The sequence below is a fragment of the Apodemus sylvaticus genome, chromosome 7 (assembly GCF_947179515.1).
Source record: "Apodemus sylvaticus chromosome 7, mApoSyl1.1, whole genome shotgun sequence".
In the NCBI taxonomy this organism is placed as follows: domain Eukaryota; kingdom Metazoa; phylum Chordata; class Mammalia; order Rodentia; family Muridae; genus Apodemus; species Apodemus sylvaticus.
The window spans coordinates 84,090,402-84,232,281 of NC_067478.1; the positions used below are offsets into that span (position 1 = coordinate 84,090,402).

General features: G+C 46.4%; 6 protein-coding genes across 13 annotated transcripts in view; 1 reads left to right on the forward strand and 5 right to left on the reverse strand.

Annotated features, from left to right (window-relative positions):
- Positions 1 to 3,027, reverse strand: part of Scn4b (sodium voltage-gated channel beta subunit 4) — a 13,964-nt gene extending 10,937 nt beyond the window's left edge. The window contains exon 1 of the mRNA XM_052188473.1: positions 2,820 to 3,027. Within this exon, the coding sequence (XP_052044433.1) occupies positions 2,820 to 2,880 (61 nt within the window). The 5' untranslated portion in view covers positions 2,881 to 3,027. The remainder of the gene's footprint in view (positions 1 to 2,819) is intronic.
- Positions 3,028 to 12,030: 9,003 nt separating this feature from the next.
- Positions 12,031 to 24,192, reverse strand: Scn2b (sodium voltage-gated channel beta subunit 2). The gene is made up of 4 exons (XM_052188474.1): positions 24,018 to 24,192; positions 16,650 to 16,816; positions 16,230 to 16,440; positions 12,031 to 15,766 (listed from the first exon to the last, which is right to left on the reverse strand). The coding sequence occupies exons 1-4, from the start codon at positions 24,085 to 24,087 to the stop codon at positions 15,567 to 15,569; spliced, it is 648 nt and encodes a 215-aa protein (XP_052044434.1). The 5' UTR covers positions 24,088 to 24,192; the 3' UTR covers positions 12,031 to 15,566.
- Positions 24,193 to 34,185: 9,993 nt separating this feature from the next.
- Jaml (junction adhesion molecule like) lies at positions 34,186 to 65,010 on the reverse strand. Of its 6 annotated transcripts, XM_052188477.1 has the most exons (12): positions 63,477 to 63,568; positions 60,035 to 60,132; positions 59,025 to 59,153; positions 58,641 to 58,703; positions 55,677 to 55,840; positions 53,980 to 54,205; positions 49,178 to 49,290; positions 44,986 to 45,217; positions 41,746 to 41,896; positions 39,745 to 39,805; positions 38,576 to 38,659; positions 34,186 to 35,319 (listed from the first exon to the last, which is right to left on the reverse strand). In XM_052188477.1, exons 4-12 carry the CDS (start codon positions 58,681 to 58,683, stop codon positions 35,254 to 35,256), a joined length of 1,140 nt encoding a protein of 379 aa, XP_052044437.1. In that variant the 5' UTR covers positions 58,684 to 58,703; positions 59,025 to 59,153; positions 60,035 to 60,132; positions 63,477 to 63,568; the 3' UTR covers positions 34,186 to 35,253. The 6 variants fall into 6 exon arrangements, with proteins under 6 accessions (XP_052044437.1, XP_052044435.1, XP_052044436.1 ...); XM_052188475.1 differs by lacking the exons at positions 59,025 to 59,153; positions 60,035 to 60,132 and adding an exon at positions 64,906 to 65,010 and having other exon boundaries at positions 63,477 to 63,611; XM_052188476.1 differs by lacking the exons at positions 59,025 to 59,153; positions 60,035 to 60,132 and adding an exon at positions 64,906 to 64,971 and having other exon boundaries at positions 63,477 to 63,633.
- Positions 65,011 to 65,705: 695 nt separating this feature from the next.
- On the reverse strand, positions 65,706 to 88,934 carry Mpzl3 (myelin protein zero like 3). Of its 2 annotated transcripts, XM_052188491.1 has the most exons (6): positions 88,801 to 88,934; positions 81,725 to 81,891; positions 77,326 to 77,536; positions 75,688 to 75,853; positions 73,269 to 73,332; positions 68,490 to 68,611 (listed from the first exon to the last, which is right to left on the reverse strand). In XM_052188491.1, the coding sequence occupies exons 1-6, from the start codon at positions 88,874 to 88,876 to the stop codon at positions 68,585 to 68,587; spliced, it is 711 nt and encodes a 236-aa protein (XP_052044451.1). In that variant the 5' UTR covers positions 88,877 to 88,934; the 3' UTR covers positions 68,490 to 68,584. The 2 variants fall into 2 exon arrangements, with proteins under 2 accessions (XP_052044452.1, XP_052044451.1); XM_052188492.1 differs by lacking the exon at positions 75,688 to 75,853 and having other exon boundaries at positions 65,706 to 68,611.
- A 1,143-nt stretch (positions 88,935 to 90,077) lies between these two features.
- Mpzl2 (myelin protein zero like 2) lies at positions 90,078 to 100,837 on the reverse strand. Its single transcript, XM_052188493.1, has 6 exons — positions 100,552 to 100,837; positions 99,476 to 99,642; positions 98,984 to 99,194; positions 96,373 to 96,520; positions 94,114 to 94,186; positions 90,078 to 92,194 (listed from the first exon to the last, which is right to left on the reverse strand). Exons 1-5 carry the CDS (start codon positions 100,607 to 100,609, stop codon positions 94,123 to 94,125), a joined length of 648 nt encoding a protein of 215 aa, XP_052044453.1. The 5' UTR covers positions 100,610 to 100,837; the 3' UTR covers positions 90,078 to 92,194; positions 94,114 to 94,122.
- Positions 100,838 to 132,287: 31,450 nt separating this feature from the next.
- Positions 132,288 to 141,880, forward strand: part of LOC127689156 (T-cell surface glycoprotein CD3 epsilon chain) — a 10,468-nt gene continuing 875 nt past the window's right edge. Inside the window, exons 1-7 of one of the 2 annotated variants that reach the window (XM_052188495.1) lie at positions 132,288 to 132,392; positions 132,503 to 132,604; positions 134,701 to 134,718; positions 136,264 to 136,275; positions 139,472 to 139,684; positions 140,626 to 140,793; positions 141,306 to 141,352. In XM_052188495.1, the coding sequence (XP_052044455.1) occupies positions 132,556 to 132,604; positions 134,701 to 134,718; positions 136,264 to 136,275; positions 139,472 to 139,684; positions 140,626 to 140,793; positions 141,306 to 141,352 (507 nt within the window). In that variant the 5' untranslated portion in view covers positions 132,288 to 132,392; positions 132,503 to 132,555. The remainder of the gene's footprint in view (positions 132,393 to 132,502; positions 132,605 to 134,700; positions 134,719 to 136,263; positions 136,276 to 139,471; positions 139,685 to 140,625; positions 140,794 to 141,305; positions 141,353 to 141,880) is intronic. The other variant, XM_052188496.1, reaches the window with a different exon arrangement.

Sequence of the window (141,880 nt, forward strand, 5' to 3'; positions counted from 1 at the left end):
CTATTAAATATTCACACCAGCAGGAATTCAATGGCTACTACCATCCAGTTCAAGGTCGATCCCAGGCTGGAAACATTCCATCATCTTTCCCATAACCAGAGATCAGTCACACCCAGGCAGGGTAGGGGGCAGAAGGAGAGCAGAATGGTGCCTGCTCTAAGTTTAGCTCCAAGGATTTACGCGGGGCGTGTGGAGCAGAAGCTCAGCTGAGACTCTCTGGCCCCAGGGAGGAAGAACGGCTCAGAGTTGGAGCTCAGAGGAAGAAAGTGGGCCGCAGGCAGGCCTGAGAGAAGGACCCCTCCTGGGAGAGAGGCCTCAGGGGCCTGGGGAAACAGGGCTGGGCCAGGCAAGGCTCCTGGGTCCTACAGCAAAGGTAAAGCTTTCTGCTTCCTCACCCTAGGCAACCTGCCTACCTGCTTCCTGCCCACCCCCATGAGCTTTGCCAGGATAGAAGCATGCCCCTGAGACAGCACTGGATCAGTGAAACCAGCTTTACAAACAAGTCCAAACAGTGGGTCTGTTCCTCTTTTTTAGAGGCCACTGAGTAGTGTGTTGGCCCACCGCACGCATGGAGACTCCCAAGGAGCAGCCACACAGGGCAAGGTGATCCCATTAGGAGGGAGCCAGTCCTAAGGGCTTAGTTCCGCAAGCCAGCCTTCTGCAGATCCAAGAGCTAATCATCTTTTCCAGATGCAGACCGGCCCCTGCCCCTCCTCCCCTCTTCTCCGGGATCTCCCGGTTCAGCCTTGCTGGTTTCTTCCTCTGAGTGGGACTCAACACCCTCTCCTTAATTGTGTGCTCATTAAACAAGCCCTTAATAAATACACACCAGGGGAGAGAGGGTTGTGCAACACAGCGCCCTCACAAGTGATAATTAAACACAGATCATGGCAATTAAGCAAATCAGGAAGCAAGGAAAGGGTGGGCAGAGCAACACACTCTCAGTTACATACCCAGGAAAAGACTGGGACCTCAGTCGCATCACTATGGCCTTGTGAACCACTTCTCAGGTTCAGAAAAAAAGCTATGTTGTTTGTGTTTTCAAAACCAAACCAAACCAAACAAACAAGCAAACAAAAACAACACTTAGATCCCAGTCTAGGAAACTGAGTTGATGCGGAGAGAGGACTTCAGGGACACCATTTTTGCCAACTGTGAAGCAAAGCTCTGACCACTGCTCATAACCACCCATAGCCACCCACCACATATCCCAGGGCCTCAACTCATTCCCAGGTTCTAAACACAAGCCCCACTGACTTTCCCTCTCACCAGATAGCCTGGATTCTGTCGCACTTGGCTGTCAGCTGGGTGTGCACCCTCAGGCAGGTTACCATCCCTCTCTGAGCTATACACTCCTCACTGCTTGAAAACCTATTCATACCCTATTCATACCCTATTCATACCAAATCTCTGCCCTGTTCTCCACTCACACCGCACCCCACCTAGAGCCTCTGGATATTCTAGCAGTGCAAGGCCTAGCACTCCCTTGACCAACCAAACACGGGGGTGAGGCAACCCATGATGTACAGTGGCCGGGTTAATGACTGGAGTTTTGGTGCCTTAGACTTCTCACCCCTACCATGGCCACAGGAGAAGCCTGGGAGGATCCAAGTGGAATGGCACAGTCTCCATCCCATGTAGAAGAGGCTTGGGCTTTAAAGAGTCATGAAACCTGTACAGCATCCGTACGGTATGGGGCAAAATGTCAGTGTCTTATATCTGGCCCCAGGGAGGTTAGTAAGGCAAAGCTCAGGAACAAAAAGAATACTGTCCCCAACGCCTGACAAGTACCCACAGGACAGAGCTGCATCAGATGTCTCAAGTGCAAGGGCAGCACTGGCTTCCCATAAGAGGCCTGTGTCCCCCGCTTCCAGAGCAATACCTCCACCATGTGCCTGATCCAATGGGAGTGGGTGATGCTGTCAAAAAACCAAACTTGACTTATATAAATAGGAAGAGGCACAGGTGCCAGAGACAGAGTCAGCTTACATTGGAAGTCAGGCTGTGTAGAAGATTACATTCTGGTCTGGACCAATAAATACCATTGCCTAATCTCTTGGAGTTTGACACTCAAAGCCATCATGTGAATATTAATAGAGAGCCAGAAGAGTCTATACCCTCGGTGTCCTCTGGGCCTGACTCCTAGCTCTTCCCAGTCTTCCCCAAAACGGAGAGCCAAACAGGTCTTCCCCTAAAGAACCCCTTTAAAGGAAGAGGGACAAGGACCTTCTGAAAAGGTGGCTTTTGAATGGTCCTCTGGGTTCTTCTAAATCCTTCCAGCATTTTAAAGAGTGGCAGGACACCAAAAAGGAAGAAGATGGAAGAACCTAGCAAAGGATCCGGAGGGAGACCCTTGACCCCATTGGAGCATCCCCTGCTGCCAAGGAAGTAAGTCAATAATTCTCAGCAGGAGTGGAAGGCACTACACCTGCAAACTCCCTGGAGCCCCCACACTCAGGGCAGTAGACACCCCACCCCCACCCCACCAGCATGCCTTAACTCTGGTCTCAGGAGGATTCCCCTGCTGCAGCTCCAACACCTAGCTCCGAAAGGCATCGAAGGGAGAAAGAAACTCCCTTGCCAGGATGGCTGGGGGTAGGGAAAATGCACAGGGTTCCCAGGGAGCTTAGTCTCAAAGCTAAGGGTCCAGAAGGAAGACCGACATTCCAATCATTTGATGCCGCCTTGTCTAAGGCACCTCTCTTCACCCCCTTCAGGGTGGGGTTGGGCTAAGAAAGAGGAGAGAGAGAGAGAGAGAGAGAGAGAGAGAGAGAGAGAGAGAGAGAGAGAGAGAGAAGACAAAGCTGGGGCTATCTTACCCAAAAGCCCAGTGCCCAGCCATCTCGCCTGAGTATTGCCTCGGTTCCCAGCCCGGGACATGGTCCTGTTCTCTCCCGAGCGCTCCCAGGGGGCTTGAGATGGGATAGTGGGAACAGCCGGGCTCTCCGCCCGAGGTCGGCTGTGGGCCCCGCAGCTGCCAGGGAAGCTCCGCTCGGCGGGTCGGGGCTCTGGAAAGTTAGCCGCGAGAGAGCGAGACGAGGGGGAGGACAAGGAGGGGGAGGCGCGCCCGCCTGCCTCTTGGAGCCGGCTGCAGGAGCCCGGGCTGGAAGGGGGGGAGGAGGAGCCGGAGCTGGAGGGAGGATGCCGGGGCGAGCGGCACTGCGATGCGCCTCTGCTCTGGAAGCGCTCCAGCCGCAGGAGGGGCGGCGTCCCCGCCGGTTTCGCGCAGTGCCCGTCGCGCCCGTGGATCACGACCGTAGGGTCCAGCCTAGGCAGCCCTCTCGCTCTCCCGCCGGACGGGGATGCTGCGGCTTGGCACTGCAGGGCCAGCCCGCAGCCGCCCGCATTATCCCAAGCGCCGAGCTGCCAATTAGGAGAAGAGTTCACGGGGGAGTAGAGGTGGAGCTTTTAGGTTTGTTGGAAGGCTGTTTTGTTCCGCTCAGAGAACAAGAGTAAGGGCAGCGGCTGCCTCTCCGGGGACCGCCGGGAGGATATCCGCAGCGGGCGCTGCCGCAGCCGGTGGGCGTGTGCCGGCTTGCTCGCTGCAGACGACCGGTACAGCCCTGAACACACGCGTCGCCTCCCGCCGCGCCGCTCATTCGCTCTGCGGATGGCTTTTAGGCCGTGGCAAACCGAGTTTCCTCTGCAAAGTCTTCTGCACGCCGCCCACCAACCCATTTCTGCACAGACTCTTTGCATGTTTAGAGGGTTGACAGACAGTCACTTGGAGACAGCGTGCTTTCCCCGCAGCTCGGGGCAGCGAGGGCCTGGGGGAGGCAATCGTAAACACCAAGAAGGTCCCCCTTTAAACTCCTAGTCAACTACCCAAGCTACACTCCAGGACAAATCCTCGCTATCCGGAGACCAGTTAAACCTTGGAAATACACCCTCCACCTCGCCACACCCTCCACCCATCTTCCAACCTGGAGTTCTTTCTTGATAGGCTTCAGACCACTGAGGTTGTCTACAGAATGTTAACTGTCTGCCGGCAGAAAGAACCTTGTTTTCTTTTGCTTCGTCGTTGGTTGTCAAGGTAGTTGGACAGCTCTAACGTCCTGTGTTTGCTGCTGGAGAACTCTGAACAGCCACACACAACTTTCTGGAGAAGTCTCTGCTGTCTGCTGGATGGTGTCCTCGTGATGCTTACCTCCTGAGGTCATGCAAAATAGCACCATCCTCAGCCCTGAGTAACAAGGAGGGCAGACCTGGCCTCCTAGTTTTAGAAGACCTTGTGCTAGCCCATGAGTCCAGGGAACCACAACAGGGAACTTGCCTCCTCTGAGTTCTAAAGGGTTCTGGGGATCCAAGAACCTAGAGGGCTGCCAATCCTAGGGGTTGCTGGGTTGGCCTCCTCGCCAGTCTTTCCTTTGAAATGAAGAGTGTGCCACAGACCCAAGAAGTGGCTAACAGCAGCTGTGTGGATAAGTTTGATGAGTGGTTCCTGAGTGGAGCCCCTGCCTGCTGCAAGACCAGCCACAGAAGCAAGATGACCAGTGAAGAGTCTGCAAAACTCCCATTTGGACCGGATCTTCTAGGCCATCATGGAAAAGCAGTCAAAGGCAGAGGATGGGAGATGAACTCTACTTAATGATCCTGATTTGCTGCTGCTGCTGCTGCTGCTGCTGCTGCTGTTTGAGACAGGATTTCTCTGCGTAGCCCTGTAGGCCAGGCTGGCCTGGGACTCAGAGATCTACCTCAGAGATCTTCTTCCAGAGTGCTAGGATGAAAGGTGTTCTCCACCACTCCTTGCTGGTTATCCTCATCTATAACCTACATTGAGACCCGTGTGACTTTTGCACCTGCACCAGGCCTTTCCAACGTTAGAAATAGAACTATAGGTAAAGACTCAAAGAGATAAACATGTGTTAACATGCTTGGCAGAGTGCTGGGCACACAAGCTGAACACACAACACATCTGAGTTCAAAGAAGCCTGGGGCCCCAGAAGCGAAGCCATGTCCAGAAGAGGTTTGACCTTTGGGAGGGCCTTCCACTATGCAAGCGAGGCCAGGCATCCACGCTGTCGCTGCCGTGTTATTTTTACAGCAGGGTCATGTTTCTCCCAGCGCTAGGCTAGGCTGAGGTGAGAGGAGGTGAGCCAAAGGGAAAGAAAGTGACCCCTGCCCGGAAAACAAGGAAGGAGGGGGGAACAGAACTCCAGAGATATCTTTAGACCCTGGTGGCCAAGGGAGGTGACCAGTTTCCCCGAGTGCCCTGCCCCCACACACATCTCCTAATCTCTGCCTGTTCCCTGAATGCTTTGGCTGAGAGGACCCTTACTGTGCCCTCACACCTCCCAAACACACACAGAGGAATATGTGGGCCAGGGATGGAGTCTGTATGGGCCAAGGTCACAGACAGAGTCACGGGGTAAATCCAGGCTAGGTACCTCTCTGAGGCTTGGTTTCTACAACTCCTAGCTGTTCTTTGAACACTAACAGGGCCCCCAGCTGGGCAGAACAAGGACTTGGGAAGCACTAGGCAGGAGTGGGCTGAGAGGCTTTTACATTCCTGGAGCTCAGCCTCCTCAGAAAGCTGCTGCAATAACAGAGCTGAGAGGGTTCTCCTGAGGAGGCCAAGGGAAAGGGTGGGGAAGGTCCCATTCCTCCTTCCCACCCTTGGGAAACCCTTAAGGAGTCCCACCAGATCAACTTCTCTGTCCTCGCAGAGAGCAAACGAAATGTACATTTCCTTCCAGGGACATGGGTACCTGGGGGCACAGCTCCCTGGGAATGGGTGCCACACACAGGTCTGGGTGGTTTGGCTCAGAAATTCCTTGAAGTTTGCAGGGACGTTGAGATGGGGTGGACCAGAGCCAAAGGGCTGTCAGACAGTCATCCATTCCTCAAGCTGGCAGAGACAGCCCAGGCTTAAGTGGAAGGAGCTGCTTCCTTGGGAATTCAGGTAGGTTAACCCCCCAAACCCTATCTGACCAGACAACAGGCTCAGCAGAAAGCCCACTTACCCAACTAAGCCTCTTAAGGGGTAGAATAGAGTTTGGGGGGAGGAGTCCCTATTTTTGTAACAGGGGAACATCTGGAGGAGTCACCAAAAGGAGTCAGAATCATAATGAAGGCCTCCAAGTGGTTCTGATACCAGGAGACACTCACTAGCTCCACAGGATCACCTTCTACAGGCGACCCTGCCAGCAGAAGGAAGGCCTTCCCTGTCAGTTCCCAGCCAGCAGGCCAGGACCCCGTGTGAGAGAAAAGGGGGCCAAGAGTAGGATGAGGTCCCAGAGCTATCTTGAGAGGCAGTCTTCCTAAGGTGCAGGAACCTGGCAGGGCTTCTCCTGTCCGACTTGCTCCCCATTGTCCTTGTCTTCCGTCTTCCCTCCCCCAGAAGCCCTCAGCACTCTTCCCAGGACACTGCAGGTACTGCAGGCACTTAAACATAGTGCCACGGGCTGTGGGTTCTGCAGGGAGCTGGTCCTACACCCTCACCTTATGGCTTCCTTCAGACCTTGGTGAGGAGGTGGGGGCTGGGGCTGATGCTGTCCCGCCCAGTGCTTGGGGGCCTCTTTCTGTAGTGTCTGAATGTGCTCACATCCCCTTCTCCTTGGCTCAGATTGGCTGCCCCACTCAGCCACCGTCTCAGCATCCACGGAAGTTTGGCAGGAGCTGAGAGAGTTAACAAGACAGCATGCACCAAACCAACCCGCAGGCAGGCACGTGGCTGAACAAACAGTCCAGCAAAGGATGCAGCATGGCCACCTCAGTCCAACCAGGGCTCCCGGGACATTAGTGAGTTGGTACAAAGCTAAGCTCTCTCTAACCCTTCCCCTTGAGGAGACTTCTCTCTTTCTTCTTCTTTGTCTTCACTTCCTAGGAGGTCAGGGTATAGGCAGATACACAGTTACTCCCTCCACCCCGCCCCCTTTTCCCCTTTCTTCAGGTTTTGTCCAAACGATCCTTTCAGGCAAAGGGGGATGGGGAGCCCCAGACAGATGAGCTCATTGGAAGGAGGAGGGTAGAGGGAGGAGGGAGCCAAACCAACCCAAGTGCAGACATGCTGACCGGACAGTCCCAAGCTGGAGTGGGGTGTGTGGCCACTCCTAGAAGCAGCTCAGAGATGGGTGAGTCCTGGGCATCTTTTTTGGGGACCATGCTGGGTTGGAGGTTGGAGCCCCTAAGCAGAATCTTAGCTACCCTAACCCTTCCCCGGGTCACCAAGTGCCCTGCCCTCTTATTAGTGGAGGATCGGGGCTCAAGAGGCATGGGATCTGGAGGCTTTGGGAAGTTTTGTAATACATTGCAGCTGCTGTCCATCGTGGGACTGTCTTATCAGCTAAGTGGCCACGTGTGCTCCTAGAAACCAGCACACTAACCTGGCCCTCAAATGGGCACCTGATTTAAAAAAAAAAAAATACAAAATTGTGTCGAATACCAGGCAGGATACTAAATATCCTAATCCTGTTCTCTCCACAACCATTTTTAATTGGGGCTTGTGGAGGTGTTGGGGGGTCAGCTGGGAGAGGAGGCATGCAAGGGGAGGAGAAAGGATGGGGTGAAGAGCAGGAAAAAGGAGGGGAGGGGTAAAGGAAACGTTGAGTGGGGGAGACGTCTTTCCTGGGTGAAATACAGCTTCAGGAAGTAGGAGTGTAACAAGCTGAGAAGTCAGGGAAAAAAAGCTCAGGCCAGGTGGATAAGGTCTTCAGTGGTGAGCTAGAGGCCAGGAGGGGGAAAGGTGGCCAGCAGAGGCCGCCACCTACACACAGAAACAGGGAGGCAGAGCACCAGGTCCAAATGGGACGTTAGAGGCCTCTGGGAAAGGTTTGCCTCTGCTCCCCTTCACCTCTTCACCACCCATGAGCATTTTGGAGTTGGCCCAACTCAACCTTTCCTCCACCTGCCCCTAAGTCTTTGCACCTCAGGGAGCCAGTCCACTGTCCTTATGCTATAAAGGGGTTTCACACCGCCCTGGCCTTTTAATCAGCGCTGCAGTTTCCTAGCCACACCCCCTTGTTTGTACATAGGCTGACTACAGCAGAAGTCAGAAAGGAATGAGCATTCGGGGCGTGTCTTTATGATTAGCTAGACTGATATAGATTACCTAGCCAGTGCCAGACACAGCAGGTACTTAATAAAGAGTGGCTGTTCTTATAGGTCTAGCCAGCTGTCACTCAAGCCCATTGAGGCGGGACATGAATGCTATCCCTAGTCCTACCAACAGGACAAGCTTCAGGGGAAAGTACACTATGTGACAGGCTGGGCAGGAATGTGGCAGGCTGGCAGAGCTAACAGAGGTAAGAAGGAAAGAAAAGGCCACGGGGGAAGGGTGAGCACTTTCATCTTTTATGTATAGTCTGATCTGTAAAGACAGGAGAATCCACAGCCCCGGCTGGCAGGCCAAAGAAGCCAAGTTAGACTTGGCTTGATCTTTGGAAAGGAACTCCACAGAAGCACATGGCTTCAAATTTCTCATCGTCTTTCAGCTATTTTCTCATTCTGTCTAGGGGTTTGACAACACTGTCACCCCAACCCTTCTAAATTATGTAAAGAAGATGTCTGTAAGGGAGTGTAAACAGGACTGGTAAGACGGCTCAGTGGGTGCCCGTCGTAGGCCTGACAATCTCAGTTCAGTCACCAAAACCCACAGGGTGGAAGGAGAGAAACGACTCCTGCGCGTTGTCCTCTGACCTCCATATGCACATGCATGCACACAAGCACACGTGCACACACGCTAAATACATAAATGTAAAAAGTAGGGTACAGAGGTATGGAAAAGGCCTGGGGAAGATCATGGCTGAGCAGGAAGATGAAGGGATTATTGTTACTCTTCTTTATCTCCAAGCAAGCAGGGGTTAATCCTGCTTCTATCATGTGAGTCCTAAAGTGAGGGCTGTGAGAGCCAGGGACTGTAGCCTCAAAGGCTATCTAAAGGTACGATCCGATACTTGAGTCTTCTTGACAACACCTCCAAAGCCATGCTTGAATACCTTCGGGGACGGGGATCTCATTACTTTGGGAAACTCACCGCCTGCACAGCTGACCTCCACTGGATCAATAGCTGCCTCTCCGCCAGCCAGTCCTAGTGTTTCGCCTTGGGCAGAATGAGACCAGTCTGATACGTGTGACCACAGCCTCCCCCCCCCACACACACACACTAGGATTGCCACAGCTGGGATGCACACCTCCCTTCCTGGCTGAGCACACCATCTTCCTCTGCCCTTGTGTCCATGTAGACATGGGGTGGGGAGCTTCTCGTTAGCTGGGATAAATGATGTGGTAGAGCCAATTAAGAAGCAGAGGCTGCTGGGCTTGAGATAAATGTGGCTTTGCTAGGACTGGAAGAGATGCCCCCTCCCACAGAATCCCAAGCAGCCAAGGTCAGCATCCAAGCTCTGTTCTGTTCTCTTCCCCATAGCACCTCCTGGACTTCCAAGGTCATTATTGCCAGAGGGAGAAAAAACTACACCACCAGGCTACCCAGTCTCCACTTCTCAGGTTCTCCATTCTCCCTCTTCCACCTGCAGTCTCCTCCCCCACCTCAGCCTGGGGTCTTTTCTGTCCTGTGGGAGAAAGTCAGCCCTTGGCTGATTCCTCTGTATATCATGCTAAAATTCAAGAAATGGGTCCCAGCTGGACACCCTGCTCCTGGGTCCCTGGAACTCTCACTCTCTGGTGAGAGTCTCTCTTGAGAGGTGGCTGGCACTTTGGAGGAATGACTAGAACTTGGGGCGACTCAGAATGAGGCTCTGTAAGAAGAAGAGCAGGCCACCAGGGCTCTCTGAAAGAGTTCCTGTAGTGGTCCCAGCAACAAGGACCTTTCTGAGCCCCAAGGTGACAGTGGTGAAGGCCGAGGCACAATGGGAACTTGCCCGTCTGTCACACGGCTAGGTGCCCAGTGTGCAGCCATCAGGCCCTGCCCTGGCTTCCTCTCACCTAAGTGTGAGGATGCCGCCCTTCCCCTCAAGATGGGTGGGAGAGCCAGAACCTACAAAGAGCAGGCATACAAGTCAGATACAAGGCAAGCTGAGCTGGTGAGCATGGACGCAGAGGCAGAAGTAACTGAGAGTGGTTCTTGCCATGGATGCTGGGTCAGCCTGGGGAAGAAAGGCCAGAGCTCTGACCCCGCCATCAGCAATCCCATGACCTCCCTCCTCTGAGCTTCTGCTTTGAAAACTAGCCTTTAAGGAAGCATGGACCTCTTCTATACCAACACAGGTAGGGAGGAGGCAGGAGGTGGGCTGCCCTGGGTGCTGTGCTGAGGTGTTCTAGGCCCAGCACTAGATAGAGGTTTCAGGAAGGGAAGAAAGGCATGGTTTTTTGTTTGTTTGTTTGTTTGTTTTGTTTTTGTTTTTGTTTTGTCCACTACAAGAGCCTCTCTATTCTTGATTCAACATTCAGCAGGATGTTGAATGTTTCCCCTTTACAACAATGAGGAGACCTGACTGTCTGGTGGGGCCCTCCTGTCTGTGAGGTTGTAAATATCTGCTTGCTTCATCCCTGTGGTCCAGATTCCTATCCCACATGTGGCTATCAGGACAGTGAAGGAATAGCTTGGTTTGGTCCTCTCAGATTAGTGGAGGAACTCAGGAAGCCATTGATCCGACCAGTCAGAGCAGGAAACCAGTGATCTGACCAACCAGAGCAGGAAGCCAGTGATTCAACCAATCAGAGCAGGAAACCAGTGATCTGACCAACCAGAGCAGGAAGCCAGTGATCTGACCAATCAGAGCAGGAAGTAGGATGAGGGAAGTCTTTTGACTGAGCTACAATCAAAACTCTCCCATTCAACCCCAAAGACATCAAATTAGGAGAAATACCTGAATCCCCACTCCTAGAAGCCAGGCATAGTCTGAACCTTCCAAGTGTTCTTAGAGAGGACAAAGGTGACTATTGGTGACATGTCTGGGCGTCAAGGACCCGTGTCACCCTGAAGGCATCAGGCAGTCTCCCTGGTGTTCTTCTATGCAGGCTCATGCCTCAGCTTTTCTGTTGAGAACAAAGACCCCCTCTCTGACATCTCACCCTCAGAAGGACTCAGGGGCTCCAGGGAATAGGCATCCTTCTAAAGGAAGGTCCTCGGACTCTGTTAGTGCCAACCATCCTCAGTTAGCACTGCTGTTTCCTTCCTGGTGTCTTCCTTAGGTAACAGATGTGATCATCACAAGCACCAGGATTACTAATCCTAAATTCTTCCTGGAATATTCCTGACCACTAACCACCAAGCTGGGTCTCTAGGTCATCAGAGGACAGGCAGAAAAATTACCTACTTACAAATTTTCCTGGACATTCAGAAAGTTTAAGCCCCTAGACAGTGTAGACCCCAAACAGAAAGTTGGCCTTGATTTTGAACATTGTTTAAATGTGTGTGTGTGTGTGTGTGTGCGTGCGTGTATGTGTGTGTGTGTGTGTGTGTTTATATGCAGGAGTTTGTTCTCTCTGTCCGTCTATCATGAGTCCCAGGGATGGAATCTAAGTTGTTGGGCTTTGTGGCAAAGCAATTTAGCCATTGGGCCACCTCCCTGGTCCTTGAATGTCTTAAGGCTGATTCAGCATTAGGTAAATAGGATACAGTGATACAAAGGCAGGTGAGACAGGGCAGCGTGACCTCCCACCAGCCTCCCAGCCACCCTCCCCACCGAAGCTGCACAGAGGCACTGCTGACCAGCTGTCACCCTCTCTTCCCAGAACCCAGAGCAGGCATGAGAGCTGTTTGCCTAGTCAGACACTGGTAAGAACCCAGGAGCAGGAAGGATGGCCCATCTGTCTATGGAAAGTATAGGTACATTCTCAGAGCAGTCAGCCTTGGGTGCTAGAGGCTCATCTTCATCCCAGAGATAACCAAAAGTCTCTCTGGAAGTGGGTGCTCAGTCACCCGTCTCAGAGTGCTTCCCATGGCGGGCAGAGTCCTCCAGGGAATCAGGGCAGGTAGACTTCATTCTTCCTTGCAAGGCAAGTGCTTTGAGGCCTTCACACCCAGCAGTGTGCATGGCATCATGGAAGAGGAGCATCAGGGCTTCCCATCAGCAAAGCCTTCCCCGACCCCAGTCTGCACCCTGGGAAGAAAACCACACTAGAGAGAAATTCGGGGGAGACAGTGTGTTTATTGCAACCAATAGATCCAAGCAATCTGACAAACTGCTGGAGAAATCCAGCCTGCTCCCAGCAGTCGGGTCACAGAGGCCATTTGTTTAAGCTTCTCTCCCCTCTCAACCACCAAACAGGAGGTAGAGCCCAGGCGTGCATAAGCATTTGCTGTGCAGCTGGGTTCTCCCCCTAAAAAGCACAAAGAACATTCCATAATGAACCTTTGGTACTCGGAAACACTGAGAAGTGATTACACCCTCCCCCCACAGTGTAACTTTTGGGGTGGGTGGGCATAGTGAGATGTTTTATATGTATCTATAATATATCGCTACCTATATAGAAAGGCTATGTACAATCGCATCAGCAAGCTTCAATAAAGGAAGACATCGGCAAGAGGCACAGCAAGGCTGTCTATTCTTAAGACATATGTAGGAAAAAAAAAAGTTTTCTTAATTTGTCACCCGTTCCAACTGCACCAAGCCATTCCTATGGCCCGGGACTAACTTCTTTGGACCTGGTCAGTATTTCCACCTGTCTACCTGCTTAACCTGATCTTGTCGGTGCTGCAGCAGCCCCACTTTCCCAAAGACTCACAGGGAAACATGGACCCAATCAGCTCTTCCCATTTGATCAAGTAGCTGGAGGGGCAGACAGCTATTTCCAAAGCCAGTTCCAAGGCACCGCAATGCTTTTTCAGTCCTGAAATATTGTGCTTTGTACTCATGAGTTCGATCCCACGGGTGAGCCAGCCAGTCTTTCTTTGCAGTGGCCCTTAATTAGGAGGCAGAGGCAGATGGGATGTGAGGAGGGGACTCTGGGAGAGCAGGAGAGGCAGGAGAGACTGAGAGTGCAGTAGCGGGAGCACAGAGCCAGGAGCAGAGCTCGGAGCCCACACTGTAGCAAGAGAGCAGTTTGCTGGCGTAAGCTAAGAAGCAAGATTGAGCAACGGCTCCTGTAAGAACAGCTCACAGTTTCCCAGCCCACCTCACAGAAGCCAAGTTTTTGTTCCCAACCTCAAGCCCAGAGACCCTGGAGGAGGGTCTATGTGGCTCCAAAAGGAAGTGCTCATGAGGGCAAGGACCTGGGGTAGAAATGACTCCTGACACAGCCCACGAGGTCCAGAGACAGGCATTGCTCTCCCTGGATTCCATTCCATCAGGACAGAAAAGAAAAAGACCCCAAGAAACGTTACTTCTTTAAGAGGCAGCTTATTAGTACAACTCTGGCGGGATCTCATAATAATCACGGCGCCCCCCCTCCCCGCCCCAAAATGCTAGGAGACTTGGCAAAAGCCAAGTCCTTGTCTGTGCACTGTGAACAGAAGAGGGCACGTGGCGGCCAGGTGATGAAAACTGGCCACTCCGAGCTGCAGAACTATTACACCACACCCTTGGCTTTAGCTGGCTTGAGGAGCCCACGACTCATCTCTCTCTTCCTATTGGCTGGCTTGAAGGATAGGCAGCGCCCACCTGCTCCAGGCCCCTGTGGTTTACCCACTCCCATTGGCAGTGTGTTGTTTGGCAGTTAGGTACTGAGTCAAAGAGTTTGGAACTTCTAGGAGGGTTAGATTCACCTTACCCAGGAGTTCTCTGGCTGGTTACCCACCCCCTACTCCATGCCCAACCTACCTGACCCACGTACCCTTCCCAACAGTACATTCCCACTTCCCTTGCACCCTGACTTTCCCAATCCCCAGATTCAAGAGTCTCATCCTTCTGATTCTCTTGTGGAAGCAGTGGCTATGGAGGTGGAAGTAGATGCACCAAATAATGATAATAATAATACTACTAATAATAATAATAATAAATCTTGGTCCTCCAGTGCAGATTGGCAGTCCCTGACTCTGTTATGGCTTTGTATGCACCACTGGCACCTAGCACGGGGCCTGGCGTACAGCATAAACTCAGTAAATGGTTGTTGGATTGAAGTGAATTAAGCTGAACCTTCCAGTGGCTCCCACTGCCTCTAAGTGGCTATTGTCTCTGATAAGCAGAGGCAAGCATTGGTCCCTGAGACTGTCTTGGTCCTGTCTCTACCACACTCTTTCCCTACCCTGAACAGCTAACTCCCTGAGCTTGTGGGGGCTGAGTTCCTGGAAGGGGAGCAGGGCTAGATGAACCCCACCACTGCCATGCACAAATACCTCCTAGGTTTGAGGCTATCCCTCCAGGAAGCTCTGTTTATTCTGACTGGGGACCAGCGATCCAGAACACGGGCAATGCTTTCAGCTTCTGCCGGTTTCCTGGAGCTTCAGACTCCCCATCTGCAGGAGGCTCGGTGCCAGTTCTCTGAGCATGTCCCAGCACGATGCTCTTCGATTAGCCATTTCTGCCCTGCCTTTCTCCCATCTCTGGACAAGTTTCTTATTATGATAGTAAAATGTCTCTGGACTTGAGTCCCTTATAATGATAGTAAAATGGCAGTGAATATTGGCTTCCCACAGGAGTGACTTTCTCTGTGGGGGTGGGGATGTGGGTGGGGTGGGGGAGGGTTCGGAGGCTCCTTCAGCATGCCCTCGTATTTCACGAGTTCCAGCCTTCTCTTCCATCTTGCCAAAAGCCAAGCAGAGAACCCCTGCCAAAGGCAACTAGAAACCCCCAAACTAAAGCCGTGCTGGAAGCTGTCCCTATCCACAGCTCCGCTCCCCAAAACACACCGGGGTTCTGAGGCTTGACGGCTGCTGGCTGAGGCCAAGGTGGTCATCTTGTTTGAGAAGACACTGCATGTATGCAGTGCATCCCACACCCCTCAGTCCCTCACAGGTCTCTCAAGGGGCAGCTCTAGGGTAGGATCTGATCCTACCTGGTGCCAGCCAGCATCCCTAAGGGAGCAGCAGCCAACAGTAAACCAGAGCCTCTCTGGGAGTGGCTAGTGATAGAAACGAGGCCAGAACAGAGTTCTCTGGGCCAAGGCTCGTGTCCAGAAATGTGTCAGCCCTGTCTATCCTTGAGTGCCCTGGAAATGCACAGTCATCCCTTTAAATAATGCTTTCACAAATGGTAGGACCCCCTCTTCTTCTCCAGCTGATGGCTGTTCCGGGCTGGGAGTAGCCAAAGGAATACAACAAAGCCATCATCATGAGTCATTCCGTGGTGCCTCTGGTCAGCACAGAACCCCCCACCACACACACACACACACACACACACACACACACAACTTATTCCCACAGTTTAAACTGCAACCAGACTAAACCCTAGACAAGATGGGCAGCCAACCTCTTCTCCCACTGCCCTCCCTCCCCTATCTTGTCTTTGGGACAACACACATGTCTTTCCTCTTCAAAGACTGACAGGCTAGAGCCCTTCTCTGTTCTCCCTGGGACTCGGATCTCAGACACCAAGGCAGTTTTCAGATGAAAGGGAGGGAGGTCACCCTTGGTATGGGGGTGGGGGCATGGGAAGTGAGGCCCCAGGTCGATCCTGGGGTCCTATTCAAGAGAAGGACACCAAGAGAGAGCAGGCAGGGTCACACTGTACAGGGCAGAGAGTGAGAGGAGACAGGGCACAGGGAGGGGCTTCAGGGCAGGCTTCCGGTTACTTGGCACCATCTTCCGGGTTGCCCTCGCCGTCCGTCTTGCCTTCCTCTTCAGTCTTCAGATCATCCGTGCTCAGCTTCTGCTCTTTTTTCCTCCTCACACACTTGACCACCATCAGCACCAAGATGACCACAGCCAGGAAACCTCCCACTGAGGCACCCACGATGACCGCCACCGTGGAGTCCCGCTCTGGGGGCACTGGGGGAAAGCAAGCAGAATCACAGAGCTGGGAAGGAAATTCCCTCTCTCGCCCCTGCTCCGCAAAACAGAAGGAGATATGATTTGACTCCTCTCTATGGACAGGGCATTAGTCAAAGTCAAAGCAACCTAGACCACTGCCCCCTCCATGTCTCCTCAAAAAGCACCCCAGAATATTTAAAATCATGGACATTAAGATCAGACTCAAATCTAATTATAGAAATTAAGAATTATGTTATCTTAAGAAATGCATGCTCTTGAACCTCAGTTTCCTCATCCATACAATGGGCGTAATTAAGGTTTTAAACCTGATTGACTTGTTCCCTCAAGAGGGAAAAAGACATGGATGTCTTCCACCAGGGCAAGTACCTGAAGATGGGATGGGAGTCACAGCCTCCTTGAAGTGCCCCGAGCTAAGCTGTGGAGAAGGGTGAGTGTCTCACAGCAGCCCAGTCACTCTTACCTTCTAGAAGGACCTGCAGGTAGATCTTGCCGTGGCCGCGGTGGCGGTCTGGAGGGTTGGTGATGTAGCAGTTGTAAATTCCTTCGTCTTCTAGCTGCACGTTCTTTAGGGTCACTGACACATCGTACTTACTGGGGTTCCCCGAGAATTCTACACGGTCTCCAAACCGCTCCAGCTTCAGGTTAATGATCTTCATTCGGAACTGGAGGAACTGGGAGGGGAGGGGTGGAGAGTTTGAGCGCTGAGTGAGCAGGGTGCTAGGGATCGAGGGGACACACCCTGTTCCCGTGCCTCTGTGTCAGAGGGCCTACCCAGAGTTCTCTTGGGGCCTTGTTCCCTTGCCGGACTAGGCTTGGGGGGAGGCGGCTTCATGCTATGGGGCCCTTGCTTCCCTCCACAGCCTCCTCCACCAGGACTTACCATCTCCTCTGAGCAATTGCTACACTCCTGGTAAGTCCAGTTTAGAGAGAACTGCTTGTGGTTCACGGTGTAGCAGGAGTTGAAGGTACAGGGGAGGCGGGTATCGGACCCATTGAGGACACTGAGCGTGGTAGGGACTGTGACTTCCATGCTCCGCCCCGGGGGCACTGCAGATAGAACCACAACCTGATGAGAATGCTTGGTGACACAGGGAAGGCTATAACCCTTCTGTAGCCAATGGGGGACAGATGGAGAGAGGCAGAGAGGCATCAAGGGGCAATAGGCTGGGCTCTCTACAGCTGTTAGGAAGCCAAAACACATGAGTGAGAGACACTAGATACGGTCCTTAGGAGGAGAAGGGGAATAGGACAGGCGTAGAACAGACCCATAAAATTGTCTACCAGGCCATCGACAGCCAAATGGACTCAGCTTGTTCACTGTGGGCAGACCCTCTATTTGCCTCTACCTACCCCAACGTCATTTCCCTGCCAGAGGCTTCACTGGGCTTGCCTCAGTTTCCTGTTCTCCATCCACTTCAGATTATTTTTGTTTCAGATTATTATTTAAGCCCCTCTAGGAGAAGAGTCAGTGTCTGCACAGGGTGGCAGCTAAAGCCAGGAAGCCCTCGCTCTCTCTTGACCCAGCACACGCCATTGATTATCCCCAGGCTCACACAGACAAGAGAGAGGGCAGACAGGGAGGACGAGGCAGCCCATAAGAAGAGGTTCACTCTGAGGACTTGCTGGATGGCCTCCCCTTTGGGAAATGTTGACCTGGAAACGCTATGGCGAAAAGCTGGTTCAGGCTGACAGGTGGCAAGGTGGAAACAGAAATCTCTCTGAAGTAAATACTAGATGAGGCACCAGACGTAGGTCAGGACCTAGTGCTGCGACTGAGAAACGTGCTCCCAGGGTGCTCCACACAGAGTGGAGTTGAGGGAGCACAGCTGAGCAGCCCAGGGCACAGCGGTTAGAGAGGCATGCACTGTCATGGTGTGGAAATACACTCAGGGCTGCCTCATACTAGCCCAGACCTTAATTCCAAGATCATCTGCCAAGACTGTTAAAACTTCATTCTAAAAAATTAGTTTAGCATCAACAGGGCAGGAGGCGGAGCTTAGGGGAAGAGTGATGGCTCATGCCAATGACCCCGGTGGTGACAGCCAGTGTCATTCACAAATTCGTTTTCATTATTTTTGTGATAGGGGTGGTTTTTTGTTTGTTTGTTTGTTTGGCTGGTTGGCTGGTTCGGTTTGGTTTTTGCAACATTTGGCCTTAGAGTATTGAGGGAATGGGGGGGGGTAGGGGGATGGGGAGGATGGGAGGGAGGCTGGCTGGCCTCCTCTGGTAGGGTAGCCCAGGCTATCTTGGAACTAGCTATGTAGCTAAGGATGACCTTGAACTTCTGACCTGCCTGCCTCCACTTCTCAAGTGCTGGGATTACAAGGGTGCCCCAGTCTACCCAGTTTATACACTGCTGGGAATCAAATGCAAGGCCTCAAGAGTAGGAGGCAACTACCACCAGAACCACAGCCCTTATTTATTTATGCTACTAACTCTATGTAAATTATCTACTGTTTGCCACGTGTTTAGTCCTAGGTTCTGGGAGTTGTCACTAGTATGAGGCATATTCACTGTGTTGTGGGGCTTGTGTTCTGGAGAGGGAGCATAAAGGGACAATAGCAAAAATAAGATTGTGCCTGCCATCTGGATCGTTACATGACATGGGATATAAGGATAAAATATGGCAGAGGGGAGTTTAAGGTGGCCAGGGAACAGGGCTCTGGAGAATGACACTCAGGCAACATCTAACTCAGAAGGAGGAAACCATTTTGGACTATCAAGGGCCACATTCCTATGCCTGGATTGACCTTCACACATCTGAGAAAGATCAAGACAGGGCATGGGAAGACCTGATGTCAGCGTTGGGCAAGGACCAGGTTAAGGGGCAGAACATGGGAGTTGGGTTGATTTCTGGGAGTTTAAGGGTGGGGTGCAGTCACTGGGGTGAAGATTACAGCTACTCATGTGGGCAGAACCATGCCCCCCCCACTCCACTTATGTTCCATCCCAGCTGCAGCCCCAGTCAGCTATGGGAAATGTAAGCAGACTCCCCCACCCCACCCCCAATGCCTCAGCCTCCTCCAGAAAACCTAGTTCATGACACTGTCACTGGGTGGTTACAGTGACTAAAGTAAGTGCTGGGTGTTCAGCAAATGACAGCTGCTATTAACTGCATTCTCCTAAAGTTCTGCTTTGGGGACAGAAAGAGCTAAGAGGGGAGGCAGGGTGGTCTCTAGGCCTGAGGGTACCTCAGGACTGGACTTACCCTAGATCTAGCTAAGGAACCGGGCTGCAAGGATCCTGGGTTTTCCCACCAACCTGCTGGCCCTGCCTTCAGGAGCAGAGGTGCAGCAGCCTGCAAGCAGGGAAGCTAAACCTGCCCAGAACGCCCTGCTGTTCAGCACACCCATCCCTGCTAAGGGTCTGCAGGGCTCACAGCCTAAGAACAGGACGTCCTCTGGACTGCTGCTGGCCTGGGAATCCCCACCAAAGCCCTGGATGGGGGCAGGTCTGTGGACCACGCCTGCTCACCCAGAAATGCTCACAGGGGGACACCAGCTGGGAAGCTGATGGGGCTCCTCCCAAGAGGAACAAAGCCTGGCTCTCAGCTCTTGCACTTTCATATCGAGTCTAAAAGTACCTGGCACCGTGCCAGGCGAGGAGGAGGTGTGCAGAAAATATTAACACCACCCCCACACTGCAGAGGCTGAGAAATCTGAGGGAAAGAACTGATGGAGGCTTGTCCTCAGTTTACCTTCTATACTGGCCATTCCAACCTCTCTGGCCTCTCCCATGAAAGGGCTTCCACCTTCCGGGGCTACCCCTCCCACAATGCTCTGTGAAACTAGCTGGCTAGGTAAAGTACCCCCTCCTCCGCCTTTTCCTCCCCTCCTTGAATATCAGCTCACATCTCCCTCCCACCCCATCTCATCTAGAAGGAGCCAGCTATGTCAGGTGGCAGAGTTGCAGAGGAGCCAGAGGCGGTTTCAGGCTAATGGCTGGGGACAGAGAAAGGTGCAATGCAGGTTCCCCCTGCATGTGCGCTTCAAGAGGAGCCAGATGGGGTTCGTGTGCCCTCTAGTGGCCAGAGATGTCAATTATCCATTCCCATCTGTAGGGAAGAAAGTGGGGGCGGGCCCCAAAGTAAAGAAGGCCAGAGTTAGGAGGACCTCCATGGTTGTAGAGGTAGTGCCATCCTTTTACCTGTGAGGAAAGAGAGTCTATGAGACACACTTAGAGAACGGGGACAAGCTGAAGACAAGAAGGCGGCTCTCACTGGATGGCCCGCGATTCAGCCCCAGACGTCATGAGGATCTCAGGGGTGCTGGGACTGAGGCCTGTATCTCTCAGCAGTCTAGACTCTCACTAAATCCAGGGAAGCATTGGTCCAGGCCAGAGCTGAGAGCAAGATCGTTGGTGTGTCTGGAAAATAGATGGATCCAGGCCCAGGGACAGACAGGACCTTCCATCATTCCTGCCCGCAGTGCCATCTCCATATTCTCCACCTTTCAAGGCTACCTCACTGAGGTCAAGCCTGGCCACCAGTCACTTTCAAATGAAGTGGAGCCCGAAGAAATTAAGTGACTAGCCCAACTTTATAAACTGCCAGGACACAATGAAACTAGAACCTGAATCCATGTCTCCTGGCTCCAGACAGGGCTGAGGTGAGGGCATGGAGCTGGGTTAGGGGTTACTGTCTGTTCAAGGTGTCCTATACACACACACACACACACACACACACACACAGCTGCTCCAGCCCCAGCCCCGGCCCCTGCAGGATCCCCAGCAGACAGTGGTCCGCTAGGGAACTCTGCCACGGGAGCCGTGACTCTCCTCAAGTCCTATCTGGTACCAGGTCTGAGGTCGAGGTCTCCTGATTGCCGACTTACAGGGTGACAATGGGGTGCAACAACCCAGGATTTGGCACAGCTGGGTCCTTTAGGCCCTGGCCATCCATCCATTGTTCTCCCAGGCCAATCGTGCAGGGACCCTGAAACAGGGCTTATCTGCCAAACACTCTCTTTGAAAGACTGGGGGTAAATTCCCTTTACTCCTCCTTCCAGTCCTAAAGCAATCTATACACTTGCCTTATTCTTGAGGGGAAAAAAGTTTTTTTTTTAAAGGGAGAGAGGTAGGAGGGAGGGAGAAAAGAAGGAGGGAGGAGAAATTGTCCATGGACAGCCCCTGCTTCCAAGGGAAATGTGATGTCTAACCCCACCTGCTCCGCCACCCCTCCACTCAGTTTCTCTTGCCCAGCTCTCTGCCCCAGGCAGCCAGAACCAAGCTGTACTCCCGTTCACTACCTCCAAACTCCAGTGGCTTCCTGAGGCTTCTAGGGCAGGGTGTGGCTCCCAGATGGCCTTTCCCATCTGGGGACCAGGTGCACATCACAGCCTTATCTCCTGCCAGACCCTGCCCCCGCATGGGACTCCAGGGACGTCTCCACCAGGTCTTGTTCAGGCTTTGGCTTTAGGTTGGAAGGTTTGCTCACTCTGGAGTTCTTCCACATAAACCCCAAACCCCACTCATAAGGCACAGCCTGGGTGACATCTTCCCTAGTGTCTGGTCCTCTCCCAGCCAGGTTCCTATTTCTGCCAATGACTTGGGGGTCAAATGGTAGGGTGTCCAAGCCTGGGACTTTGAGATCTTGATATGATCTTGGGCAAGTGCCCAAGGGTTCCAGTGCATTAGGGTTCCAGTTCTGCAATGTCTTCATCTATAATACAAGGGACACTAACCCCTGTGAGGCCAATGGGACAAATGACACGCTCTGTGTGTGTAGCTCAGCACAGTGCCTGACACACAGCTGTTAGCAAAGGGTGACCTCTAGCATTAGCATGCCCAATGTTCTTATAGCACAGCCAATGCTGAGGTGCTGCTGCTGATGTACCTGCGGCTCTCCAGAGGCTCTGGTGAACTCCTTCTTATTCACATTGCTATAGCACATTACGAGTGCTCAGTAAACTTTTGTTGCTGGGGTAAGGGTTGGGGTATGCAGGGAGAAGGCATGCTTCTCCAAATCTAGATCCTCCCTTAGCAGCAAATGTGTAGGGTTGAACTGAAGCCTACACTTTACTCGCTAAGCCCCCTCAAATATAGCCCAGACCTTGATGACCAGGCCAGTGGCTGAAGAACTGATGGTCCTGAGAAACGCCCTGGGAATAGCTGTTTGCCACCTTTACAGACATCCCCCATGTCACCTGCCTCTCATACACCTTCCCCCCAATACCTGTGATAACCCTGCATCCCAGTGACCACCGCTCCTGCAAGCACCTAAGTCCGTTGCCGAGGGTATGGACTGCCAGAGGCGCGCCTCCTCCCAGTTTCTCCAAGTTCAAGGTCTCCACTCACACAGGCCTTTTGAAACCTGCACTTCTTCCCATTACCCCTTGCAGCCCTCACACACAGCCCACTCCATCCAAGGCACCATCTCCCTCAGGTCCAGGTCGGCTGGTCCTCTTGCCAGGGCCCTGGCCTTGTTCACGTAAACGTGGCTGCCATAGACAGCCTCCATCTGACACGAGGCTGTGGCTCGTGCCTGAGAGGAGATCTGTCCTCCAGCTCTGGCTTTTTTTTTTTTTTTTAATTCAGATCCACCCTCTACTTCCCCTTTTAGCCTGCACTTGAGACTCTTCACCAGTTAATACTAGCAGAGCAATACCACTTCCTGAATGTTGGGGGCAATAGAATCCAATAATAAAACAATGTACTAAGTCCGATTCACAGGAGTTCAAATCTCAGATCCCTCATGCTAGTCACATGACCTGATCGGAGGAGTTACTCAACCTCACCATGCCTCTGTTTCCACCCTGGAACACAAACAGATTCACAGTATCTACCACAAGTAACTGCTGTGAGGGAGTGCTTAACAAAATATGCCGTGTCAGGGCTCACAGGACACATTCAGAAAGATCTGTCACTGTCAGCCCTTGCTGTGTGTCAGCTCTCACCAAGCAAGAGACAGTCTCCAGTCACCATGGGAGAACTGATGTTCAGAGTAGGTAGTAAAACACAAAGCTAGCTTTTGTTTTAAAACTTAGGTCCAGTTCCAAAAGACAGATGTAAAAGATCTTTATCTTGCAGGTTACCAGGATTGCTTCATATCTCTTTTATCCTTGTGGCCCTATACCCAGCACGAGAGGCAGGGGAGATATACCACCCAGCACAATGAGAAAGGACACAGAAGATCAGGCAGAGAGACAGACAGAGACACAGAGACAGAAAGAGAAACAGAGAGAGAGGCAGATTGAGATAGTCTGTAATAGGAAATACCCCCACCTAAGATCCTTAGACTTGACCCTCAAGCACTACAGAGAGAATTTTAAGAGAAAGAATAAAACCATCTATAAGGCAGGTTTAGAGCCCAGTATGGTAGCACTTGTCTGTAATCCCATCACCCAGGAAGAAAAAGAGACAGGAGAATCACTGAATGTTCCAGTCCAGCCAAGACTACAAAGTGAGACCTTATAGGGTTTGGAGTTGGGTGGGGGAGCAGGTTTACAAATAACTTCCTAACACACCTGCCTAGTATGAGGTCTCTGGGTGTTCAATTAGGAAATTGGCTTTGGGACCATAGGACAGGGTAGTCTGCAAGGCTGGGCTGGACCATCGAGACAGGCTCCATTTACAGTTTGCTACTTTTCTCTGGATCCTGGGCACCTGACCTCATCCATTCCATCTGGTCCACACCGAGGGTGCCTGCTCCATCAGCAGCTATTCTGGTGCCTCTCCTGCCAACCCAGAGCCCATCTGCAAGCCTGATACCCACCTCCTCCCACACACATCCCAACAAATTGGTGGGACAGGCTCAACTTTCTGCCCCCAACTCTTTCCTTTAAATCCACCTGGAGTCCAGATTCCGGGGAACAGGGCTCATAAAGAGACTTTTAAATAAACCAGAAACTCATATGAGCTCTCATGGGAAGTAGCTAAAAATGAAAATAATAATAATAATAATAATAATAATAATAAATGAAAAATCCCTGAAGAGACCGCAGACAGCCTAGCTCTGCCCCACCCCCACATGGATCCACTTCAGGGAAATCCTTCACAGGAAAAAGAACCTCTTGATAAATTTGATCATTTTTATCCCCAAGCAACATTGAACCTCCATTCGCTATTTCTGGGACCGAGAGGTCCAGCATCTCGGCAGTCCCAGCTGTCCCAGATCCCCAGCACGCCCCTTCCCAAGGACACAGAGGGAAGCGCGGCTCACACTCCTTCCCTCCAGCCCCCCTGCCCCTCCTCTTTCCGCTGCAGCTGCACTTCTGACCCTTAGGAGCATGCAGATGTGGTTCTAACTTACCCAAAGAGAAAAACAGACTGAGCCCCGTGAGACTGAAGGCAGGGCGAGGTAGCCAGGCATCCCTGTGCATTTTCAGAGACTGTGATGTTAGGCGGGTGGGCTGTGGGAAAGGGTGATTGAGGAACCAAGGACCACAAGGGAGGAATGGTTAGATGCTAAAAAAGAAAATGCACGGATGTACTTCAAAGACATATGCAACATTAAGGAAGCTTTATTTCCATCTCTCTAATATGGCCGACTTGTATGTGGCTGCTAAAAAGAGAGGGGGGTGGTGTGTAAGGGAAAGGGGAAAAAAAGGGGATGGAGTAAATATTGTGGTTGGTGGATTTCAGAAAGCAGGTGGGAGGGCATAAAAAAGATATTCCTGGAAGAAATTAAGTTGCCAGAAAATTTAGCCTCTAAACTCAGAGCTCAATCAAATCTTGTCTTTTTACCACATTTGAAATGATTTTTAAATTTTGAAAATTGTTAGAGAATTCTAGGTGAGAATATGCCTGCATGTGCCTGCAATCCTAGCACTAAGGAAACAGAAACAGGACTGCCAGGAACTCAGAGCAGTTCAAAGCTAGCCTAGTCTTCAAAGCAAGACCCTTGTAAGACAGGGGAGGGAGAGGGGAGGGAGAGGGGAGGGAGGCAGGGAGGGAGGAGGGAGAGAAAGAAAGTAAAAGGAGAAAGAGTGTTGGAGCCATCCATTTATACCAAAGGGCTGGAAGGAAGTTCTCTTGCAGCCACTGCCAAGCCTGATGACCTGAGTTCAATCCCCTGGAACTCACCTGGTCACCTGGTAAAAGGAGAGACCTGATCCCTGCAAGGTATGGCCTAACCTCAACGCATTAGTGGCACCTGTGCTCACATGTTCTCTCTCTCTCTCTCTCTCTCTCTCTCTCTCACACACACACACACACACACACACCACAGGGGGGAATAGATAAATCATACATACATACAACCATACAACATACAACATACATACATACACACATACATATATACATACATACATATATACATACAACCATACAACATAATACATACATACATACATACATACATACATGTAAACACCCAGGAAATAGTTGCCTTTTGTTGTTTGGGCTCAGCAATGTAGGCAGGAGGCCCTTGGGAAGTAATGGCTTCCTCATTGCTCTAGCATTTCCACAGAAAACAGAACATGTCAGAGAAGGCTGATGTACAAATACCTAATAGACTTTTACAAGAGAATAAAACATGAACCATTGAGGGACCCCGATTCAAACAAATCAACAGGAAAGGAACAGGTTTTGAGACAAGGGGATCAGGGAGTGAGTGTGAACTGGATGTCGCCAGCCAGGTGCAGGGTGCCGGATAGTGTTTGTGTTTTTAACACCCAGTGGTGTTAAAATGTCGCTGATGGTCCCAGATGATTGGTAGTGCCTGTGGTACACTTCCCTTGGCTTTGGTGTACGTTTGTAACTTATTTCAAAGGAGGGAGAAATGCAGGTTGTCACAAGCAGAAGAACTTAGGAGAGACGTGGCCCTAAGCAAAGAGGAGAACAGAGCCAAGTGCCTCGCAGGGCCTTAAACAGCAATCCTTTATTTGTCTGTGTATATTTATCTGTCCACGGTGCGGAATCACAGCTTGACGCTGGGTCCAATGTACAGGATTCTTCTTTGGAAGACGCTGACCCCCTCCACCCAGCCCCACTTATTCCACATGGTTTGTGACCGGGCAGGAGACTCAGGGCCCATCTGAAGTTGATGCAGTCTAGGAGCAGGCTGTGAAGGAGCCTTCTGCACAGGGAAGAGCTGAGCCTTCTGCACAGTGCCTGGCTGAGACCTGAGATTCACAACCAGGAGGCAATTGACCACCCAGGGATGCCACTGGAGGGATGAATGGATTTAGAAATCCAGCCCGGTCCCAGGGGCACAAGACCCAAAGCCAACTAGAGCTTCAAGGCAGGGCTGTGAGAAGACAGAAGGTTACAGGTCCTGATGGTGCACTGACCCTGTCCCCAGTGCCTGTCACTCCACCATAGGGGCTCCCACAGCCCCCTGCACAGAGCCACAGTGCAGGAGTACAAATTTCAGGAGAGTGTCCCCCGGTGCGCATTCCTACCACCCTAGGGCCCCCGAGGCCTCTTTCACAAGTGTGTGTCCAGGTCTAGCCCACACCACTCAGACCTCCCGCCGCCGCTCAGGCTCATCCAGCCAAGCCTGCAGCACCACCAACCAGGCGGTCACAGACACTTTTCAGCCTAGACCCAGCGCGCAGAGATTTTTAGTTTGACGTAGCCGGCCTCTTCCTTTTTTCCTGATGCAGCCTATGGTGCCTTGTGAGGCCCAGAAACTGAAGGAAACTGCTTTGCTGTCTCAATTGACCTCATGCTGTCTGGAAGCTTCTATTTAATTGTCAGCGGAGGCAAGAAACAATCCTACATTCTTCTGTTTCTCCCTGGAATTTGGGTAAGAGTCACGGAACTATTCAGACTTCAAAGAGCCTTGTGCCTGCTCAGACTTCCAGGAGCAAGGAACAGTAGTAGCTAGATCAGGGACCAGGAGATAGGGGCTATGTCAAACCCTCCCATAGTCCACTGGGGTCCCGGAAGTCATCTGTTGCAAGGGGACAAGCCTCCCCTAGGAGCCAAAAGGAGTCCAGGAAGCAGAAACTCAGAGGTGTTTGGCAGACAGATGACACTATAATCAAAGATGGGCTGTTTTTGGAAGTGAAGCCCTGTGGTTTTGGCATTTCTGCCAGGTGCCATTTATCACTGAAGATTTTATTGGGCAGCATTCAATTACCTACCGGGCTGGGAGAAGTCAAGTTAGAAATAATCCAAACGAAGGCAATTTCCCTTTGCCTACAAGTGCATAGATAGTCCAGGCTACAGGCTTTCACGGAGAAACTAATCTTTCAAAGTACGATCCCTGGTTGGTCTCTATGGTGCCACTTGGGAACTGGCTGGGAATGTAGTGTTGTGGCCCTCATGCCAAGTTCAGGAAGTCAAGAGCGGCATGTTTTACAAGATCCCTCTACAAGACTCTTAAGTGTATTAAAGTTTTCAACTTGACGAGTTTACAAGCAACAATGAGAAGCCATGCTTGGGGGAGGGAGGTTGGCAAAAAGAGGATTCACAGGGACAAGCCATCCTGGGCAGATCTGTAGAGCCATACAAACTTCCTGTCAACAGCATCATCGGTGATTCTATAGAGTGCATGACAACTTGTGGGGCACAAGGTAGGGATCCATTTACTGAATCCCTCTCTCTTTTGCCCTATCCCTTCTCAACCCAGTCCACACTGGGTGAGAGGGTTATTGTGGACCCTGCACAGCACACACATCTCTGCCTTGGAAGTTTCTTAGGAATACCCTTCTTCTCCCAAATACTCAGTAAGCTCGTAGTCTCAAAAATCTACTCTAAAGCTGGAGGCGTGGCTCAGTGGTAGAGCTTAGCGTGCTCCATGCCCTGAGTTCAATGCACAGAGCATGTGCTCATTCATCTTCAACACACACACATACACACACACACACACACACACCTGCTCCAACGCCACCTACCTACTCCTGATCTCGTAATTGCTTCCTCATTCTGTGCCCCCGGGGCTCCAAGCACATTCACTCATTTAGTGTACTCAGGTATTTCTTTTTAGATTTATTTATTAATTATATGTAAGTACACTATAGCTGTCCTCAGACAAGAGGAGATCAAATCTTGTTATGGATGGTTGTGAGTCTCCATGTGGTTGCTGGGACTCGAACTCAGGACCTTCGGAAGAGCAGTCGGTGGTGCTCTTAACTGCTGAGCCATCTCTCCAGCCCCACACTCAGGTATTCTAATCCCCCATTATCTACAGAAGATGCAGTCTAAGAGCCCCAGTGGACACCTGAGACAGTGGATAGCACCAACCACTTCTGTTCCTCGACAGAAAAATCTGACAACAGAGCTAGTAAGTGACTAATGAGGGGACAGCTCATAGGCTGAGTCCACTGGGACGAAGGAAAGTGGTACAGTCCTAGCCTGGGAAGAAGCAAGAAGGCACATGATTTCATCTTCCAACTCAACCTAAAATGTATTAAATGAAAGTAAGCAACTTATGCCTTCAGACCACAGCTGACCATCCCTAACTGAAACCATGGAAAATAAGGAAGGAACCTGCGGGACTGCTGCATCTATGTAACAGGCCTATGTGCTAGACACTGGCTGAAACTGGAGACCCAGAAATGAATAAGATATACCTGCCGTTGAGAAAGCATTCTAGACAGGCAGATAAAGGTGCAAAGCCACAGTTGAACATGAGTGCCATCTGGACTGCTGCGGGGGAGGGCGGTGCATACATTAGCAACATTGTCACTGATATTGTTGCCGTCTCTGGGCTAACAGGAATGTGGCTAGTATGTATCCACACAACTAACCTCCCAGCTAGACTGTAGCGCTTTGAGTATGCCTTGGGCTTCTGCTGATCCCTGAGCAGATGAAATTTAGTGGATATCTATGAGTATATTTGGGAAAAGCGTAAACCAGGCCAGCATTTCACCAGGCTGACTAACCAGCTAGTTCCTGTGTAGGCTCCTCTACTTCCTAGGCATTCTGTCAGCCTTGACCCATATAGAATTAGAGACCAAAGGGTCACAGGAAAAGGCCTAAGTGTGTTTTCTACGAGTTTCGGATCTCTGAGAGAAGATGAGGCTTCACATGAAAGACAGGACCAGATAAGAATCTGATTAAGGGTAAAGACATCTTAGAAGATTTGAGAACTGGACCACCCGGATGAGACACAAGCAGAGCCTGGAAGGAATGTGGATTTGGGCAGCAGGGACAGCAGTGAGTGCAGCAGGCACAGATGCGAACGGAGAAAGTCTTGGAAGCAGAAGGGCAGACAACACAGTATAGCCCTGTTTGCTTGTTTGATTTTTTTTTTTTTTAAAGAGAATGGCATGATGTTTCAGCACAGATGGAAAGACAAGAGAGGGCCAGAACCTAGGACCACAAACACACATTCTGACAGGTCTTTGAAAGTCCCAGAACCTTCTGTTCCTAATTTGGAACAGGTACGTAACCATTATTCTGAGCATTATGAGAAAGATCTTGGCTTTGTGGGAAAACGCTAAGTTCCCTTAATTTTTTTTTCTTTGTTTGAAGAAGAAAAGTACTGTGACTCTGGTTTTACAGAAGTGGTCATGGATTGCCTGACCTCCCCTGAAGAAACTCCAACCACATCTGCAAACCAGCTGGCCAGCTCAGCAGGCTTGAGAAATGGGTTCTCTGTACTAGGAAGAAGGCTACTGCTCTGGGTTAGAATGCAATGTATATAAAATCTATGGCTCTTTGGCTCTAAGAAACTAGGTATCAGTGTCAGCATAACAACACACACACACACACACACACACACACACACACGCACACGCACACGCACACACACACACACATACACACAGCTAGCATTTTGGAAATGATAACAGCCCATGTTGATGCATGCTTTTATTACTAGCCTTGGGGAGGTCAGGATACCTTGAAGAGGAACAAAGGAGCAGAGGTCCGGAGTCTTTAAAGGAGGCCCAGCAACTGCCTCCAGTTCTAAGACTAATTTCTGGAATCACTAGAGTCTCCATTATTCACGGCAGCCCTACATCCTCAACCCTTGGGACTGCTTTCTCTTGGATGCTGCTGGAAACCAAGTATAATAGCATCTGGTGTTGTAGGGATCAAAATTATTAGACATTCAAACAGAAAAAGTGCTTGTTGCAGGATGAAGAAACCCAGTTTACATGGTCTCCATTGGCCTTGTGTCTTTCAGGACTGTCTCCTCTCTGTTCCCACAACACCCTTACCCATTGCGTGGCTTCCGTACAGGCCCTTTCTTTGGATGGAAAGAGAAATTTAGGTGTCTGGCTGAATGGCTTTGTACTCACAGAAATCAAAATTAACAAGGGATTGGGGCCAAATCACCAGATGACACTATCATTTATACCACTTGATTTTGCTATTCAGACTGAATAGCAGGGGGCTGGAGAGATGGCTCAAAAGATAAGAGTACTGGTTGTTCTACCAAAGGACCTGGGTTCAATTCCCTGCACCCACATGGCAGATCACAACTGTACTCCAGTTCCAGGGATCCAATGCTCTCTTCTAACTTCTGTGGGTACTACACATATGTAGTATGCATGTAAACCATCTATACAAGTGAGCACTCATGTGCTCACACACACACTATTTTTTAAATAAAGGAATATTTTTTTAATTACATAAAAAGCCAAAGAACCAGTTATTGAGTAGTAAACATGGAGCAATGAATCAAACTGGGCACACAAACCTGGCAGGGTTAGAAGGCTCAACCCAGGCACAATTGCCTAAGCCAGTTCATTTAGTCACTGGGATGAAAATTCCTGGACTTGAGAGATGACTCACTGGGTAAAGGCACTTGTTGCTAAGCCTGACAACCTGAGTCTCCTGGTTACATTTCTGTCAACTTGATACAGCTGGAGTCACCTAGGAAAAGATGACTCCACTGAGGAATGCCTCCATCAGATTGGCTTGTGAGACATTTTCTAGATTAATGATTGACAGGGGAGGCTCTAGCCCACTGTGGGTAGTGCTGCCCCTGGGCAGGTAGTCCTGAGTTGTACAGAAAAGCAAACAGAGCAAGCTAGCAAGCAGAGGTCTTCCATGGTCTTGATTTCAGTTCCTGCTTCGAGGTTCCTGCGCTGATTTCCCAAATCAGTGACATGGGACTGTGACATGGGACTGTGACATGGGACTGTGACATGGGAATATAAGCCAAATAAACCTTTTCTTCCCCCAAGTTGTTTTTGGTCATGGTGTTTATTATAGCAATGGAAAGCAAAGCAGGAGACCCAAGGGCCCATGGAGGGAGCAGCAGGAAACCAATGGCTGCACACTGTCCTCTGACCACCACAGACACGTAATTTAAAAGAAAAATAAACCCCACAAATCTCCACTTTTACATAAGAAAGCCTCAATTTAGTATGGTTTGACATACAATTTTGTTCTACTTGGTGCTAATGTGAAAGTCATACGCATTCACTAGAAGCTGTGCTGTGAGTTCCCAAGTTTGATCTTTCTCCAGGATAGTGACAAGGAGTAGCATCCTCTCCCTCAGTGCTAAGCAATGGGAAGTCACCACAGTCAGCTGCATGACTACAACCAACTAGGGAGCTCCCAAACCTCTGCAGTGTGCCGTGGGTAAGCTGTGGTGTAGTACAGGTTAATGTGTTCGATGCATTTTGAACTTAGGATATCGATTTCTGCAAGCCTTTCTAAGCCAAAAACATTTATATGGGAAAATGGGCCCCGAAGCTGACACATGAACTTCTTGGTATAAAAAGTAAGAGTCTGGGCCAGGGCTTTAACACAGCCACTTAACTTCACAGCCTTCTTCCTACACTGTCTGCATATTGCTGGATTAATAGCCTCTGTGTGTGTGTGTATATGTGTGTGTGTGTATGTGTGTGTCTCTGTGTGTGTGTGTCTGTGTGTGTCTCTGTCTCTCTCTGTGTGTCTGTGTGTTTTTCTCTGTGTCTCTCCCTCTCTGTGTCTCTCCCTCTCTGTGTCTCTCTCTGTCTCTGTCTCTCTCTGTCTCTGTCTCTCTGTGTCTCTCTGTGTGTGTCTCTCTCTGTGTCTCTGTCTGTCTCTCTCTGTCTCTGTGTCTCTCTCTGTCTCTCTGTCTCTGTCTCTCTCTGTAGAAGAAGGCCACGGGATAGCAAGCAGGTTTGCCCTGTGGTCTCCTGAAGTATTAGTATTTGATAGCTGTAAATCTACCTCAATTTTGAACTATAAAAGGAAGGTTTGTGGGGCGCTAGGGATAGGAGTGAGATGTGTGTTTGCCCTTCCTCCTCAGTTCTAGCTGCTGAGCCCAGAATGGGAGCCAAATGGAATGAATCAAGTTCAAAACTGGACATGTGGAAGTTTCTGCACTGTGCCCTCTGAGGACCAAACTGCCCCGCCCATTCTTAAGATTCTACCCCAATTAGTTTCAAATCCAGAACAATCGAAGTGAAATCACCATCCATCCACCCGTCTCTGTATCCTGAAGGCCATACAGAAGGTCATTCTCCAATACACACACTATTTAAGGAAGTAGAAAAGGACTCCTTAGCTCAGGCAAGTGTAACTGCCCACAGTTAAATCGAAAGTGGTTCCCCGGAAGGGAGGCTGGGGATGTATGGGAAGGCAGCAAAAAGAGATGGAGACCAAGACAACACCTGCTATTCAAGGTCTCAAAGTTTAATGGAGAACTCCCAAGATATAGGCTGAGGAAAATCCTTCCCCCAAAGGCAGAACAAGTTTGGTTGCTCAGCAGGTGGCTAATGTTTCTCAGGAAACTGCAGGTCCTTGAAGAGCAATGGGCTTCACTTTGGTCTGAGCACTCCACCCTAGGTGGAGGGGATTATGGCTAGCACAGGAGTTCCCGCTCAAGGACTGGAAGAGGAACTTCACATTGGTCGATGTCAAGTTCCTGCCAGGTGGCATGGCACCTCAATAAGGTTCCCTACAGCAAGACTCAGTAAGCCACAAATGACGTTTCTTCCTCTATGAGTATCTCAGCTATGGAAAGCCCTAGACTCTGCCATGTCCAGGGGAGGATGCTGCCTCCAACAGAATCTTTGTTTAGCATTAACAGATGTTTTCTATGGCTCCCGAAGAACAAAAAGATAAATGTAGGGACTCTTTTCCATGGTTCACCAAAAGCAAACATGACTTCTAAGTTAGCCTGGGCTACAAAGCGATACCCTGTCTCCTTCATGTCCTCTTTTTTTAATCTTAATCTTTAATTGTTTTAAATTTTTTATTTTGTATGTATGGGAGCTTTGCTTTCACATTTATGTGCATCACATGCATGCCTGGTGCTCACAGAGGCCAAAAGAATCTGCTAGTGCTAGAGTTACAGATGGTTGGGAGCTGCCATGTGTGTAATTTGAATTGACTCCAGGTCCTCTGTAAGAACAGAAAGTGCTCTTAACCACTGAACTATCTCTCCAGCCTGAATCTTTTCTTTTAAATAACTCACTGAATCCAACTAGTGCTGTTCCTATCCAAGTGTTCACACTGGGTGTACAGTCAGCCCCTAGAGATATGGGTAACCCATCAATCACCACGCTCGCCCAATAGCTCCTCAGCTAGGAGTGGGACCCTGTGGACTCCTCCCCCAGTGGAGCTGGAATGTGGGTTGACCAGATCTCCTGTAGGTACCCACAGCTGCTGTCAAGTCTAGAGGACCATTCACAGCATTGCTCTGCTTCTTCCAGATCTCCCCAACCAACCCCCCAGCAATGTCCCCTGAGCCTTGGCAGCCTGGACATAGACATCCAAGTTAGGGCTTAGCACTTATTTTCAGTGCTTTGACCATTTAAGAATCTCTGCATTAACTGTTGCACACTGCAAAAAGAAACCTCTTTGGCTAAGGTTAACAGCAGCCCTTGTCTATTAGTATAGACATACCTATTTAGGAAGCAGTTTCACAACACAAACATTTACCAAAACAATAGTAGTAGTCACCACCACCACCCCACTCGCCCCCTCCATCCTCCCACCCCTGGGCCCAGAACCTAGGACCTCCCCAGATAGAGACTTTTGGCCATGTTTCTAGTATCAGGCATGAATTCCCTCCTGTGGAGCAGGCCTCAAACCCCATCAGAGAGTGGCTGGTTATCTCCATTAAGGTCATGTAACTAGTGTCCAGGAGTGTATCAGTGCATGGTCCAGCACTAGGGAAGACCATTTATGCCTCCCCCTCTCAATGGTCTTCATAGCACCCTCTGGCACTATGAACGCCAACAAGGAAGATTTCCAGAAGGCTCCAGGCTGACTTCTCTGTGTTGACCAAAGTGTATAGTGTCTTCACAACAGATCTTACCGCTGAGTTATAGGCAACACTCTGTCTCAAATAAGCAAAGAAATCAGTGGCCCAGAGACTAGGCTACTGTAGCTCAATAATAGAGCACTTGCATTGGTATAAAGAAGACTCCAAATCGAGTCCTCAGTAATTAGAAGGGAGGGAAGGACTTAGAGAAGATGTTTATTGCCCCTGAATGGGCAATGAGGAGAAAGATAGAGAGATGAGGAAAGGTCTGTGACAGCTGGGGAGAGGTGACCATAACTGGAGTCCCAGCTGACCTTCAGGAGCCATAAGTCAAGATTTAAAAAAACAAAAAACAACAACAAAAAAAACCCAATATTTTTAAGATCAACACTTTTATTTAGTTTTTATTGAACATTTTTAAAAATTTTATGTGTATGGGTATTTTGCCTATATGTATGTCCATGTACCATGCACACACAGTGACTACAGAGACCAGAAGAAGGAGTCAGTTCTTTTGTAACTGGAGATGCAAACAGTTATGAGCCACCATGTGGATGCCGGGTATCAAACCCCGGTCCTCTGCAAGAGCAGTTGGGTCTCCTAACTGCTATTTCTCCAGCACTACTCCCATTTTAAAAAAATTAAATAAGATCACACCTTTTAAATCTCATGATAACAATGAAAAGTGTAGGAACTTTATATTTCAGACCAAGAATGCAATCGTTGGCCATTTGCTTTGGCAAGCCTGGTCAACACTTTTGGAAAAGATGGATGTCCAAACTCCATAGGCCTTGCTTCAGCCAGTGATGAAGATTCCCAGCATGAGGAAATCCCAGAGCTGTTTTCACACCTCACTTCCTGTGTTACCCCTAAACCTTTCCCCAGAACCAAACCAGTCCCCAGATGTTGAATCCACTGTGGCTCTCCTCAAAGGATACTTCCTCAGGAGTTCCATACTTCAAATTTCCCCACTTGGCCTTCATCGGGACATAAAAAAAGATGGCTCCCACAAACCACACTTATTTGGGTATAATTCATCAAAAGAATTGTTATTGTTGGTTTGTATCTCTATGAGTCTCTTAATAGCTTATCTACAAAATCAAACATGCAAACCACGGTTCACATTACAAATCTGGTCCAATGGAGTGCTTGAAAGCCCAAGGTAGATGAAGCGACTTCCCATCCTCACCAGCCAGCACACCACTTCTGGGAGAAGTCCTCACTCTCCCTCCCCTTATCAGGGCCTGGTCAGCTGGAGCAGTTCAGTCTTCCTGCTGGACTCTAAGCCCTCCATCTTCAGGCCTTTTATGGAGGCCAAGACCAGCTGGAAAGCACAAGTCTAAAATAGTTGGCACAGTGGTCCCAAAAAGAGTCTCTCCTTCTTCTCAGAAAGTTTGCTCTGTTTTTGGGAATTCCCCAAGCTGATTTTTTTTCAACCACGTTACTTGGATCTGACTGAAGAGAAGGTTAAATTGGATGTTTTGGGGGGAGAAGGCCAAACTGGATGCTGTGGAGGAAGAGAAGATAAAAATCAAACACATTTGTGCACAGGTAGGGGCTGGGAATGTAGCTCAGCAGTGGAGTATTTGTCTAGCACGTGGAAAGCCCTGGGTTCAATCCCTATCACTGAAAAAAAGTCAAAAAATAATAGTAGCAGCCTTTTGTTGTGATTTTTCTTATATGTTGGGTAAAATACTAAATTCTACATATGTTGCCTCATTTAGTCCTCACCCCCATAAAACAGGGTCTCAAGTGGCCCAGGCTAGCCTCAAACTCGCAATATAGCAGAGAATAACCTTGAGCTCTAAGATAAAAAACAAGCTCACAGAGGCTAAGTTACCTGCCTCTATCCATCACCTGCTAAGTTACAGAGGCAGGATTTAGATCCAACTATCCAACTCTGAAGGCCATGTCACTAAGTATTATAATGTGATATCAAAAAAAAAAGTCTGCACATGCTGTTTATAGACATTTCCTAGATACTTTCAAACTGTGGTTGGCCGAATCCATGGATTCTGGAAACAAAGAAACAGACTACATTAAAGCAATTTAATCAGGTCAACAGCAACAAAATGACAGGCTTCTTATTGCCATTGTCTAATCAAAGAACACCTCTGCTGTTACAGTTTCTAACAAGAGCAAGCAGCCCAGAGTTTGGCCACAGGTGTGTGTGTGTGTGTGTGTGTATACACCTATATATAGGGACTAGAAAAATATATGGGACTGGCCCTTGGAGCTGGAGACACAGGCATTTGTAGGATTCTCACCTTGTTACAAAGCGCTAGAGTCTGAACCCTGCTCCTCATGATTGCAGAACAAGAACTCCTAACTACTTAGCCATCCACCAGCCTCCCATGGGTTTATTTATCTTGTGGCCTGGAACCCCAAGATCTACCTGCCTCTGCCTCCAGAGTATTGAGATTAAAGTTGTGTGCCTGACCACACCTAGCATTTGTTTCTTTTAAAGATTTGCTTTTGTAAAATTTATGTATATAATCCGGGAGGAGTGAAGTTGCCCACAGAGTCCAAAGGTGTCAGGTCCTCCTGGAACTAGAGTTACAGACACTTTTGAACTGTTTAACATGACCTTTGAGATCCAAACTTGGGTTGTTAAGGTGACAAGGTCATCAAGGGGACAGAGGTACTGATTTCCTTGCACAGCATGTGGGTAACTGTGAAGGGCTCTGACATATCTCTATTTCGAGACATTCTACAGACTGTGTTTGTAGGCTACGCTCCTACCAGTAGCCATGTCAGTGGGTCTCTAGAAGCCAGGATGAGGTCTAGCCTGTTGCTGGAGTATCACATGGCAGTAATGGAAGAGGGATGTAGAAGAAAATAAATCAATTCATCCGTGACTTCAGAAGGGCTAATGTTTTACTTAATGGAACAGGGCCAGGCCTCTGTTCTCACAATGCCTAGGCAGAGCTTTCTCCGCTGTCATCAGCTGGGAATCATGTGTCTTCTGTGCAGCGACAGGAGCAAACACAAGCCCATCATTCCACACACTTGGGAGGCCAGCCTTCCTGAACTCAACAGAGCACAGCTCCATCACAGGGTGGGGATCACTAATTAGTCTACAAATTAACACGGTGCCACTGTGAGCTACTTCCTTTGTCCCCACCCATACACACTGCATAGCAGGGAGCCTTTTTGGGTGCTTTTCTGACTCCATCTTATCTTTTGAAATATAGCCTGCAGCTTGCACGGCAGTTAGATTGTGAGAAGCTAATAGGAAAGTTCAAAATAAATGCCAATGGCCAAAAGGTAAATGTTTACCTTTTAAAATACCTGTGTTATGTATTATTGTATATGCCCATGTGCATTTGTGCGTGTTCATGTATATATGTGTGCATGTGTATTTGTGTGTATGCATGTATGTATGTGTGCATGTGCATTTGTGTGTATGCATGTATGTGTACATGTGCATTTGTATGCATGCATGCATGAATGTGGGCATATGCATTTGTGTGTGCATGCATCTGTGTGTGCATATGCATTTGTGTGTATACATATATGTATGCATGTGTGCATATACATTTGTGTGTATGCATGTATGTACATGCATGTACATTTGTGTATATGCAGGCATATACATTTGTGTGTATGCATGTATGTATGTATGTATGTGTGCATATGCATTTTATGTATGTATGTATGTATGTGTGTATTTGTATGCATGTATGTGTGCATATACATTTGTGTGTATGCATGTATGCATTGCACATATGCATTTGTATTTATGTACATATGTGTGTATTTGTACGCGTGCATGTATGTGTGCATGTGCATTTGTGTGTTTGCATGTATGTATGTGCATATACATTTGTATGTATGCATGTGTAAATGTGCACATATACATTTGTGTGTATGCATGTATGTGTGCATATATATTTGTATATATGCATATATGTATTGTACATATACATTTGTGTGTATGCATATATGTGCACATGTGCATTTGTGTATGTATGAATGTGTGCGTGTTCATGAGTACAAGCACATCATATAATGGCACATGTCCTGTGATCAGAAGACAACCTTGGGTATCAGTCCTTGCCTTTCACCTTGTTTGAGACAGGGTCTCTTTCTTGTTTTTTGTCACCTATATTGGGCTGTGTTTCCAACTCTCATCTTGTCATAAGAATGCTGGAATTACAGATAGACATGCTGACAGCTTTTTATGGGTTCTGAAGATTCAAACTAAGCTCTTCATGTTTGAACAGCAGGCACTTTACCAAGCCATTTCCCTAGCCCTCCACACACATCTTGTTTTAAGATAGGGTCTCATGTAGGCCAGGCTGACTTAAACAACCTGGGTATGCAGCTGAGAATGACCCTGAACTCTGTATCCCCCTGCCTCCACCTCCTTAGTGCTGGGATTATAGATATGTCCTACCACAACTGACTTACACAGCACTGGGAATCAAGCCCAGGTTCATGCCTGGGAGACAAGTACTCTATAAACTGAACTACATACCTGTACCCTACTCTTACCTTTTAGTCTCCTGCCAAACTTGTCCAATGACCTAATATACTTTATTACATCTAGTTTATCCAGAGCTGTGTGCAGAAGAAGGCTCCTACCTACTGTGCTGGTGCTCAGGGTTTGTTCTCCCTATTTCCTACTGCTTGGGGAAAAGCCCTGCCCTCTACAAACAACCACTTCAGGTGGCCTCACCACTCCTGCCTCCCAGAGCCTGGAGTATCCTCCCCAACACCTTCAGAAACCTGGCCCAGCTAGGATCCAGAACAGTTCTCACCATGGTCATGTAGGTGGCCTCTGATTCTCCACCTGGTCCTCTCTCTACCGTCTCCCACGTAGTTATGGAGGAGTAGACATGTTTCTGGGGTGGAGAGAATACAAAAGTTCCTAAATGTCATCCAGGAAGGACAACAGGTCTAACAGTTCACCGGGTCTCAGTTACCAAAGCAAAAAACAAAACAAAACAAGAACAAAAAACAAACAAACCCCAAACAACAACAACAAAACCAAAACCAGGAGAGCAACAGAATTATCAAAGATGACAATTCAGGCTCCAGACTTCTTGAAGTAATTCACCCTGAAAAGAGCACCAACTTCCCAAACCAAACATCTCTGTATCTCTAATTGGCTTGGCAGTAGGGAGATAACTCTTCTCCTACAGAATGGCATGTAGGCTGTGGCCACTTCCTTCTGATTAGTCATGGCAAGTTGATATTAATTATCAGCTAGCTGTTATCATCTCTCAGAGAGTTGATATGGCAAGAACAGCCTCCTCGAGCCTCACAGCAGCTGTGAGGACTGAGGACTGTGGTTCCTTATCCTGTCATTCTTAGGGGAAAAAGACACATTCTCAGGGTTCGAAGGATTGAGCCAGGTTGAACAAAAATCCTATTCTTGGGACAAAAGCAACCCGAAACTCAAGAAGCCAACAGATCAAAGAGAAATGTCTAAAAGTTAAAAGGGGGAGGGAGAAGGAGAGAAAGAGGGGGAAAAGGAAGAGGGAGGATATTGGAGCTCAGGGAAATTAACTAATCTCTCAGCTCCTATTTATAACTCCACTTCAAAGCCCTGTGGAGGGGGAAGTTCATCTTGATCTCCTCTAAGGGTTCCTGAACATCTGCTCTTCATCAGTAAGTCCTTAGCTCCTGAAGGTATTGGAGCTTTCTGATCTCATGTTCAGGGCTCTTTCTTATACCTACCCCCAGGATCTGCCGCCCACAGCTGATCTGGCCCAGGTTACCCTGCCCCAGCCCATTCCTCAGAGGCAGTGGTAAAGGCTTCCTAAGTCACAGCTGTGCACAGAGCCGTGGCCTATGAGCTGAGAGCTGAGACTAAGGGATAAGACACAACTCCCAAGTGATGGCCTCCACCCTACACCTCCCCAGTGCTTCCTATGAAAGCATGTGTGCATCCGGGTCCTCCTCGGAGGGCAGGTTCTTCTCTCACCTCTGGTCTAGTCTTCTCTTTATTCTCCAGGTTCTTCACAGAAGCCATAGAACTGACTGAACTGCAAGGCATGAAAAGCACACAGAGTTAACTTCTGAACCTCATACGGTAGGCTGATTCAAGTTCACCTAGAAAGAACGCTACACTGAATGGGACTTCTGCATCCAGAGGGACACCTACATCACATAGGACCCTGGCATCTCTTTCTGGAGAGATTCTTGGGAGGAACTAAATATGCAAGAGCAGCTCTTCTGGTGGGAAGTGGGAAATGGGAACCATTCTGGGGATGGTTTGGCTGAAATGTGACTTCACTTTTCTGTTTTCACACTAGCATGGCTAGGCACAATGGCATTGGAAGTCCTAGCTACTCCTGAAGTTACCCCTCCCCTGCCCCACCACCGCTCACCACCAGGCCATGTGCTCTGACCTTTCTTAATTAGGCCCTTCATCTTTGATCTCTTGACCAGTTACCTCATGTGTTTGTCATTACATTTATGGGTTTTTTTTTCTATTTTGATCTAAGGCAGATTTTTTTTTTAAGTATAAGCATGAAAATAAACCATGATTGTAAAGTTGTATATTCTCACTGTTAAATGAATCAAATACTACAGGTTCCTAAGTTGTCCCTTTGCTGGACAGGATCTTATCTGTATTGTCTAATAACTCCTCAGAACTCTCCTTCAGAACCTCTGTCAATGACAGTCTAAGTAACTCTCAGACAAAACAAGCCTGTCCCATAGGCTTCTGAGATGAACACTGTATTGCTTCCTTCCTGTAATTGAGATCATACTGCATACTTCCCCCTTACAACCTTCTTGACTGCCATCCCATGCCATTACATACTGGCTTGTAATGTAATGGTATATTCAATAGAATACACACTCACCCAATCATTGCCTTTCGAAAAGCAGCTCTATTCACAATGTCTCCAGATTTTTATTAGTAGCAAAGTTACAGTGACTGTGTTTATGTGGAAAATTCATGAGAGCTGTGTTTCTTTAGAAGGCTGGCTTTCCTTAACACTGAGGACCACAGTACGGACATAAATTGTGAGTGGAAACTCCACAGTCTCTTGGTCTTTTGCTTAGATGCATCATGTCTAGAGAGGTAACCCTTAGAGGGGCCAAGCAAGTTCAAAGCTAAATCAGACAGCTCTGGGAGTAGGGGGTGTACCTTAGCAGGCACAATTGCTTTCTTTAGCATGCACACTTCCCTGGGAAAAGTCACTCGGGTATCAAGGCTGTGACTTGATGGAAGAAAGTTTTTCTAGAATGTGCAAGACACAGGGTTCAATCCCCAGCACAGGAGAGGAAAAGGGGCCAGTAATCCTTGGTCTTCATGGGATCTTTCCCACTGCTGTGATTTCAATTGGGACATTAGCTTAAGCCATCAACATATTTCATTAATATTCTATAAACTGAAGAGCAGCCAATGATCAGGAAAATTCTAGCATTTGTGCCCTGGCATTTGGACATTTCTAAGAGTCTGGGAGAGCGAGTGATGAAATTCAGTTAAATAACACATTTCAAGCCAGGCATGATAGTACATACCTGCAATTCTAGTAAAATGAGAGAGTGAGGTAGGAGGATTGTAAGTTCGAAGCCAGCCTGGGGTACATAGGGATTTCCTGTCTCATTGTCCTCCCCAATTAATAACTTCTCCTACGCAGTCCCTGGGTACTGTGTGTGAGGTCTACGTATGAATTGTGTTCCACTTAAGCCTCCATTTGTGCAGGAGTTAATAAACTTTTTATAACAGCAAGGAGTATGAGCATGGTATGGTAGCATCCAAGCCTTTCTGAAGGGTGGTCCAAAGGGGGAGAGCCACCTCCAATGGCATCAAACACAGCAAGCAACGTAACATCACAGGGCGCCGACACTCTCTTCCACTTGGGATTAGATAAGATCGAGCTCAGTTCAGGTGAGGTGGATATTCTTCCACTGTAGCTTAGAGGCAGGGCACACTCCCAGCCTCCTCACTGAAGGGGGTACGGTCACGTACCTCTTATTCCACTTGGTTTTCTTCACAATTAATATCAAGACCGGAAGCAGCAAGAAGGTGGCACAGACGATGCCTACGATGATCACCAGCTGATTTCCATCCAGGATCCCCCGCTGAGTCTCATCCGTTCGAGGAGTTGGTGAAACTGACCCTTGGGAAAGGGAGAGAGCATTGGGAGGGTCTCAGTATTCTAAAAAGGAGCAGAGAGCCCCACTGCCTTATGGTAAGCAGCAGCAGCAGCAGCCGGGTCAGGAAGCAGAGAGAGAAGCCAAGCTGCACCATATCAGGACACTGGGACACCATCCCCATTAGACTGAGAACCAGCCTTTTGCTTAGCCCTAACGTGCGGGTTAAAGTTGGCAGGAGAAATGGCTGCCTTGACCTCTGCTAGAGCTCTCTTTACATCACTAACTCTGTGTTAAACTTCAGTTTACCAAATGACTAGCAATAACTGGCATTTTCAAGGCCACTGACCTTTTTTTATGGGCAAATAATTGTTTTAGAAAGAGCCTATGCTATAATATCCAGGTATGTAGGGATAGTGCTATTCAAGGCTTCAGAGTAATCTACTGGTATAGTGTCCTTCACCCAGCTCACCTGTTTATTCTAAAGACATATATCAGCATTTCTTTGGCACCAGAGATCTCTAGGCATAGAGGATGCCTACAAAGATGATCAATGCCCAGTTCCTGCTTTCACAGAGGGAAACAAACATGAAACCAGAAACCCACAAGCTTCTACATGCACGACAACAGATGTCTGTATTGGAAACGGAAGGGCACTGAGAAAGGGGTGCTTGGTTCTGTGCGGAGCACAGGAGGAGACCTTTGCCAGCAAGTGTTAGATTTTAATGTGAATTTTCAAAGAAACATTCAGTTTGTTGGGCTGTTAATATGGAGAAAGGATGAGAGGACATCATGCTTAGGGCTTGGTGGCCTGACAGGGTCTTGAGGAAGTGGAAGCAGCTCCACACGGGTCAAAGGCTGACGCTGAGGATGTGGTAGGAACTGGAGAAGCAATGGGTCCAAGTTAGGAAAGAGCTTCGTTCCCTCAGCAAAAAGTTTGTCGGTTTTTGGCTACAGGTCACAGAGAAGTCAATTGGAGTTGCATTTATAAGCAGTGCGATGCAGTGCTCTGCCTTGTGACTTAGATGGATGGCCCTGCCTAAGAATGACAGCAGGGACTGGTTAAAGGCTACTGTAATGGAGGAGACAGCCAGGACTAAGGTTGGTAAAGGCCTGGAAGGAAGGTGGCCTCAAAATCAGCAGTAGAAACGACAGGATACACTCATCGGTTAGATTAGGAAAGCAACAGATCAAGGACCACTCCCCGGCATCCAGTTACATAACCACACCCACGATGGTGGCATTAACCAACGCTGGAGAGACGGGATGAGGGAGAGGCATGTGTATTTGAAGGATCTGTGGAAATCGGTGGAGATGAAATAAATACACACATACAACCCCTATGATCCCCAAACCAGCCCTTCTCTCCCTCATCCCTATGCCCTGGTCCTCAGGTTCCACCAACTGTGTATTGAAGATAATCATAGGGAAGAACTATAATCTGCCCCAGGATGGTGCATAGAGACAAGAATGGGGTGTAGACGTGTCTACAGGTGGGGCGGCCTCAGAAGGAGGTGAGCTCCCACACCCCACCTTGGTGTGCTTTCTCTGTGGAGTGGAAGGAATGCTTGTGAAAACAGAAAACATAAGAATGAAGAAATTAGCAGCAATCTAGAGGTGATCTTTAGTATCTCACAAAGTAGGAGGCTTTGTATCTGTTATAAACAATTGCCATTTTTTAATATGGCATTTTTATATAAGGAGCTTAGGCACCCACAGATTTTGGTATTTTCAATAGAGGAGAAAGTCCTGGAACCAAATTTCTTCAGATATCAGGAGAGACACATATGTCTGTTTATAAACATTTGTGCCCATCTAACTGTTTCCAATAGAGGGTGTGTAGGTTAAACACAGTGTCTAATATCACTATGGTGTCTAATATCACTTAGGGATATCAGTAATATCACTAAGGTTGGGGACCGATGATCTGCACGCCACTGGTGATATAAACTAGAGTGGGCCCGGCAATCTGAGTGAAAACAGAACTGTGTGGTGACAGCTGATGTAGGGCTCTGGCAGGAGAAGGAACTGAGTTGTGCAAGACTGAGCAAGAAAGTGCAAGGTGAAAGAGCCCAGCCTGGAGGGTCACCTCCCACCCCACCCCCACTCACCGTGGACGAGTGGATGACATCAGGTACCCAGGGCAGGAAGGAACTCATCTGCCCTAGGATGGTGTGTGGAGACAAGAATGGGGTATAGAGATGTCTACGAGTGGGGGCGCCTCAGAAGGAGGTGAGCCCCCCCACGCCCCACCTTGGTGTGCTTTCTCTGTGGGGTGGACGGAAGGCAGGCTTGTGAGAATAGAACACATAGGGATGAAGAAATGTCTTGAAGAAACCCGTCTGCCCTGCTTCCCGCTTCAGCTGGGACCACTTGGCACTTACAAGGTCTCTCCGGCCTGAAACCCTGAAGCCCCTCCCTTTCCAGTCATCTCTCCCCACCCTGAGCCGACCACAGCCAGCTCCTTCAGGCCCGAGTGAGAGGGAAAGCCTGCAGCCCACATCCTGACTGCTAACAGAGTTAAGGCTTAACTATAGCCTCGCGCAAGCCGAATCAGTCAGTACAATTACGCCTTCCTTGCCAGAGTGTAAACCCTTTCATCAGAAACCCCTCCTTTTCTCCTTCTAGAACATTGCTATTTTCTCTCTGTCGCTAGCTCGCCGTCTCTCACAGTTTAGGATTAGTCTCCCTTCACATGGATGTGCAACTCCCTCAAAGCCAACAAACTTGACTTGGGATCTCTGCTCTACTCCACTCCAAGTTCCCATGTCCTTTCAGCAGCGCTGCGCTGGCCATGAATGGGGTTTGACAAAGCCTTGGTGCTCGTTGTATGCCAGGACTCCGTTCCAGGCCTAACAGCATGCAGAAACAGCAAGGAGAGCTCAGGCATCTGGTGAGCCAGGTTGATGGAGGCTCACACTCGGGGTTGTGTAAGCCAAAGGCCAGCCCATGGAAGCAGTGTCTCCTTCCACTGCGCATGCCTAGGGCCTCCCTCCACTGCGCATGCCTAGGGCCTCCCTCCACTGCGCATGCCTAGGGCCTCCCTCCCTCACTCCAGGCGGAGCCCTGCTGTCGCGCGTAGGCCCTCAGCCCTCTTCACCCAAATATTAATTACTTTGAGATTCATCCTGGATCACATGCAGCACAATGGTTTTCCTGGACTCCAGCTTTCCCAGGTAAAAGCTGCAAGTGTAGACTCCTTGGTCAGACTCCTTCACTGTTTGAAGCATGATTGAGCCATCATTGCGGGAGATACCACCCATCCGGTGTACACGGTTGCGGAAGCGGCCCAGGCTCTGGAAGTTTTCACTACGCATGTTGAAGTCATAGCTCAAGACGGTCTCCTCCTACAAGGAAGGGTCAAAAGCATGAGGCTGGGGGAGGACAGTGGAGGAGATCCCACATCTGACAAGGCTCTGCCATGGAAGGGCAGGAAGAGTGTTAGATAACACAAAGTCGTGTTTACTGAAGTTTGGCCCTGGTTCTTCCTCCCAGCCCATGCTCCCAGAAATAAGACGCAGACTCAAAATATATTTACAAATACCTTGGCCATATAGCTAGGCTCTTCTCTGACTAGATATAACTTAAAATATCTCATTTATTCTAGCCTATATTCTGCCACGTGGCTGGTTGCCTATGCTTATGCATGTGCCAGTCTTATCATGTCTTCCCCGCGACTCTCCCGCCTGGCTCTATCCCAGAATCGTTTCTCTCTCTAGATGTCCCACCTCCCATTTCCTGCCTAAGCCACGGGCCATAGGCCTTTTAATTGACAGGTGATGCATCCATACAGTACCGAAGACATTCTTGCTACACGTGTTCATATGCATATGCACAACACATGTGAATTGGTGAAGCACAACACTAAACCGTAAACAAGTGTTTCTCAGAAGAGGTGGGTTTTAAAGGGGTCAGTGGCTCCGGCCTTTAGTCCTAGCTACTCAGGAGGCTGAGGCAGGAGGATAGCAAGTTCAAGTGAATAATTTAACCAGACTCTGTCTCAGAATAAGGAAAGAGGGCTAGGGTTATCATTCTGAACCACAGTCCTTGCCAGGTATATGTGGAATCCTAAGTTCAATCCCCTACACCAAAGCTAAAGACGAGAGTGGCAGAGGACGAGAAAGAGAAAGAGACAGACAGACAGACAGAGTCAGAGACAGAGAAAATTAGAATATAAAGTAAAATTAATTTCCTCTTTACTCTTCCGAAAAGAAAAGACAAAAGTATACTTCATTGTGTAGTGCTTCCGGTTGGATTTCCAGCAGGCAGCTAAAGCATGTCTAAAATTGACTGTTGCCCCCGAACCAGTTCCTTCCAGGCCACCCCACTTTGGTAAGTGGCAATGCCTTCTTCCAGATGCTCAGGCTAAAGATTTTGGAGTCATTTTTAACTCCTCTTTCTTGAGCAACTTGCATCTAATTCCCCGGATAATCCTGGGCCCTCTGCCTCAAAATACATTCCCAGCCCAGCTGCCCTGTCTCAGCCCCTACTGCTGCCCTGCCAGGCCCACGCTATACCTTGTCTCCACCAGGAGCATCTCTCCAGCCACAGCTTTCTCACCTGCCTCCCTGCTCACCCTTCCCCACAGTCTCCTCTGCTCTAAACTTTCCCTGGCCTCTCATTTCTCCCTGACTCTCTCTCCTCTTCCTCTCTCACATCTCTCTTCAATTCCATCACTGGATTTAGTTACACAGCCGCCCAGCTACTTCCTGAAAGCTGGTCTCTGGGCTACTGTTCTTGCTACTCCTGTAACTAGAACCCTCCAGGTCCCTCTCCTCACTTTCTTCAGACCACTATGTAAATGTCACCTTCACAAGCCTTTCCTGACTACATAAACTACAAGCTTAATGGTTCTTCGGAGCTCTGCATTCTTTATTGTTTTAGATACCCACCTCATTGTTGCTTCACTGTGAATAATCCTCCACCTCTATCGTTACTGCCCCCATCAAAACAGGGTCTCTACATAAATGAAGATTGAAATGTTTTATAAGGACATGTGGACATTTAGTGGTGGTGGTTGTGGTAGAGACAGTGGTAGGGCCTCAAGCTCACAAGGTAAGTGCCCTTTCTACCAATGAGCTACCTCTCTCACCCTAGTTTTTGTTGTTGTTTGTTTGCTTTGTTTTGTTTTGTTTTTATTCAAAAGGAAAGAGAAGTCTTTGGGCAAAGGTGATGAGTATAGACAGAAACACAAATGGAAAGACTTGGCCCCAACTCCTCTTTCTGTTGTGAACCCTTTGAAGGGTGAGGTACAAATGCATGCATGACAATGGGGGCTGGAGAGAGGGATTCAGTGTAGAGGTCTGGGCTAATCCAAGGCTTCTCTCCCCCCTCCACTCACGCCCCCCCCCAACCCCCAGGCCCTGATGTGTGGAGAAGGAACACAGCTCCTTCTAGAAAGCCAGGAGAATGCTTGCCAGAGCCTTTAATGGCCTGAGGCTAAGGCACTTGGGGAAACTGTGGTTTCAGATCATGAGATCAGAATTCTTCCCACCCTAAGGGGCGATGGTTATTAGACTCCAGGCCGCTGTGTGTTCAGAATGCAATGCTCTTGAGACACCGTGTGTTCCCTTGTGCTTCCCCTGATTAGCTTCCTGCTGACGCATCCCATTGTATGACCATTTCTGCTGACTCTGTTCCATTTCTCCCTAAAATACGGGGTACAAGCGCTGTTTTGTTTTGGTTTTTTTGTTATTTTGGTTTTTGCTTGGTTGGTTGGTTGGTTGGACTTTTGAGACAGGATTTCTCTGTGTAGTTCTGGGTCTCCTGGAACTAGCTCTGTAAGCCAGACTAGCCTCAAACTCAAAAAGATCTGCCTGCCCATGCCTCCCAAGTGGTGTGTGCCACCACCGCCCCACTTGGTGTAATACTTCTTTAAAAACTTGCTTTCAAGAGCCATCAGCTTGGGCAAGACTTCCTGGTGCCAAGCTTTCATTTTCTTTACCTTCTCAGCTCCATTCCCACTGAGGACTAACTCCCACTGAGGACCCGGCCAAGAAAGAACTCCCTGCTGGTCCAAGGCAGCTCAGCAGTTAACAGCACTTGTTCTAACAGAGGACCCAGGACCAGTTCCCAGCATTCACATGGTGGCTCACAACCATTTGTACTCTCTCCACCTCCATGGACTCCAGGCATGCATGTGGTGCATATACATATGTGAAAGCAAATAAATAAAGATGTAAACGCAGGACAAGCTCTTAGGAGTGAACTTGGGGCTTCCCATCATTCCCCATCACTGCGCTGCCCATTCTGATCCCTGCAGACAGCATACAAGGGTCAGGTGAGTGCAAATGACTGTTAGTGAGTTTACCTGGAACACATTTTAATTTATAAACTGTGTACTTCAACTTTTATCATCAATATGTCACTCAGAACACAGCCTATTACAGTTACTTACTGAGGAACAGATGCATGGTGTGAATGTGAAAAGTCAGAGGACAACCTGTAGACTCTGTTCTCTCCTTCTACCATATGGGACTCAGGGACTGAACTCAGGTCATCAAGCTTGGCCTTGATACCTTTACCCATTGGGCCATCTCACCAGTCTTCATGGTACATTTTGAGCCCTAAGTACACCACCATGTCATGGCTGAGATCTGTTAGTCCAGTGAACTAACTTGCTACTTATTGCTTTGCAGTTTCCGTGAATTATCCCTTCCTCTGTCTCCCAAGGAGCTACCAACCCCAAGCCCTAGAAAGTTCAAAAAGGTGAAGAAAATTCTCTCCATTACACAAATGAGTAATGGAGCGCCATGCAAAGCTTCTATCAATAGCACACATTAGGTGCATTAGGATAAAAATGTGATGGTACTCTTATGCCTAGCCCATTGCTTTCCTGAATAGGCCGCAAGAATTGCTCCCTCCCTTTGACAAGGATTGTACAAAGAAGAGAAGGAGGTGAAAGTTTCCTCCAATGCATCGGCCTCACCTCCTACAAAGCGCTGACCATGTCCAAGTGCACATCAAGTCTTGGAAATGAAAGTTAAGCAACTATCTATCTCCTCTCCCCTCTCTTCCTTCCCCTTTCCCTCCCACACCTCCTCCTCTCTTCATTTTTCCTTTCCCCTCTCCTTCCTTATTCTCCTTCCTCACTTCTCCTCTTTCTCTTCAGTAGAATCCTATTTCCCACCAAGAGGTCAAAGTTGCCTAGACAAACAGCTAAAGCAGGAAGCAGATCTGACAAACTTCAAGGCCCAGGCTTTTACAATGCCACCCCACCACTTAGACCTGAAAGCCCGTCCTCCTCTCCCCTGCCCTGCTTCTGGCCAGGGGCTTCTAGTACATCGATGCTTCCTTCTTCTCATTACCTCAGCATGCTTTCCTGAAGAAAACATCCAGTTTACTTTGGTCGCCCATTTCTCTTCTGTGCTCTGGAAAAAACATCTCATCTGAATCGAATCACCTACGCGGACTCTGAGATCTGGGTAGAGAAGAGAAAACTGAGTCAGACTTAGAATATTATCAAATAGACTTTCTAGACAATAAAGCTGGGAGCCGTCGAGGTGACTCAGTGGGTAAGAATGCTTATCCTGCAAGGCAATCCCTAGTCAGGCATGATTGCTTACTGCCTTGGGACCCAGCATTCAGGGGCTGAGACAGATGGATCTGAGAGCTCACTGGTCAGCCAGTCTAGCCAAAATGGTGGTGCTTCCCATTTAGTGAGAGATCCTATCTCAAAGCAAAATGATGGAAAGAGATGGAAGAGGACAGATACAACTGTGCCTTGTTTATATGCAACACACACACACACACAGGCATACACACACAAATAAATAATAAAGTGTAGCTAAGGATTCTCAACAGCAAAATGTCGCTGTCACCCAACATATGAATAAAACATCCAAGAATCTTTTTCTTCCCTCAAAGCAACATGCTGTCCCAGCACGAGAGAACGGCTCACTGCTCACCCCACCCCCACAGTCACCAAGTCTGAGTTCCTGTTGCTTTTACACTCCAGTCAACTCTTTCTGCTTGCCTTTAACTCCTTTATCCTTCCCCCTTTCCAGAATTTCTCTCATATTTGAAGTCTGCAGTAAGCACAGAAAAAAGCCCCCCTCCCCCTCCCCTGCTTTCTGCTCATGGACATGGAGGCCCACACAGGTACAGCACAAACAGGAAGCAGCAAGTCTGAAAACTGATTCTCATCTTTAACCTGCTCATTCTTCTAACTGGGGGGAAAAGATGAATCATGGACAACTTTCTCCAACCTCTTGCACTCGTTTGACAAGTTATTTTGGGACTGGCTTGAGCTTTAGTTCTGGCTTCAACCCAGATCATGAGACTCCTTGCAAATCAGGCCAAGGAAGTAACCAGCTCTCCCCTTGGACGTCTCTCCGCTTCATCGGCCCTCTCCCGAGCCCTACCTCCCCATCTGACCCCAGCCTCCACTTCCACTGGGTCATGCAAGCAGCTGACCCTGCCGCACTCTCTCTGAATAAGCCATTCTTAGAATGGAAAGCAAGCAGAATATTGCTAACTTTTCCACCCTGCCTTACACAAAGCAGCCATGGGGTCAACTAAGAAAGCAAAGGCAGGATAGCACACAAGGAGGCAAGAGCCTGAGTCTTAAGCAGACAGAGTTCTTTCCAAAGAACGCTAAACCAAGGTCCCGAGCAAACAAACGCGGTGCAGAAGCAGACTTCTCCTCCAGGTTGCCTCCCTGGCAGAACATGAACTTCCTGACCAGCAAGCAAGCTGCACAGTAGGAAGAAAGCAAAAGAAAATAATATGAACTTAAACTCAGTGGAGGGAATTCTTCTACAGGAAGTGAAAAGCCTACTCCAAAAGGCATCAGAAGAGAAGGAACTCCCTCTCAATTATATGAGCACATTAAGAACTGAACACTCATTTTTTAAATCAATAACAATAACTGAACATGCTGAGTCTTCCTAACACACTGAGCATGTGCAGACATCTTACAGACTGCATAGCAATTAGTTATTATAGCATGCATGTTCAGTCCCTATGATTTGAGCCCATCCAGTATTCTGTATATCTTAAGGACATGCTCAACCACAGAACATATCCCCTGCTGAATAAATTACAATGTTTCTAGGTTCTTGCAATATTGGGCTCTGTTTTACAGGGAAGGAGAGTGAAGGGGACCCAAAGCCATATGGACTGTGAAAAGAAAAGTCAGAACTCAAACCTGAATCCAAGAGAAAACAAACCACAAGCTTTCTGGTGCACTGTACTCGATCACATCATTGGTATAGGAGGAGGCCTGGAGAAGGAGGAGACCTGGGGCTAAAGCAAAAGGGCTGGAAGCTATTGCTGTTTTTTACCTAAAATATCTAAGAACTATGGAAAGGCATTGAAGTAGGAAGATTGTAAACCAGAGAGGACACCTTGCAAAGTAAAATCACAGATGACTATACACATGGAGTTCCAGCATGGACAGAGACACCTTTATAAACAAGTGGACCACCATTCACCAGGCAACGAGGCAAAACCCTTAGGGCTTAGATCTGTCTGCTCCTGTTTTGACTGAAGAGGGAAGAAATACGGGTTGCCTCATCAGCGGTTAAGGAAACGCCTGGCCACCCCAATGTGGTCCTAGCCGTTTTCCTGGGATACTTCAGCTCTTGACAGTGGCCCCTATTAGTCCTTCTTTATACCCACTAAACTGGAAGGGCAGTTTGGTCGTGGGCTGCACTTTGAGGAGGTAGGTGACGCATTGGAGAACAAAGGTAGGAAAGGGATGCAGAAGGAGAATCCTGGGGGAAAGCTAACATTGGCTTCCTCCCTTTTCCAGGGTGACCACAGCTTTGGAATTAAGGAAAAAGGAAAACACAAACTGGATTCAGATGAGGGACACTAGTTTGAGAGTCTCACCCATTACCTTAATGTATATTGATTACCTACACTCTGCCAAGCACTATGCCAAAAGCATGTCAGAGACAGGCAAGCAAGGAAGACAGGCTGTGACTAGCATCATGAGAGACAAGGCAGGGTGCTAGTGGGCTTCTTAGGGGTTCTGTAGCCAAGGACGGAAGCCAGCAGGGGACAGTAGAGGCCCTCTACTCTCAGGCAAGGAGCCCCAAGGCCATCCACTATTCCTCTATGCCATGCTTATTTAAGGTTCATTTTTACTTTTTTAATTATGAGCATGTGTAGTAGAGGTGGTATTAGCTTGTGAGTACAGGTGTCCAAAGGTGGCCAGAGGAGTTGACTCCCCTCGGAGCTAGAGTTATAGGCCATTGTAAGTAGGGAACTAAACTCTAGCCCTCTGCAAGCACAGTCTGTGCTCTCAACCACTGAACCATCCACCCCTATCTCACACTCTTTTCTTTTTCTTTTTTTCTTCTTTTTTTTTTTTTGTTTTTTTTTTTTTTGGATTTTTTTTTTTTTTGAGACAGGGTTTCTCTGTATAGCCCTGGCTGTCCTGGAACTCACTCTGTAGACCAGGTTGGCCTCGAACTCAGAAATCTGTCTGCCTCTGCCTCCCAGAGTGCTGGGATTACAGGCGTGTGCCACCACCGCCTGGCTCATTTTCTTTTAATTGGATTTTTTTTTTCATTAATTTCCCTCTCCCTCAGTTCTTCTCTGTGTGTGTGTATGTTGATTTAATAGGCATGGGATGGGGCTACCCTGAGACGCCACTGAAGAAAACTGACTTTTCCTTTACCAGTGGGTATCAATTGAAACAGGTTCTTGGTTAGAACTGGGAGCCATGACCTCTTTCCCCTCTGAGAGCCAGGACCCTGTCTGCCTTAAACCTGTACAGGTCCCATAGATGCTGCCCCAGTCTCTGTGAGTTCATATGTGTCTAAGTTCTGCTGTGTCTGGAAGGCACCATTTATTTGGTGTCCTGTGTCCCCTCTGGCTCTTACAAATCAGTCTTCCATGGGGTTTCCTGAGCCTTGAGAGAAGGGCTTAGATGATGACGCTCCATCAAAGACCCAGTGCTCCAAAGTCTCAATCTCTGACCATTTTCCTGCTGTGAATTTCTGTGTTGGTTCCCACTATCCCACACTTCTAAAGAAGGCAGGATATTGTTTTCTTTTTTTCCTGTTTTGTGAAACAAGCTAGTCTCAAGCTTCCTATGCGACTGAGAAGAGTCTTGAACTCTTGAATGCTTCAATTTCTCCAGTGCTGGGATCACAGGAATGTTCCACCACCCTTGGCTAAGAATGAGATAGATAGTTGTGGGTTTCTGAAAGGTTTTACTCACATATTTTATTTGGAAATGTTTATATGGATACATCGAACAAATTTTAGATGCCCTGGGTGTGATTAATTTGGATATCATTAGTCTTTTAGAAAAGAGAAGAGTTGCAATTGTTCCCACAATGGAAGAGTTCAGAACAGCTGTGCAGTGGGCAGCTTCCTGTGCTGACATCTTCAGTTCAGTCTAAGTGAACTAAGAAGTCTAAGAGTGTCACCATCTCAGGTTGGAAAGGTGGCTCTGTGGTTAAGAGCACTTCTTGTTCTTTTGAAGGGCCGGGGCTCGATCCCAGCACCCACAGGGAGGAGTCCTACCTCCTCGGGCACCAGGCACACATGTAGTGCACGAAGTCCTCACATGAATAAAATACATGTAAAGAGAAAAAGAAAGAGGAAGAGGAGAAGGAAGGAAGAAAGGAAGGAAGGAGAGAGGGAGGGAGGGAGGGAGGGAGGGAGGGAGAGAGAGAGAGAGAGAGAGAGAGAGCATCTCTAAGTAAGGAACCATCTTTACAATTCAAAATTACTTTGGTGCCTTCTGTTTCTGGGAACTTCCCTTCCAGGAGCTGAGTTGACCCTCCCACCTTTCCAACAGCTACTGTGGTTGCCCGTGAGACTTATACTCGAGATTTATAATGCCTCTTTGGGTTACAGTCTTGGCTGAAATTCTTGGTCAGAGAGAAGAGAAACCTTTCTAGTGTTCATTCTACAACAATTCCAGTCACCTCTGTTCAAACTCATTCTCAGACTGTTTGGAAGGACAATACAAGCTTCCCAGCGCCCTGTGAAGAAGGAGTATGCTCAGACTCATAGTTCCCACTAGAGCACTGAAGACTCGCCCTAAGCTGAGTACTTAGCCTAAAGGCTGCAGTTGGTCAGTCCCCAGCCCTCGTCCACAAGCAAGCTGCTCCCCTCTGGCCCCTCTTTGAGGGAGGTGTCCCCATACCTTTAGGCTCCTCTGGTAGCACGTGCAGTAACACGGACTTTTTCAACACCATGCTCTCAGTTTTGAGGCGGATCTCACAGGTGTAGATTCCCTCGTCAGCCATTTGGACATCTTGGAGCAGGAGAGAACCGTCATTACGAAAGATGTCCCCCACCAAATGTGAACGGTTCTGGAAGCGCCCCGTAGGCACGCTAAGGTTGGAATAGTAGTACAGCACGTATTCGCTCTGAGAGTAACAGACATGGGAGAAAAATCAAGACAGGAACAAGACCTAGGAGTCCAGATCTTAAAGACCATCACGTAGACATATCAAAGTTATCACCCTAAAACTGACCAAAAAGTACTCAGCCAATGATAATATTCATAATGACAATGTAGCAGGTACCTGTCTAGCTTGTACAGGCCTCCAGGACTAATTTTCTACACAGACAAATGAAACACTGTATCCACATTCTCATTTCTTACAACATAAGGAAAGATGCAACACCTCCTCCAATCTGGGTATTAGAATTCTGTATAGCCATTTCCTGTCTTATGAGAGAGCAGGTGAAATACCACTCAAATTGATGACCTAATTCCTCTGGTACTGTGGCTGGTGTTCCCAGGAGGATGGCTGCCACTCTCCTCAGCTCTGCCCACTCCAGCCAGCAAAATCATAAAAGAAGGAGTCATCTATAGGAATGGTCTCAGGCTGGGAGGTAGAGACTGGGGAATTCTTTTTTCTTTGTTTTTTTGTTTTTGTTTTTGTTTTGTTTTTTTGGATTTTGGTTTTTTTGAGACAGGATTTCTCTGTATAGCCCTGGCTGTCCTGGAACTCACTCTGTAGACCAGGCTGGCCTCGAACTCAGAAATCCGCCTGCTTCTGCCTCCCAGAGTGCTGGGATTACAGGTGTGCACCACCACCGCCCGGCTGACCTGGGGAATTCTTAATTCTGCTTCTACCATGGATTTGCTTCTTTTATAACAGCAAATAGAAATGTAATTCTGGGTGAAGGAGCATTGCAGGGACAGCAGAGACTGTGCTCTGAGCTACAAAAGCTCACTGCTGAGTTTGCTGAAACTGACTTGCAAACATTGGCATTTCATTGCCAGCAGCAAACTCCTTGGGCCATGTCTCACAGGCAGTCCTGACACCCACATATCTTCATTGGTCTTGTGACAGAGGCTGAAGACAGTTTCCCAGTCAGAGAGCTCATGAGAGCACATTCCCTGCCTGGCTACTAATCCCAACACTGCAAGTAGATGCAAAGTATGGCCCCCCAGGATAGAAGACTGTTCAAAGAATCTATTCCACCACAAGGAAAGATACCTGTACCCTCCCGCATAGACCTGGCTCAGAGCTCTTCTGTCTAGACTATAGGGATTGCCTCTCATGTCCACCTCTACTGCTCTATAGGGCAAGAGACAATGAAAGCCACTGAGAGAGCTCCCATTGGCCCGGAACCAGTTAAGCACTGCCTGGCTCCATTATGGTCATTTTCTTCTTCAAAGGGGCCAGGGTTAAAACTCAAGTGAGGTTGGATAATCTACCCTGCTGATGGCTCATATACACACTAAAAGGAGGCTCAGTCATGGCTCCTTCCAAAGCTCTGGCAATACTACCTCAAAGATTCAAAAGACTGATTCTCCCACACCCATCCCATCCTGACACCATCAGCCTGAGGCTTGTCTATGCGATCAGGCTGCCTCTTGCTTACCTCAGCCTGTTTATCTTTAGAGAATAGCCAATCTACTTTGTCCACATGTTTCTCTTCTTTGCGCTGGACAACACATCCCATCAAGGCTGATTCGCCCACATGCACTCTCAGCTGAGGGGGGGAAACAGTCGAGTCTGGCAGGCCCTGTGGATAACCTACAGGGGCTAAAGGCAAGAAGACAGAAGACGTGTTATGTATGTAGACAAGCAGCTTCAACAACAAAACTCAGCGTTTATCTCTAGATACTATCCATTTCCCCTCTGTCTGTGATCCAGCATAGTCTATGCACTCAGAGCCTCCTCAGTGAAACCAGCACAACAAAGGAGAACCATTCTGTTCATCTACACGCTGCAAGTCTGAAGGATTCTGCACCCTTCCAACTGCAAGGTGAGATTGCTGGTCCCCTGGTCCCTTCCCCTTTTCTAGAATTCCTTCTCCTTCCTTTCTTATGAAAGGAGATCCTGAAGTCCACATCCCCTGACTCACTTCTCTTAGCTCTGCACACAGGATTCTTAAGGTTTAAATTAAACAGGAAGTGAGCTCTTGCTCGCTCATGAGCTCGCTGTCCCTATCTGGGTGACCCGCTTACTAGTGGCTTTGTTTCTTCCTCGGTTCCTTTTATTTAATCCCTTCACAAAAGCTTCTCTCTGCATTTGCTGGCTGCGGCAGTGAAGTGGGCCAGAGCAGAGCATAACTCTCATTGAGTCTCCTTCAGAGACTGTGCCCTCGCAGCCTTGCCATCAACTCTGGCTTCTAAGAGGCGTCCCCAGGTGTGGATTCCCTCATCCTCATCATCTGTTTGTCACTCACAAATAGAATTTCAAGAGGTCACTAAGAGAGAGCCACAGCAAGGGCATTTCTGTCTTCACAAGCCATCTTCTGGCCAAAAGAACAAAACCTGAGAGGCAAATTTAGATGCTGCCCAGTTTGTGTTAAGGAGCCAACTGAACACATATGGGAATGAACAGGAAAGGTGCCAGCCTCTTCATGCAAGCTCATTCTCCTGAGAGGAGAGAGAGAAGAGCTTCCTGTCCAACAGCAGACTCACACAGTAGGGGAGATGGAAGAGAACATACGAACTCTCAACCTTTTGGTATTTTTGAAAGAACTCAAAACAAGCTCCAGCAACTATTTGGAATGTTCCTGTGAGGAAAATTGAGTGTGTGTGTGTGTGTGTGCGTGTGTGTTCTATATCACCTGGAACTCAGCAAAGGCAGCTCTCTTGTTTATTTTGCCAAGTCAAGGTTCACTGTCTAGAGAGTCAGCGAGTTGCTACCAAGCCTGGTGACCTCAGCTCAATCCCTCAGACCCACATGGTAAAACACGAGTTCCTGCAAGTTATTCTCTGACCTCCATACTCTTGCCCCCACATAAGTAAGTAAAACAATTAAGAGTTGAGTGTGATGGTGCGTGTCTGTGATCCCAACACTGGAAGCAGAGAAGATACTGAGTTCACAACCAGCCTGGTCTGGGTAGTATCAGATCCCAAAGAAACCCTGGACAAATAGTTAACTGTGGTGCTTATTTAACATACCAAAGCTCATGCTGTGTGCACACACATATACATAAACACCTGCTCTCTCAGTATAGCAAGTATCTATTACAGAGTCCTGGCTCCTCCCAGCACTTCTCATACACCTCCCTCCTTACCCTAAACCTGTCTAGTATCTGAGCTTCCCTTCCCTTCCCTTCCCCCAGCTTCTGATTCCTCCATAACCCAGCCATTTTGGCCACACACTTTCTTTGTCCTCTCTTCTCTCTCCCTCTCCCTCTCCCTCTCTCACCTCCTCTCCCTCTCCCTCCTCTACTTCCCCCTCCTTCTCCCCCTTCTTTCCCCCTATCCCCCCTCTCTCTGTCCTCTGTTAGTGGTTCCTGACTCTGTCTCTTGCCCTTCTCTCTTCTCTCCCTTTCTCACCTCCTCTCTCCTCTCATGGCCTGGTCTAATCTGCTAGCCAGTCTGGCCTCTTCCTGGCCTCTGGTTGTCCTCTCCCTTGTATCTACAATAAACACCTCCCCAGCCACACCCAGGAGTGCTCCCGTTCTCATCCTCATCCACACAGACAGATCCTGGCTACAAATTAAACTCATAAAGAAGAGAGCAAAGCACCAAACTAATTTCTTCTTCCCATAGCTCTATTTCTGTGGAATAGGAAACAAGAAATGGGCTGAAAAGAGAAAGAGAAAAGAAAGAATCTGAAGTGAGCAGCAGAAACTGCCCTGGACACCTGGGCAAGGTCTGGGCAGAAAATTCATACCCAGTCAACTGAGCCAAAGCAGGCTTCCCAGGAGGAAGTAAAACTCAGGGGAAGCTTGAAGAATCCGGAAGGCTTGAGCAAGCTTGTTGGGGTGAGGTGTTAGGGGAGGGAGCAAAGACGAAACAGAGAGTTCCAGGCAAAGAATACAACTGCAGATTAGGAATGAGTTCCCTGTGTTTAGAAACCACACAAATAAAAGGCCCCTCCATTTCTTTTTTTAACAATTTACCTTCCACATCTGACAATAGCTGGAATTGACAGGTAGCAGTGGCAAGTGTCGGGATGCCATAGCGAAACTCTAGAACACCCAGAAAGGACCCAAAGACATTCGGTGCCCAGCAAAAGCAGACAAGGTAAGAAGACTCGACCACCTGCTTCCAAAACAGTGGTTTCACCAGCACCAAGAAGTTCCAGCTCATGGTTTCCATATCTCACAAAAGGAATTAAGCATATATAAGATTAACTTTTTAAAATGTCTGAGACTGGGGCTTCCATGTTGGCTCAGTGGGTAAAGGCACTTGCCACCAAGCCTGAAGATACGAGTTCAGTTCCAGGAACCCACACGGAAGAAAAGGAGCAGCTCCTGCACTGTGTCCCTGACATCCACATGCCCCTCCCCACATCACAAAATAAATAAATGTCAAAAAAAATGCAGCTACCAGACAAAGGAGAATTCAAATATTTCCCTTTGTCTCCTGCTGCCACTTACCCAGGATCACTGGAATCACAACCAGTTTCAGGAGGCGAAGCATGATCCTTTCAAGTTGCCAATCTTAAGATTAAAAAGAAAAAAATCAGAAAATTATATCCAGGGAACACTGAACAAACTAACAGTGAGCACCAATGTGGGCCAAGTTCTGTCCAGCTCAGCACCGACCTTGGGAGGCACAGCTATGGGTTATAGATGAGGAAGGGTGGGAAAGAGAAACGCTGGGATGTTCATAAACAAGACAGCATCAAATTCTGAGTAGGGCTGCAGCAAAACAAAACCACGTGATGTCTGCAGAGACACGTGGGGTCTGCTTCAGGTTGGCCAGAGGGGAGAGTCAGATGAAAGTTGCTTTTCCAAACAAAAAAAGGCAAATGAATCAACCTTAGATGTTCCTGGATGCGTCACGCAGATCGGACACTATGGGATCAGGGATCTGTAGCCTCCGCTTTTCACCTGTCCCTCCAGCTGAATTGGAATTGTACCTTGAAGAATGCAGAGACTGTTCGGTCCCTGTGGGAGAAGAAATAGCCAAAGGTTGGAAGTTGGTTTATTGACTGATGGTTTGTATTTATTGGGGTGCTAGAGTTTAAACTTAGGGCGTTACACATGCTAAGTGATCGGTCCTTTAACAGAGTCATAGCCTCAGTTCACAAAGGGGAAATTTTAAGCCTTAAAGGAATTACTTATCAAATTTCAAATACAAAGATACCACATGAAAGACTTTTTCTTTCAACCTTTTTAGGGCAGGACAGTGTGGGTAGAACTAAGAATTGTGCTGTACACATAAAAAAATTTCTAATGTCTTTGCTATGTCTGTGCTATTAATTTCATGACATCTACCAGTTCATGGAAAATGACTCACTGTTCTGTACAAAGTTCCCCCAACTGTTCTTAGCCAAACTGAAGAACCATAACACTAAGAAGTTACAACTCAATCCATCTTGGGGGTCAGACTTACTGCCAAAACCATCTCAACTGTGACCCCAAACTCCAACCACTTGGCCACTAGTATTCTATTCAGAACTGCTAAGAAAGGTCCCTTATTGTATTAATAGCAGGGGGTGCCAGCTGCCTCTGCTAGGATATCTAGCACTGGCCATTTCCTTTCTAAAGTGCAGTTGCTTGGGGTTGGTGTCATCCATGACACTCCTCTGCAGTTTAAATGCATGTGTGTTCTTGCAGAGACTGAGTTTGCCTCTCAACCTCATGTCTGCTGGCTCATGACAGCCTGTAACTCTGGTCCAGAGATATCCAACACCTCCAACCTCCAGAAGCACCTGCACTTGTGTGCACATCCCCACACACACAAGTATACTATACACACATGTACATGATTTGAAAAATAAAATGAAAAATACATAATTTAACTGATTGGCAAAAAGATGATTTACCTGTATTCCAATCCACAAAATCCACTTGGAAAATGAAAACTGCCCAAGGAGATTCCTTCCCAGGCAGTCCTTGGCTCACTCTACCTTAGCTTCCTCACCTGTAGCACAGGATAACAACTTAAGGACCAGATATGGCTGTATAGATAATGGTGCTTTGAAAAAAAGAGGAAGAATCGCTAGACAAGATCCCATTTCCTAGAACCCAAGAGTCAGACGGAGAGCAGCCTGTGACTTTAGAGCTGTCAGGCTCTGAGCAATTACCTTTATAGGAACAGCAAACTATCAGAATGAACTAGAAGCTTTGAATAATTGCATTGCTCCAGCTATGCCAGGAGCCAAATAGAAGAAGTCCCTCTACCGAAAACACAGATCTCTGTTCTCTGCCGACTACCTTCCCTGACACATACGCAGTTAGTGGCCATCATGGGCTTCCCTTGTGGCATGTCTTACCTCCAATGCATCATATTCAGACATCCAAGATACTTGTCACCTTTCCAGGGATCTACTGAGTCCTCTTCTCCACTCAGCAAACAGCTCTCAGCTCTCAAAGGATTCCCTCAAGAGAGCACCACATGCTCAGAAGAGCAATGGCTAATTTGCATGTCTGACACCAATGCTAGTTCTGTACACTCTAAAGGACAGGACTGTGTGTGTCTTGTTTGAGTTTGTGCCCACCACTGTGCTAAGGGATCTACAAATTCCTGGGAGCATGCAGGATAAATGTTTGTCACTAACAATGATTACCTTGAAATCAGCTTCAAGGCATCCTGCAACCCCTTGACACTATTCTATAAGGAAACCAGAAACTTGAAAAGGGGCTCACTCACTCGGCCACACCCAGCCTTCTTCAAACTAATTCTAAGAAATGTATAGTGTGCTGGATAAAAAATATGCACTTTCAGCCCTAAATACTCAAATGCACTGATACAGTTCTAGGTGAGCTAGAGAGAAAAAGCAATGATTTTTAGTAGAATGAGCATTGAATTTGAAGGATTTTCTTTTTCTTTTCTTTTCTTTTCTTTTCTTTTCTTTTCTTTTCTTTTTTTTAACAAGTTATTTCCCAGGCTCAGTTTCCTGGAACTCAACTTTAACAGTATAGGCTCAGACTTTTTTTCCCTCTCTAGTTGATAGGCAAAACTATGCTAACAAGAGTCAATAGGAAATAAACAGAGAAAGCTGAAATGCCAGGGACTGTCTGAGCAGTTTATGCGTTAACTCACTCAGTCTGCACCACAACCACAAGGCTTTTTGCAGAAGGGGAAACTGAGGTACAGGTGAGTGATGCAGTTTGCCTAAGAACACATAGCAGACTGACACAGTCTGAATTCAAGTCCAGGAGATCTGAATGTCTGGATCTTTCAAGGCCAGTCTTTAATATCACATTGCACTGTTTCCCCACACCTGTCAAAGTCGCTGATGTTTTAGTGTGTAGACTCCCTAGGCTTCATCTGGAGAAGCAGGATTATTGTGCTCCCCTGACTGAATGTTCTTCCAAACCTCTGTGCATACCGTCATGCCCTGAATTCCAGTTGGTTCCTCTTTCAGATGTCAAGTTAAATGTCATTTCAGGGAAACCTCTTCTTAGCCATCTTGTCCTAGGACAGGCCAACTAGCCACACACCTTCATGGTGCTACCTGTCTTTCTTTCTTTCTGGGATCTGCCAGAGCTTGTAAATCATCTATTTGTTAAGGTGCCCATCTGAATAAATATTTGCTCTTCCCCTCACTCTCCAAGATGATTGCTCTTCCCCTCAGGCTCCAAGAAGCTAAGAAGGTGTCTATGTAGCACTACAGCTCAGGTGCTGGCATGGTGTCAGGGTTGGGGGACCAGGAAATCCTCAGTTTGCAGCTTCTCAAACAAGCTCATGATGACACCTTGGGAATTTACCATGAAACCTCTAGTTAAGTTTCAATTTCCTGGGTTGGTGGCAAATATTCAGAATTTTTACACACATGCACACACACACACACACATGCATCACTTAGTGAGGGGAAATATGTCATCAAGAAATTCCATTCTATGACCATCCCAGAGTATACCTACGCAAACTCAGATGGTTACAATGCTGCTAGGTTATATAATTGCATAGGACTCCTGTCTGTGCATTGTTGACTAAAATGTTATTTATTACATGACTGTGCACGTGCACACGCATGTGCACATACACACACACACACACACATATTTGAAACATATATGATTCCCAAGATTCTAAATTCTAAACACACACAAATGAAATCTTGGCTTTTAAAATCCCAACAGATGCATTCAGAATCACCTTGCCAATGGACCTGTTAAACTCTCCTCTCTACCCCACTCCCTTTCTGGATACTGACTTAGCTCAGAAGACAACCTTCAGGTGATGCCACACAGCAAGTCATTTCCCTTGCTGGCCAAGTATCTGACCCAAGATCAAGGCTCCTTCATAGTGACTCCTGACAAATATCTCCTATCAGTCCTAGAGTGTGCGCAACTACCCAGGAATTCTTTCCTACAATTAACAATGAATGGAAACTTTTCCCCTGGGTATAGTTATGACAGGGGAGAGAAGCTTCAGAAAAGAAACTTGTAACAATGAGAATGCTGCAAAGAATGTGAAAATGGCCCTCAGATATGACATTACAAGACAATGGAAGAACGGAGTACTGTCTCCTAACCAGACTATAAAAACAGACGACTGTGTGACATCCTTAAGCATGCCTCTCTCTCTACTGCCGTGCTAGGTCCCCTGCCCATCCCTCTGCACCTTTGGGCTCTCAGAAATTTGTAAGTATACAAGTCCTCATGCCCACTCTGAGCTGCAAACCTCTTAAAATATGCCCTTGACTTTCCTTCTGAGACCATGTAATACAGACTGGGTAGAGGGGGAGCTTCGTGGCTTTTGAAGCACAACCTAGGTTACCCGCTACTCAGATGGAACCCTGGGAAACATCCCCCATTCCCTCCAGACCAGCATGTGTCTAGTCATCATCCAGCCTGCGTCTGCCTTTCTGGAGGTCTGTGCTATGTCAGGGTATGATGAATAAAGGCAATAAATGGTCCCACTCTCTTGGAAAACTTGAACTGCTGCTTGGTGACTTATGCAGAACATGGAGAAAACAGTGAGGTAGGAGTCCTGCCACAAGTTCAAACACAGTCATGATTCTGCCTCAAGCCATCAGCAACAAGAAAGCTATCTGAACAACCTTGTCCCTCCTTGTTTGTCACAAGCAAGGCTTACTTCTCTTTCTGGGAGAACCTCGACACAAAGTAACTACAGAAACTAAAGTTGCACCTACAGGTCTACCTCAAGGCAGCCTGCTTGCAGAGACTGGGAATTCCACGCTCAGCCTTCTCATCCTACAGCAATACCCATTTAACCACCCTTCCTTTGAATGAAAACTAGCCATCTTCTCAGAACAGCTCAAGCAATGGCTCACAGCCCACAAAGTCATGGCTTACCCAAGATGATTGTGTCCAGGAAAAACAATGCACCATGGTCCCCTGCCACAGCATCACCCACACCAACTGAGAGACTTCTGCCAGCACAGTAGATCAGGCTCAAAGTAAACCAGATGTGCATGCTTTCTGCGGTGGCTGCGGAAACAGAAACAGGAACCTCCCAATCGAGGTTCTCCATTCAGTCATCTGGCTCACTGCTCAATTTGCATTTATATTTTCATTATTTTTAATTGTGCTTTTTCAGTTTTTACAAATGGTATTCAATGTATTGTGATGGACATGTTCACCCTCATCACCCTCTCTTATTCCCAGCTCACCCTGCTGGTCCTCTTCTCAACTAGTCCTATGCTTGCTTGTGTGTGTGTGTGTGGGGGGGGGTATATGCACATGTGTGTGCATAGGAGGTGCATTGTGCACCTGTGCATACCTGTGTATATGTATGCATGCATGTGTACATGTGTGTGCCTGTGTGTGAGGTATACGGGCATGCTACTGTGTGGTGTGTTTATGTTCATGCATGTATGCATGATGTGTGTCTGTGGGGGTGATGCCTATGTGCATGTGTGTATTTCCCTGTATGGTGTGTGTCTACATGCATGTGTGCATGATGTGTGTACATAGGAGTGATGCCTGTGTGCATGTGTACATCTGTGCCTATGGGTTGTATGTGTGTGTGCATGTCTGTGTGTATACCTGTGTATATGGTATGAGTGTGTGCCTGTGTATAGCATGTATGTGTGTGTGCCTCTGTGTGTGTGTGTGTGTGTGGTGTATATGTGTGTTTGAGTTTGTGTGCCTATGTGTCTGTGGGGTGTATGTGTATGTGTGTGTGTGCCAGTGTGTGTCTATGTGCATTGTTCCTGTGTATATGACCCTGTGTGTGTGCCTGTGTGTATACACATATAAGTCTTCTGCAGGTATCTACAGCTGCTGTGTGGACTTGATTACCATGGTCATGCTATATCCAAAAGCACAGCACCCCTATCTTCTAGCTTCGATATTATGCCTTCTCTTCTGCAATATCCAGGAGCCATGGAGGAATTGACACAGTTGTCCCACTCCCAGAATGTATAGTTTTTATTCTGGAAGGAAAGATTTGCAACTCACTGAAGTGAGCCTCACATCCCAGGTCCCTGCAAATGTCATCTCCCTTCATGATCACAAACTCTGCAATCAAGATCTCAAATCGGCAAGGTCTAGTGGTATATGCCCCACATCTCAGCACCCAGAAGGCTCAGGCAGAAGGAACTAGCCTGGGCTACACTGTGAGCTCTTATCTAAACAAAACAAAACAACAACAAAAATCTTGAAAGGCAAGAGGCATTTGCTGAGGAATCAGCTTTATGTAAATAAGGCACAATTAATTTAAGAGTAGAAGACATCCGGCTGTGTTTTAGACACAGAAGCTTCACTTTTTTCCTTCTCTTACCATGCAGGTACAGCCTGACTGGTCGGTCACTGTTAGCTGCTTCCAGAGATTCCCCTGCCCGGTGCTCTAGCCCACCATGTTGCTGTATAGGGTACAGCATGTCACATATCAGACTGTGAGGGTGGCCATCATACAGGAAGCAATTTGTTCTCCTGGCAAACCCTTTGAGTGGCTTGGCCATGAGGAACAACTCAGGACATCCTTACTGCTAGATACCTCTGTTTAAATCACCACTTCAAATTAAGAGTTCTTTTTGTTTGTTTCGAGACAGGGTTTCTCTGTATAGCCCTAGCTATCCTGGAATTCACTCTGTAGATCAGGCTGGCCTTAAACTCAGAAATTTGCCTGCCTCTGCTTCCCAAGTGCTAGGATTACAGGCATGCGACACCACTGACCAGTTTTAAATTAAGAGTTCTTATACATACACATTCACCCTTTGTTTTACTAGATTGACCTAATAGAACAAAACCTGGGTATCCTCATCTTTTGAAATTTGTCCTGCCCTGAAAACTGTTGAATGTTTTCTGGCCCTAAGGACTATGCTTGCTGACCTGGTCTCATGTAAATATTCCCAGTGTGGTGTATTTCATGACACCAGTTTGCCACTTGGTTCACAAAATTTCTCAAAATGCACTCCTCAGCTTCTGCTATGCGAGCTGGTTCCAGCACACCACTGGGTCTGTGCAGGACCTTGCTGGTGTACAACTCAGACAGTTTTCTCAATGCTGAAAACCACAACACCCCCAGCCTTTCACAAGGTACTTCTCATTTTAATATAGTTAAGACACTAGAAGGGTAGCCACGAGGTGCAAAGAAGTTTATTAACTACAGTGGAGTAAAGATTCCATGAGTCACAATGTCTGTGCACGAAGCCTCACAGCTCATACTCTCCTGCATATCAAAAGTTTAACTTAATTTTAAAAGTCAGCGAGAAGACAGCGATGAGGAGGCCGACACCGGAGTGGGCTCTTCCGGCAGCAAAGTTTTGAGCTGTGCAATTAAATAAGAGCATTGGTCCACTCCGTGGCTCTTCTTTGAGTCCTTCTTCAGAACACGAGCCCAGCAACACAAGAGAACATTCCGGATCAGGATCCAGCCTCCAGGTTTTCTGTTGTTAAATATACAAATGCACGCATGTGCACACGCACGCATGCGCTTGAGCGGGATGAGGGTAAAGTAGGCAACGTTTCCTTCTTAAGTCCCACTGCTAACTCAGGAGCTGCAGACTGCTAAGATGTCCTTAAGTGGCCTGAAGTAACAGGTCACAGTGGGAAAACAAAGTACTTTATAAATTCACATTTTGTAATAGTTTCCAGAGTCCACTGCATAAAACTCAGAAGGTGATACAACCATAATGAAAGGCTTAAATCCTCTTTCCAGAAAATGCTATACTGTCAGGGGGTTTGAGCCCACAGAGCAGCAAAAAGGAAAAGAAAAAAGCACGAGAATGTCACCTCAGAAGATATTAAAACAGTAAGTCAGACAAACCCTTTATCTATGCTCACTCTGAAAGGAGGAGGGCTCCACAGACAGCTTGTTTTCCTTAGGATCAAGAAGCTGTATCTCACACCTTGGCATAGGAAACTGAAGGCGGCCTAAGCCTGGGATGTGACCACAAACCCATGGAGCAAATAAAATCACTAACTTATTCCCTTACAGTGAAGGACTTGGCCAGGCAGTGGTAGCGCACGCCTTTAATCCCAGCACTCTGGGAGGCAGAGGCAGGTGGATTTCTGAGTTTGAGGCCAGTCTGGTCTACAGAGTGAATTCCAGAACAGCCAGGGCTACACAGAGAAACCCTGTCTTGAAAAACCAAAACAAACAAACAAAACCAACCAAACAAAAAATAACAAACAAAAAAACAATGAAGAACTTGATTGTTCTGTCACTAAGAGAAAGAACCATTTTAAAGCAGACTACACAACAGTATATACACATACCATCAGGCATTGATCAGTCACCAAATTCATCAATCTCTGACTTAGATAAAACCTCACAATACACTTGCAAGAAAATCCTAAGACACTAAAACTAGTCCCTCAGTGTCATAGAAGGATGGTTTAAATGAGTTTTTACAATGCCTCTGTCAGAACAGTGAGGCCCACAGCACGCCCCCCACTCCCACCTGGATCACTCTCCTCAGATCTGCAAGTGCCCAAATTATTCATGCTTGGTGCCTGAAAGTTTTCTTTTCTCCACTGAACCATCAGAAAGGGTCTCACTGGATTTGTCACAGACAACTACATCTTTAACAAGTAGCCCAGGGAACTGTGGAATCTAATAGCCAGAAATATAAAATGCCAGTCCCCCTTCTGCCTCTTCCAAGGGATTCCATGACCAGAGGTAAATCATAATCACGAATCAGCAGGCTAGATTAACACATCTTTCACAAAGAGTTAATAATCCCAGTTTCAAACATAAGATCTTTGTGGTAAATAGAATGACTTTTATAAGATACATAGTATATAACACTGTAATATGGAGGTCTCCCAAGCTACTTTGGGAAGAACCATGAAGAAGACCACCATATTGAACCAACCAAGGCTGGGGGAGGGGGTCATTAGTGACTCTGGAGAGCGCTGTTTGCACGCATGCTAGTCCTTCTGGTAAGTCAGGTGAGTCTTGGTGGTTTGCAGAAAACCCAGTGTAAATTAAAATAGCAAATAAGTTGCTAGAGGAGAGGAGAGGTGTGGGTTACAAGGCACTGAGTGAAGAAAGGGAAGATGTCCTGCACAACCTCAGTTCCTCATCTCTAGTATTGAGCAAACCAGTGCAGATATAATACCCACTTCTGCTGCAATTTAGAACCAAGCAAAGTTCTAAACAACACTAGAAAAGTGAAAAGACCCAAAGCAAAGGACTACAAAAAATATTTTCTAAGTCACCACTAAAAACCGTAAGAGGCATTTCTTGCCTCTAACTTAAAAAACCAAGAAGGAAACCACAAATTAGTCAGCTACAGGAACACAAAATAAGAAAGATTCTGTGGCCCAAAGTATAGCTAGCAAGACAAATGAGAAAGATTCTTCTACATTCTTCTACATCAAAAATTGTTTCCTTAACTATAAGTTTGACAATACTTTAATACTTTAAAAACCCAGTCCAAGCAAGCCTACAACTTGCAAACCCACTGATTCAAAAGAAATCGGGGTCAAATACTCCGTGTCACCTAAATGCAGCTGATGACCATTAAACCAAGGAGTGCATACTAAATGCTGACCGGAGAACATCCGTGGAGAAGAAACAAAGGCTACCCATCCCAAATGGGCTTGTTGTTCATTGGCACATCATCAGGAAGCTACAAGTTCCACATCATTAAAAAAGCACAATTTTGGCATCAGCAGAGTGACAGACATTTATGCTCCTTTAGGCAGATGGAAGAAACCATGAACTACATTCAAGAGTGAAGGTAAACCAAGCACTGTGTTTCTTCTGTTCAAGAATTTCATTGTTCAATTAGCGTATATAAAGAAGGGAAGTTATGAGTCCCTTCCTGGGGTCTCTGAACAGTTTATAAATACAAAATAAACATTTCTTCAATAAATAAGTGGTCCTTAAGGTCTTCACTGATGACCTTCAGAATCTTCTGTCACTGCTGTCCCCACCAATGGTGCTTCTGGACAGGGGAATGGGATATTTCCTGTTGCTAGGTAACACTTCGTGCATCTCACACACTTCATCAGTACGCCTCTTCATAGTCTGAATCCTACAGGGGAAAGAATAGCAGATGTATGTGCACCTCAATGTCACAGTCAGATTTAGATGAAGACCATGTGTCTAAGGTCTCAAAATGGAACTGAGCTTGGGGTAGTCACAGTGGGATGTCCCTGATAGCACTCCCATGTCCCATGAAACATCACAGGATCTCAATACAATGTGTCTACCAGGCGTGGGTTCTTTTCTCCTTTGATGACTGTATTTTAGGACCTCAGCATACAAGAAAAGATGCTTGCCTACAGCAGAACATGCAGGGCTGGTGTTAGAAGTTCATTTACTTCAGTTCAACCTTTCTAGCTAAAGGGCATTGAATAATTATTTAACGACAGTTTCAGCACCTCTGAAATGGGACTAATAAAAACACACCTCACAGATGTGCATAGAACAATAGGTGTGAGTTTCTCAGCACTGTGCACAGCACTCTAGAACATACCTTGGAAGCAGTTCTTCTCACTGTTACTATTCAAACTCATACCTCAGCACTTGGGACCTAAATGGGCCATTAGTGCTATCTGGTATATCAGATTGTTCTGGGTCTTAATTCTATTAGTCTTAAAAAAAAAAAACACTATTTACTTACTGATTGATTGACTGACTTAGAGAGTGTATATGTGTGCTTGTGTATACCCACACATATGTAGATTAGAAGACAACAATTCTTTCCTTCCACTATGTGTTCTAGGGATCAAACACAGGTCCTCAGGCTTGGTAGTTAGTTCCGTTACTTTCTCAGTCATATCACTGGCCCTAATTTTCGCATTCTTCTAAATAACTCTTTCATACCTAAACTCTTTCCACTGTCCTCTGATCCTTCCTCTTCCCATCATTTTCAGAGCATGACCTGCCTTTTCCTACCATTGAGAATGGAGGAAGTCTGTGAAGAACATCCAGGGCTCTGCCGTTAGATTCACTTACATGCATATAGCCTCATCTGTTCAGCCTCTCTACTGTCCTGTATGTAAGTATGTATGCATGCCTGCATGAACGTATATATATATGTATGTATTATGCATGCATGTATGTATGCATGCCTGCATGAATGTATGTATGTATGTATGTATGTATGTATGTATGTATGTATGTATGTATGTATGTTTTATAAGACAGAGTTTCTCTGTGTAGCCCTGGCTGTCCTGAACTTCACTCTGTAGACCAGGCTGGTCTTGAACTTGGAGATCTGCCTGCCTCTGCCTCCTGAGTGCTGGGACTAAAGAGGTGCACTACCATGTCCAGCTTTTCTCTCCTGTTCCTATGCCTTTATCTACAGCTACCATGTCCTCCTGTGACGCCCTCCTCGGCAATCCTACCTTCTTTCTCTCCTGCAACATCAAGTTTTCCTTCCCCATTGGCTCATCCACAACAGCACAGAAATGTGCCCCGTTTTACTCATCACAGAAAGTAACTCAAGACACAGTACTGCTCCCTACCCACTGCCCATTCCTCTGCCTCCTACCTTACCTTAGAAGAGCTGTTTGTACCTACTTCCTCCGATGTGTCTTTGTGATGTTCTTGCCCCTTTCCCAGCCCTTGGCACCCATTGGAGCTACTTCTGCCAAGGCCACCAATAGATCCCATGTCACCAAATTGTCAACTTGAATTCCTTGAAAAAATTTCCCCATCCCCCAAGGCAACAAACTCTCCCAGTTCTCCCCCAACTTCAGAGGACATCTCTTTTCATCTTCTCTAATCTAGACACCTTGGAGAACTCCTGGCTTAGTCCTTTGACCTCTCCTACATATATAGACTTCCATCTTTTTCCTGGATCTCCTAATGGCTCCTATATTACATCTGCAGACTAGAGCTCTCTTCAGAAAACATAATTGCCCACACATTTCAAACCTAGTATGTTTAAACTCAACTCCTTATTTTACTCTTAAATCTTGCTCCAAGGCTAGAGAGATGACTCTGTAGTTAGGAGCATTCTTTGCCCTTCCGGAGGACCTGGGTTTGCCTCCCAGGGCTCAGTAGTTAAGAGGACTTGAGTTTGATTCCCAGCACTCACATGGTACCTCACAACCATCTGTCACTCAATCTCCAGGGTATCTTCTGACCTCCATGGCATTGCATGAATATGGTGCATAACATGCATGTAGGCAAAATACCCACACACATAAAACAAAGCCTTAGGTTTTAATGAAAACATTTCAAATCTTGCTCTAGAAAACGTTGGTTCTATTCTATGAAGTTACCCAAGACTTCTAGAATGATCCTTGCTTCCTTTCTTCTTCTTCTTCTTCTTCTTCTTCTTCTTCTTCTTCTTCTTCTTCTTCTTCTTCTTCTTCTTCTTCTTCTTCTTCTTCTTCTTCTTCTTCTTTCTTCTCTCCCTCTCTCCCTTTCTCCCTCTCTCCCTCTCTCCCTCTCTCCCTTCCTCTCTTCCTCTCTTCCTCTCTCCCTCTCTCCCTCTCTCTCTCCCTCTCTCCCTCCCTCCCTCTCTCCCTCTCTCCCTTCCTCTCTCCCTCTCTCCCTCTCTCTCTCCCTCTCTCCCTCTCTCCCTTCCTCTCTCCCTCTCTCCCTCTCTCTCTCCCTCTCTCCCTTCCTCTCTTCCTCTCTTCCTCTCTCCCTCTCTCCCTCTCTCTCTCCCTCTCTCCCTCCCTCCCTCTCTCCCTCTCTCCCTTCCTCTCTCCCTCTCTCCCTCCCTCTCTCCCTCTCTCCCTCTCTCCCTCTCCCCCCCCCCCGCCCTCTCTTAACAAATGCCAGTAAATTCTTCTAGCTTCACTTTCAAGCCAGAAAACAAAACACAGCCTCTTGTTGCCATCTCTACCACAGACTTCTCTAACTTAAATTACTGCTAACTCCTACTAATGAGGCTCTCTGATCCTGATCTGGTCCCTTCTTCCAGTCTCAACACAAAAGCTAGACTGAACTTTGAAAATATACATCAGTCCCCTCTAATGTATTCCATTTCATTTAACGAGAGTCTGGGTGACTAAACCCTCTACAAGATGCTCTATTATTTCTTTGACTCATGGATTCTCTATTAATTCTTTGACTCAAGCAGAGTTCACTCTTGCCCTCCCTCCTTGCTTTCCACACTGTTATCAAAGTATTCAGACCCTGGAAATTGAAACTAGGTCTTTCTTCATAAACAACTTTTTCTCCTCTCACAAAGGAGGCTTAAGTTCACAGAAGTCAAAGTAATGAAGAAAAAGTCGAGAGAGTGACGGGCCACCCAGCACTTCACCAGAGTGTGGCAATGAATACAGAGAGGACCAGTGACAGGCTCACTCCACGGTAGGCCACAAGTTGATTCTGATGGACCACATCAGCCTTCCCTCCTCCTGAGATCCAGGGCAACTAGACAAGCCTGCGTCACCATGTGTACTCAAAGAGAGGCACAGCCTCTAGAGATTTAAACCAAGATGGGAACCTTCCAACAATAATGTTGATAAACAACATTAATAAAGTAACCTAAACAGCTGTACTTCGGGGTTCCTTAAAAACTCCAGGGTTTGGGCTGGAGAGATGGCTCAGGGTTTACGAGCACTGGCTGCTAATCCAGAGATCCTGAATTCAATTCCCAGCAACCACATGGTGGCTCACAACTGTCTGTAATCTGCAACTTCCATTCCAGGGGATCTGACACCCTCACACAGACATACACGCAATCAAATCACCAATGTACATAAAATAAAAAAATAATTAATTAATTTTTAAAATACCAGGGTTCATCAGAGAAGTTAAATTCAGGGTTCTGTCCAGAAACTTGAAAACCCCTTATTAAAAAAGAACTCCATATGGTTTATTTTTAATTTTTTTTTGGTTAGTTGCTTGTTTTTCTTTGTTAGTTTGGTTTTTGTCAGTCACTAGCTTACTTACACGGCCCCTTCTTAACTTAAGAACACAATTCTACACCCATGAGATAAAAAATAAAATCAAGGACCAGTGAGATGGCTCAGTGGGTAAAGGAGCTTGCTGTCAAGTCTAATGACAGAAGTTCGAGCCCTGGGACCCACACGGTAAAAGGAAAGACCCAATTCCTACAAGTCGTCCCCTGGCCTCCATGTGCTCACTGTAGCATAACTTTTTTTTCTTTTTTCTTTTTTTTTTTTTTTTTTTTTTTTTTTTTTTGTGCATGATGGCTGGGAAGAAGGCTTAGCAGTTAAGAGTACTTGTTGCTCTTACACAGGACCTGGGTTTTGTTCCAAGCTCCCATATGGTGGCTCACAACCATCTGTAACTCCAGTTGCAGGCAGTCAAATGCCCTCTTCTGACTTCTGCGGATACCAGGTGTACAGGTGTTATGCAGAATACATACAGCCAAAACACTCTTATATTTTAAGAAAAAAAATGTAATTTTTTTTTCAAAGAAAAAAATCAAGTTGAGAATCAGTAGGCATTCCCAGAATCCCTGGTTCATACTTTCCTGTGCTGGCTTGCCTGTGTTGTTCTTGAGAGCAAAAGACTCTTCAAATAGGTAGGGAGGCAGAAAACACCAAACAGAGCTGGGAGGTGATGGTGTACACCTGTAATACCAGCACTCTGGGAGGCAGAGGCAGGCGGATTTCTGAGTTCGAGGCCAGCTTGGTCTACAGAGTGAGTTCCAGGACAGCCAGGGCTACACAGAGAAACCCTGTCTCCAAAAAACCAAAAAGAAAAAAGAAAAAAAAGAAAAAGAAAACACCAAACAGAAGAAGCAGGACACTTACCAGACACTCCGCACAGCGGACACAAAGTCTCGCCATGCAGTCATTGCTGTCCTCCTGGTCAGTACTGTGGAAAGAACACAAAGCAAGCTCAACTGTCACTGTCACCACAGGGGACTGGTCCAACCTCAGGTATTAAAATCACATGAGTCTGGTGTTACAAACAACCCTTAAACAGAGCCATTAGGATCAAGTCTTAAAGAAATGTGTGTGAACCACATTACAGAGCACCCAGCCAGGGCTATGTAAATAACAGCTGGTCACCTTCACCAGGAAAGAACTGAACAACGGCACAGTGAAAGCACCATGCTGCGCAGGAAGAGAGGTACCAGAACCTGGTCTGTGGATGAGCCCCCAGCCCCAGGCGGTGAGAGCTGTAATGCGATAGGATAGTGTTCTAAGGTCAGTGTGGAACTACTGGGCAGCGAGGCACAGGGAGGAACCAGGCCTCTGCTCGGGACTCAAGGGGTAAAATAGGAAGGGAACATTTCAGCTCAGTCCTGGAGGGTAAGAAAGCTTCCAGACAAAGAAGAGAGGGAAGGGGGTGATTCTAGGAATGTTGGAGTTGGGGAAAATGGATGGACAAATAGATGGGCAGATAAACAGACAGAGACATGTGCATGCACACACAAGAATGACTACAGTATATCTGGGAGAATAAAGCATAAGTTGCCTGACTATATAGATGGACTACAGAGAGGATGAGAGCACATGATGGAAACTATGACTTGAGACCAGACCACAGAAGGTTAAAAATATGGTCCTTAGAAACAGACATTGGGATTGTCATCTATGGTTGTGTGTGTGTGTGTGTGTGTGTGTGTGTGTGTGCGCGCGCTATGGATTCCATGGGATAGGAAGTCTTTCTCCAGTAAATAAATACACATAGAGACAGAAAGAAAGCTTTGGAGCTTCCCAAGGTAGGACTCCCCCACCTGCTGGTTAAAGGCCCTTTCACAGACAAGGGAAGAGTCACGTAACTATTTTGGCCATTTTGTTTTGCTGAGACAGGGTCTCACTATGTGTCCTTGGCTGGCCTGGAACTCATCATGTAAATCAGGCTGGTCTCGAACTATGCCAATCCGCCTACCTCTGCTGGGATTACAGGTGTGCACCACCATGCCAACTACAGAGCTTTAGTATAGGGCTTTTGTTCCTTTCAAAAAGTATCTCGAGCTGGAGGGATGGCTCAGTAGTCAAAAGCACTGGATGTTTTTTCAGAGGTCCTGAGTTTAATTCCTAGCAACCACATGGTGGCTCAGAGCCATCTATAATGCTCTAGTGTCCTCTTCTGACCTGCAGGGTATACATGCAGGCAGAACATTATAATAAATAAATAAATAAATAAATAAATCTTTTTTTAAAGAAAAGTAAATCTCATATGAGAAGTAGTGGCACACACCTTTAATCACAGTACTTTGGAGGTAAAAGCAGGCAGGTCTCTGATTTAAAGGCCAGCCTGGTCTAAAGAGCGAGTTCCAGGATAGCTAGGACTATACAAAGAAGAAACCCTGTCTCAAAAACCAAACAAACAAAAATAAAAATGTAGATCTCTTCCTGGGAAACTACTGGATTGGGCCTACTCATTGGCAGAATGGTGGTTGATGAATACTTTTGGCAACTGTGGCAGTTTGAATGAGAATGGCCTCCACCGGCTCAGATGTTTGGATGCTTTGCTACCAGGGAATAACTCTGACTAGAAGGGTTAGGAGATGCGGCCTCCTGGAGGAAGTATGTCAGTAGGGTGGGCTTTAAGGTTTCAAAAGTCCATGTTAGCCCCACCCCTCTCCCTAAACATTAGGATGTATCTCTCAACTACCATGCGTACTGCCATGTCGCCAACCACAAGGACAGTGGACTAAGTGTCTGAAACTGCAAGCCAGCCTCTAATTAAGTAACTTCGCTTATTGGAGTTCCTTGGCCACAGTGTCTCTTCACAGCAGGAGAACACTGACTGAAACAATAACCACATTTATTTAGCCCTTTCTGAGCATCTGCTGACCAAGAATAGCACATGTTTCTTTAAATCTCCTTTACCCTTCAGGCTATTCTCAAAGCTTCCTTCATTGCTTATGAATATTCTGTTAGGAGACATTAGCTCAGTGCCAAAAGAAAAAGTAGAGGAGAAAGATATGACTTGGCGTTTTACTTTAGTTTTGAGAGAACGAGACATGTGCTTGAATATACATGCAGAGACGCAGCACCGTGTGGTGTGAAGCCGTGTGAAGCCATGTCCATCCTGCCCTCTGTGACAACACCCACAAATCTCACTGTAATCTTCCTTCTGACACGGAACGACTGCGTTTGGAAGGAAATCTCAGCAGTGGACCAAACTTCAGCAGGGAGATGTGTGTGGATATGGGGTGCAGTGCTGCCCCAGAGCAGTCTGTGAAAAGGAATGGGCTCGCTGCTGGGGACTTACTCATCAGAAACTTCAATGGAAGACTTCTTATAGCCAGACCTGCTCCTCTTCTTCACCCCTGTTGCCTTCCTCCCCATTCGCACCAGCAGCAGAATGACCACCACTGCTGAGGGGATGAAGACGAGGATGGAGAGAAGGGCCACAGAGGACAGCATGGTGCCGAAACCTATGGGAAACACCAAGAGAGGGCTGGGGCTTCAGGTGCTTCTAATTACAGAAGGAACAAATGCATCACCAGAAATATAAAAATATAAGAAACATAAACATGCACCCGCAATTCCATTGCCTACATGTAACACATGACTACCAATCCGTTCTGCTTCAAAGAGTCTGAAAGCACATGTGGGGCCAGGATGCATGTTTGCAAAATCAGGAGTCCTATTTTAGCTTAACAGATGATAAATGTAGGGTTTTTGTGATTAAAAGGGTCCTGGTTATAAAGGTTTTTTTACCAGGCTGTGGTGGCGCACACTGTTAATCCCAGCACTTGGAGGCAGAGGCAGGTGGATCTCCATCTGTCAAAGGCCAGCCTGGTGGTCTACAAAGTAAGTTTTAGGATAGCCAGAGCTTCGTAGTGAGTCTCTGACCAATAATTAAACAAACAGTCTTCTAAATACAGTACGTAGTAATCTATTATACTGAATCAATTAGCAAATTAATTCTCTAACTTCGAATATATGACTTTGATTCTACAAATTATATCAGGTTGGCCATCCTGGTGTTTTGCTCTGTATTCTTAAGATAACATTTTAAAATAGAATTGTAGGATCAAAGGGAATATAATTTTAAGGACTATAACTTCTATTACTAACCTGCCTTCTAGAAAAATGAAATCTATTCCAGCCAGCAGTGTGATTATGTAAATGTGATACAGGTTATTGTCAAACCAAATGACAATTATGACAAAGAAAACAGCAAGGAGGAAAGGAGAGAGGGGAAGGCAGGAGAGAGGGCAGAGCCGGCAAGCAAGAGGAAGTAGAGGAGGGGGAGAAGCCCCAAGAAATGATAGAGGAATTATGACTCATAAGGTATCTCTGTGTCTTTGGTTCAGTTTCAAACTCAAATAACCATTTAACAATCACTAGTGAAATACATTGAAAAAAGCCATCCTCAACCTCGTCTCCACAGGAGAAGGAAACCATTGCTCTTTGTAAAGTAAAAGAAATGTAATGCTGCCCTCTGCTCTGGAACAGTCACATAACTTACAGCATGAACTTAACAGGGCATCTAAATGACTTTAACATCACACATCATCACCCTCCATTAATGTGGGAGATTGCCTAATACATCACAAGACATTTGGTCACTTGAAGACAACTGAAAAAGACAATGCAGAAGCTATGACAACATTGGAAGAGAATATTCAGTTTTCAAAAAGTACATCCTAATGGCTGGTGAGAGAGTTCACGGCTCTTCCCACCGACTCCTACAAGCTGTCTTCTGATCTCCATACACACGTTGTAGCATGCATGCTCACATACCAACACGCCAAATAAAAATTTTAAAATGTTTTAAAAATGACTCTTAACAGGCATATGAAGACAACTTTGACACAGTGATCCTCTTAGTCAACTGATAAGTTTCAGAAAGGGTCAGAGAAGTCACGGCATGGACGGAGACCGGCGACAAGCAGCTTACCCCTCTCTGTGACCGTGAGCTCTGTCTGGGGGATATTGTGGTACACGTCTGGAGGGTTCTTCACAGCACAGCTAAACGTCCCATTGTCCTTCAGAGTGGGGTTGCTGATGCTGATGGATGCGTCCCCTTTGTAGACATTTCCGGCCCAGGAGATCCGGTCTCGGAATGTCCCCGCTGTAGTCGGATACTGGAAAGACTGATAATGAAAGATCTAAGAAAGCAACATCATGAGAGACAAGGTTAACTTGGAAAACGCAAGATAATGAAAAGCCGAGTAGATCCTATGTTTAAAAGAACTGTATAAAACGGCTTCTCTTCCCCTAGCTGCCCCACTGTTGTTGTTTGATTTTAATGTTTTTCTCACCTCTACCTTAGAAAGAGAGATTAATAAAACTGATCTGAAGAAAGATTGACAGGCAAGTCTGGGATCTCAACCCTTAAATCTTTTCTATGGCTGGAGAGATGGCTCAGTGGCTGAGAGCACTGTACTTCCAGAGGACCTCAGGCTCACACCTTCCAGCCCACACCCGGCAGCTCAGTCACCTGCAGCTGGCCAGGAGAGTCTACACACTGGCCTCTGAGGGCACCTACACATGGTGTGTGTGTGTGTGTGTGTGTGTGTGTGTGTGAAAGAGAGAGAGAGAGACAGACAGACAGACAGACAGAAAGACAGACATCTAGAAAACAGCTTTCTTCTAAATTCTTCCTAAAGCCTTCAAGTAATAACTCTCAGGCAGGGACAACTTCACTCTCTACAAAACACTTCACAATATGGACAGATTCTCTTTTCCCAAGTTTTAATTGTATTTGTCTCTAATTGACAAATGATAATTGTGTCTATCTATGGAGCCCAATGTGACTTTCCTGCATGAGGCCGAGAGCTGAGCCCGGGGCCTCCTGCACGCTGAGCTCTATCACTAAGCTCCCTCTCCCAGTGGTGTGTGGTTGTGAGGAACTGCCGTACCATTTGCTAACATAGCTGCATTATTTACGTTAGTAAATTTCCCCTTTCTCCAACCTGTGCCAATACTTACTATAATTTGTCTTTTTAAGATTTTCCTTTTGTTATTTATTATGTGTGTATGAGTGTGCACACATGAGTGTAGGTGCCCACAGAGGGCAGAGAGGGCATCAGATCCCCTGCAGCTGGAGTTCCAGGCCACTGTGAGCCACACAAGGTGGTGCTGGAAACCAAGTTTGGATCCTCTGTAAGAACAGTATATACTCTTAGCCACAGAGCCATAATTTGTCTATTTTATAATAGCTTTTCTCTCCAACCCCATAATTTGCCTATTTTATAATAGCTTTTCTGGTAGTCTGTGAGGTGATAACTCATTACAGTGTCACTTTTATTTCCTTTATAATCAGAGACACTGAGTTTTTCATACATCTCTTGATGTATGGCCCCACTAAACTTCCCATGATGCATTAGACAGTCTCACAGGCTTAACTGTTAACAGTGCCCAAAATAGGGAAACAGTGCCCTAAGGTTACCCCAGAGGTCTGTTTAGCATAGTTTGCAAATGACTTTTACAGGTTTACTCACTTGGCCCTTACACCACCACCAAACTCCAGGAGGCAGCCGTAACTATTCTGAATATATAGGATGAGAAACAGGACCCAAATAAGTTACTCAAAGGCACACAGTTAGCAAGTGACAAAGGGAGATTTTCCCCCAAATCACTGGGCAGGTGTAACACAATCCAACCTCTCTCGAGTTATCTCTGATGACAGTTAACAACACAAGCTTCGCGTCAAAGTCCTGATAAGCATGCAATGAATATCTGCTGTATTCAGATGATACTGCTTTGGACTTGGTGACTGGACACTTGGTCCTAAAGCACGTATTTACACTGAAGGTGTGACAGGCATGTATGACAAACAACAGACTCTTAGGCAAGACTGGAGGCTTTCCTCTGTCTTTGTTTACTTGGTTCCTTCCTGCTTAGAACACCAGGCATCTTCAACCACCGAATTGCCCAATTTTTAAGAGCTATTCCTCAGACAAAATGCTGAATCACTCAGTGGTTGATTTCATCAAGAATTCACTCCACAAATACCTAGCACACATCCCATGTTCCAGGTGTGTGACTGAACAGGACACAGTGGCCGAGACACAGCCCTGGCCTCTGTTCTCATGGGGCTGAGTAAGATATGGAGAACTTATGTGACAAGTGCTCCAAAGGGAAAGAGAGAGCAGGCCTAACAAACCAACTCCCAGGTACTTAGAAGGCTGAGGTAGGGGGAGTGCTGTGAATGTGAGCCCAGCCTGGATGATACACTAAGTTCAAGAACAGACTGAGGCACAGAACAAAACCTTGTGTCTAAAAAACAAGACCTTTCAGTGACCATCAAGATAAAAAGCTTAAAAATATCTCACCGACCTTCCATGTTCATGTAACTCATGAATTACGGGTTAAATTAGTGGGCCGCATTTCTTGCTCCCTTACAAGCCTGACAAACCACACCACTACACCCTTGAGTTACAAGAGTCTTAAATGCACCTGATTCTAATTCAGATGAGCCTGCAGCCTCACAGAGCAGCACTCTAGGAGGAGTGCCGTCTGCATATAAGGTTTCTGACCCAAGAAGCTCCAGTTGCTCACTCTGACCTACTTTTGGACAAGGAAGCAGAGCCAAATAAGGTCAGCCATAGCTTCCTGACAGCTCGAATAAAGCGAACTATTTTAAATCTAAAGGAACAGACACCTTGACTGCAGTCCTGTTTCCCTCGCTAAGGCTACCCACCCCGCTCCACACCAGGCACTCGGTAACGACTCTGAGTGCACAAGTCAAAGCACAGTCCCTAAGGTGAAAGGAAATCCTTCTTCCAAAAAGGGAAAATAGAGTAAAGAAAACTTTCTAAAATCCAGTCTAGGGACAGTGACATGGCCCAGTGAGTTATGGTACCTTGCATTCATATACTTGAAGTGGCATGCATATACAAATAAATAAATAGATAAGGAAAGAAAGAAAGAAAGAAAGAAAGAAAGAAAGAAAGAAAGAAAGAAAGAAAGAAAGAAAGAAAGAAAGAAAGAAAGAAAGAAAGAAAGAAAAGGAAAGAAAGAATGGAAGGAAGGAAGGAAGGAAGACCCAATTTATATATATGGCTATGACACATTCTTTTTTAAACATTTTTAAAATTTCTTTTATTTTATATGTATGGGTGTTTTGCCTATAATGTATGTCTGTGTATAGTGCATGACATACCCACGGAGTCAGAACAGGATATCTGATCTCCTTGGAACTGGAGTTGTAGGATATTGTGAGCCATCGTGTGGGTGCTAAGAATTGAACCCAGGTTCTCTAGAAGAACAGCCAGTGTAAACCAAGGCGACTGACGGAACTATACAGAGAAAGGGTTTTTACAGCATTGTAATCTCTAATTAAACACCCATAATGGAATTTGAACTATAAATGTTTTATGTGTGTGATTAAAGTATATTGCTTCTAATATCACAAGGCCATCTGTCACCAGTGACATCTGTCACCAGTACAAGGTGCCACCACTTCCTTCAAAGGCAGCTACATAAATCACTGCAGACGTTTACATGACTAGAGGAAAAGCCAAGATAAATCTGCAGTGTGGATTCTCAGACAGACACGCCCACTGAGACAAGACAGCAAGCAGGACTGGAGTAGCTCTCAGAGAACGGATGTCTGTGATGTGAGTGGGGAATTTCTCCAGCCCACGTCTCAATGCCCTTTTTAGTACATCAGATCTAAAATGAAGCTGTAACACCACACAGAAGGAAACAACAAGGCAACAAAATTAGACCACATTTCCTCTTGGTTTCTGACCGTTTTTTTCCTTGAAGGTAATGCACAAAGCTCTTACATGTCAGAGTAAAGGGCTCTATGAAATTAAATAAATATCATATGAGGCAAAGGTGTGGTTCACTCCAAAGGTCTAAAAGTTTTTTTCTAGGTTTAACTGTATTTCAGGTATGTGTGTGCACACCCGTGTGTGTGTGTGTGTGTGTGTGTGTGTGTGTGTGTGTGTGTGTGTGAGTTTATATGAGTGTGTGAATGCATATGTGTAAATGTGTTTGGCAGTGTGTGTGTGTGCATGCACGTCTATGAGTGTGTGTCTGTGAGTGTGTTTCAGGGGTGTGTGAGTGTGTAGGAGCACTAGTGCTATGTGGTATATGTGGGAGTCAGAAGACAACTCTTGACTTCCTCCATGAGTCTCGGGAATCGAACTCAGGTCACCAGACTTGCACAGCAGGCGCCTTTATTCCCTTTCTTCCTTTAAATGTAGATCAAGCTGGCTTCAAACCTGCTATGTTGGTGATGGATGGCCTTGATTTCCCAATCTTCCTGCCTCACCAATGCTGAGATTACAGGCGTGGGTTACCATGCCAGGCACTCAGGGAACTTTCTGGAAAGCCATACTTACGGACTCTGTGCGACTGCTGCTGGGAGCGCGGTATGTCCAGTCTATGGTCAGTTTGTCAGTGACTTCTGAAGATGACTTGAAGGTGCATTTCAACTTGATCTTCTCTCCCACATATCCTCGGACATGAGCATCTGCACTTATCTCCAAGGGGAGGACGACACGCACGCCTAGTGGGAGCAAGTCCAAAACATACAGTGTGTTCACTTTGTCGGATTACCCAAATGTGAACAAGAGAGATGCTTTGTATCATTTTTAGTGATCTCCCCAAAATGCCAGATCCATCGATGTATTTTTCAGCCAAATCCACAAGGAAGAAGGAACTGAGATCTAATAATCTTGAATAACACTTTTTAATACTTTATAGCCCTAAATCAGAGTAAACAGTTGGGCGAAAATTAAAAACCTAACCACACTAGCATTTTCCCAATAACTAGAAGGCAACAATACCCACCCTTCCTATCCTGTGCCCTCCCCACCACCACACCACACATGCTCCAGGAACACAGCATCTTTTAGGAGGTCATGAGACTCAACCAAACACAGTGTGGTCCCATCATGAAGCCACTAGTGTCTCAGCCAGTAGCAAAACGAGGATAGAAAATACAAATAGGAAAGTTATTTTTAAAACTGTCCAAAAAGTCTCTATCTAGTCTTTTCTTGCTCCTCTACTCCCCCTTCCTTCTGCTCCTCCCCCCTCCTCCTTTTTGAAAAAGAATTTATTTGTATTATTTTTAATCATGTGTATCTGTGTCTCTATCCTCATACGGGTACCTCCCACAAGCGCTGGTGCCCATGGAGGCATTATCTCCTGCAGCTAGTTACAAGTGCTTGTCCGTTGTGAGATGTAGGAACCGAACTCTGGCCCTTTGGAAGAACTCCAAACTGTTGATCCTTCTCTCTAACACCTCTTCTTCCTCCTCTTTCTCCTCCTCTTTTCCTTTCTCTCCTCTTCCTCCTCCTTGAGACAAGGCCTTGCTACATCGCCCAGTCTGGCCTAAATTGACAGTCTTCTTGACTCAGCCTTCTAAGTCCTGAGATTACAGGCATGTAACACCACACCCAGCTATGCTCCCTCTCCTAAAGCTGGTTAATGAATCACACATCTATTAAAAATAAATTACGGAGGGCTGGCGGGAGGTGTAGTTCAATGGTAGAGCATCTGCCTTAGCTTGGAAGGCCCCAGGTTCTATACTTAACATTTAAAAACAAAAGTAAATTATGGAGAGGAAAAAATATAATCGAATGTGTTCTACAATGTAAGAGTAAGATAGCATTTTTAAAGCGTACAGAGTGTAGTCTTTCCAAAACCAGTCATTCCAACTTTGACAGTCCATCTATTCACAAGAAAGAAAGAAAAAAAGTCAGACAGACAGACAGACACACACACACACACACACCTGGCACTTTCTTCCATCAGATCCCCTGTGATGCTGGGGAATTGGTGAATAAAAATATACCCCCCCACACACACACACACACTGGAGAGCCACGTTTTAGGACATTAAAACGCTATCCTTTGTTTTCCTGCTTCCTTCTCTGACTCACTAAGCCAAGGTTCTGGTAGCTAAGGCCAAAGAACAACAGCATGATTTCAGGAAAGAGCAATTCCATCCACTGGTTCCGTGTCACAGGCAGGACAGTGTAAGGACTGAACACAAATCAGAAGCTGGCTCTGAGCAGCTCAGCGAACTGCCTACTCCTTCAGTTCGCACGTCCTGGCAGAAATGGAGCTTACCTCCAAGTCACTGCGAGGATTAAATGAGTTAAAATGGGTACAACACCCAGAAAGCCGTCCTACCTCCAGCAACGCCCCACGCCTGCGCTGAGATCGCCTCCTGTTTCTCCCAGGGCTTTGACCTTTCCTACCGCTGGCGTTTCTGAGTCATTGTCCCAGTGCCGGTACCTCTGGCAGCTTTGAATCATTTTCTCACTCCTCTCTGGACAATCTAGTCTGGTCACATTCCTCCTGAAAGGAGGAGACCAAGACAGAGCTCACTAACAAGACCTTTAATAAGAATCCGGCCCATCTCAGAAATGACGGCCATCTGGTTCCTCACACAGCACCCTTTCTGACTATCACACTAAATCTGCCCCATCCCATCGTCTATGCCCCTGTAAATGCTCATTTCTCTGCCAAAAGAACCTCCGTTCTTAAGCTCTGACTCCTGACCCATCAACAAGAAGAAAAATCCTATTCAGTCCTGGAGAGTCGGGTCTAAAACCCGAATGGTAGAATGAACCTACGAATTACACGTGCCCCTCACCCTGTGGTTTTATCCTAAAACATAAATATAACACAGAGCTTAAAGAAGTAGATTTGAACCTATCCAGAACAAGACCAAGCTCTAGCACGCCTGATTTCTGATAAGGGCTGGGTCCCAGTTCCCTAGCCTGCTCAGGCTTCAGTTGCTGTATTTACGAATGGGAAGAATAGCCCTCTAGGATCACTGCGAGCATCTGATACACTCTAAACATGTACGAGCCTGGATACAGCCCAGTGGTGGAAGGTGCAGGGCCGTGTTCTCTCCCTAGTACCACAATACATAAACAAACACATAACACACATAGAATGTTTAGTAGAGTTTGTAAGATAAAAACTTCTAACAAATATTAACTATTATTATTAAAGTGGACATACTAGAAAACCTGAACTAATTCTCTACTGGGCTGTGGATTAAAATCTAAACAAGAACAGTCTCTCTTAGACACCTGCCAACTACATCGTACCCCTTGCAATGTGCCTGGGCTGTTCAATAATTTTCTGGAGATCCTGTTTCTTTTCACACCTCTATGCTTTTCTTAGAATATGACTTATCTGAAAATATCTCCCCATTCCTACCATTCTACTGGAGTTGCTCCACACTACACCCCAACATTCAAACACCTTCACCACCACTCACGTACCAGCCCACTTTGTGATGGCTTCCCCAAATTCCCTGAAGTTCTCTGCTCTTCCTCCAAAGTTCCTATAATACAGTACCACCCAAATCCATGTGCCATGACCACACTTGATTGATAAATGCCATTTCCTCCATGAAATGCAAACACAATCAGAGCAAAACTCCAGAGGGAGAGAGGCGGGCAGAGAGCAAGTGTGCACTGCTCACTCATTCGTTCCTTAACACCTTCTTTATGGAATTTTCAAAGCCTCCCTCCATGCTTCTGTCTGTACCCATTCAGGAAAAGATCAGTTCTGAGTCATCACCTCTAGACTGGGCTAGTATACTGAAAGAGAAAAAACACATCACACAAATGCACAGACAGTTCCCACAAGAAACTAATGCTGGAGGGACGAAGGTGTCACAAATGACTCTCAGTTTCTACTTAGAAAAAAAAAAAGCCCACTTATTGAAAGAGGGGAAACCAGGCATGAGTCTGGCTCTGGGTAAGTTTAAGTGTCTTTGATACCTAAGGGACCAAAGAATAGCATGTCAGGGGTCAGCAACTTACAACCCGTGACTCAAGTGGATGCAAATGGCTTTCATGAGAAAGGAGCAAACTCAATAATTAGCTGTCACCTGCTCTCCACTCCACAGGTAACCCAGGTTGTCTAAACCAATCAGTCTCTCTTTTGATCACACAGGAAACAGCTAAAACACTTCAACCTTTATGTAAACGGAACTGTATTAGAAAGTCACATTGGTTTGTTTGGCTGCTTTTGCACACCTGGCGAAACTGAGAAGATGAGGCAGAGAAGAGCTGCCACACAGCCTAAATGTTTACTCTCATTCCATTACTGGAAACGGCTGCCAATACCTGCTTTAGAGCTGAGACAAGATCTGGGCTAGAGTTGGACATCAGAACCTCTGTAGTTCCTCCAGACAGCTCTCCACCGAGTGAGCCTCCCCCTCCTCTCTCTCCTTTCCCTCCCCCCTTTCTCTTTCTGTTTCTTCTCCATCCCTCTCTGTCTCTCTTCCTATCTTTCTCCTCCCCTTCTCTTCCATCTCCATATTTCTATCTTTCTCTCAAATCCCTTCTTAAAAAATCTCTCTACTCAGGCTGGGGCAATGGCTCAGCGGTTAAGAGCACTGACTGTTCTTCTGAAGGTCTTGAGTTCAAATGCCAGCAACCACATGATGGCTCACAACCATCAGTAATGACATCTGATGCCCTCTTCTGGGATATCTGAAGACAACTACAATATACTCACATGTAATAAATAAATAAATCTTTTTTTTTAATCTCTCTACTCCTATGTTACAGCCATTCAAAATTTCCCCCATTTTAGCACAACATCCTTTCAACATTTAATTTTTGTTTAATTTTTATTTTGTTTCTTGAGACAAGAACATGCTATGCAACCAAGGCTAGCCAAGTCTCCAACACTCCTTCCTCCTGCCTCAGCACTCCAAGTGATGGGATCACCATGTTCTGGCTTGATAGTTATTCTGACCAAGTAAAAACAGCCAACCATAAAAATATCATAAAAATTAACAAAACCATTTAATGAAGAATAAAAATCACATTCTGATAAAAAATAAGCTTAGAGATGAAAGAAATTAAACTTAACAAAATCAAAGACTCTAACTTTAGACATCCCATTTTCTAAAATGCAAATCTTCCCATCCTAAATGCATACACTGACATGACACTGACATGACATGATGGGGTTCTCTGTCATTACCGCTTCCCCTCCACCCTCCTTCTCTTGTTTTTTCAGACAGGGTCTCCTGCTGCTCGGGTTTGATTCATACTCACTATGTAGCTGAGGATAACCCTGAACTCCTGGTCCACCTTCCTCCACATCCCCAGTGCTAGGATCACAGGCATGCACTATTACACCCTGAGCGACATCCCCAGAGCCCCAGCCTATCATTTCTATATAGTTAGCCAACAGAAATAAGCAGAATCAGACTTAAAATGTAAGGCCAATTCAAACATGATAACAGTGTAAGGGTTTTCAGTCTCTGAAGAGGGACGGCAAGTAAACACTAGTGGGAAGGCGAACCTACCATTCAAAAGAGACAAAACGAACAAACAGACAACCAACCAGACAAAGCACCACAAGCACACCAAGTGAAAAGAGCTACTCGCAAAGGGGCATGCCTGGTTCACTTCGTATTAAGTGCCCAGAATAGACAAAGGCTTAAAGAGGCAGATTGGTGGTTTCCAGGGCCTGTGCGAAAGCAGGAATAGATATGGGATTTCTCTTTCAGGTGATAAAAATGTTCCAAAAGTGTTTGAAATGACGAATGCACAACCATGAATACTAAAAATTACTGCCCTGTATATTTGATGAATGAATAAGCATGTGAACTACACACCTTTACTTTTTACTTTATGTACCTGGGTGTTTTGCCTCCAAGTGCAGCACTTGCCGGTCTGGTGCCCCTGAAGGCCAAAGAGGATATTTGATTCCCTGGGATTGGAGTTACAAATCACAGTAAGAAACCATGTCAATTCTGGGACTCAAGCCAGAGTCCTATAGAAGAGCAACACGTGCTCCTAACCATTGAACCAGCTCTCCAGAACCCTGGGTGGTCAGTTTGTTTGCTTGTTTGTTTGTTTGTTTGTTTGTTTGACTTAAAGGCAAAGTATACATCTATTCAAGAAACCCTGGAGGAGTGAGTGAGGAATGTAAATCTATATGTTGAATAGGTTTATACACAGTGATCGATAACTTCAAAACTATTAATAGAATGTGTGCACACTTGTAGAAATCAGAGGCAACTCTGTTGAGATGGTTCTCTCCTTTCGCCTGTATGTAGATTCTGGAGGTGGAACCAGGTCTTTAGGCTTGCATAGCAAGCACCTTTACCTACTGATCCATCTCACCAGCCCTCCAAAATTAATTTGTTGGAACCATTTGTTTTGCTAGATTTGACACCAGCTTTTATATGTGAAATGACACTAGATCTACAAAAAAGACACAATTTCTAGAATTTTTTTTCACAGTGGGACAATATTTGGACATTTCTCCCCCCACATCCCTACTGTGTATTAAAAAAAAATTGAGTTTATATGAAGTGACAGTAGGCCTGGCTCTGTTGTAAAAGGAACTCAGAGGGAAAACTAGACATTTATGATGACACAGGTAGCTGGGAGGGATGGGACCAGGGAGTGTGCTGGCAACATGCAGATTAGTCACCAGATAAAAAACCTCCTCACATTACCTGCTGGGAATCAGCCACCTAATGTATTCATAGTTACACCATATTAAAGACCCCTTTCAGAAATGTCTATTATTGTCAGGGAAATGTTACAATACAACAATTCATTCTAATATTAGCTATACCAGTATTCTATTTCTTAGGAAGATACAAACACACACTCACACACAGAGAGAGATACACACAATAATCAGACAATATTCACACTTTAAAATAAAGCTAATTAGTTTTGATTGAATTTTAGAAATTGGAATAGCATTAAAGTAAAATTATCCAAACCTGACATTAGTGTCATTATGTCAACACTGTACTGACAATAGTTAAAAGATTCGAGTTTCAAAAAATGGCTGTGACTTTTCTTATACTTTAAAATGTTTAGAAAGTCCTAAGGTGCCTTTTCTTCAACAATATGCCTGCTATAAGAAAAATCTCAGTATAACCCTTGTCTAAAATGTTTTATTTAAAAGCCCCTTAAATAAATCACTAAGTCATGATTTTCCTTTTTTTTTCCCTTCCTCTTTCTTCTTCTTTCTTCCTTTCTTTTTCTTTTATTCCAGCCCTGATTGTATATATCAAAATAACTGGAACAACAAGAATTGCCCATTTCCGACCAGGGTGTAACAGCAATACAGAACCCTGGCGGACAGTCACTGAAAAATCTCACAAGAACGGTGAGTGTCCGCAAAGCCTGAGCTCGCGGTGGTTTCATCGTGATATCATCAAGGTAGTGTCAAGTCACTCAAGGTGGTCGGGCTCCGAGAGCGGAGGGGGAACCAACGCTCTGCAGTGGGAGGTGCTAGCCGGGAAAGAACGTCAGCCCACACCCCTCCTTCCCTTCCTTCCTTCGCAGAAGCCAAGCAGGGGGTTTCCAGAAACCCCCCAACCCGGAACCGGAAAAGCGACCATCTTCCCTAACCTCCCCCCTCCCGCGGCCGGAAGTGGAGTCCAGCCAGCTGGTGCACTCACCCTGGACGACTAGGATGCTCAGGAGTGGAAAGAGAGCGCAGCCACGGCCTCCTACTGCTCCTCTTGCCTGCTGCATTCCGACAGCTCTTCCGACACTCACACACCCTCTTTACGGCTCCCGGGAACCATGCAGGTGGTACAGGAAGTGACGTCATTTCGGGAGTCACCTTTGAAATAGCCGTCCAGGGCTCATCCTCAATCAGAGACGTGAATTGTTATTAGAATCGTAGCTAGTTACCCTGATCTTTGACTCTCAAGAAGGAGCTGATCGCGCTCTTCTCCTTCAAATTGGCTACAGATTTTGGAAAACTAGTTTTATTTTTATGGAATTCCGTGGAACCAGGCGCGAACCTCGGACTGTAATCCAAACTTTATCTCTCTAGAGTATCTAAGTTGAACCCTCACCAAAGATTCTCATACATTAAAGTTCAGGAAAACATAGGTGACCATACAGGATCAGAATAAATATATCTTTAATGGGTTCTGTGGTAAATACGTGCAAGCGTCGTCATTTGTGTTCCTTTTAATGTAGCCATTACATCATCCAGAATTGGATGCTTATTAAATTACTGCAGTGACAGGGATGATGAAATCATTGTAGCATGTATTAGAGGTGAAGGGGAACTTGGGTTTGTGTAACTTCGCGTTGTAAAAGTAAGGCTATTGTTATCACAGTACTTGATGTGAAATGAAACAGTCTAACATGCTCTGAAAAAAAGATGTAATCACCCAGTTCTGGATCCACCATAGTTAATGAAAGTAGAGGGGGAATAAAAAGCCTCAGCTTTTGGAAATATTTCATAGCTGACATTTTCCACTGGCATACTTTACTAGCCTTGAAAACCAGTAATTTTTTCTATGAAAAGATTAAGAGTAGAAAAACAAATATTCTTGGTTCTAAAGTTCCCAAACTAAGCCAGGCAGGATGGCAAAAGCCTGCAGATCCAAGATCTGAAGGCTGGGTCAGGAAGACTAAGGACAACCTGGACTTCAGTAATAAGACTCAGGGTGAGGTCCAAGAAATGAGTCTTCCAAATGTGTGCTATCATTTTGCCCATATCCCTGCTCTCCAAAGCAATGTGTAAGGTCTATAGAAATAATATAAAGCTACTAGAAATTAATTTCGTCAATTAATGACTGCTCTTCGTGTCTGACTCTACTGTGTCATATAGGAAAACTTGAGCAAAGATAAACATCTTCCCTTGTTTTGCACTAACTGCGATTGTGAATTTTGCAGATTTGTGTGTAAACAAGTAATAAAAGTCATAATTCTTTATTACTAAGGGTTTATTTACACAGTGATTCAGGCATAATAAAAAATAAGTTACAGTACAAAAGTACTCTTAGGAAGGAGACACTGAACAAAAATGTGATACATCATGAGTATTCAAACAAGACACAAGCTGCAAGTTCCCTGGAGACAATCCCTGTGAGATTTTAACTGCTTCATTACAAGTATGAAATATACACAGGCCATCTGTTTAAAGCAATATCCAGTTGTTATATTCACAAGAAAATAGAGAGATAATTTGTAGCATCAAAACTAGGTATCGAAACTTTAGACAAGGGAATGATGGAGCAGGCCCTAATTCCTAGCACTGGGGACACAGAGGCAGTGGGATCTCTGAGTTCAAGGCCAGCCTGGTCTACAAAATGAGTTCCAGGACAGCCAGAGCTATATAGTGAGACCCTTCCTTAATCTTGAAGAGAAAGAGGGGGAGGGAGAAAAATAAGAACAAAACCTTTTTTAGGAATTCTAAAAAGCAGAACAAGATGTATAGAATGAATTTCAAGACCAAAATTTATATGTAAATTATGCCAATTTGTTTTTAAAGACTGGGTAAAATATCATGATCCCATATGTAGAAATAGAATCTTTTGGAAATTCCAGTTTATTAAAAATAATCTGTGCAGCCCAGCCAGTGAAGACTAAACCATCACATGACAAAGATTCACCCCGGACCTGAACTTTTAGATGTTCTCTGTTCTCCAAACAGTGCTAGTTTGCACAGACTGTGTGACTAGACACAAAGAAGAAAGCCATCCCTCCTCTTTCCGTAGGCCACGTGAAAAGTTTGCTTTATACTCAAATAAAGGGAAAAATAAAAGTGGTTCATTCCACTTAGGTAGTTTTTGGTATTTTTTTTGGTCCATGGCAAATTCTCCTTAAAATAAGGTGAATTAAAACCAAAAGAACTTTAAATGATCTCTTCCAGTTCTCACACATAAGACTATAAAAAATGGTCATTTGCTTTGGGTTGGCCTTCTTCACAAGTTGGTTGTTTTTTTTTTTTGTTTTTTTTTTTTTCTTAAGTTACAGTGTATCACAAAGTCCTCTAGTAAATTGCTTAATAACTCCAGCCTGCAAATGAACAGAGGCTTCTGAGGTGAGGGTGAAAGAGAGCGCATAGCAAGTTGGCTGTGCTCATTACAGACCTACAGCTGGGCGAGATGTGGTGGTGCACCCTTAACTGAAGCCCTTGAGAGCTGAGGCACGGGGTGTCTCTAGGTTTGAGGCCAACTCTGCATAGTTAGCTCTAGACCAGCCAGCACTACATAGTGAGAACCTGTCTAAAAATAAATAAATAAATATAAAAGTGATGCTGAGCGATTCATCCTGGTAGAGCTTGCTGGCGTCCTGGTGTTCTTGTGACCTTTTGTAGTTACTGTCCTTAGACTTGCACTGTCACCTATAAGCCTTGGGATAATTGACAATAAACCTAGGATACTGAAAAAAAAAATCAGTAAAACAGGATGTTTCCATTTAAAGACAACCATGAAAAATCAGACTTCCCATGTGAATTTGGGTTTTGGTATTAATCCGAAATGGCTGGAATGTTTTGCTTCATTTATTTTCATCTTACGGGGGCGGGGCGGCCACCTGCAGGTGCCACATGCATTCAGTGCCTGCAGATGCCAGAAGAGAGTGCCACATCCCCTAGCCTAGAATAGGTGCTGGGAACTGTACTGGGATCTTCTGCAAGAGGTCAGTTGAGCCATCTCTCCAGACCCCTTAGCACACCCGTGCACTGTTCTAAAGAAACTAAATTGTGAGAAGGAGGCGTACCCGGGCAGACAAGCTAGTTGGCTTCTTACCCCTCTGATGCCAGTATACACAGGAGTACTGGAGTCACACACCATAGGAATGTGGAAGGACAAACATGTAACCTCTCCATTTGCAAAAGCTAAGGCACAGTTGTGCTCTGGAATGAGAACCGTAGTAATGAAGGTGAGCCTCAGCCCGTGGCTCAGGCAGAACCCAAAGCTGCCAGTCAGGGGCGTTGTTCATCTAGGCAGGTCTGTGCTGCAGAACCTGTAGGACGACACGTCTTCACTGGAAACATTCCCATTGATTTCAAGGGGTGTTGATGCTGTCCTCAAAAATCCTCATCCTCTGGAATACAAAAGTTTAAAAGGTCAGTGTTCTGGAGAAGAGTCTAAGAGGAATACCTGGCAGTGACACCATTCACTCCTCATGGAGATTGGGTTTGGTTTGCTTTGGTTGGTTTGATTTGTTTTCTGAGACAGACTATATATAGTCTGTGGTTTCTGACAGGAGATACAAATTTAAACAAATTACAAAAATCTCTGCAGCCCAGGCTGGTCTGGAACTCAAGAGATCTGCCTGCCTCTGCCTCCTCCCAAGCACTGAGATTAAAGGCGAGCACCTCTACCACCCGGAAAAAAATTCAGTTTTTATTTTCAAAGAGTTTACTTACTGCTCTTTATTACATGTTTCTCAGATCCAGTAATATATATATATACTATTTTATATATATACATACATACACACACACACACAAACACACAAATATACACATATACACATACACATATATATAAAATTTGGTTGGTTTGTTTTTGGGGGAGAGAGGTTCTTTTTATTTATTTTTTTTTTTTTTTTGGTTTGGTTTGGTTTGGTTTGGTTTGGTTTGGTTTGGTTTGGTTTTGGTTTTTCGAGACAGGGTTTTTCTGTGTAGCCCTGGCTGTCCTGGAACTCACTCTGTAGACCAGGCTGGCCTCAAACTCAGAAATCCACCTGCCTCTGCCTCCCAAGTGCTGGGATTAACTTTGTTTTGTTTTTTGAGATAGGGTTTTTCTATGTAGTCCTGACTGTCTTGGAACTTCCTTAGTAGACCAGGCTGGCCTCAAACTCAGAGATCCACCTGCTTCTGCCTCTGCCTCTGCCTCTGCCTCTGCCTCTGCCTCTGCCTCTGCCTCTGCCTCTGCCTCTGCCTCTGCCTCTGCCTCTGCCTCTGCCTCCCAAGTGCTGGGATTTAAAGGCATGTGGCAATGCCCAGCCGAAAGTCCAATTTTTTTTGTAATTTGTTTAAATTTGTATCTCCTGTCAGAAACCACAGACTATAGTTGATGATATTAGTTGGTTAATTTTTCTTTAATCTTTTTCCTGATTTATTTCACTTTATGAGTGTTTTGCCTGCCCATTTGTATATATACCAGGTGTGTGCTATTGCCCAGAGAGCTCAGAAGAGGACACTGCATCTCCTGGACCTGGTATGAATAGTTGCAAGCCACTACATGAGTGCTAAGAACTGAACTCGGGCCCTCTGTGAGATCAGGAAATGCTCTGGACTGGCGAGCCGTGTCTCTGATCCTTGGATTATTTACCGTCATGCCATAAATGACTCACAATAAAGACTAAACCATCAGAGATTAATCTTTTCATCTAAAATGATTTGTTGAGCTGGACAGATAAAATAGCTCAGTTGGTAAAGTGCTGTCATATAAAAATAAAAATCTGAGTTCAATCATCAGAGCCAGATAAGCAACTGGGCATGGAGACGCGTGCTTAGAATCCAGGCTCTGGGGAGGCAGGGAGAGGTGGACCTTTGATGGCCACACAGCCTATCTTAAACACACATACACACACACATACACACACACACATACACACACACACACACACACACACACACAACAAAGTAGATGATAGGGAAGGTTGTCATCTGATCTCTACATGCATGTGCAGACACACACACACATATACACACACACAATTTATTCACATATTGGAAGTTCATTACTGGTAGTGGCTAATAACCCTCGGACCTCAAACAGTAGAATCCTCTCAGCATGAAAGGAAGTAGTCCGGCTTCTTAATCATGTACACAAGTACTCTGAAAGGGAAGTCAACTATGAGGCTAATAGGAGACTAATCTGCCAGGCCAAGAGACTCTACTCCTGAATAGAAAGCGTCCTCAGCTATTGTACAGTGACCCGAGAGATCTCTGTCGGAGCCGGGCTAGCAGCTGTGCAAACTGAAGAAAGAAGTCACCTGCGTGTGATCCTTACCTCACAGCGTTAGTCTGTGCCTTCCACATAAACAGAGACCTTGGTCCCTTGGTTGAGTTTCTCCTCTTCTTTTCTGTAACAAAGGAGCAGAAGTCAAATGTTAGGTGACAAGGGAGGAAGCCAAGATGAAGGCCCCATTGCAGCGTCAGGTAAAGTACTGTGGCACGTGCTTTGGGAAGAATTACATACACCTGGACATCCATCCAAGTCACAGAGAACTAAACAGCCTGCACCATGTAAATGATAATACCGATGCCCCACATGACCCACGAGTCCAAACTCACTTTTCAGAATACAAGATAACTGCCCTGGGATCTAACAGTGCTATGGGCATTTAAAGTGCACACCTATGCATTACCATGGTGTCTGATTTCTAATGTCTACCCCTCTGCAAAAGGGGGGAAAGTTCTTTTCGTTTAACGTAGAAGTCCCCTTATCAATTATATTCTCTTCAAATCAGAATCCTGTCAATGGGTCCCTTAGATGTTTCACAATCGATTACATTTATTTCAGTAAATATTTACTAATTAAAATAAATGAATGGTTCTGGGGGAGGTATCAATAAATCCACGTGCAAAAGAACTAATTGAGACTCTTAATTATACACAAAACCTACCTGAAAGTACACCAAAGACATAACTGTAAGAATGTAACTAAAACTACAAAACACTCTAAAGGAGCTGGACTGCCTCAAAACAGAAAACTCTTGGGTCTTAATAGATAATGTTCATGAAGAGGCGAAGAAAACCCAGAGAGCGGGGGCAATTGCAGGGAACGTAGCTGAAAGGAGCCAGACACCTAACCACTACAGCTTAATGAGAAGACCTCCACCTCAGTTTCAGGGCTGGCGGACTATCTGAATAGATACATCTCCAGAGGAGCTCTGGAGGGGAAACGGGCTAACACCTGGATAAGGATGAGGACCATTAGTCAGCACACCAATGGAAATCAAAAAAATCTCACTGACCTACCACTAGAGGGCAATAATCAAAAGGGAGAATGTAGAGATTTTTTGGGGTTTGGTTTTTGTTGTTGTTGTTTTTGGTTTTTTGGTTTTTCAAGACAGGCTCTCTCTGTGTAACCTGGCTGTTCTGGACTGGTTTTGTAGAACAGGCTGGACTCAAACTCACAGAGATCCACATGCCTCTGCCTCCCAAGTGCTAGAATTAAAGGTGTGTGTGTGTGTGTGTGTGTGTGTGTATGTGTGTACCAGCACACCCAGCTAAGTGGAGAAATTCTAATGCCCATAACAAAACACTTTGTCAATTCCTCCAAAAAAAATTCGATAGTTATTAATGACTAGACAATGCTTCTTTCGTTTTTTGGGAAAGTTGAAAGTATGTATACAAAAACGTGTGTAGAGCATGTTTGTGGTGATTGATATTAGGCATCATCTGAACAGACAAACAGTATGTGGTATGTCCATTATACTGGACTATCATACAGACATCAAAACAGATGACGGAGTTCATTGTGTAAACTGCTTGCTGTGCAAGAATCTAAATTCAGATCTCCTGGTACCCTGCAAACTGCCCCATGAGTGGTAGACAGGAGGATCCCAGGGGCTTGCTAGACAGCCAGTTTAGCCAATCAGTGAGCACCAGGGTCACTGAGAGACTCATGTCTTAAATTAGGTAGAAAACCATATGCATGCTGGGCACCAAACCCAGGCCCTCCATTAGAACAGCCAGTGTTCCTAACTCTAAGCCATCGCTTTGGCCCAAGTGGGTGAATTTTGTAGCTTATGAATTTTATCTGAATTTAAAAACATTTACTGATCACTTACTGTCAGCAGAGCAAACTTTCCTGTCTCTGGGTCGCAGGGACAGATGAGCGCCTCACCCTGCATCTCTTTATGCGTGTGTTTCACCTTACAGAGGATATTTTTAAAGCTTCACATGTGCAGGGCTTTTAATAGCACCCAAATCCCACATAATAATGAAATTCTATGGTGGGGTCCTTTGTAAAATTAAGGAACTGTTTGAATCCCATTGCTGTTGTTAGCTTGTTTTTAAGTATGTGTGTGTATCTGTCTGAATGCAAGCTCGTGCGCATGAGGTCACAGAAGCCAGAGGTGTTACATCCTGTTGGAGCTGGAATCACAGACTGTTGTGAGCCACCAGATACAGGTGCTGGGAACAGAAACCAGATCATCTGCAAGAGCATTCTGTGCTCTTAACCACTGAGCCGTCTCTCCAGCCCCCGGCTAAGAAGCCTTTTTATAAAGGCTTTTTCCCACCAGCGCTCTCTCAGCCTTACGATTTTGTCCCCTCAGCTTTATCAGCCCGGTCTGCCCATCGCTTTTTCCGGAAGTGCTGGAAGAGGACCACCACGATTACGATTATGATCATCAGCGCGCAAGCAGAGCCGATGGCCACCGCCAGGAAGTAGATCTCGGAGAAGGGCACTGTAGAAAGAGAAAAACAAGATGGCAGCTAATGAGGTGAGATCTAAAGACAGCGACGAGGCACGCCAGCCTTAGGCAGACTCTTCCTCTCCTACTTTATGAATACCATGTGGCCTCTGGCAGCAGTGGGAAACATACACAGACTCCATCAGGGCTTCTGTAGCGTGACTCTAGAAGCAATGACAGCTCTGCTGGGGAACTTTGAAGTGAACTTCTCAGGCCCCACCCCAAACGGGCTGGACTAGAAGCACTGGGGGTAAATCCAGCAATCCATGTTTGGACATGTTTCCCAGGTGGTGATGACAACACCCAAGTACTGAGAACCGTTGAGTCACTTGAACTGCCCAGTAATTCAAGTTTTTGCTAATCTAGTCAGACCTATGCACAACTCAGTCCTGCGTACGCCCAGGCTTTAAAGCATTTACTGTGTTCCTGTCATTATAATGGAAATGAAAGGGAGACAGGAAATAAAGCGATAAGCCCCAACATCCAGAAGGAACATCAAGAGGATATTTATCCCAGGATTTTCCAGCCTGGAATCTCTCAAAAAGGATGAAGCTCCTGGAATCCAGTGCCTTCTTCTGGCCTCTGCAGGTACCAGGCACACAGGCAGACATGCAGGCAAACCACCAAAATGCATAATGGAGAATGGGCAGTCTCTTTAGATGTACCTCCATTTTTTAAAATACAGAAACAGGGCCACAGTTTCCTGTAGGCTCTCAAAACATAATATATTAAATGATTACTAAATTGTGTGTGTTGTTGTTGTTTGTTTGTTTGTTGTTTTGTTTGGAGTTTTAATTTTTTTGCCTAGCTGTTAGAAAAGAAAACAAAAAAACAAAAGACCTGAAGTCTAAAGATATTACATTACTTTTTTTAGTACTCAGAGGACTTATTTGGACCACACGGCTCTCTCTTGGGAGGAAAGCCTAGAATGGAGGTTTTAAACTAAACTGGGGAGGAGTAGTGGGAAACAATCACACCATGTGACAGACTAAAATGTTTTGAACAACCCGGTGCACTCTGAGAGGCAGAGGCAGGCGGATTTCTGAGTTCAAGGCCAGCCTGGTCTACAGAGTGAGTTCCAGGACAGCCAGGGCTATACAGAGAAATCCTGTCTCCAAAAAAAAAAAAAAACAATGTGGTGTGTTAAGAATAAATATGTAAATATTACCAGCCTGGACTACATAGAGAGATCGTTTCTCAAATAGCAAGACACACACACACACAAAGCTCTTTCTTATTAGCTGTGTAACCTGGGTTATTTATTTATTTATGGACCCTCAGTTTCCTATGTTAAGATATAACAATATCCATTTCTTGAGTGCTTGTAAAAAATAAAACTGTGCCTGTCTATAATAAGTACATATATATATATCACTATTATAATTTCCAGTACAACTCTGAGTTTGGAAGACTTTACAAATTCATTGCACCATCTGTCCTCATTGGAATCTTTATTATGTCATTCTTACTGTATATATGACAAAAGCAAAATTTATGGATAATTGATATACAAGTAGCCAGGGCTCAACTGCGGTTCTCCAACTTGGAAGGGTTGTGGTCCAAGTTCTCTGTCACATGGCATCATTTCCAGGTTGTCTTTATAGTACGGGAACCTGCTACACGAATTGGAGAACAGTTTGAGAGTCTGAGATGGTTGGGTGTGAGTCTGACGTGACTTCATTTACTAACTAATGAACCGGGGGAGTGACTTACACTTGTTAACCTCAGTTTCCTTGTTAGTAAAATGGGAGACACTAAATATATAACAGACCCATGAGATATGTAAAGAGTAAGTAAGATGAAGTCTTCCTCAAGCGGTTAAGAGCACTGGCTGCTTTTTCAGAGGACCTCAAGTCAATTCCTAGCACTCACACGGTCGGTGACAACTATCTGTAACTCCAGTTCCAGGGCCTCTGACACCCTCTTCTGGCTTCCAGGGGCACCAGGCACTTAAGTGGTGCAGACATATATGCAAGCAAACCACCCTTGCACATAAAATAGCGATTTTAAAACTGTTTTTAAGAGAATAAAAAAAAAAGTATAGCACAAAGCCCCTGACAACAGGGAGTCCTGAGTAAACACTGCTGACCGTTATTGAGAGTGTATCAGGATTAAATGAACTGGTGTACCAAGCACTTTGGACTGTGCCTAGCACACCAGGTACCCAGTAAGCATCTTGAATAAATGAAAGAATGAACAGGCCTATTGTGAGTGTCTTTATCAGTCACTTCCTGTCCTTTCCACAGCCTCAAGGCCATTCTTGTCACAGATTCCTCAGATTTCTTTGTATTAATTTGTTTCTTTCTATGACTAAACAAAGTCTTTATTTTTTCACCCCGGGACTCCTTGATCTCTGAAATTCCCAGCTCTGAAGACCTAAGCCCTCTCCTCTCCCTTCCAGCTTCACAAAAGATGACTTGGGGGGCGGGGCTCCAGCTTTCACTTCCCAGAACCTACCAGTGTGCACAACGCTGAGCCGGATGGTCCCGATCACACCATCAACGTCAGGTGGATTCTTCACCTGGCAGGTGTATGTCCCATTGTCATCAAACTGCAGTTTCCAGAGCAAGATGGAGACATCGTACCGCTCAGGGTTTCCATCCCAGACCACCCGGTCTTTGAACCGTCCACTCATGGGCTTGAAGGGATCCATGTGGTAGTAGAATACCTACAGAGGAGAAGGGGGATCTTTTCCTCTCTGTCCGGGGCAGGAGGCTGAGGTTGTGGGGGTGGAAGAGAAGCATCATGGCGTCTAGCCAATGGTCCAGCTCCTTGCAACATTCTCCGGCTTCCCTTTTCTCGGACCTATTACCCTCTGTCCCAAGAACTGGTTCCTAACTTAATCCGGTGCATGCGCCTAACACAGGAAAGGCGGGGAGGGGGGGGGGGAGGATCACCACAATGCATCCTAGTCAACAGTCCTCTGGAAGATGACAAGAATCTACTTACAAACTGCTCGCGACCCCCATCTCGAGGTCGGAAATTCCACGTCACAGTTAGCGCATCTCCCACAGGAGCAAAGCTAGAGAAGGTGCATTTTAACCGAACATCTGTCCCGTTGACGGCCTCCAGGGCCCCGGAGGTGTAAATTTCCACAGCAGCTGTAGGACAAAGGGCTGCAGTGGAGGGCAGGAAGAGGTTAACAGCGGTGTATCACTGAGGAAAAAAACGCTGACACTTTCCAAATATGCCAACCTTCAAATTCACTTCACCAGGAGTCTGCAGATTCCTACCCGCACACTGCTTTGACCCTCCCATCCCGAGGGCCAATTAGAAGTAAAACTACCTGGTGCTCTCACTTTCTTCACAGCCTTACCGTGCCAATTTCAGAACAGTAACCAGAAACTACAAACATCAGCAAAGGAGATGGGAGAAGCAGAAACAAAAAATCCTAACGCTGGTCAGGCACGGTGTATTACGATCAAGCAACACAGTATATGATTTTTTTTGTTTGTTTGTTTTTGTTTTTTTAAAAAGTCTCCAAGCGGGTAAACTTTGCAGCATGCAGCCCTGGGGCTGCTGCTAGCCTGCGGGTCAATCCATCCCAGCAGTTGTGCTTCCCTGACCCCTTGCAACCCGTCCACCACGTGGCTTATTTACAAATCCGGGTGCGTGCATTGGGACAGCTTCAAAACCACAGCGGGACTCTCGCACTGATAATCTAGGTTTGCTCTGCGGTGCTGCAGGGAGTCGCAGACAAAATCCTCCCACGGAAATCCAAGGGCCAAATCTAACCGGCAGCCCGAGGTTGAGAGCAGCCGCACAAAGATCGTGTGTAACCTGAGATCAGAAAGCCCTCTCTGTGCCTGAATCACGGGCGGCCAAACACACCTAAACCTGTTTGCCCAAAGTACTGCCCCAAAGCAACCCACCGAAATGAAGTTTCGGTGAAGTCTGGACTAGAATGAACTGCAGCCGGCGTTCATCTCCAAACCGAGCCCTTGAGACTTCTTTCAAGCCCTGAGCTCTGTCTTTACAGAATGGGCGGCAATGGTAGAAACTCCTAGAAGCCCGCCAGTTCTTACCTGTGAGCTGTAAACTCAGGAGAAGTGGAAGCACACGCGCGGGGCTCTTGCCATACATCAGGGAAAGCCAGCCGTGGCCCCAGAGGCCAGACCCGGCAGACCCAGCACTCCAGCACCCAGCCAGGCCAAGGCTAGGACGAGCAGGCGCCGCAGTTTTCTGCCCGAGAGGTCCGAGTCCCTCACCTATGGGGAGGTGCACAGCCAAGCCAGCCAGTCTTGACTCATCCCTCCCAGGCCGGTACAGCTCCGGAATGAAAGGTGGGGCCTCCGCACCCAGCGCCCTCCTCCCGATTCTCCCTCCCGCCCTCCTCCACACTCCAGCCCTCTGCGCAAAGGTCTCAGACTCTGCAGTCCTCTCTTTACTTTTCCGTTCATCTGACCGAGCCCCTGGCCTCCGGATGGCCTCAGAAGCAGCCAGAGGAGGTGGCGCCAGTTTGAAATGTCCCAGGCTTCTCTGGCCTTGGTCCCACACACACCCTTTTAAAACGAGCTTTAGCCTTGCCTAGAAAGTGAACGTTGAAAGTAGCTTGCTGTGATTCCTGTCCTTGGGACCACATTAGCCTAGGGCCTGACTCGCCGCACCCATCAATTCTGGGAGTTCCTTAAGACCCTCTGGTGCAGGCAGGCTCTCCTGAGACGCAGCAGAAAGAAACCATGTTGGCCCCTTCCTCAGCTCAGGACAATTCCCCTGCTCCTCTATTCCAGCCGGGCAGATTGCAAAGGACTTTTCTCTCCACAATCCTCTGAAAAGGAATACCATTTTAACAGTGTAGAGAGTAACTGCTCAGGAGGGAAGCAATTGCGCGTGATTTTGGGTTCCATTTTACTATTTGAGACAGTCTCACCATGTAGCCCAGGCTGGACCTTGAAGTTGGAGAGTCATTGGCCAGCTTTGGTAATGCTCAGGATTAAACCCATGACCTTGTACTTACTAAGCAAGTGTTCTGGCATTGAGCTACTACACCCACAGCCCTGTGGGACTCTTCCTGACGTGAATGAGTTCTCTGCCCACAAAACAAAGTCTGATACGGGTGATCAGTGAACTCTCAAGGAAAAGAAAGCCTTTCCTGTGCCCCAGATTTCAACTGCCATTTTGAGACCAGCCACCTATCTGAGAGGTCTAAAACGTGGAGATAAAGGGCTTCATCTGGTAGGAGGCACAAGAGCAAGCTGACAGACAGAGGCGACCAAGCAGTTAAAAAGTGGGCGGAGACTGTGCCATAAATATGGGCACCAAGCCAAAAAGCCGGGCCACCAGAGTCCTGTCCCGGGAACCCACGTGGTGAGAGGAGAGACTCAAACCCTGAAAGTTGTCCTTTGACCTCCACACAGGAGCTATGGTGCACATGCCCACATGCACACATGCAAGAGAGAGAGAGACAGAGAGAGACAAAGAGAGGGGGAGGAGGAAGGAGGAGGGAGTGGGAAAGACTAGTTAAAATGTAATTTAGGGGGGCAGAATGGGACCCTGAACACAACTGAACTGCCCTTATCCCTGGATTCCCTGGATTAGCTATCTAGAAACTCTTCCGTGTTCCACACCACAGTCTTCTATCTGAACCCCGGTACAAAGGGTACTCGGAGGGAAGCAAGGGCCAGGCTGAGTAGAAAACTAAAGAAATATCAGGCTAGGAGTCTAGCAGCTCAAGGACAAAGCAAGTACCCTGGGTCCTACCGGGCAGGCGATAAAATAAAGGCATTCCACCCAAAGAGGGGTAGATTACTGACGTGAAGGCTAAAGAAAAGCGTGGAGGAGAGGTGGAACCAACACGGGCAGATACTCACCCAAACCTACTCACTCTGGAGCGCAGGGGTGCACAGGGGCTGCCTGCCCCAGAGCGAGGTCAGCGGCACGCAAGCTGCCACCAAGGCCCTACTGTAATGAGTGTCTGGCTCCTTCACCAGCCTCTAGGACCTAAAGTCTGGGTCATTCTGAGCAGCCCAAACTGAAAATTCTAGGTTACTGAGTGACACTTTCATGGTGGGCAGAGGTAGCAGTCCCTGTATGTAGGTCAGAAGACAGTCAGCTCCAGGAACGGGGGATGGGAGGGAGGGTGTTAAAGAAAACTTCATCTTGGTTGGCTTTCAACTTTACAGAGAAATGCAGTTCCAATAGGAGAGACAGAGCCAGGGAAAGGTTAAGTTGACAGCAAATTGCAAAACTAAGTGAGAGGGTGGAGTTAACCAAAGAGCACTCTGAAATACAGCAGGTGAGGAATCAGGGCTGGAGGCACTGAACAGAATAGGAAGCCTGTTGTCCATGCAGAGGAATTCCTCCCCAGTCGCCAGATGCCCTGAGAGCTGGCAGTCAGCCTCGCTCTAAGGGGCACAGCTGCCCGGATCCCGTTCCTCGGCCCAGGTCAAGTTTTTTGGCTTTGTGCTCGGCAACGCCCAGTTCCTTCCAGTTAACAGGACTGGCTCCAAGTCTCTCGCTGTTCCCACCCTGGGCGAGGAAAGAGGTTGAGAGTTGAAACTGTTAAGAGAAAATGAAAAATAAAAGACCATTGCTCCCTTGGTATTCTAAAGATGCCAGTGTGAGGGACTTCAATCAAAACAAGAGACATCTGAAGACAGCCAAAGGAATAGTTTATATCTAGGCAAATGAAACAGAAACAAAGAAAGAGAAAAGACATTCTGACAATGAAAAGGACGTGTTTAAAGACCCTGCTTTTTCCTTAAACTTTCCAGAGAAGAGTCCTGGTCATCATTAAAGTTTGCAACATTGCCTCAGTCCTAAAGGAAGCAGGAACATCTGTTCCAGCTCTCTTCACAGTAGCTGCAGGACATTTAGACCTTCACGAGCCAGAAGCTCACTGGAGGTTCCGAAGGCAGAAAGACTCTCTCTGCACCAATTACTGGTAAAACTTAAAACTTAAAATTTTTCTAGAATCCTAAGCAAAAAAAGAAAAAGAGAGAGAACCCAAACAAAAACACCTGCTACTTTCAACATTAGATGAAGTCAGCACTCTGTGAAGCAAGGGAAAACGTGTAATTTAGCTTTTAGGGTTTTTCAAATGAAGTGTTTGTTTACTCAGAAGTTTCTGTCAGGGTCCTATTAGGAGGGGGAAAATGTATTCAGAGGAGTGTCTGGGTAAACAATTACCTTGTGACTTTTGAATTTGGTCCTTAAAAGATAGGGAGGAATGGGGGGGGGGGGGGGAAACAGAGCTTTCCTGTGGAGGCAGATGGGTGGGTTACAGCAACTCAGGGACCAGGGGCTAGCACCTCTCAAACCTCCAGTCCTGGGAGCAGCAGCAGACCAGGTGAAAAGCCAGGCAAGCTTGGGCAGCATCCTCACTGGCCATCCAAGGGGCGTGGGCTTGGTTCCCACAATCGTCCCAACCGAAAGTGGCTAATGTGTAACTTTGTAGCACAGCAGCCAGACAGGATATGGTAGCTCCAGGGACCTTCCATTCATCTGCAACGTCTATAGCATCCTTCACTCTAAACCAGTCCAGTGTGTGTGTGTGTGTGTGTGTGTGTGTGTGTAGGTGGAACTACCTTGCAATTTCTCAGAACCTTAAAAATAATAATATCAGGAGCTGGAGAGGTGGCTCAGTGGTTAGGAGTGCTTGCTGCTCCTATAGAAGACCAGAGCTCTGTTCCTAGCACCACCCCCATCCCCCCATCAAGTAGCTTACAACTACCTGCAACTCCCCCCTGCAGGGGATCCAGCATCTTCCTCTAGCTTCTGCAGGCTCTGCACTCACATGCACAAAGCTGCACACAGACACATGTATATCTGACTGTCATAATTTTAAAAGAAGAATTTTAAAAATCTTTAAAAAAATAAAATACAATAAAATCAGTGGTAGAGTACTTCAGCCCAGAGGGAGTGAGAAAGGAAGCAGAGTGGGCTGAGGTGGGAGAGGAAGAGGGAAGCTGAGCTGCCAGCCAACACCTGGTCTCAGCTTTGTCATGGCGCAGAAGCCAGGATGAAAACACCTACCTTCAGAAGGCGGGAGGATTCCCAGCCTCTGACCAACAGTTGATCATTGCAGCATCCTTTTCAACTCCCCTGTGTTCTAGAGAGCATGTGCAAGATGAGGAAGGGAGCTAGAGATGGCAGAGTTCTAGCTGAGAGGGGGCCTCTGTACCCCAAAGAATAGCTGTGTTCCCTTCTGCCTTCTGTCCTCTTCCTTACCTTGAGTGTGCTCTACAAACTCCAGATGAAGTCTGGGTCTGAGGCTGGGCTCTATGTGTCCGTGGAAAGAGGAAGGAGGGAACCCTATCCTGCATTCTTGTAGCACATAGTTTACAGTCTGTCCAGGAAGGCCTCAGGCTGCCCTTTCAATTAGAGAGGAGACACCGCTCCCTTATTATTCAGCTCAAGGAAGAGACTTGGAAATTTAACCTTTCACTTACTCCTGAAGGAAGCTAGACGGATGGATGCACAGGGTGGAGAGATAGGTTGTCTTTGAAGATAACTTGGAAGAAGCTCTCTGATGTTTGACCACGCGCTGACAGTACTGCAGTGAAATGACCAGTACTGTCACTGTGCCTTCGCTACTTCTATTCTTCTTGTTAGTTACTGGAGTACAATTGGTTACTGTGACCAGTTTTCATTCTTAAGAAATCTATTCATTTCCCAAAGAAAGCAAGAGTGCCCCCCACACACACACACACTGAACTGCAGGAGGCATCAGCCAGCAAAACTAGGGGTGGGGGTGGGGAACCTACACAGGTTCAGATAGAAGCTCAGTCATTTATTCGCTGTGTGACTTCAAGCAGTTACTTAATTCTCTGATCCGCATTTACTTTAGGTATAAGACTGAAAAAGACAATATGTGCCCACATAGGCAGGTCTAAGAATAAAGTGATATATGTTCTATGCTCAGTGACACAGAAACCGCTCAGAAAATTTTAGCCATTTGTGGTTTTACATAGGAAAGATACTGAGAAACTTCCCTATAGCCTCTTTGGGAAAACACCTAACATTGTCTTATATAACTAGACCTACAAACACATTAGCAATTCTATCCCAAAATATTTACCTAAGAGAAATGGAATCTTTTATCAGAAGGAGATCTTCCAGGAGAATATTCATGGCAGCTTTGTTCATTAATATCCCAAACCAGAAACACCCCAGAGGTCCATCAACACAAGGATGGATAAGTATGTTATCAAATATTCCTACAACAAACACTATTCAGCAATAAAAAATGGACACACTGATGATACTACAACCATTTGGATGAATCTAAAAAATAGGCTGAGCAAAATTAATAAAATGCACAGAACTCTGGTTCCACTTATATGAGAATTGGTAATACAGGCTTGTAATTCCAGAATTGTGGAAAACAGGCAGGAGGATCACAAGTTGGAGGTCTGCTTGGACTATAGAGAGTTCAAGGCCAACCTGGGGTACATAGCAAGTTCAAGGTTAGACCAGATACATAAGAGAGAGAGAGAGAGAGAGAGAGAGAGAGAGAGAGAGAGAGAGAGAGCCTTTTTGGTGAGAAAAAAACATGTGTTAAATGTTTGTTCTTGGAGGAATGCGAGGTGCATATTGATTGGAGAGGCTTGGATGGTGTGAGAACTTTCTAGAGCAATATTAGTCTTCTAGATTTTGATTAGCATTTCAGTTACTACACTAGACACTTTTTATTACTTTTAGAAAACATCAGGATGGTGGCTCAGTCAGTAAAAGCACTTGCCACACAAGCCTGGTGAACTAAGTTCGAGCCCCAGAGCCCACACAGAAACCGGATGCTGTGCTACCGATCTGTAATCTCGGCTTACCAGCAGTGACATCAGCGGCAAAGACAGGTCAGATGCTCCCAGGCCAGGCAGTCAGGAGTGTGCTTGGTAGCAGCAGACACAGGGGAGATCTTGCCTCAGAAGGAAGGTAGACAGCAAGAACTGACTCCCAAAAGCTGTCCTCTAACTCCACATGGGTGGATAGATAGACAGATAGATAGATAGATAGATAGATAGATAGATAGATAGATAGATAGATAGATAACTTTTTCAAAAACCGAGGAAACAAAAAAGGGTTTAATTAGGCTTGTAAATTTTTTGTCCCATAGTCACATAGGTTCATGGCATTCAGGCCAGCAACAGGCAGATACATTCTGGATGGTGACCAGGCCTGGAAAGCTGCTCTGCTCGCACCCAAGGAAGCTGTCTGCTCTCCCAGAGCATGACCTTTTTCATTAACTAACTGCCACCTTCTGCTCTCTACCACCTCCAAACAGTAGTACACAGTTGTGAATGCACACTGGGAAAGAAAGCACAGCAGAATGTTCACTGTAAAATTCTTTTTTTTTTTTTAATGCAGGTTTGAAAATCATTTCCATAATAAAATGTTGATGGGCAATTTCCTTCATTCACTGAGCTTTTTAGCATTAAGTAAATGCTTGAAGTTCATTATCTTACATCTAATAAAAAGCTGATAAAAATTATCACTCACAAATGAAAACTACCGGTTAGAAAGCACCTGCTGTGCACCCGGCACCCAGTGGGAAGCATTTTACAAACACTGTGCCTTGTGTTCTAACCTGTGAGGTGAGAAGGTCCCCTCCAGTTTATTACACAAGGCTGAGAGAGACTTATTCCTTCAGGTGCCCACTGCCCTCTTTGGCCAGGCATTGTGCTGGGTATTGTTGGACTTGCCTTCAAGTTGATATCTGTTGGAAAACACAGTCAAATAAATAGGTGATTATAACACAATGAGGCTAATGAGTTGTGGTGACAAAACTGCAGAAGAGACATTCTTAAGCCTCTGAGGCCCACGGAAGCTTCCCCCAGGAGAGGAAGCACCCAGTGCAGTTGGGCTAGCAGCCATGGAGTCTGCAGTGAAGTCAACACAGTGGTGACTGCAAGTCTGTATCATTCACTCATTCATTCAACAATCGCTCTTTAACCGCTATGACGCGTCAGGCATTGTTCTTGGTACAAGAAACACAGCAGCAAGCAAAGGCACCTGGGGTGGTCATGGAAGACCCACTGAACTCAACAACACTTCAGAGAGGTCTGAAGGAAATGAGGAGGAAGTATTCTGGGAAGAGGATCGGAGCACAGACGATCGGAGGATACTTAGAGTGTTTTAAAAGCACAGAGGTCACTGAAGCTATGGCAGAGACAAGCAATGGCTAAGGCAGAGGACAAGGGAGGAGCAGCCCACAGGGGACCCTGTGAACCTCACAAAAGACCACTTTAAACTAGGCAGGGCAGCATAAGCCCTGGCATTCCAGGGAGAGAGGCAGGAGAGCTCTGTGGGTCTGTATAGTGGGTTAGTTCCAGGCCAAGAAAGCCTGCACAGTGAGACCCTGGTAAAAACAAAAACAAAACAGACTTTGCTTTATCTTAGGCAACTATTAAAAGACCATGAGGAATATGTGCACGCCACATTAAATAAATTACAAACCACAAAGAATCTAAAATATACCCCAAAAAAATCCTCTTATAATGCACAACAAAAATGACTTGAAAATGGTCATAGGACTAAAATACACATTTCTCCATATAATATATAAAATAGCTCATTAGCATAGAAAATCATCAGAGATATGCAAACCAAAGCCTCAATTAAAAGACTACACCCATTTAGATGGCTATCATTAAAAAAACAAAAAATTGCTATTAACAAAAAGGTGAAGGAATTGGAATTCTTGCCCACATCTAACAGAAATGTAAAATTAGTTAGTCACTATGGAAAGCAGTCTGGAAGTTCCTATAAAAATGAAAAACAAAAAAAGAGTCATGCAGTGGTCTGGAGGGGTGGCTCAGTTGGCAAGAGCCTGTCGTGTCCACCGAACCCTGAGCTTCATTCTTTGGGACCTATATACAAAGTGAGGTTTGTATACAGTATGTGTGTCTGTGACGGCAGCTCTGGGCAGAAGCAGTCAGATCCCAGGTTCTCTGGCCAGCCTGACTAACTCAGCTGTGAGTTCCGGGTTTATGGAGAGTCTTTATCTAAAAATAACAAAGGTGGAGTATATCTGAGGGAAACACCCAGTGTTGACCTCTAGCTTACACACACACACACACACACACACACACACACACACACACACACGCTGACTTCTGCAAGCCTGTCACAGAAGGATAGACTCTATATTTGATTCTGCCTGTGAGGAAGGTAGATGGAAAATAACCAAATTCACTGAGTAAACTGAAGCTACCAGAAGCTTTGGGGAGAGGGAAGTGCACAGTAGGTGTTTAAAGTTACGGAGCTTCCATTTGGAAGGGTGACACAGCCCAGGGAGGGTGAAGAGTCCAGACGGTGACCCGTTGCCAAGCAATGTGATTATGTTTACTGCAATTTAAATAATCGTGCTATTTGTTGTTGATGCTGCCATTGATTTAGTAATTTGGGGGCTGGGAGCCTGAGGTCATGCATGTGTCATGGTACATATGTGGAGTCAGAGGACAACTTTCAGGAGGCAGATCTCTCCTTCTACCAGGTCATCAGGCTTGGTGGCAAAGCACTTTTACCTGTTGAGCCATGCTATAGATTTTTACTACTCCCCAGCTCCCTCGAGAAAAGGAAAGAAGGAAAACAAGTGGGCAAGGTAGGTAGTTATAAGGCAGGGTTAAAAACAAGCAAACTCAGGTGTACACCCTTAGTCCCAGCACTTTGGGAGGCAGAGGCAGGTGGATCTCTGTGAGTTTGAGACCAGCCTGTTCTACTGGATTTTAGGACAGCCAGGGATGTTTACACTGAGACACTCAGTCTCAAAAACACCAAATAAATAAATAAATAAATAGATAGATAGATTAATTAATTAATTAATTAAAAGAAAGGAAGAAACAAACAGAAACCAAGCAAACGCATGTATAAAACAATGGCTCTGGCTGCTACAGGAGTCTCTGTGTCTCTGTGCCTTCTCCAGTATTTAAGGAGAGTAATGAAGGCCTCCCATGGAATAAAGACCAAGGAAGACATCATTAAGTCATTTAACACATAATCACCAATCAGTGAAGTTGTCATTGAGTCCAGTTCTGAAGAATTGCACAAGGCGACCTGTGGAGGTGAGGATTTGAGAGGAGGACACAGGTAGGACACAGAAGAGTCACAGGCAGAAAGGGAAGCAATTGCAAAGGTTGGATATGGAGAGAGGAAAAGGAGATAAAGATGAGCGGGTGGGGCTGGAGAGATGGCTCAGCGGTTAGGAGCTCTGACTGCTCTTCCAAAGGTCCTGAGCTCAAATCCCAGCAATTACATGGTGGCTCATAACCATCTGTAATGAGATCCAATGCCCTCTCTGGTGTATCTGAAGACAGCTACAGTGTACTTACATATAACAATAAATAATACATCTTAAAAAAAAAAAAAAGATGAGCGGATGATCAGCGGTGAGCCTAGAAATCTAACAAGAAGTCCGTTCTAAAGGCCTCTGACTCTGATAAGGGTCAGGAAGCTGAATTTTACCCAGGAGCAGTGGGATGCAGGGAAACTGTTTAAGAGTCAGATTTGTGCATTAGAAAGACCACTCCTCCGTGGTTGGAGAAAGGCATTGGAAAAGGTGAGGAGGCGGCTTCCTGCAGGCAGGCAGCGATTCCATCACCACCAGGGGCGGTGCTAAGAAATTCCAAGATACTAAGGAGCTAGGATGGAAGGATTGGTTCAGGATTAGAGAGAGCACAGCTGTGGAGGGCAAGTGCTGGAGGCGGAGCCCTCAGTTTCTAGTACAGGTCAAAGGCGAGGCCTTCTGTGAGGGGTCGTTGTGTTCGCATGTTCCCAAGGAACAGCCAGGCAGAGATGGCTCACGAGAGAGGCCATTGCTTTGAACTCGCCTCTTCCACCAGGCCTTGCAGAACAGCAGAGCAGAGCAGAGCAGAGCAGCCGCTTAGCCAATCTCAGATAGGCAGTGGGCCAATTTAAACCAGGAGTCTCCACAGCCCTCAGAACAGATGCAGCTGACCTGGGCCTGAGACACCAGGTCATCCCCTTCGCCCTGCCCTATAAGGAAAGTACCTTTGAGCTAAACAGTTTGGCTTTCCTGTTTCTTATTCCTTCTGCCACTTTCTGCCTGTAAAGCCCCACCTTCTGCGGGAAAGCCTCCCAAAACTGACTTCCACATAGACTAGCGTTTACTACAGATGATGCACGGAAGGTGCCCCGTAGATCTTGAAATGGGTGGGCTGGGGAGAAGCCAATCAAAGAGTCAGGCTATCGGCTAGGCCACCTGGAAGCAGATTGGGAGGAGCTGGTGACTAAGGAGAAAAGTTTTGCTTCAGAGGACAGACCTCACAGAGCCGCTGGAAGAAGGGGGAGCTGGGAGGGGACGTGAGCTAGAAAAGCCTCCTAATTTGGGGCTTATTTGTTAATTTTGACACACACCTATAAGTACTCGGGAAACTGGCAAGTAGGAGGATGGTTGAGGAAAGACAGAAAAATAAAAAAAGAGAAAGGAGGAGGTGGGGACACTCGTCCAAGGGGACTTTAGCTTGTCCCAATGCTCACAGGGATAGTCCAGCAGCAGAAGACAGTGTGGCCCTTCCATTGGAAGCAGTAAAGACTGCTCTGGTGGCTTAACCTGGTCCTGACTTACACCCGTGTCCCCAGTGTAATGACTGACAGTATCCCGCTCACAGCTCAGAACATGGTTCATATGGCCAGCGTAGATGAGAGAAAACCCCAGAAGGGCTGTGGATATGGATAACGTAGAAAGCATGAGGGGGGGAGGGGACAGAAAAGTGTGTGTGCTCATTCGGGAGGGGGCCATGTCCATCTCCTAAATTTAGACATTCCCATTTAATGGTTTCTATTCTGTCTGTTTTGTTTGTATCACAGGGAAGAAAGGTCACTGTAGTAAAGTGAGAGGAGGAGACAGGGGACAGACAAACAGACGTCTTCAGGACAGAGTCTAACACAGTTGCTAACTGGAAGGTGAGCAGAAGCTGACCGAAGTAGAAACTTGGAGATCAAGTAGTGTAACCATGGTAATGTAACTAATGACCCAGTCAGATTCAAAACCAGGTCTGCCTGACTGGCAAGTCAGCTCTGGAGTCACCTTTGCTCTCTACTGTAGCAGTCTCCCTTCTCCATAGAGTCTACTGGTCCTGTGTGCCAAGGAATTCCCCTCCCCCCACCCCCACCTCCTCTGCTCTCTGGGGGACTCTTCAGAGCTAAGTGAAATAAATATTAGGCTCCCTTTTCTCAGCATCTCTCTTAAAAGAAAAAAAGGATGATGGGAAACTCTTGGAAATTTGTGTTCATTCTTCCTGTTACAGAAAATGAACAACAAAAACAGCTTCAAGCAGTTGCCAGGTGTCCTGTGCTCTCCTCCAAATTCTAGGAGGAAGATGATACAATCAGCCCTATAAGGAGTTCTCCAGCAAAAGGGGGAGGGGAGAAAGAGAGACAGACAGACAGAGAGAGACAGACACAGACACAGAGACACAGAGACAGACAAAGAGAGAGATACAGAGACAGGGAGAGATACAGAGACAGAGAGAGACTGAGACAAGAGAGAAACAGAGAGAAAGGCCACATTTCCAGGTGATCTGTATAAAGTGCCCAGACAGGGGTCAGTCAACACAAGAATGTGGTGAGATACCTGGGAATCCTGGGAAATAAAGAGGAGTTAACAAAAGAGCAGGGCCCCATGGGCCAAGGCCCTGGATTAGGGGAAGGCAGCCAGGCCCTGTGGGATCCCTGACAAGATCACAGGAATGGTTATAACTGCCAGTTGTCCCATAAACTCTGTTCAGTATCTTCCTATCTCACAGACTTCTGAAGCGCTTTATCAATCCTTTCACAGGTAAGGAAGTGAAGAGAGGGACTGTGACGACCTCTACCTGGGATCACCTTGTGGCCATGAAGTCCAACAGCCTAGCTTTAAGTCAGAGTCCCAAGACTCTGCTCTGAAGGCAGCTTGGGGCTAAGGACACAGCCTAGTGGTGGAGCACCAGCCTAAGCGTAATCAGTGCTCTGGGGTCACCCCCTACACCCCAAATGAACTGAAACTAAACCCCACAACTTAAGATCAAGAGACCGAACAGCAAGGACACAGCAAAGAGAGCCTCTGGTCCCATGGTGTTCAAAATTTCTCATCAAATTCTAGTAATGGGTGAGGGGCAGTCTAATTAGTATAGATATATTTTAGATGGTACATGTGTGTGAGAGAGACCCCAAACAGTAGGCAAGGTGGAGAAGAATGTGTCTGCGGATGGAAAGACACACTCTCCTTAGACACCTTCCCCGGCTAGGGAAATGGAAGAAACATTCTGCTTCGCAAACACCCCTGGGACGGGGCATTTGCCTTTGAAAACAGACATCAGCTTTTGGAAGAAAGCTGAACTTGAAATTAGAGGGCGTACAGAATCACAGCAAGCCAAAGGAACTAAAGAAGCTCACAGCAAGTCGGGTCTTGCCCGTCTCATCAGCAAGTTTATGATGAGGTTCAGGTCCGCACCATCCTCTCCACCCCAGCCTCAGCCTCAGCAGCCTCTGCCCCAGGTCCTCAGCCTATGGGAACTCCTCTGATGGTCTAGTCATTTCTGGGGAGAAGGGGCTGCCTGCGTGTCCCAGGCAAGTGGATCATAGGTGGGAGACATAAGTATATATAATTCAAACCGTGAGAAAGGGCCTGTTCCCAGGCCAGAGCTGGACAGGAGAGCCAGCATCTGTGGTCACTCCCACGAAGTGCAGGAACCCTAGGAGACCAATGCTACACTCGGACTTCACAGACATGAGTAAGATTACAGGAAAGAGCCAGCTTAGCACCTTCCCTCTATACCAGGAACCAGTTTCTTAACACCTCGCTATAACTGGCCTGGCAGGAATGAAGACATTCTGAAGAGACACTTGCGTCCCTCCCTCCAGCTATCCAGCTATCTGACTAAGAAACAATGGCCTCCAAGAAACTGGAAATTCCCCAGGAATCTCCTGTGAGGAGAAGGCTGAAGTCCACTGCCAGCCAAAGTAGGGGCTGCTCCCAAGAACGAGATTGCTCATGTTTCTGACCACGTGTCAGAACAATTTACAGGAGAGACAGGAGCCAAGGAAATGCTGGGTCCGTGGTGGGCAAGACCGCATCTCTACCACATTCCTCTGACCCTCCTCTTCAACCTAAATCTCATGTCAGGACTCAAAGACAGCCGTGGATGACGCAGTATAGGTGTGGGGTAGTCCCCGATCTCTGTCCCTCCTCCCACAGAGGTCACATTGAATAGATCTCCTTTTCCTGATTTTCTCTACTAATTTACCTTTTTCATTGGCTTATTGAGGAAGGGTGCCTCTGTCTGACTTTGTTGGGGTGCTAGGGCACAGGGTCTGATCCAAATAACTCTGAAGGCATTACCTCTTGATAGACTCAGAACTCGTGTGTGTGTGTGTGTGTGTGTGTGTGTGTGTGTGTGTGTGTAGGTGGAGATGGGACGCACATAGACGTCAGAGTACAACTTTCAAAAGTTGAATCTTTCCCACCATGTGGGTCCTGAGGGTTGAACTCAAGTTGCCAGGCTTGGCGGCAAGAGCTTTTACCCACTGCGCCAACCTGGCAGGTTGCCATTTAAAAACCCTGTGAATATTAACTGTGAAAGACCAATTACACTGAATTTAGTGCAAGCAAACCTTTTTGGATAGTGGTAAAAGGTAGGATAAATACTGTCTTTGTAATGCATTGGTCTGAAGCTGCTTGTATTCTAATGCTAAATACTGGCTCTCAAGATCTGGTTGTTGCTTCCTAGGAACAGATCCTCACATTACAGCAAGTGATGCTATGTGAACCTTGCTCCCCGACTTAACTGGTCAATAAAGGCTAAAGCCTATTATTGGGCCATGGAGGGAGAAAGGTGGGACTTGAGGATGGAGTCAGGGGGTTGCAGGTAGAGGAAGAAAGGAGAGGAAAGAACATGGAGGTGGAGGAGGCGGCCATGAGAGGAGATGGACCCTGAGCCCGTGACCAGGAGAAACAGCAAGGAACAAGGAACTTTATATCTGGGGAATATGTTAGAATGGCTCCAAAGCTGCCCAAATCTAGGCTTATAGCTTGTAAATAAAATACCTGGATTGTGTGTCCTTTTTTATGGGCTAGCTAGGATTATAAACTGAGAACAAGGACTCAAGGGAGACACACAGGAAGGTGCTAGATTCTGGAACTGTGCGTAATGATCTTGGTGCCTCCCTTTGTGGGAATGTGTTAGACACACACACACACACACACACACACACACACACGGGGGTGGGGGGGGTCAGGGACAGAGACAAACAGACAGAGACAGACAGACGGAGACACACACAGACGGAGACACACACAGAGAGATCGAGGATGTGTTCAAATAAATGCGTGTGTCCTAGGAGACCAGAGGCACCAGCCCCCCTGCCCCCCGCCGAAGCAGAGCTTACAGGTGGTTATGAGCTGCCACTTTGGTGCTGAGAACCAAACTCAGATCCCCGGCAAGAGAAGTATGTATTTTATGTGTGTGGGTGTTTTGTTTGCATGAATGCCTGTGCACCAGATACATCCTTGGTACCCACAGGGGGCCAGAAGAGGAATCAGATCTGCTAGGACTGGAGTTACAGTTCCTTGGGAGCCATCACGTCGCTGCTGGGAATCACGCCTGGGTCCTCTGGAAGAGCAGCTGGAACTCTTAACAGCTGAGCCATCTCTCCAGCCCCACCCCACCCGCCCCCAGCATGGACCTGTCCTGCCTGAAGCCACTCATGGAAGCAATTGGAGAGACTGTTCCTTTCCCGAGGACTGAACACAGTACCCAGCTGGCAAGGTGTCTGAATGAGAACGCTGAGTCCCAGCCAGCAAATGTGATGACTTTTAGGACAACGGTGTAAGCCTATGCTTCCTTCTCTGACAACACAAAGTCAAATCCCTCTGCAAAGCTGCTGCCGTCTTGCTCTCCCCGCTGTGCTTGCTCCGCATCTCCACATAAGTGCTCTGTCCATCTTCTCCTAACAGAAGGTCCTGAGTTCAAATCCCAGCAACCACATGGTGGCTCACATCCATCCGTAATGAGATCTGACGCCCTCTCCTGGGGTGTCTGAAGACAGCTACAGTGTACTTACGTATAATAATAAACAAATAAACCTTAAAAAAAGAAAAAAAAGGAAGTATGTGTGTGAGAGACACGCTGGTTTTCATCATTTTTCTTTTCCTTTTTCCTTTTCTCCACTCCCCACTCACTTCCCAGGATTTTCATTGCTTTCTCTCCTGATTTTCCCTTGAGACAGGGTGTGGATAGAATCTACTGTCCAACCCAGGACACTTTAAAGACTAAAGTGGCATTTCTGGTATTTACACTGGAAAAACAAGTGTGACCAGAGCTGTCCCAGGCATGCTGGGGTGCAAGGTTGCCTCATTTAACCTTGTAGGTCCTCGATCCCATTTTTGTAAACTAATGGAACTGAACCATAAGACCCCGCTAGTCCTTTATTTTCTAAGAGTTCATTGTTCTGATTAAAAGTGTGTCACATGGCCGGGCAGTGGTGGCGCACGCCTGTAATCCCAGCACTCTGGGAGGCAGAGGCAGGTGGATTTCTGAGTTCGAGGCCAGGACAGCCAGGACTTGAAAAATACCAAATCCACCCCCCCCCCCAAAAAAAGAGTGTGTCACAGACTAGGAACCCTTAAACCCTTATCTTCTTTTTAAACATTATTTTTAAATGTATTTACTATTTACTTATTGTGTATATGTGGGGGTGCCCATGTGACACTGTACACATGCGCAGGTCAGAAGACCACTTGTGGGAGTTGGGTCTCTGTTTCCATCGTGTGGATCCTGGGTGTTGAACTCAGGTCTTTGGTTCAGCAACAGGCACTGAGCCATCTTGCCTACACCACACACACACACACACACACACACACACACATACACTACCCTTAAAAGCGCGTCTTGGAGAGACTCTTTGGTTGGGCTTCACTGTGGATCTGCTGAAGGCAGCAGAAGCACACTGCTGTTGTCTCAGGCAAGGTGTTCTGGCCTGGCAGGCTCCCCTCCATTTCCCTGGATACCTGATGCCTTCAGGGCAGCGAGCAGGTTGGACTGGTCAGCTCAGACTGCTTCTGGGTGGAAAGGGAGCCAGATGTGGATCTTCTAGAGTGAATCAGGACAGGGTGAAAGTGTTCCTGCTCAGTCAGGAGCCGCCCAGAGGCCGGGCCTATCTCAGTCTTAGGACTCCACTGATTCTGGTGGCACCCACCCCCACCCCACAGCATTGCTGCCTAGAGATGATGGTGGTAATGGTACTGGCTGGTTTTGTGTTAACTTGACACAGGCTGGAGTTATCAGAGAAAGGAGCTTTAGGTGAGGAAATGCCTCCCTGAGATCCAGCTGAAAGGCATTTTCTCAACTAGTGATCAAGGGAGGAGGGCCATTGTGGGTGGTACTGTCCCTGGGCTGGCAGTCTTGGGTTCTATAAGAAAGCAGGCTGAGCAAGCACAGGGAAGCAAGCCAGTAAGTAACATCCCTCCATGGCCTCTGCATCAGCTCCTGCTTCCTGACCTGCTTGAGTTCCAGTCCTGACTTCCTTTGGTGATGAACAGCAATGTGGAAGTGTAAGCTGAATAAACCCTTTCCTCCCCAACTTGCTTCTTGGTCATGATGTTTGTGCAGGAATAGAAACCCTGACTAAGACAGTAACCAAGGGGGCTCAGAGTTAGGTAACACCTACTACCAAGCTAAGGACCTGAGTTCCATCCCAGGTACCCACCTAGTAGAAGGCAAAAACCTGCAAAGTTGTCCTCTGACCTACACATTCACGAGGTCACACGCGCACATGCACACACACACACAGAGACACACAAAATAAATACAAATGAATTTTTAATCATCGAGGTTATTATTTAAATGGTCACCTTTGGTCCACCTGCTCATTCTAACAATGCTGACAAACACTTCTAAAGCGACTCTGTTAGAATTGACTGAGAAGCTGAATCATCCTTTTCTTTTTGTTTTAATCTTCACGTCAGCAAGTGTTCGTGTTTATGTGGGGAGAGCTTGAGTTACATGAGGACACTCAAAGTTACATGGATCAAATCCAAAAGAAAGAAAAGTGAACGCCGGAACCAGGTGCTGGCTACAAAGTCATTCTGAAGACGACTTCGAAGTGTATAAATGGTCCCTAGGGGAACCTATGAAAGATAAAAGTCCCTTATAGTCTAGGTGATCGCGACTCATGCCTATAAGCCCAGCACCGAAAGACTGAGTCTGAATGACTTGCCATGAGATTAAAGGCGGCTGAAGCTACATCTCAAGACCCTATTTCTAAAAGGAACACACATACACACTTACACTCACACACACACTCACACTCACTCACTCACAGTCACTCACACTCACACACTCACTCACTCACCCTCACTCACACACTTACTCACTCACACATACACTCACTCATACACATTCACACACACTCACACTCATACACACACTCACTCACTCACACACACACTCACACTCACACACACACACACCTTGTATGTGAGCAATTATAAAGGCACCCCGCCCCAGAGTGACTTTAAGACCGCTTGCTGTAGTAAGCAGGACTCCCTGGCTCTTTCTATTTTAAAGATTAAGGCCTTCCCTTGGCTATCGGCCCCTCTCCCACGTTCTGGATTGTGCTCACCTCCGTGTGCCTGCGCTTACTTCTCAGTCTGCTTTGTCTGTCAATAAACCTTTATTCTCATTCACGGTGCTCACCAAAGTCTTCCTTGACCCCCCGGAGCCAGAGTTAATAGTCGCTTAGCACCTTGTGACATTTTATTACAGTCACTACACAGTCATTATTGTTTATATCCAGGCCTGTACGCTAGGCTGAGTTCCTTTAGGACAGAGACTGCGTCTTGTCCATTTCTATAGTCCCAGCACCAAAAATTATCACTCACGGAGTAAAGGTATTTGCGAGTGAATGTGTAGGTTCTGAAATCACTGGTCTCCACCAGACACCCGCGGTAGAGAGCTCCCTCTGGTGGACCTTAAAGGAGCTGCAAGGATGAAGCCCTCAGAGCCTGGTCTCAAAAGGCTGAGAGCCGGCTTGGACAAGAGCACCTGATGGTCAAACGTTTTCAGACTAGGAGCGAACACTCAAGTAAAGACTAAGTGTACTCTATAAAGTATGTATACCTAATAAATTATATTTGAACATGTTAACTAATGTGATAATAATACAGTGTGTACTATTAATTAGATAACAGCATCTATTTTTTTTTTAAGAATAGTCCTTGGCTTCTTTCTTTCTTTCTTTCTTTGTGGGGGGTGGTTTTTTCGAGACAGGGTTTCTCTGTGTAGCTCTGGCTGTCCCGGAACTCACTCTGTAGACCAGGCTGGCCTCGAACTCAGAAATCTGCCTGTCTCTGCCTCCCAAGTGCTGGGATTAAAGGCTTGCGCCACCACCACCCAGCTTTTTTCTTTTTTTTTAAATTATTTATTTTATGTCTGTGAGTACACTGTAGATGACTTCAGATACACCAGAAGATGACATCTGATCCCATTACAGACGGTTGTGAGCCACCATGTGGTTGCTGGGAATTGAACTCAGGACCTGTGGAAGAGCAGTCGGTGCTCTTAACCACTGAGCCACCTCTCTAGCTTAGCATCTATCTCTTTCACTCATTCATTCATTATAAATTTTAATTATTGAATGTACAATCAATAAGCCTACATTTGGAACATGCCTTCCACATATTTAATAAATACTGTTTTAATTAGATAAGGAAACTGTGGCTGAGCACTTAAAGAACAACTGTCATATGCTAAAAGTTATTCCATCTTTTTTAAAATACCAAATTTGATTACAAGGAACTCCAGTCTGAATGCCCGAGTCTTCCAACTGCAAAGCACCCTAATCATGATCTCTTTTAATTCTTGGTGTCTTGCAGAGGGGGAAACAAGGGTGGCAGAGACAAAGCAGATTCCTAGTTCATCCCGGCTCAACCCCAGAGCCTGCTTCTAAATCCAACTTTTCTGACACAGGGCCTCACAAAGAGAAAGCCAGCTTGGTGTTAGCTTTTTACCATGGAAAATTATGAACCAACACAGACAGATAAAACAGACACTGGTTTGCTCTGGTCCTCCCTGACCTCTGACTCTTGCAACCTCTCTGTGTTCCCACTTTCTACACTGGTCCCTGAGCTTTGTGGAGGCAACATAGATTTTTATTATATGTAATATAGCTGGTCATTATTCTAGAATATGTCATCCACTGACTGGGGAAATTTGGTTCTGGAGGGACAAAGACTCTAGCTAACTGGAGCCCTGAGAAAGAAATATGGATGATAAAAAAAAAAAAGCCAGATAGTGTGTCCACATTGGCATGCTGAAAATCCATGCGAATTACCTTCTTACTTCCTTGAAAATTAGGGCTGGTTATCCATCCCTTTCTCTGAAAATACTTATCTTTATTTTTATATAAGTAATACATATTCATTGTGGAAAATTTTAAACGTGTAGAAAAATATAGGATGAAAATCCAGATTGTGCTCTTTATACCCACAGGCCATCTTTGGAGGCATTTGCTGGATTTCCTCCAATCAATTTTCCTAAATATGTATTTATAATTTACACAGTAAACATTATATTGTGTAATTCGGGCTTTATATGTTTACTTTTTTAACTTATGAGACATGGCTATGTCTTGTTTTCCTTTAGGTAATATTTTTTTTTGCAGGATTAAATTTTCAAAGAATCATCCCTTAAAACATATACAAACTTTCCAAAAAAATAAAATGAAACTCGGAATCTTTGTTCTGGAAACAGGATATCAGTTGGAACTGACCGATGGCCAGCCAGCTCCCTGCCTTTCTTTCATTATCAAATTGATCTGGTTTGGGTGTTTCCTTTATATTTAACTTATAAATTTCCTTTGCTTCTGTAATCAGATAAAAGGGCAAACACAATAAACTCATGCCTGATTTTATGTGTTTATTGTTCTAAAAGGAATTCCGTGACATCACGTCCTTCCTAGGGCTAGCCTGTGCTCCCTTCACTCCTCAACAGAGCTTGCCTCACGACTCCTGCCTCTAACCCAGTAATGCTTGTTGTTCTTTAGTGAAGAAACAGAAAGACAACACTGTTTAGATTTATTTACTTTTATCGTTGTGTATGAGTACTTGCCAGCGTGTATGCGTGTAAACCACAGATGAGTAGAGCCCACGGATCCCCTGAAACTGGAGTTACATACAGTAATTAGTGACTGGGGATCTGGGAACCAAACCCAGGTCATGTGCAAAAGCTAGTGCTCTTAAGGGCTCTTCCTTCCAGTCTCAAAACCTCAGTGTGTGTGTGTGTGTGTGTGTGTGTTTGAGTATGTGTGTGCACACATGCATGTACACACATGTATGTATGTATGTGAAACAAGGCCTCAGTCTACATCCCTGGCAGACCTAAAATTTACTATATAGTCCAGAGGCAGGCCTCAAACTCACAGAGATCTGCCTACCTCTGCCTCCCACATCCTGGGATTAAACGCATGCACTGGCACACCTGGCCCTTCTTCTTAGTGTGTATGTGTGTGCCCGAGTGTATGTATGGGCACCATGTGCAGGTGCCCAAGGAAACTAGAAGTGGATGTCAGATCCCGCAGAACTGGAGTTGCAGGTGGCAGTGAACTGTCTGTTATGGGTGCTGGGAACTGAACCTAGGTCTTCGTTAAGAGTAGTAAGTGCTTTTAACTCCTGAGCCATGTCTCCAGGCCAAGGACAGCTTTTAAAAATCAATTTGATGAAAGCTCAGAATGACAAAATCTAAACAACTGAAAACCCACCCTCTTTGGTCTATCATTTACTTTAATATTGATGGATAGTTTTATAGTCACTTTCCTGTGTATATATTTGTCTGTGTTTGTACATGTCTTTCATGAAGCATATTTTGCATAGAAGAAAATGTGCCCATTTCAAGGATTGCTGGAATTTTGGCAAATATAAACACCACCGCAGTTAAGAGGTTAGACATTCCCATTGCACATAAAGTTCCCTCAAGACTGTTGTAATGAGCCATCACCTCGCTCCAGCCCCAAGCAACTAATAATCCCTGCGTGCTGCAATAAATCCAATTAGTGTTGCAGAATTCCACCTACGAGGAATCACATAGCATGTACTCCCGAGTCAGCCTTCTTCTGCCTAAAGCGTCTTTGAGATTGATTCTTGTTGCCTGTATCTGTGGTTCCTTTTGAATAAGTGTGCTACAATGTATTTAGTCTATTGTTGGGTTTGGGTTTTTTTTTTCTCTTCAGTTTTAGGCAATTGTGATAAATGTTGAGTCAACTCCCCAGCCATTGTTATTAAGTTTTAAGAGTTCTATATTTAGAATATGAATCCTTTGTAATTTTTGTGTGTTATGAACCGTTTCTCCCGTTCTGTGACCCACCTTTTCATTTCATAGTACTCCAAAATACTAAAGCACATGATTCTGATGGCGCCTAATTTATTCCCCTTCGCTTTTGTGCTACTAGTTCTGTGTCCTAAGGTAGCTTTGCCTACTCCAAAGTCACAGAGAGTCTTTCTTATGTTTTCTTCTGAAAGTTTCATAACTTTAGCTTCCACATTTACCTTTGACTCACCTCAAGTTAATTTTCGTTTGTGGTTTGAGAGCTATATTTAGTTTGCTTTTGAGACTTATTTCTGTTTTGTGTCTGTGGGTGCTTTGCCTACATGTGTGTCTGGGCATCGCTTGCAAACAGGAGGCTGCAGAGACAAGAAGAGAGCATGGGTCTCTAAGAACTGAGGTTAAGAGGGTCGTGAGCTGCCTTGTAGGTGCTGGGACTGACCCTGGGTCTTCTGCAAAGGTACGGTGCTGGGATTAAAGGCATGCACCACAGTGCCCAGCCTCCCTTTCGTTTCTCTGAGGCCATCTGTGAGGATGACTGCCCTTCCTCTTCTGTGTTGTCCAGCCCCCTTCACTAAAAATCATCCAACTCTGCGTTGGGGTGTATTTCTGAACTCTTTGCTCTGTTTCACTCAATTTAATGTCTTTTCTCATGCTAACCCCAGCAATACATTTTAAAATATCCCATAGGTCAAACATAAATCCACAGAAATGATAATGTATTGTAACTGAATAAGTAAAATATGGCATGTTTAAATGCATGGAATGCAGCCAAGGGAGTCTTTATTTATAGGTGCAAATACTCATACAGATGCCTCTCAACTTATGTCCAAATAAGTTCACTCTAATTTTAAACACTGTTCACTCAGCAGGCGTTTAAAATATCCGAGCCATTGAATGTGCTAGCCTGCCCTCGCTTACCTTAGCCATGCTCAGAGCGCGCACACCCACCTGCACACAGTCGGTCATAGCCATCTTAGCACAATGCCTCTGCTAAAATGATGTGTTAGACATCTCATATGCGCGCACAGATGGGGATTTTAAAGGCAAGACGGGATGTAAAAAACAAAACGGTTTTCCCAAATGCTGACAGACAGTCCACCGTAGAGCCTCAGTTCTTTCCTTCATTATCGTGGGGCCGACACTGCCTCCTGCTAGTTCAGGAAAAGAGCAAAACTGAGAACTAAAGTACGCTTTCTACTAAATATGGATGGCTTTTGTTACCAGCAGATTTCTTCGTGGTGATTCTCTTCCCAAAGGAAAGGGATACTTTAGTGTGACAAAACGAAGGGAGTAGAAACTCCCTAGAGTAACTGGAGCGTGCTGACCAAAGGGGGCGGTAGCAGATCTATCTGTGATCATCTTGAAAATCCCATGAGGTATGGGTTGGCGCACGGGGGTGACTCAAAACAGCAGTTCTATATTGAAGCAGCGGGGCCTGGAGAGATGGCTCAGTAACAGAGAGTACCCAACATCCCTTGCGAAGGTCCCAGCACCCAAATCAGGAGGCTAACAATCGCCTCTTACTCCAGTTCCACGTTACCTGACGCCTTCTACCGGACGCGGAAAGCCTCTGCACTCGCACATAGTTCTACCCATCCCCCAACGCCTACACATACCACAAATAATTTGAAAAGAGAAAAGAAATCCTTTTCTTTTTTCTTTTTTTTAAAGTGAATCCAGGGTCTTTTGAAGACACAGAGCTTTGCCAGCGTGTGCATGTGACAAATGTTAAGTTCCCTGGCTCTTTTCTTTCTGACTTAGTTGGAGGGACCTAACGCAGCTTTGTTTAACCACAAAGGGACATTCTATCTATCAGGAGACTCGGCTTCAGGCTCCGAGGAACTCCTTCCACATTACCAGAAGGTAACGATTCGAAGCTGGAGACTGTGACAGCTATTCGCGGCTGTCAACTTGACTACATCTGGAGTGAACTACAACCCGGAAATGGAAGGCTTGCCTGTGATCCAGAACTCGGAACTTCTAACCTGGATCTTGACTTGGAGATCTTGAGGCACAGTGGCCATGAAAAGCTTAGGCCCAAGAGCCGGAGGCAAGCTGTAATCCCAGGAGACAGAGGCAAGCAGAGCTCTGAGTTCAAGGTCAGCCTAGGACAAAGCAAGTTCCAGTTCCAGGCGTGGCAGTACACACCTTTATTTTGGGTCATGCCTTCTGCTGGAAGCCTACAAAAGGACATTGGAAAATGGAAGGTTCCCTCTTCACCTGCTTGCACTTACTTGCCAGCACGTCTGCTGGAACCTACTTCTACAGGATTCCAGCTTAGACAAAGGACCAGCTGAAACACTAGCCTCGTAGGACTGAGCAGCTACCAGATTCTTGGACTTCCCATTCACAGCTGCCCATTGTTGGGTTAGTTGGACTTCAGACTGTAAGTCATTATGATGAATTCCCTTGATATATAGAGACATTTCGTAAGCTCTGTGATTCTAGAGAACCCTGACTAATACAGAGACCATCTATATTAGGGAAGAACCATCACAAGAAGAAATCTCAGGGGCCAAGCATAAAGGTAAACACCTGTAATCCTAGTATGTAGAAGACAGAGGAGAAAGGGGCAGCTCAGGAACTTTGGAGAGGTCAGGGAATACTTGCCCCTCCCAGAAGGGAGAGGCCAAATTACATTCCTCAGACAGGGAGGTCCCTGCAGCTATGGGAGGTCCAGAGTTATTCTGAAATCGTTGGCCACCTGTCTCATTCCCTAACAACCAATTAGTTTAAAGGTAACACTGTTCTGCCAATCACACTGTGCCTAATGGCGGCTGCCCTGAGGGCTGTCTTTAGGCCTGCCGCATGGGCTGTGCATGGTCATTCTCTCCCCATGTGCAGGGCGACCCCAGCGTGCTGGATTAAATACAATCCCTCTTGTTTCTTGCATCAATTCCCATCTCCATGTTGTTCACTCAGGGGTCTCTGGTGAGTTAAGGCTCCTCGGAGTCTTACAGAGGCAGTAGGATGAAGAGTTGAGGGCCAGCCTGAGCTATCATCCACAAAAAACAAGATACTGTAACTTCTCCCCATGATAGTGGGGGATGGGGGCAAGGCATTTACCAAAGTTATTTGCTGTAAGGTCAATATACAAGAGAGAGAGAGAGGTTGTTCAAAGAATCAGAGCCACAGAAATTATATAAAGTAAAGGGTTTGTTTTGGAAGTTTGACCTTGCATAATTGGGAACTTGCAAACTAATGTGTTACTCCTGCAAGCCTTGTGAGGCTGTGTGCACAGGGCAGGTGGCAAGGAAGGAAAGATGAACATCAGGAGGGCTGGAGAAAGAAGCACTGAGACCCTTACAGCTCAGTCTGGGTTCTCAGCCCCTAGACTTCACACCGACCTTTACCACTCAGCCTCCAGGCCTCCAGCCTCTCCTGCACAGGCTGCCATGAGACACAGTTCTGGGCCCAGCTCCCCAAGAAGCAAAGGCAAGGACTCAAGGAGCTGAAGTCTATCTCTATCCAGACGCACACGTCCAGCCCAGATGCACGCGTCCAGCCCGTAAACCTGCAAAACTTTGTGTGAGCTGCGTTGAAAAGACCTGACCTATATCTGCCTTTGAGGTAAACAACAATTGCTCTGCCTTCTGGGGCCTTCCACCTCTGGGCAGGTTTTCTCCTGTGGTTTACCCTGTCAGAGCCCATCACATCCAGAGTTTCCAGTTTCAGCTTTTTTCTACGTGTTTATATCAAGCAGGAAATAAACAGTTTAAGTATCACTTATAATAACATCAAAAACATAGTATGGACTGGTGAGGGGCCTCATCAGGTAAGGGAACTTGCTGCCAAGCTCAACAGCCTAAATTCATGACTGGAGACTCATGTGGTGGAAGGAGAGGATTGACTTCAGAAATTGTTTGCTAACCCCTATAGATTTAAAGTGTTACACACATTTAAAGGCCTCACATGAGGATACGTCTTACAAGGCGCCACTTAACCCCACTGCCCCCCTGGCCATCGAATCAGTTACTAGAATCAAATCTCAAGGTGATTCAACTAGGGTAAGTGCTGAGGCTATGAGAGAGGTTAATGTGCCAAATACCACAGGTTCATGCTTTGAAAGGTCAGTCCCACTTAATGATAATGCTTTAGAAGGCTGTGCAATTGTTAGGGCATGTGGCCTAGATTCAGAAAGTCACAAGGTTGGAAGGGTGCAGCAATAATTCATTGTGAGATAGAATGAATAAACTCTGCATGGGGGAGGAATGAATGCAAGGAAACAAACCACCACAACTAGAGTTCACAGGCAGGACTTGCAAGCTGTGTTGGTTAGCATATGCTCGGTCTAGGAAGTGGCACTATTAAAGGTGTGACCCTGTTGAGCAGGTGTGGCCTTGTTGGAATAGGGGTGTCACTGTGGGTGTGAGTTTTAAGACCCTCATCCTAGCTGCCTGGAAGCCAGTCTTCCACTAGCAGCCTTCAGATGAAGACGTAGAACTCTCAGCTCCTCCTGCACCATGCCTGCCTGTATGCTGACATATCCTTGCCTTGATGATAATGGACTGAACCTCTGAACTTGTAAGCCAGCTCCAACTAAATGTTGTCTTATAAGAATTGCCTTGGTCATGATGTCTGTTCACAGCAGCAAAACCCTAATTAAGACAGAAGTCATCTATCACTTCTTCACCCTCAGCTCAGCCCGTGGCTGGCTGCATGATGGGATACTCCCTGAGCAATGGCTGGAGGAGGAGACCGAAGCCTGAGCTTTGTTATCAACTGTCACCTGAGCATGTGAGTGAAAGCCAAAGATGAAAAGCCGCAACCATGCAGCCCCACGCATGCCTGAAGACAGCCGTGAGGGGAGACCCTCCCACTGGCAGGTACCTGGTGTTGTACCTGATCATCTCCTTTAAATGGGAAGAGAAGTGGCCTAACATCAGAATAGGCAGAGGTTCATGGGCAGAGATAAATGACTCAATGTATTGGTCAGGGACTTAGTACAAATGATTGCAAACGACTGGGGACAGAGAAGCCTGGGGAAGAGGTGTATGTATGACAGAGGGCACAACACAGAGAAGAAGAAAATGACAGCCAGTTAATGACAACTAGTTCTGCTGTGGCCATCTCAACACTAAATCAACCAAGCTTGTGAACCAAGTGTGGTGGCAATGGTGGAGCTACGTGTGGGTACAGCAGTATAGCCTCTTACTCATCAAGTCTATCAACACTCCTGCCACCACTGAAAGAGTCCCAGAGCTGAGCCCCTGAGTTGGTGTCAGCAAACCAACAAGTCTCTTCTTAGCAAGTGGGATACCTTTCCGGGTCAAGCCTGGAGACTTGCTGTGGTGGTTTGAATACACTTGGTCCATGGGAAGTGCTATTATTAGGAGGTGTGGCCTAGTGGAGCCACACAGTGGAGTGTGCCACTGTGTAGGTGGGCTCCTAGGGCTCGAGGCCTTCCCAGTGCAGAAGAGTCAGTCTCTTTCTGGCTGCCTTCAGATCAAGATATAGAGCCCTCAGCTCCTTCTCCAGCACCATGTCTGACTGCACACTGCCATGTTTCCTGCTATGATGATAATGGACTGAACTTCTGAAACTGTAAGTCACAATTAAATGTTGACCCTCATAAAAGTTGCGTTGGTCATTATGTCTTTTCACAGCAATAAAGTTCTAACTAAAATACTTGCTGTCATTAATGTTGTCATTGTTGCTAATGCCATTGGTTTGAGACAGGGTCTCACTCTGTATCTCAGGCCATAGTACAAGTTACTGCATATCTCAGACTCACTTCAGATTTGGGGCACTCCTCCTGCCTCAGACCCCCAAGTGCATGGAATTGCAGGTGTCAGTCACCACAATCAGATGGACTCATTTGGTAAAACAATTTATTTGGCACACCCTGGTTAAGGGATGGACTTTCTTACATACAGTGTCTCAGTTGTACTATCTAAGAATTTCTATAGTATCCAATCCATGGCCACTGTATCCACAAAGCATCACAACCAGATACACTTCACCACAAAAGGTATGTCAATGGACAGATGGACATGGGCTCTCCTGGTCCTTTGCCATATCATTCTGGAGCTGCTAGCCTGATGGATTAAGAAAAGATCCTCTGCACCTCACCTCCAGCCCCCATCTAAGGCTCAGGGAACATTGCAGAAGAGTGGACAGGAAGAACATAAGAGCTCAAGGGTGGGAAGGAAAGCTGTCTTCTGTAAGGGTGTGACTGGTGCACTCATCCACTCAGTGCAGCTATGGTTACCTGCATAAGAGCTGCACAGGATCAAGCCATGGGATTCCAAAGACCCTACTCCTTTTTTTTTCTTATAATTCTTTTAATTTATGTGTGTAAGTACACACTGTCCTTAAACACACAGGAAGAGAGCATCAGATCCCATTACAGATGGTTGTGAGCCACCATGTAGTTGCTGGGAATTGAACTCAGAACCTATGGAAGAGCAGTTAGTGTTCTTAACCACTGAGCCATCTCTCCAGCCCCTGAGTCCCCACTCCTAACTAAGGAGCTATTGACAGTTAATGACTGCTGAGAGAGGAAAAGCCACTTCTCTTTGAGGGGCTGCTTGTAGGTTGGCCTTGCCCCAATGGGAGGCTCTACACTCAGCCACTCCCTCGCTCATGCACACATGATTAGGACTTCTTGGACTCAGAGAAATAATAATAATTACTATAATAATATTGATAATAATAGTAGTAGTAATAATAATAGGACATGAAGTCCTAAGCAGGTTAGTGGGCCCCAGGGAAAATTGGGGGAAACCATACAGGTGGATAAAATCTAAACATTATATTCATGTTCAAAATTTTTGAAAACAAAATAAAATTTTTAAAAGAAAACTTCTGGGGGGGGGGGGCGGAAGAGATGGTTCAGCAGTTAAGAATACTGACTACCCTTCCAGAGGTCCTGAGTTCAATTCCCAAAAATCACATGGTGGCTCACAACCATCTGTAATGGGATCCAATGCCCTCTTCTAGTGTGTCTGGAGACATTGAACAGGGAGTGTATTCATATACATAAAGTAAATAACTAAATCTATAAAAAAAGAAAAGAAGAGAAAAGAACACTTATGGTTAGAGAGACACCTCAGAGGTTAGAGCACTTGGTGCTTGTGTAGAGAACCTGAGTTCAGTTCCCAGCACCCACGTGGCAGGCAGCTCACAACATCTGTAACTCCATCTGCGAGGATCTGATGGCCTGTTCATTCTGGCTTCCTGGGTACTGCACATGATATACTTACTGTGCATGCTAGCAAAACACTCATCATACATATAAAACAAATCTTTAAAAAAAAAAAAGAAGAAGAAGAAGAAGGGGATCAGGCTGGAGAGATGGCTCAGCAGATAAGAGCACTGACTGCTCTTCCAAAGGTCCTGAGTTCAAATCCCAGCAACCACATGGTGACTCACAACCATCCATAATGAGGTCTGACGCCCTCTTCTGGTGTCTGAAGACAACTACAGTGTACTTTTTTGTTTTGTTTTGTTTTGGGGTTTTTTTTTTGTTTGTTTGTTTGTCTGTTTTTTGATTTGGTTTTTTCCGAGCCAGGGTTTCTCTGTATAGCCCTGGCTGTCCTGGAACTCACTCTGTAGACCAGGCTGGCCTCGAACTCAGAAATCCACCTGCCTCTGCCTCCCAGAGTGCTGGGGTTACGGGTGTGCACCACCACTACCCAGCGTGTACTTATTTATAATAATAAATAAATCTTCGGGCCGGAACGAGCCGGGACTGAGCGAGCGAGGTTAACCAGAACAAGCTGGGCCAATGGGAGCGGAGTTGACCAGACCGAGCAGGGTCCTAAATTCAATTCCCAGCAACCACAGGAAGGCTCACGACCATCTGTACAGCTACAGTGTACTCATATACATTATTTAAAAAGAAAAAAAAAAAGCAGATGGAGGAACAGTGCCACGGTGAACTGGATCTGCATGACACCACCTAGGACCCCTGTCAGGACCCCCACACCCGCAGCTGATAGGATTGCTGTCCCCTGAGAGTGTCAAACAGCCAGGCCTCAGGAAAGCCTGCTGTCTCACCCGAATCCACACCACCTCCCAGGACAGCTTACATGCTGGGTAACTGCATCACTGGGTAACTTAACTGCGTTACTGGGTAACTCGCCCTTTGCCGTAATTCAGGAAAACACTGTGCTCATCACAGAGAGCACCCCGAGGGGCTGGCAGAGGCCTCTGAGCTGCTGCTCTCTGAAGTTGACTTTCTCTCTCCACCTTGTGGCTCCCCTCCCTCCTTTGCAGGTGTCCTGCTTTCCCACGAGCCACCTGCACACAGATCTCTACCTCAAGGTCGGTTCCCAGGGAACTCAAAAGATGTCCGTGCACTTTGTGAGCTGTGAAGATAAGCCCAGAGGGAAGGGTCTGTCAAGGTGCTTCTGCCCCTGAGGGGAGGCGTAGGGGCGGGATGAGGAGTGTGGTCTTCTTATTATATACCCTTCCTATATTCTCCGTTGTTTTTAATAGGTACACGGTATTACTTCCACATTTGATGTTAGCCAACATCTGAGAAGCAATGATGAATCACTTCCACAATTAAACTTTTCCCTTCTAAAAACCTTAAGGAATCCTGCTGGTGGGATGGCTCGGTGGAAAAAGGAACTTGGCAGCAAGTCTCATAGCCTTAAGTTCAACCCTCCCAGGACCCAGGGAACATTGAGGAAGAGAGGTCAGAGGGAGCGTAAGAGCCACAGCGGGGAGAGAGCTGTAAAGTGCTGCCTCTGGACAGCATGGCCTCTGGGCTCTGAGCTCACTGCAGCTCTGGTAACCCGGTAGCAGTAACTGGGCTCAGAAGGTTACAGGGGAAAAAATAGGGGAGGGGAGAGATGTATTGGGGTGTCTGAGAGGAGTGAGAGAGAGCCAGAGAGTGAGACAGAAAGGTAGAAAGGGGACCCCTGACTCAAAAACAAGGTAGAAAGGGGACCCCTGACTCAAAAACAAGGCAGAAATGGGACCCCGACTCAAAAACAAGGCAGAAAGGGGACCCTGACTCAAAATCAAGGCAGAAAGGGGACCCCGACTCAAAACTGAGGTAGAGAGGGATGGAGAAGGAGAGCTTACTATCCCCCTCAGGCCTCCACAGGCACTACACACATGTCCACACACTCAAACTCCAATCATACATGAAAAGGATTGTTCTAAAATTTCCATTAATTATTCATTTTACATCCCAATCGCAGCCTCCCCCTCCTCCAAGCTCCCTCTTCAACCCCCCTCCCAGCCTCCCCTTCCCCTTCTCCTCTGACAAGAGGGAGGTCCCCCTGGATACAGAGTCTGATATTGTCCCTTATCTGGGGATGGAGGTGGGAGAAAAGAATATAAGAGTAGGAAATAGGGAGAAGGGCTATGAAACTGTCTTCTAGGTCCAGCACAGCCCTCTAGTAGTTGTGGCTGCCAGCAGTGATCTACAGGAAACTGGGCCTGTCAACAGTCAATCATGCATTGGGGGAGGGACTTCTGGGGCCCTAAGTCTTTCTGTTTAACTATAGGTTGTAGATGGATTCTAGAAGAAAGACAGTCGTTTTCTTCAGTCCTGTACCCACTGAGGAGCTCTTCAGGCTCCAGTAGATAGTTCCAAATCCACTGTCACACAGATAACCCTCGTTAAACCCAGTTAGATATAGCGAGAAACGGAGCCAGAGAGATACCTCAACAGATAAAGTTGTTTGTGGTTAAAAACCTAAAGACCTGAATTGAAACCTGGGACTCACATGTTAGAGAGAATCCCTCAAGTTACCCTCTGACTTCCACACATGCTGTGGCATGTCTATGCCCACACATATACACATGTAATAAATAGGTAAATAATGTAAAACTTTTTGGAGTTGGGGATTTAGCTCAGTGGTAGAGCGCTTGCCTAGCAAGCGCAAGGCCCTGGGTTCAGTCCTCAGCTCTGTTAAAAAAAAAAAAAGTAAAACTTTTTAATTAAAAAAAGGAGCATAGGAAGACTTGTTGAGAAAGGGAAATTAATAATCAGAAACTGTGTTACACTTGTATGTAATTATCAAAAAGCAAAGTCAATACACATTTTTTTACAAAGAAAAAGATTGTTGCTTATAACTCAGAAAGTACTTTTGCTAGATTTTAAGTAATAATGCTAAAAGCTACCCTACTGGGTGCATGAGTAAAGCCCCTAGCATAATGTCAGGACGTAGAAAGCAAGCTACGGTTCTCTCATTGTCCAGCAACTGCCCAGCATGTGCAATCAAAGGCCAGGATAGCTACATGCTAAAATCCTGTCTTAAAGAAAGAAAGAAAAACAAATCAAGCCCCTCGAAGATTATTAATGAGACGGCTCTGCTCCATCCTGCTGCTCAAACCCAAGGGCACCATAAAAGAAGACAGAGACTCAGTGTTTCAAAGTCTTCCTGCCTCAGCTGGAGGGGCTATGCATGAGGAAGGTGCCCTCAGTGTGGAGCCGCTTTGCACAGGGCACAGGTAGGTGTTTTTCCACAGCGCTCTCCTTATGGAAGGCTGTGAGGCCCGGATTTCCTCAGTTAACCAAGGCGGCGGCTTCTGCCTTGAACATTTCCAAGTGACGTGGAGCAGGCGGGCCCTGAGTCCCCTCTATACTTCCTGTGTGGGGTTCAGACACCTGCCTCCCCTGCCTGCTTCTGGTGCCTTCTTCAGAAATGGTAAGTCTCTCCTTATAAAGCGCTCCCGACCCGCTTCATCCTATCATGTAAAGATCCAGAGTCTTTACATGCAGCCAGTATGTTGAAAACTTCATCTGTTGCCTTTTCAGAAGTAATGAGCCGGCTGTGTCCGCCATCTTAGTAGAGCGAGCACTCTGAGAGGATGCGGTGGAACGCTTTCTGGGGCGTCCTGGGCCTCGGCCTTCTAGCAGGTGAGTAGGGGGAATGAGAGGGTGGCACTTTCCCGGGCGATTGCAATGCTCACAGCCTTGCCCCATGCAGCTGGTGCCTCAGTGACAAGAAGATTCAAGGAACTGTTGGTGATGCCGTTAGGGAGGGTGAGGTGACCCAGGTGTAGGAGACAGTTCAGGAGACATGCAAAGGAAATCAGTTGGGTTGATCTCATCAACTGAGAGAAGAGGTCTGTCTGTCATGGGAAATGAGCCCATCTGTCTGTAAACTTAGCAATACTAAGAACTAACACAAGGAATGAGCAGAGATAGCATCTCTCTTGGTTTGGGGGATGGGATAGTTAGACCCAGGCTCATCCCAGCTTAGTATCTTTGAGACAAACACTTTGTAATTTCCAGTCTTTTGGAAGTGACCAAGAGATTCCAACTATTTTGTCCTTTTCATGAAGGACATAATATAATTAATAAATAGTTGAGAGTGCATATATGATATAAACAATGCACACACACACACAGAAAGAGAGAGGGAGGGAGGAAGAGAGAGAGAGAGCCCTTTGCTAAGTGTATGCACTGCATGAAGAAGCAAGGGTTAATCAATTTGACTCTCTCCTCTTCCATGAGAGAAAAATGATATGACCCCTGTCTTAGGGATGAAGTGGTCATGCACGATTGAATAATCATTCATTGTTAAACAGTCATTCCAGCAGTTGACCTGGGAAACCAGGGGTGTCTGTCTACAGGGCCTGTGCTCAGGAAGGCTGCATGCATTCTGTGAGCCATTTGGCCCACGAGATGTTTATGTCAAAGAAAAAATCGCCACAGCTGGTCTCCTCCCTCAGAACCACAGCCATCGTGCCTCCATTTCCTGCTTCACCATGGGGTCTCAGGCTTGACTGTGCACACACCTCCACTGGGGTTCCTGGGAGAGCTGGCTGGCTGCTTGTGAGTCAGAGGCTCATGAGACAGTCTAGGCTGACTGCTCTTAAATGCTGTGTCCTTCTGCCTTAGCCCTGTGAATGCTGGGACTCTAAGCTGGTGCCAGCATCTCCTTCGACATCCCTCATTTCTAACAAACTTTGAATTTATTGTCTGTGGCTGGTCCAAGGAATACACCTTGAGTCTTGAGGGGCAGACTATGACTCCTGAAAGAAGCAGTCAGGCATTTTCTGAAAGGTCTATGGTATCAATTGTACTATCCCTTAAATTAAATAAATAAGTAAACAAAGTATGAAGACGTAACTTGAGAGAAAAGAGGAAAGTCTATGGATAGTTCTGTGGCTGAAGTGCCTCCCACCAACCTGCATTCCCTCCCCAGGCCCTACATGTGAAAGGAGAGAAGCAACTCCTACAGGTTGCCCTCTGACCTCCCAATCCCATAGCACACATGCACACATGCACACACAATTAACAAATGTAAACAAACATAATAAAGGGAAGGATAAAGAGGGAGGTAAGGAGAATATTGAAGACTCAAGTACCATAGACATGTGCTCTGGGGATGGGAGAACACCTCACCCTACACTGAGACTGTTCGTAAACAAAACGCTGGGGTGGTGCAGGGGAACTGGCCACTGTAACAGACCCAAGTCAGTGGTGAGCGAGGGGAGCCAGGACAGTCCGATGCCAGGCTCTAGGTGATGAGCAGTCAGGCTTTCAAATATTCCCACCTCTGTCTCAAGCAGAAAACAAATGGAAATTTTGAACTCAGCAAAGACAGAATGAGAAAGAATCCTAACACCTGCACCCACCACAGGCTTGTTTTCCGTCTGAAGTCAGAGAGCAGTTTTTCAAAATGGAGGGGCCGCTGAAAGGTCCGTTGCTCTTTCTTGAAAGGAGCCTCAGCTTTCTTAACGTCCATTTGTTAAACACTGTGCATTCACACTGAATGCTAGATGTTTCCTCGCCCAGATTCCTCCTGAATTGGCTGGGATCCTCTGCCTGACACCCTGCAGGAAATGTCCTTTCCTGTGGTACAGGAATGACTGTTATGTGACGGTGGGTAGGTGAAAAGGACTTGAGATGCCAGTTATGGTCAGACAGGAGCACAACTCTTTTTGTTTGGGATGTCAGGCATTCACAGAACTTACTAACTCGTGTCTCTGCTGTTTGTTTTCCAGTTGGCACTTACCAGGACGGTAAGATATGATTTCTTTCTTTGCTATAAAAGTCGTGCCAGGACTCTGGATTTAGCCGTCATGCTAAACAACAGTGCTCCAGTCTGTAACTGATGGGCAATCTACACAGCAGTGATCACAGGCAATTACAGTGGAGCTGGAGAGCTCCCATCACCTGGTATTTCACTGTATCCGTTCTGTGTGTCCATACACAGATACTTACCATGGGAGTTGTGATTGTCTGTGCAGCACAATTGCATGCTGCAGAGTTTTGTAGGCTGGATACAATACTTTTCATGGTATAGTCTAGGTGAACAGTGGACACAATAGTAGACACTCTATAGTCTAAGTGAACAGTGGAGACAACTCTCTACACTATATGATCTAGGTGAACTGAGGGCACAACATGCTGAAGTATATATATTTATATATATACATATACATATACATATACATATACATATACATATACATATACATATACATATACATATACATATATGTATATATCCCTCATAGATGTACCCCAGGTTAGAGAACCAAAGGAACCAGAAAATGATGTATCCGAACAATTTAAAATTGTTTAAAAGTTTAAAGTAGAACTAGGAAGGTGACTCAGTTGGCAAAATGTTTGCCTGACAAGAATCAGACACGATCCACGCACTGGGAAGGCAGAGGCATGAGGATCCCGGGAGCTTTCTGGCAGCCAGTATAGTCTACTCATCAAGGTCCAGGTTCAGTGAGACACCTTGTCTCAAAAGCAACAAGATGGAGAGGTATTGCAGAAGATACCTAATGTCTACCTCTGTATGCATGCACACACATATGCACGTGCTCACAGGAACACTAACATACACATATAAACAAAAAGTTAAAAGTGTCAGACATGGTAGAGCATGCCTTTAATCCCAGTACTTAGGAGGCAGAAGCAGGCAGATTTCTGTGAGTTCAAGGCCAGCCTAGTCTACAAAATGAGTCCAGGACAGCCAGGGCTTGTTACACAGAGAATCCCTATCTCAAAAAAAAAAAAAAAAGTAGTATCAGTGGTTTTTCATTCTTCTGCTTTTCCTGTTTGATATGAGGTTGGTAGAGGATGTGAGAGTGACCAGAATGCGTGCATAGGGTGACCCTGGTTAAACTTTGGGATGGCATCTGGGTGCACATTCATAATCATGTGCTCGCATAGTCTGAATGTGGGTGTCTACATGTGCACTAGCCTGAACTTTATTTTCTCAGGCAGGGAAGTAGAGTCAAGGCTATCCCAAACCTGGCAGCCTCTCTGTCCAGTCAGCACCTCCAAACAGAGAAGCACCATTGTGTTCAAAAGCAGCAGCTAAGACAGGTTCTTTCCCCTTGCTGTGTCCCTGGTGTCCCTGGCAGCCATTTTATGCATACCCAACCGATATAGAATGAAGAGTGTAAAGTCCTGAACAACTTGTCATATGCAGTCAAAGGAACTTCAAGATCCATTGTGCTCTTAAGATTGAAGGAAGGGTCTTAACGCATGGGTCTTAGTCACTGGTAAGAATGTTACTAACGGCATGCATCGTATTGCTTCCCTTTCAGATGCTGACGCTGGTAAGAAGATTCGCTCTTTATTAATGACCACCACAATGGGAACCACAGCTAAGAGAGGGAGACTGGGATTGTCTGTCTGAGATGTTTCTGGTTGTGTGTCCTTTCCATGTCTGCTTGTGTCCTTCCCTGAGCACAGTGTTAAGGAAAGGCACACAGATGGGTAGAGGTCAGACCTCCTTGTTTTTGCATGAACCATAAGTTCCTTGAAGGCCAAGACGGCATTTCATTTGCCTTCCCTTGGTTGCTGCCCCGTGTTGTTTTGCTCTGTGAAGTGTTTGAGTAAAGAAACTGAATATTAATGGTTTGCTAGTTCTTTGCTCTCAAGAGGCCAGCTGTCTTGTAAGAGACACAACCATTTGATGCTACAGTGTGCTGCACACAATGAGTAGGTGCGGATATAAAAAATGAAATATAAAAGGAATAGCAAACTCCTCGAAGCGGAGCTGAGGCAGACGATGGGGGGGGGAGGTTCTTGAACTGAGTTTTAAAGGTTGCACTTGTACTTTAGGGTGGAAGGATGCTTGAGGCAGAGGAGATAAATTCTCCCCTGAGGCTCGACTGCCATGTTTGAATCCTGACTGAGTTTCCTATTTGTTGTGTGATAAAGGATAACTTACTTATATCTGTGTTATTTGATCGTCGTGTAGAAATAGAAACACCCTACAGCCTTGTTGTGAGGGCTTAATGATTGATGCAAGACTCTCACACAGTACCATAGAAGTCAGCAGATGATGGCATTTGACAATTGTATAGAAATTTGCTGATTATAGGAAATGAGCACTGGGTTGGGGTATATAGAGTGAAGGCTCAGCAGTTAAGACCAATTGCTACTCTTTCGGAGAAACAAAGTTCAGTTCCCAGTACCCATTTCCATCCTCTTCTGGACTCTATGAGCACACCCACACATCTCTGTGCATACTAACAAGCAAGCATACACATAAAATTTAATCTCTTTTAAAAGAGATTAAATGGGTGTGGCGGTGCATGAACTTTAATCTCAGCGCTCTGGGGGCAGAGGCAGATAGAACTCCGAGTTGGAGGCCAGCCTAGTCACATAGCAAGTTCCAGGTCAGCCAAAGCTACATAGTGAAGCCTCTGTCTCGGGGAGAGCGGGTATGAAGAGATGAACACCTTAGAAGCTAAGCACAGTCAGACCTGGTTAGTAGTTGAATAGAGGAACAAATGTGAAAATTTTGTTGAGCATATGTGGTCTGACTATTGCCCTCAATAAGGGAGGAGAGGATTAGAAATAACAGTCCAATCAATGAGGAGTAAATAATTTATAGGAAACTCAATTTCTTAACCATTGTGAAATGCCACGGCTGTTTGGATAAAAGGATGTGTACGAACTTTTCACAAACACATCTGTTTCTCAGCATGGGTATCCTGTTCGTGTTGCGCGTGTGTAAACCAATGCTCTGATATTTGAATTTGGACCAATCGGGCTGTAAGCTATTTTTTTTTGTTGTTGTTGTTTTTACATCCTTTCAAACAAACCTCCTAAACATAATACATATGTACTTTATTACTTTACCTTAGTTTTGATTTTTGATTCACATAAACTTTCTTTCAATGGTAAAAATTAAGTCAAAGTAACTGTTTATTGTCATTGTACCCAGCTCCCAGCTGGTGGCTGGTAGAGCAGGATCTGTGTGTGAGAACTTCCGCCCAGCCAGGTGGCTGTTGATGGCTGAGGAGGAGCTCGGCACTGTTCTCCATGGTAGCAGGATCCCAGGAAGAAATAGCGGCGAGAAGGCAGCATTTTTCATGAGCCTCCACCATGTGCATCCACTTTCACCTTCCGGTCCCTGTCAGGGCTCTGGCATGTCCCAATAGTGTCCAGGATCCAGCCATAACTCCTAGAAGAACCACCGATCCATCTCAAAAACAACACCTGTTATAGGGAATGAGGTTTATATGAGTGGACTTCTGCTGCCCACAGCCCTGGCTCCTCCCACCAACCAAACAATGGAGAATCCATTATACTCAGAGACAGTGCAGTGTCACATCATTCTTTACAGAAAAAGCCATTCTCTTAAACTGTGCACTTAAAAGGTGTCTTGGGTCATTCACCGGCCATGTAGAGGAACATATATTGAATAAGACATTTGAACTTGATTACAAGAAGCTTCATTTGCTTTAAAGGAAAAAAATCAGAAGCTGAGGATGTGGCTCAGTCAGCAGAATGCTTGCCTGGCATGCACAAAGCCCTGGGTTCAATCCTCAGCACCACGTGAACTGGGTGGGCATAGTGGTATGCACCTAGAATCCCAGTGCTCAGGAGTTAGAGGCAGGGAGATCAGAAGTTGAAGATTATTCTCAGCTTCAGAATGAATTTGAGACCAGCCTTGACTCCGTGAGGCCTTGTCTCTAAACAAAAAGAAAAAAAATATGAAAAGTGTATAGACTTGAGAATCAGTGATTCAAATTCATGGAGGTCTTTGTTTCTAAGAGCCAGCGACAGCTGTGGAGGATAGTTCTGGCTGAAGCAGGGAAACGTCCTGGAGTTTTCTGTCTTGTGGCTCTAGTCTCTGTAGCTCTGGCTTGAGTGCATGGGCACCTGTACTTTGAATTTGAAGTATTTGGATTAGACACAAGCATATCTCGGGAGGCTGAATCCAGACCTCACCTCTGAGGCTTACAGTTCTTGATGGGTTGTTGTCTATTCTGTCTAGAAGATGTTTGCCTCAAACTGAAGTGTAAACCAGGGTTCTTTTCTTACTGTTTAATTTTTTTTCAATTGTAGACGGTGGGGCACAGAAACGTGAGTTTACAATGTTTTAAGCACCCTGTCAGAAGCTTGAGACCGATGGGTGGCGGGGAGGAAACGGATTGAGAGAGATCAGCCGCAAGAACTGTGAACTTCCTGTTACATTCCCAAAACTATTTTAGAAAGATTTCAAATAAGGACTCTTATGAGGTTTTCTTTACTTTCACCCTCCCTTCCCAAGTCCCTATTTACTGCCTATATGCGAAAGCCAACTTCCAGAAGGTTCTCTGCCCCTCATCTAGTCACACATTTCCTCTCCCAACTTCTCTAGTCAGTCAGGACACCTCTCTCTACTGAACAGCCCTTGCGACACCCAGTGATAAGTAATTTCCTGTATCTAGTTGCTTCTCACAGCTCTAAATGGACATTTGTGAAATTTCCCTGGATTTTCCCCTCCAACCTCCTTTCCCTTTCTTCTTTTCCCAGAATATAAAGTCTCCATCTCGGGAACCAGTGTAGAGTTGACATGCCCTCTAGAGAATGAAGACAACTTAAAATGGGAAAAAAATGACCAATTACTGCCGAAGACCGATAAGCACCTGGTGCTAGAGGATTTCTCAGAAGTCGAGGGCAGCGGCTACTACGTCTGCTACACAGAATCCTCAAGGAAAAACAAGTACCTGTACCTGAAAGCTAGAGGTAACTCGGGCATTCAGTATTTTCTGAAAAATAGACCACGCAGGGTGGCCTGGGGTTGTCTGGGTGACTTCCATTGGTACCAGATGTAAAATAGCAACTTCCCACGGATGAAGGCTTGGGTCACCTGCCTTGTAACGCACCCAGAATCAAGGCTTACCATCATGAGTTGATGGGATCACTTATTCAGAGACCCATTTTATTACAAGGACATCCAGAGAGACTCAGAGCCACTACCTAAAAGTCCCAAACCCAGGCATCACATCTTTGGTTTGAGGTTTTGCTTTGGTGTTTAGTGTTTGTTTGTTGGGTTGGTGGTGGTTTTTTTTGTTGTTGTTGCCTTCGTTGTTTTTGGGGTTTGGTTTGGTTTGGTTTGGTTTGGTTTGGTTTGGTTTGGTTTGGTTTGGTTTGGTTTTTATAGTCCTGGATATCCTGAAACTCCCTCTGTAGACCAGGCTGGCCTCAAACTCTCAGCGATCTGGCCTCAGGAGTGCTGGGATTAAAGGCGTGTGCCACCGCCTCCAGCATAAGTATTTGTAATCCCTACACGTGCCTCAGCTACCCAAGGGCCTGGGGGACACTTGGCAAGCCTTCTACCTCTGAGCTCCACCCCCAAGGCCCATATGATGGGTCCTTTCCTGTCATCCCCACATCAGCCATATAGGTTTAGCCCATCTTTATTCCAGAGGCTTTGTGGGCTGAAAAATCCCCACAACTAATGAGTGATGGGAGCTGAGAGACCAGAGCCTGTGACCATAATCGCCCACATTGCTTCTCATTATCATTCTCCTCGGGCTCCACTGCAGGAAGACTCTGGTGCCGGCCAGCATGCAGTTGTTTAAAGAAGACTTACTTGTCTTCATTCGTTTCTTCCTCTTCCCCCATGTCCTGGCGTTATCCTTGATGGGTCACTTCTCTCTCTCCCCCACCCCTGTGCCCTGCAGTGTGTGAGAACTGTGTGGAGGTGGACCTGACTGCAGTCGCCATAATCATCATTGTTGACATCTGTATCACTCTGGGCTTGCTGATGGTCGTTTATTACTGGAGCAAGAATCGGAAGGCCAAGGCCAAGCCTGTGACCAGAGGAAACGGTGCTGGTGGCAGGCCCAGAGGTAAATCCATAATGGAGCTGGGTCAGGAGACATCTAGCCTGGGCCAGGATGGGCACCAAGTCTACAGCAGATTCTAAACAGCCTCCTTGGCACATTCTCAGTGATACTGGGATCCCTATCAAAGGCCTCCCATTCAAAATCGTTCCTCTCCTCCCACCCTAAAAAGCTCTGAAGATCAACCAATCCAGTGGGCTTCCTCAAATACCTGGAGTCCTCTGCAGTAAACAGATTCAATCCCCAAGCTATGGGCGGAGAGAGCTAAGGATTTTAGCTCCTACCTCTTCCTCTCCCTTCCCCCGAAGAGATAATAGAGTAGCCACAGACGATGAGAAGGCATGGGACACCTTAGGGATCAGGTGAAGGAAAGAAAAGGGTAGCTGGGTAAGAAAAGGAGATCAGAAGAAAGAACAGAGAGAATTGCCCTCCCTTGGGTTGGATCTCCTAGTTGCCATCTTCTATTCAAGACTGGTGTTCAGCATGGAAACAGTACTTTCCCCCTCTGTCCTCTGCAGGGCAAAACAAGGAGCGGCCACCACCTGTCCCCAACCCAGACTATGAGGTAACCGGATATGGTGGGCAGGGCGTTGGAGGGGGGCTCCTCCTAGAGAGACCAGCAGGGACTGTCCATCTTATCTGCCAGACACTTCAAGCTGATCGACCAGGACTCCCAGAACAGGCTGCCCATGTGCATGCCTTCTCTGCCTTCTTCATGTTATAACGGGACTATCTCAAAGGCTGGTTGGCTCTCACAACCTTGTAGAGGCAGGGGACTAGAGGAAAGGAGACATGCCTCTTTTTTTTACTTGTGTGGCTGAGATTCAGCCATGGACGATACCACATTTGCAAATGTTAACCAGATAGATAAGAAAAGGATGGTGTCCCACTAGTATGACCCAGTACAGTCGGCCAGTCGTCACAACAAGGCTGTGCTTGATTAATAATAGACCCTAGTTTCCCTCCATCACGTGCACACACAAGCACATGCACATGCGTGCAGACAGGCACCACAGCCCCTCTCCCACCAGGCTGCCATTTAATTTGGCAATTGAGGAATTAATGCCGGGTACCAGGACTTCCCTCGATGTGA

Coding starts and splice junctions, on each gene's coding strand:
- Scn2b (XM_052188474.1), bottom strand. CDS start 24,087: ATGCACAGGGATGCCTGGCTACCTCGCCCTGCCTTCAGTCTCACGGGG. Junction 16,817..24,017: donor CAGTCTGTTTTTCTCTTTGG/GTAAGTTAGAAC, acceptor TTCTATCTGCAG/TGCCCCCGGGGCGGAGCATG. Junction 16,441..16,649: donor GCAATTGCTCAGAGGAGATG/GTAAGTCCTGGT, acceptor CTCCCCTCCCAG/TTCCTCCAGTTCCGAATGAA.
- Jaml (XM_052188475.1), bottom strand. CDS start 65,005: ATGCTGTACCCTATACAGCAACATGGTGGGCTAGAGCACCGGGCAGGG. Junction 54,206..55,676: donor CTAAAGATAAACAGGCTGAG/GTAAGCAAGAGG, acceptor TGTTACTCTCAG/AGCGAATACGTGCTGTACTA. Junction 45,218..49,177: donor CTTCAGGAAAGCATGCTGAG/GTAATGAGAAGA, acceptor CCTTCCTTGTAG/GAGGAGACCGTCTTGAGCTA.
- Mpzl3 (XM_052188491.1), bottom strand. CDS start 88,876: ATGCAGCAGGCAAGAGGAGCAGTAGGAGGCCGTGGCTGCGCTCTCTTT. Junction 81,892..88,800: donor GAGCATCCTAGTCGTCCAGG/GTGAGTGCACCA, acceptor TGCTCCCACTAG/GCGTGCGTGTCGTCCTCCCC. Junction 75,854..77,325: donor GCTCACGGTCACAGAGAGGG/GTAAGCTGCTTG, acceptor TGTTTCCCATAG/GTTTCGGCACCATGCTGTCC.
- Mpzl2 (XM_052188493.1), bottom strand. CDS start 100,609: ATGTATGGCAAGAGCCCCGCGCGTGTGCTTCCACTTCTCCTGAGTTTA. Junction 99,643..100,551: donor CCTGAGTTTACAGCTCACAG/GTAAGAACTGGC, acceptor CCTCCACTGCAG/CCCTTTGTCCTACAGCTGCT. Junction 96,521..98,983: donor GCTCAGCGTTGTGCACACTG/GTAGGTTCTGGG, acceptor CTCTTTCTACAG/TGCCCTTCTCCGAGATCTAC.